This window comes from Clytia hemisphaerica, unplaced genomic scaffold (genome assembly GCF_902728285.1).
Source record: "Clytia hemisphaerica strain Z4C2 unplaced genomic scaffold, Clytia hemisphaerica genome assembly, whole genome shotgun sequence".
NCBI lineage: Eukaryota > Metazoa > Cnidaria > Hydrozoa > Leptothecata > Clytiidae > Clytia > Clytia hemisphaerica.
The window spans coordinates 440,637-584,815 of record NW_027103519.1 but is presented as its reverse complement, the minus strand read 5'-3'; the positions used below and the strand labels follow the sequence as shown (position 1 = coordinate 584,815).

At 35.4% G+C, this 144,179-nt stretch overlaps 8 protein-coding genes across 11 annotated transcripts in view; 4 read left to right on the top strand and 4 right to left on the bottom strand.

Annotated features, from left to right (window-relative positions):
• Positions 1–17,403, top strand: part of LOC136799372 (uncharacterized) — a 51,812-nt gene extending 34,409 nt beyond the window's left edge. The window contains exons 30-39 of the mRNA XM_067056087.1: positions 302–456; positions 720–1,007; positions 4,612–4,905; positions 5,163–5,465; positions 5,769–6,241; positions 7,379–7,482; positions 14,604–14,827; positions 15,270–15,541; positions 16,001–16,163; positions 16,643–17,403. Of these exons, the coding sequence (XP_066912188.1) occupies positions 302–456; positions 720–1,007; positions 4,612–4,905; positions 5,163–5,465; positions 5,769–6,241; positions 7,379–7,482; positions 14,604–14,827; positions 15,270–15,541; positions 16,001–16,163; positions 16,643–17,193 (2,827 nt within the window). The 3' untranslated portion in view covers positions 17,194–17,403. The remainder of the gene's footprint in view (positions 1–301; positions 457–719; positions 1,008–4,611; positions 4,906–5,162; positions 5,466–5,768; positions 6,242–7,378; positions 7,483–14,603; positions 14,828–15,269; positions 15,542–16,000; positions 16,164–16,642) is intronic.
• LOC136799373 (chitinase-3-like protein 1) lies at positions 8,446–10,761 on the bottom strand. The gene is made up of 2 exons (XM_067056088.1): positions 10,078–10,761; positions 8,446–9,844 (listed from the first exon to the last, which is right to left on the bottom strand). The coding sequence occupies exons 1-2, from the start codon at positions 10,478–10,480 to the stop codon at positions 8,865–8,867; spliced, it is 1,383 nt and encodes a 460-aa protein (XP_066912189.1). The 5' UTR covers positions 10,481–10,761; the 3' UTR covers positions 8,446–8,864.
• Positions 17,404–26,914: 9,511 nt separating the features above from the next.
• LOC136799370 (DIS3-like exonuclease 1) lies at positions 26,915–56,897 on the top strand. Of its 2 annotated transcripts, XM_067056084.1 has the most exons (30): positions 26,915–27,085; positions 27,289–27,347; positions 27,501–27,578; positions 32,708–32,859; positions 33,608–33,689; positions 34,105–34,252; positions 34,548–34,615; positions 37,915–37,985; positions 38,267–38,341; positions 38,727–38,827; positions 43,193–43,326; positions 43,802–43,881; positions 44,767–45,000; positions 45,312–45,380; positions 46,074–46,172; positions 46,891–46,983; positions 47,461–47,563; positions 48,479–48,579; positions 49,626–49,702; positions 50,169–50,248; positions 50,483–50,578; positions 51,191–51,276; positions 51,535–51,598; positions 52,140–52,227; positions 52,844–53,016; positions 53,568–53,710; positions 54,396–54,481; positions 55,255–55,343; positions 56,021–56,164; positions 56,598–56,897. In XM_067056084.1, the coding sequence occupies exons 1-30, from the start codon at positions 26,947–26,949 to the stop codon at positions 56,787–56,789; spliced, it is 3,204 nt and encodes a 1,067-aa protein (XP_066912185.1). In that variant the 5' UTR covers positions 26,915–26,946; the 3' UTR covers positions 56,790–56,897. The 2 variants fall into 2 exon arrangements, with proteins under 2 accessions (XP_066912185.1, XP_066912186.1); XM_067056085.1 differs by lacking the exons at positions 26,915–27,085; positions 27,289–27,347; positions 27,501–27,578; positions 32,708–32,859; positions 33,608–33,689 and adding an exon at positions 33,768–33,822.
• Positions 56,898–58,415: 1,518 nt separating this feature from the next.
• LOC136799371 (protein AF-9-like) lies at positions 58,416–72,755 on the bottom strand. Its single transcript, XM_067056086.1, has 5 exons — positions 72,660–72,755; positions 61,825–62,008; positions 61,044–61,299; positions 59,255–60,088; positions 58,416–58,746 (listed from the first exon to the last, which is right to left on the bottom strand). The coding sequence occupies exons 1-5, from the start codon at positions 72,669–72,671 to the stop codon at positions 58,512–58,514; spliced, it is 1,521 nt and encodes a 506-aa protein (XP_066912187.1). The 5' UTR covers positions 72,672–72,755; the 3' UTR covers positions 58,416–58,511.
• Positions 72,756–76,556: 3,801 nt separating this feature from the next.
• LOC136799377 (malonyl-[acyl-carrier protein] O-methyltransferase-like) lies at positions 76,557–77,264 on the top strand. The gene has a single exon (XM_067056092.1). It carries the CDS (start codon positions 76,557–76,559, stop codon positions 77,262–77,264), a length of 708 nt encoding a protein of 235 aa, XP_066912193.1.
• Positions 77,265–78,133: 869 nt separating this feature from the next.
• LOC136799369 (uncharacterized) lies at positions 78,134–89,549 on the bottom strand. 2 transcript variants are annotated; one of them, XM_067056083.1, is made up of 3 exons: positions 89,380–89,549; positions 87,503–87,687; positions 78,134–79,351 (listed from the first exon to the last, which is right to left on the bottom strand). In XM_067056083.1, the coding sequence occupies exon 3, from the start codon at positions 79,301–79,303 to the stop codon at positions 78,290–78,292; it is 1,014 nt and encodes a 337-aa protein (XP_066912184.1). In that variant the 5' UTR covers positions 79,304–79,351; positions 87,503–87,687; positions 89,380–89,549; the 3' UTR covers positions 78,134–78,289. The 2 variants fall into 2 exon arrangements, with proteins under 2 accessions (XP_066912184.1, XP_066912182.1); XM_067056081.1 differs by lacking the exons at positions 87,503–87,687; positions 89,380–89,549 and adding an exon at positions 79,865–79,932.
• A 4,155-nt stretch (positions 89,550–93,704) lies between these two features.
• LOC136799368 (male-specific lethal 1-like 1) lies at positions 93,705–95,338 on the bottom strand. Its single transcript, XM_067056080.1, has one exon. The coding sequence runs from the start codon at positions 95,246–95,248 to the stop codon at positions 93,794–93,796; it is 1,455 nt and encodes a 484-aa protein (XP_066912181.1). The 5' UTR covers positions 95,249–95,338; the 3' UTR covers positions 93,705–93,793.
• A 7,416-nt stretch (positions 95,339–102,754) lies between these two features.
• On the top strand, positions 102,755–121,426 carry LOC136799367 (uncharacterized). 2 transcript variants are annotated; one of them, XM_067056078.1, is made up of 12 exons: positions 102,755–102,812; positions 105,432–105,485; positions 107,216–107,308; positions 108,815–108,964; positions 109,360–109,515; positions 110,243–110,536; positions 112,966–113,094; positions 114,458–114,748; positions 115,308–115,793; positions 116,865–117,392; positions 120,392–120,865; positions 121,075–121,426. In XM_067056078.1, exons 1-12 carry the CDS (start codon positions 102,797–102,799, stop codon positions 121,347–121,349), a joined length of 2,946 nt encoding a protein of 981 aa, XP_066912179.1. In that variant the 5' UTR covers positions 102,755–102,796; the 3' UTR covers positions 121,350–121,426. The 2 variants fall into 2 exon arrangements, with proteins under 2 accessions (XP_066912179.1, XP_066912180.1); XM_067056079.1 differs by lacking the exon at positions 116,865–117,392.
• The last annotated feature ends 22,753 nt before the right edge of the window (positions 121,427–144,179 follow it).

The window sequence follows — 144,179 nt, the reverse complement described above, 5'->3', positions numbered from 1 at the left end:
AAGCCGACTCAACTCCCTGCCAATATTCAAAATTGGGGAAAAATGGCTCGATCTAGTGTTTTATATAAGATATTTGTGATTGTAATTATATCCGAGCTCAATCTGACGTTTTCCTTGACTCAATGATGGTTTAAAGTCAAATGATAATTAACTTCACGCCGCTCTTTAAGATAACGATACTTATAATATTTAATTGACTTTGCACCGCCATTGAGTTGGATTTACACTTGCGATTGATTCGAGACAAATTGATAATTTCAGGCTTAATTTATCGAAATCAAATTATTAACCTTTTTCACAGGCCTGGTAGTGTTGTTGCCAACTTCACCATCAACTATGCGAGTATGGAAATGGAGCAATTCCTTTTCTTTCAAGACGTAATCGAAACCAGTCAAGCACTTGGAAAATTGGATTTGGTTGCTGGTGAAAATATCTCATTGAGTATTGGGCCTGACTGTAAGTTTTTTCCTCAATTTATTACCTCTATCAACCCTAGCGTCTTAAATTAACTTCAATCAAATTTGTATTGATATTTCGCCAACACCTGCCAAAAAAGGTGAAAATCTAAATTCTTAAATGTTTGCACCAGACTCTCTGCTCAAATTTACCACTAGTAAACGAAAATTCTACTTTCTTCAGCATATCAAGATCAAGTTAAGATTCTTAAAAATTGATCTCATGAAATCTTTTTTATTGCTAGTTATTTTTATTCTCTCCAGTGCTCTCAGAACCACCTTCCAATGTTAGCGCGTTTTCGCCGTCACCGGAAGTTTTATCAATTTCATGGAACGCTCTCAACCAATCAAATGTTGATAATTACATCATCTTTTATCGTGAAAAATTACTTTCAAATCAACCCTACTCTACGTATGCTACTGAAAATACTACAGCTCATTTGACGTGGCTGAAACCAGGGACGGAGTACGTTTATAGAGTATTAGCATATTCAACAGCTAAAGGAAATGGAGTTGCGAGTACTTTGGCTTCGATCTGGACAATGGAAAAAAGTAAGATATGATAATTTTTGAATGCTACTAAACATGTAAAATCTTCAACGGTTTTTCATTTATCTGGTTTATTGTTTAGACATATGCACCATTTGCAATGTCTTCCATGGACCCAACAGCTGATTGGTTGAAAGTGACGTATTGACTGATTTTACGTCACTTACAGCCAATCAGATGTTGGGTCCGTGATGTAATGTTAGAAGACATTGCAATGGTGCATTTCTCGTAGCCCTATATTTTTCATATTAGATGAGACTGCGTCCAAATAAATGGTTTATTATCCGTTTATCGCTAAAATGTGTCTCGTTTTCAAACATAATTCCAATTTATAAGCTCGTAAACCTGGTTTCTAGGTAGTTTTTGGACCTACCCCGGTGGAGGTCCTATAAATTAACCTGTGTTCGTTCGTTCATCCGTTCGTCCGTTCGTCTGTTACCAATTTTTCTCAGGATTGAATCATAGGAATCTTTTGATTTTTGGTCCAAAGGTGCAAAATGGTGGTGGCCAAAATGTGACGGAGCCCGATTTTCGAAAAAAAAATTTCTTGGGCAAATTTGGGCCAAAAAACGGCTAAAAAACGGGTTTTTTGGACTTTGTGAGAAATTGGATCATTAATTTTTTCTGATTTTTTGCATGAAAGTAGGGTACCATCATAGGTAAAAGATGGCTCAAGCAGATCTTTGCAAAAAAAAATTTGTTGGCTCAAAAAATGCATGTTTATCTATAAGAATCACTATTAATAAGCATACATCAATGTTCTTAGTCAAATTACTAAATTTTTCTATGGGATAGATGTTTTTTTTGCTCATTAGGGCTTACTTTTGAAGAATATGTGTGTTTAGACATGAAATTTTGGCTTCTTGGCGTGTTTTTATAGAAAAACTGGCCAGATTCGATATTTTTTTATAAGCACATTATCAATTACTTAGGTATTGCCTTTTTTCGAGATTGGCTTTTTCATTCTTTATGAATTTTTGCACAAAGATACATAACTATAAACCCTCGAATGTGACAGAGCCCGATTTTCGAAAAAAAATGTTTTTGGACAAATTTGGGCCAAAAAACAGCTAAAAAACGGGTTTTTTGGACTTTGTGAAATATTGGATCATTGTTTTTTTCAGATTTTTTGCATGAAAGTAGGTTAAAGATGGCTCAAGCAGATTTTTGTAAAAAACGAAATTTTCAGCTCAAAAAACACATCTTTATCTATAAGAATCACTATTAATAAGCATACATCAATGTTCTTAGCCAAATTACTCAATTTTTTGATGAGATAGATGTTTTTTTTGCTCACGAAGTCTTGAATATGACAGAATATTTCAAGAGCATGAAATTTTGGTTTCTAAACGTTTTTTTTATAAGAAACAAACGACTAATTTTAATAGATCGTCACTGTTTATGTTCTGAATGATTGTTTAATGGTCACGTCACGTAGATATCAATTATATATGTGTTAGATACATAACCAGGTAGGTCCATAAAAGTATCACTTGTTTTTCCAGAAATGAAACATCATGCTCTTAGTAAGAAAGCGTTTAATTTTCAAAGTGAATTATCCTCTTTCTTATTTATTATTTAATTATCACTTGTTTATTCAAAAGTTTTCTATTTTGTGCTGTAACGTCAAAAAGAAGATGCTCAATTGTCATTGAACTCGTTGTGTGACGTCAATTTTTGAATATGTAGCCTCCATAGAAGCTAATTCATGATATGCAACACTGGAGAGTCTTCTGAGAATTTTCAAAAAGTTCAACCCAATACGTCACTTAAACAATAGTAAAAGTGACGTTTTGGGTTGAACTTTTTAAAAAATTTTGGAAGACTCTCCAGTGTTGCATATCATAAATACAGATTTTACGTATTTGCACTTTTGAGGACGGTATAGCCTATACTAGACGTGACCCACGTTTTTTTACGCAATACACGGTTTTCATGTCTCCCTCTTGTTTTCCTACCATGTTCGAAATTTCGGGATGTTCCGCAAGACGGGCCACCCGGATTTGCCGAGACATGAAAACGGTGTATTAACGTCTATTCCATTTTGCGACTTTTTCGAATGTTTTGAGCCCGGGTCTTCGGGCTCTAAACATTCGATTTTTTGACGTCACTTTTATTTTTCGAAGCTCCTGCAGTAGCAGAATAATCGAATTTGCGTCAAAACACTTGAAAGGCTTCTTTTTTTCGAAAATCGTCAAAGTGGAACCATAGTCACTAGAAATATACATGGTCAGGAAGTCGGCTTGGTTCGGAACTCGAGGTAACCTAGATAAAAAAAATCTCAACCTCGGAGCTGGGACTTCCCGACCATGTATAGTATTCAATTGACATTGGTGGAACTCACTAAGAAACGAGATGAAAAATCCCGGTTTTTAGTGAGGTGCTCGCTAAGGACGGTAGAGCGACTGAAGTGATTTGGAAAAACCCGCAATTCCACCCCGCAAAATCGAGGACGGTAAAAGTGCTGATTTACCGTCGTCCTCAGCTGGTCAGGATCTACTCAAATTAGAACCTTACCGTCTCCGTCGCTGAAAAACACACATACATAAACTCGCTAATGATTCTGAATTTCCGTAGTAAATATGCGATGAACGTTTGATTTGACCAGACCAGCGTAAAAACCTCAAAATAAAGTTTTTTGGTCCAGCGCGCAGCAGAATGGACCTTTAAAAAGCAACTGATCGAAAAGATTTTGTCTTTGTCGGGGCCTGTGCGCGCAATAAATTAACAAGTCCAGGCTAAACCAACCACCGATCTAGAATTTTTGTCCCGCCGACCCGCGCGATGTTTGACCTATGTTTTGGATTGAATTGGTAGTAGAATCAAATTTCTCGGTTAGATTAAAGGGTTGTTTCAGGTAGGGTCAGGTAGGGTTAGGGCTAGGGTTGGGGATGGGAGTTATCCCCTGGTTAGGGTTTTAGCTCCCGGGTAGAGTTTGGAGTAAATACCATGTTTATAAGGAACTTTGAACAACTCTTTAATGCAGTTGTGATTCGATGGCCGAGTGGTTAAGTTGCTGGCGTTCTATAATCATAGGTGCTTTGTATAGAGTGGTTTGAATCCCATCAGCGGCAAAAGTTTCGAAATTTCGGGAAATGCATCAAAAACTTTCAAAACTTAGCAATACAAAGAAAGTGTCAAAGAATAGAAGCTCAGAGGGGAGGATGGGAAGGATATTTTTTTGCGTCACTTAAGGAACCCGGTACGAACGACATTCGGTTATTGCCACGTCAGCTGGACCTTCACGCCGCTCCGGCTTCTTATTATATGTACTAGTTTGAATAAAGAAAACGATTTAAGTTAATTTTATACTCAAAGTTTCATGCCATCTAGGATGGCAATCTTTCAGTGAAATTATATAAGTTTTTTTAAATAAAATTACTATATATTCAAATGAACACACCGTTTCGACCGTAGATGCCAATTGCTGCGCAGGCATATTTTGTCCGTTTTACCACCCTAGTCTTTTTTCGTACTTGAAGACATTAGAAAAAGTGTAAAAAAGGATTGGATTGAGTTTAGGGTGGTAAATTAAATAATAAAGTGACACACGTTTGACCGCGCGACTACGGTCGAAAAGGTGTATTGTGTTTCTTATTTTTCACAGGACCAAACGTAGCCCCGGAGAATATAACAGCAGAAGCATCAGGCCCGTTTAATGTCTACGTAACCTGGATATCTGTCCCGCAGGAAGAGATGAACGGATTAGCGTTAGGTTACCGTATTTACGTCTTTACGAATGGTGCTTACGTTTCAAACGAAACAGCACCTTTCGACTACAGTGGGTGGGCGTATACAAGTAACCTAGAGCCGAGCACGTCATACGTATTTGAAGTGTGCGCGTTCAATAGTGCAGGAGATGGTCCGTGTGACAAAGCCAGCGCTCGCACTCTGGATTCAGGTAAGATTGATTCGATTGAAATTCTAGAAGTTTTACTCTTGCAACACTTAGAGCTAAAGGCTAGAGTCATTATAGGCCACATAGCACATTCACATCATATCAAAAGCAGATGCTCTCTTATTTTCTTAGAACACTATTATAAAAACATAACTAAATAAAAACAACTAAGCCTAAAAAATGTCTACTTGTATCATGTGTTATGATGACTGTTTGCATTATTAAAAGAAATAAAGAAAGCTTTTGTTGTTTTTATTCAGCACCTACGGCAGCCCCTCAAAACATTTACATCAGTTCCATCAAAACACACACTCAACTGACCATGCATTGGTCTCCACCACCAGCTGATCAAATCCATGGTGATCTCTTGTCATATAAAATCAAAGTCTTCCCAATCAAAAGTGGAGCTGACGTTTATATCAACCCTAAAGTTGATGTTTATGATTTGCATCCATCATTAAATAGCCTCACTTTGAAGTTTCTGGATTCAAACACGTTTTACAATTTTGAAATCATGGCTGTCAATCAATTTGGTGAAGGTGTCAGTGACCAAGTAGTCGGAAGTGAGTTGGTGTTATTTAATTACATGTATAATCAAGATAAAAAAACACTGAATTTTGCCTTTATTTTGTTTTGAGCATTACTGGTGATCTTTATACCTTAGTTTTCGAAACTTAGTCGAGGAAAACTGACGTAATTTTTATCCTTGACGAAAAGACATTCACAAGAGTGACGTGTTGTTCAGCGACGAAATTTTTAACCAACGAAAAAAATTTTTTTCCCCGACTAAGTTATCAATTTTAAGGTATTTTGAAAAAAATTATCAAGAAAACTTATCGATTGACAATCTGTTTTTATTTACTAAGGAACTTGTTTATGTCCTCCTGTGGTTTCCAGCAATTTTTATCTCCTCGCACCTTACTTGACCAAAGATGTTGACGATCAACTTTCTGGAGTGTTCGGTGAAATACTCAATACCGTCGTCCAGGCAACTTGCGGCGTCTGTAAAACACCAAACGGACCTGTTTCAACCAAGCTAGATATTATACGGAACGGGCGCGGTGCTTTCGCTCAAAAGGCGACTGAGTTAAAGATTTTAAAGGAGGTTGACGAGTTCACAGATTTATCTTTCCCGATAATTGGGAATACACATTCGGACGAAATGGTTGGTTATCCGTTTGTTCCACTGGTCGGACACCCAGGTGTTGTGGCGATTGTCAGAGATAAAAATATCAATGAGATTGTCGTTGAAATGATCATGATGATATTGGGTATTTATCCCTTGATAGGACTGAACTTTCTGATGATGTTGGCTGCTGGATTCATCGTTTGGCTACTGGTAAGTATATATTTCCGAAAATGGGCTTTTCCAGAAAAAAATTAAATATGGGGGGTGAATATTTCAGTGATTTACCCTCGGACAAAGTGACTTTTGACCCCTTGGACAATGGGTTTACCCCCTCCCCCCCCTCGGACAAGCATCAGTTGACCCCCCAGACAACCCAAATTACCCCCGGACCGAGCAAATTTACCCCCCGGACAAGGCAAATTTTAATGATTTTTCGCCACCCCCCATGTACGGACATTTTCTGGAAGAGCCCAATTTGCGAAAGTTTCGGTAACGCAAAAAAGTATTTTTTTCTATTAAATTAAAGTTTGTAGCTCTTAATGCGAGACCTTTTAGTGAATTTTCTTTCGATTTCAAAAGTTTAAAATGTCAATTTCTAGCACCTTCTTTTGACTAGCATCCGTGAATTTATAAACGCCTGAAATATGTATGCGTCAGTAGCCTTTGTTTCTTCTTTCTTCCAAGTTAGAGTTTTGGATAGGAAATGAAGCCGCTTATTTCCCTTCCAAAACGTGTGATCGTGTAGTTTTTACACAATTGCTGTATTGGAAATAAAATCTATTTCAAAGAAAAACAAAGAAGGCGCTTGATTCGATTCGTTGTCAGGATACCTTATCGGGGAAAAAATGTCAATGTGAGTTTTATTTAGTCGGGGTTTTTCTTCGTCGGGGAAAATATCGTCACCTAAAGGCATTTTCGTCACTTTCCCCCGATTAAAATTTCAAATTCGTCACTTTTCCCCGACGAAATTTACAATTTAGTCACTTTCACCCAACTAAATTGTCCAAATAAAATGGTTTCCTTCATAGCTCGAAGAAAGATCTAGTAATTCGACGTTTAAAGCACTAATTTCGGTAAATAAAGGTGTAGAAAATTTAGATTTTAATTTTGGTTGCGGTTTAAAAAATCGGGTAAAAGTTTTGGTCGGGGATAAAATAATCGGGTAAAAGTTTTGGTCGGGTGATAAAATATCGTGGAAAAAATTCGTCGGGGGGAAATTTCGTAACCCCCTCAAAATGTTCGTCACTTTCTCCCGACATTTTTTCCCCGATAAGGTAATTGGAAATATTGAAGATTCCCCTCTAGCCATTCGACCTTTTGATTTATTGAATTCTTTTAACTTCACAGGAAGCATGTAACAATACAAACGGAAATATCGATTTCCAGACGAGTTGGATTCGCGGAGTATACGAAGGGTGGTATTGGGCGTTCGTCACTCAAGGAACACATGGGTGAGTCTGTCTTCCTAGATAAATAGATAGAGTCGATATATAACTCCCAGTCATCTACCGGGTGCGCCACAAAAAAGTTTCTCTCTTTAAAACTAATTTTCCCGAAATCTAAAAATTTTAAAAGAACCATTCCTATTCAATTGGAAAGAAGATATATAAACTTAACTTTTGATGGGTCATTTATCAAATTCGGTTCATTAGATCGAAAGTTATGCTCTATTGAATAAAAAAGTTACTTTCTGAAGGTACTCAAAAACGTTAAAAATCGACCTATCAAATTAAACAGAAGCATAATAACATGATGCATCAGTACTTTCGTTTCAGTCATTAAAATGATAATTAGCTGTATAATTGACAGTTTGTTATATAAAGGAAGATTCGTCGAAAAAAGCCAAAAAGTCTGGTAAAATTTAAAGAAATACATCGAATATGGGTTTCGAGGTACATCCAGCCTTACATAGACTTTATCTAGTCTAGAACCAAAAATCTGTGGAAGATTTCGTTAAAAGTAAATTGGAATGATTTTAATGAACATTTTAAACCATGTCGATCAATCAGTTTCAAAATTTATGTGTTTAATTACTGAAAAAAATGGTCTTAATCATGTAAAGCCTCTTACGATTGCCAATTTTAAAATAAAAATTTAATAGGTCGATTTTTAACGTTTTCGGGCACTTTCTGAAAGTAACTTTTTTATTCAATTGAGCATAACTTTTGATCCAATGAATCGAATTTAATAAATGACCCATCAAAATTTAAGTTTATCTTTCTTCTTTCTGATGGAAAGATCTTTCTGATCTCTTAATTCTTAGATTTCGAAAAAATCAGTTTCAAAGAGAGAAACTTTTTTGTGGTGCACCCGGTAGGACTTTTACTCTCGGCTACCTGATAGCTGGGGGGTTCGGAATAAGTGGGGGAGGGGTTGGAAAAAATCAAAATAAAACTTCATGAGTAAATTTTAAAAGTATGATGTCGTGAAATCATGAGTATTAAACATAAAGCAATAAATAAATAAATAGTCACTGTTAATTTGAATATATTAAAAAATAATTTAAAAACTGGCATTAAAAAACAAATTTGATATATTTTGAAAATCTTTACCATGTAATGGTTCAGGGCTCTCATAATAATGATTGAAGAAAACCTATCGATGACAACTGTTATCAACATTTTGGATAGTGGCTGTATTTCAACGTATTTTGAATTGCCCTTATTTTCACTGATTTAAAAAATAGCGAGAAGGAAGGTTCCTTCGTGATATATTTAAAGGAGAGCCCGTTAACCTGAGATGAAAATTGTTATAAATTGTTAAGGAACATTAAAGTGGTATCGAAAAGTATTGAAATTAGGTTGTTTTTTTATTGGGCAGGGTACGATTCTTCTTAATTGCATGTACAGTGACTTTTGTACTTCATTCCATTGTCACCTTGGTTACACCAAGCATCAAAGCCGGAAATGCTGGAATACGGAGGAATAGCTTTGCATTTACCAGAGACTTTGGGTGGTGAGCGGGTGGTAGTTATCGCGGGAGATTTAGTGGCTGTGGTTGATTTGGGTGGTTGAGGGGTGCGGGGTGGTGGAGAGCCACAAGCATTCTTATTGGTACAAGCGTAAGCCACATTTCCAACAAGAACCGCTGCTTTAGCTGCATTCATCAAAGGATATTTGCCTTGTCTACAAAATTTGCCACTGAAATCATCAAGATCCAAAGCCCAGAACATGTATCCTTTGAGGTTATGTTTCTTCATCACATTCTGAATTTTGTAAACAATACTTTGTTGATCATCATATCCTACCCATTGATCACCAGAGCTTCCATAAGGTGCTTTGGCTGGACTGCTCTCTGTACAAACATGGTTCTGGAAATTCATCTTGCAGATTTCATAATAAGCCAAGAATCCTTTTTCACGAGTGTGTGGTCCTGTACTTCCAATGGTGGCAGGTGTTCCAGGGTTTATTTGACAATTATTCTTCAATGTGAAGCTACGACCATAAGAAGCAAGACCAAGGACCAATTTATCTGGAGATGCACCTTGGTCAAGCCATTGTTTAACAGTGTAATGGATATTCTCTGGTCTAGCGTTCTCATCAGTGTTGGTATGATGTCCAAGTCTGTTATCCCAAGAACCATATAAATCATATGTCATCAGGTTAATGAAATCTAAGGATCGTGATATTTCAGCGACTTCGTAGTTGTTATACACAGCGTTAGCAGCAGCTTTGACGGCAGCAGTGACCAACAAACCTTCTCGGTGATAAACGTCAGCAAGCTCTTTGCAAAGTGAACTGAATCGTTGGCGATCTCCAGCTGGTGATCCTCTAGCTGCTGGAAATTCCCAATCTATGTCCAAACCATCGAATCCTAAACGAAAGAAAAATCGGTGTTTAGCTTAGAAAGGTTAAAAGCATAGCGCCTTTCTTGAGAGTTCTTATGGAGGGAAATATGGTTTTTAAAGTATTAGCTTTTTCTCAGATGTATATACATGTGAAAGCAGGTGATCAGCTGTTTTATATTTTCAAGAACATTATTACTAAGATGAAATTCTGAATTGCTTCATTTGCTGTATTCGGGAGTTTTGAGAAAGCACCACTTACCATACTGTTTGATATATTTAAGAGAGTTGGTGACGAATCTATCTCTGTTAGCTTTGGTTGAGACCATCTGCTTGAAACCCTCTGAACCATGAGTCCAACCACCGATCGCTAACAATGTTTTCAATCCCGAATCTCTCTTTTTTAAATCTTGCATTTCTTTGTAAAGCGCTGATTGATCATTCCATTCATAAGGTGCAATTGTGTATCCATTGCCAGACGAAACGACTTTGCCGAATGAGAAAATCAAGTGTGTACATAGTCCATCTTGGTAATCTCTGGATAATTTATAAGTGGCAAGTCCAGATCGATATTGAGACCAGTTGGTGTAATAGCAAACACGAACATATGCTTGAGTTGCTATCACAAATGCAAAGAGAAGTGAGATTTTGAGTATGGTCGTCATCTTGCTTGGTGCTTTGTTGCCGAGAGTCTTTCCAAAAGCTTTAGTAACGCTTAGGATTTCGTGTTTTACAACAAATCCTACCGTATACTAATGAATTTAAAAAAGATGCTTGTTGTTGCTTCTTGCTGTTGCTTGAAGATGCTTTCTGATAAATTCGGCAAAACTCATCCCTTTTATACTTTTTAGTGATCTAACTATATGACTGTTCGGTCCAAACGGAATGTTGTGAAATTCTTTTGATGCTTTACAATTGCATTACGTTTATCCGTTGATATCGGAATGAAAAGTTTGTCTGGACTTTTGGATCTATGATCCTCCTTAGGGGTGACGTCGAAATATTGCGGTTTTAAAACGTCAAATGTGTGATTTAGTTATTGATCTATAAGAACAGTCCAAGGAAAACTTTTTCTCTGTTGTTTCTATGCCATTTGATATTTTAAATGGCAGAATAAAGTCACTGAAACATTTTAAAAATTCATTTATTCGAAAAAAAAGAATCTACCAGTGGATACCCCTTAAAACCACATACCCCTTAAAACCCACAATGTTGCATTTTTGGCTTTCGTAACTACCAGATTTAATTTTATGTGGTATGTTTCACTTTTTTACAACCTCTTATAAATGTTCTTTCATAAAATACCAAATTTTAAGGATTTTAAAGATGCTAAAGTATCTTAAAATTCGAAGTTATTCAAAATTTTATCAAAAATCCCTTCAAAAAATCAGGTTTTTTGGACCTAGAGATTACACAAATGAATTTAAGGTCATAAAACCTATACTTTTTAGATACCTAAACTTATGGTAGGTATGAAAAAATCATTTTCATCTTCGTGAATAGACCCCAACGAAAATGACAGGCCCTTAAAATTCTACTTTAAAGCACTTTTATGGTGATGATCAATAAAATCTGAAAATCGACTTTCTCAAAACCTGGTCATGCTGCATACCAAAATGTCACAAAATTTGATGGAGATTTAGAAAGACATTAGAACCATAGGTCAAAAATGAAGCGAATGAAGGTTTTGGCCTTTCGTAGCCGTTTTTGACGAAAAAACCACACACAATTGCATTATGGGCATGAAATCCTGAAAAATGAAAATATTGTTGTGGGAATGAATTTCTAGCAAGTCTTTGAACCATTGAATCACGAAGCAACACCAAATTTGTATCCATCAGCTTGAGTATCCCGTTAGCAAGGGTCGGACTTTGTGGTTTTTAGCCTTATTTTTGTAGGTTTTAAGGGGTATTTTGATTTTAACACATATTTTTGAGATCATTTAGGTACTAATGGTATATTCATAACATTAGTAACTTTACAGTGAATCACTGTTCAAAATTTGAGGTCAAAAGAACTTTTTTGTAAAAAGTTATTCGAGAAAAACCATTTTGTAGGTTTTAAGGGGTAAATAGCTAAAACTGCACTTTTTCACTTCCCCGTGAAAAACTGAAAACTGTTTTCTACAAAACATCACTGCTAGGGAAGACAATCATAGACAACGTACTTTCAACACAAAAAGTTTCAGCCTTACACTCCAACTAAACAATGAGATAGAGGGTACCACTTTTTATTGTGGGTTTTAAGGGGTATCCACTGGTATCAAGGCATTTATTTTCGAAAAAAATAAAAATTCGATTGTAAACAAAGGGAAATCTTTATAAAATGTTAACATTTCTTATAGAAGAATGTTTCGAGGTTTGAAATGTCAAGCTCTTTTGCTCAAGCTAATTAATTAATTAATGACTTGATGGTAATTGTTCGTTTGGCAAGTTATTCCTTAGCTTGATTACAATTACTACCAGATAAGAATGGTCGAGTCATTACGTCATAAAAGGATGCGTCTTTATGGCACGGAAAAGCGTTTTGAAAGTCTTCTCCTGTTATGAAGGTTAAAAGTTTGCGCCTTGGCAAACTTAAACTTAAACTTCATTCGCTTTCATTTTCTCAACTAAAAGATTAAGATTCAGCTAAGATTTATGAACAGGGTGCCAACGGAACTTTAATTTAGACCAAGAAACCTTTAAAACCTCGGGAAATGAACATTTTTTTAATAGAGTGGTCATAAAGTATCTACTAGAGGGGGTGGAAGATTTGGGGGGGGGGGGGGTTCAACAATTTTTTCCACCCTTAAGAACACACAAAAATCAGAGAATATAAATGAAACTAGCCGGTACCCGGCGTCGCACGCCGGTTTAGCTGTTGCTGAACGCATTTTAAAGTCCTTTGGATGTTGGGAAGCTGGCTTACGATGAAGTCAAAATTAAAGGGAAAAATTATCTTCAAAGTTTGACTCTGTCCCTCCCAGGTCACGTATCTTTTAACCATATTTTGAAAAAGATTTTTAAATTGTTGCAAAAATGATCAGAAAGGGCGTTATTCAAACTATACCATAACGGCGACCTGCGACGTCCGAAAAGGCTTTGCAATTAGATTTTTTTCTCGCTTCGCTCGCTTTACATTTGCCGTACTTGTTGATGATTAGGAAAACTTTGATGTCAAGATAAGAGGAGTGAAATTATAGACATGACACGAGATTCGTCGAAAAAAGGCAGCCCGTGGGTACTTAGGCAAGAGAAGGATACGGGCATGAGCCGTTCTTAAGGATGCCTTTTTAAAAATGGCAGTCCCTGTAAGGGTTGGAAAAATCAGAAAATCAAACTTCAGTCCCACTAAGAGTCGGTAAAAATAGGGAAAAAATTCAACTTTTTACCCCCAGAAAGATAGAAATTTAATCAAATTAGTCCCAATAAGGGAAGTAAACTTCACAAAATTTCGCTTGTTTCTTCTTCTCTCTAGTCTCGCTAAGGGTCCAAGGGCCAAAAGTCAGGCAGCTAGGCACCTTCGTCATAACTTTTCGAATTCAACAATGAATGACTTAGATTTACAGCAATATAATTATCGACATAGATGTTTATAAGTCCCTTTTTACGAAGAAAGATCTCTTGTTTTTACCGCCTTTCGAATGTATTGTTAATGTTGCTGTTTAGTTGTTCCAACAAACTTATCTTGTGATTCTTATGTTTTAAATGTTTTAAATTTGTTCTTTTGTTTTGTTTTGAAACGAATTCGAATGTCTCAAATCAAATAAGGTCGTTAATTACATTCGAAAACATAAAACAAAAGAATAGAGAGAAAAAAAGAAAAAAACATAAGAGGCGGGCTCGGGCACGTCTGGGCAGATATTATAATCTATCAATCAAAACAAACTTATCGAACAACTCAAAGTCTTTATAAAACGGCGCGAATCTGATTTAACACATTTGTGGAGCAAGAAGCAAAAGTCATCTTTTAAAAGAACAAAACATTGCGTTCGAAAACGAAAGTGACACACAAACACACATACAGACTACGGCTATTAATATATAGATTGTGCAGCTCAGGAAGCAAGGAAGCAATATTTGAAATTCAATTTCACATTTCAAGAAATTTTGGTTAATTCCTCGTTTTCAGCAATTTAAAGTTCGGGCGAAAAAGTCGCTTTTGGGAAAATTGATGAATTTATTCGAATATTTCAATTCGGGAGGGGTTTATAGACTTCCAGGCTATATCCTGAGCCATATTGGACCATTCTTGGACTTTTAGTTCCTCAGATCCTAAGGTCCTCAGAACTCTTAAGTTTAGACTTAAAACTCAGAGTTAAATGTTCTACCTGTCCAACTTAATTTAGAGCGCTTCCAAATCGTTTGTGGTTGTAAGATTTCTAGGGAATTTTCCTTTTTTCTCAAATATTATGACTTTGATTGTAGATACTTTTTGACCGCTCCCTAAATGCCTTGAAAAAAGTATATATTTGATACAATAACCTTCGTTAATAACATTTTTGTTTTGGTGTTTGACTGAATTCTTAGTCTGTTCTGAAGTTTTGAAAACTTTCTAAACTTTTCCTTCGAACTTTCCCACTAAAAACACTGACTGGTGGATTTGGTTGAAATTTAGCACACTCGTTCCTTGGGTGAATATCTGGGGTGTTTTTAATTCAAACAATAAAACTAGTGTCAAACGATCAGGCTATTTCAGGTGCTTCCATTATAAAACATTACTTGACGACGAATATCATGAATTCTCTGAGGTTAGCTTTACTACCGACTACTTAATTTTTTATCACTGTTAACCGTACTTTTCCAGCTATGGTGATTTCACAGTGACGAAATTCTACTCAAGATGTTTTGCAGTAGTCTGGGCCCTAGTTGGCTTAGTGATGACATCATTAATTATCGGAGCCATAGTAACAGCCTTAACAACAGTAAATGGTGCAGCTCAATTCAAAATTTACGGTAGCGAAGTTGGGGCTTTGAATGGGTCGTTTGAAGAAAAACTGGGACTTTTGAGAAATGGAAAAGTGAATGAAAGTAAGTATGATTTGTTTATACAAAGTGGCAATTTCTTATCAAAACTTTTCCAGAATCTTCTTCAATGTGCAAATATTGATTCTCTGGATAGCTTAGAAATAACTGGTACCCATGGATGGACTCTTTTGTTTACCTTATCTGTTTGAAATTCGTTGGTAAAAAAGTGACTGAATTTTTTATCGAATAATTTTTCACCGATAATTTTTTTACTGACAAGGTAATACATAACCTCATGAGTTGAATTAAACATCTTTTTTCAGGAAACTGAGACTACTTTAAAGTCCTTAATTTCGCAACTCACCCTGTTATAGACATACACTTCGTCCACCCCTTTGCCAACCTACTTTTATGACTATTTATTACTATAGTGGATAGATTTATTTGCTCTTCGAATTAGCTTATGTATTTTATTGACGAAATCATCATTGTTTTATTACCTTAGAAAGAGCATATACCACTGTCCAAGCGCTCAGAGAAGACCTGCTTGCAGGCAAGATCGAAGGAGTGCTACTAGATGCATACACGGCCGGAGCGAACGCACATCTCTTCACAGACGAACGACTCCGCGCGGCCACGAAATTGGAATACCCGCGGTCGTATGGTTTTGTTTTGTCAGGAGGTTTGAAAAGTGTGGCGACGGAATTTAAAAGTTACATTAGAACAGAAGAGGATTGGATACTCGGTATCTTAAAAAATTCCACAGAACCGATGGGAGTAAGTTTTTCAAAATTCTTCAAAAATAAAAGGCAGAGTTTTTTGTAGAAGCTACAGTAGACGCTCTCTAACTCGACGTTCTGCTATTAGATATGCTCAATTATTCGATAATATGATAGGCCACCTTTAACAAGAAACTCTCATAAAGGATGCTCGTTTTATCGATGAAAATACAATTCCCCTTGCAAATTGAATGTGAAAGCGCTAACTGTTATTCCAACTGAAATGGTTAAACTGACAAAGAGTTTTCACTTTGGGAAGGAGGTTTTTTGAGCATTTTTAGGGGCAGCTTTTTATCAGCACCAAAAAGCTGCTAGTGTCGTGGGTGTCATGTACTAACTGCTTGAACCCCTCTGTGTAAAATTGTTTCTTGAAAGTTATTGGTGTGGAAAATAGATGGCTGACAATCATATATTTTTTGACTTTTGAGACAATCGAAAAATTTCAATTAACTTCCAGGTATCACCACCAGCAGAGTTGAAATCGCCTTTCGATCCAGAATCGAGTATTTTATCAACAGCTTTGGTTTCCATGACAATAATGATTCTTGTTTTCTCAATCTTTGGGTTGATATGGTCACACTATCTGAAGAAATTGAACCAGAAAAATACCCAAAGACTCAGTAAGATCTATTTCCTCTTCCTACCAAATACACCTTTTCGACCGTAGCTACCAACTGCTGCGCGGGCATTTTTTTGTCCGCTTTATCCCACTAAAACCGTCCCAGTCCTTTTTTGCACCAATAGACAATAGAAAAATGCGTCAAAAAAGGATTGGGATGGTTTTAGGGGATAAAGCGGACAAAAAACTGCCCGCGCGACTACGGTAAAAAAGTTGTATTATTTTACTTTTTTTTCATAAGAACCAGTTAATTTTGTATAAGGCTCGGGTGTTCTTATTTTTGTGATTTTCAGGCTTAAATGGTCTTAATTCACTCATTGATTTTAAGTAGCTTAAGTTCCGTATTTTCTTTGTCTTTTCTGAAAACTGAGGCAATCTAACAACCTGTGAAGAGTTTCGGACAATCATCTTTTTTAAGTCAAATATCACGTGACTATGAAGCGCCAAAAGAACAATAATAAATTCATACTTTTTGTTCAGGTAACAAAGATCTTTTCAATCAATGTAATGACATGGTCAATGATTTCGAAAGTTCAATGAATACCAAAATTTTAGAACTTGAAGATAAACATTCTCTACAAAGAGAACTTTTAATTAAAGATTATTACGGACATAGCGCTATAGATCATCATGCGCGTCACGGTGATAGACTACAACGCATGTTAAATAACAAACTCCAAAGGAACGCTATTAGACCAGTTCTCCCGAACAAAGAGGATCAATTAGACCAGCAGGGTGATATTGAAACAGGAGAAAAAATTCAATTTCAAACCCCTCGAGAATTTAAAGAATCGCAGGAATTGTTCGAAGAGACTCCAGTCGATGCTTTTGAGAATGACGGTGGTGAGGACACGACAGAGCATTCTGATAATATAAACTCTATTGAGCAATCTGATGATATAAACTCTACTGAGCAATCTGATGATATCAACTCTTTGGAGCAATCTGATGATATTAACTCTTTGGAGCAATCTGATGATATAAACTCTTTGGAACAATCTGGTGATAACAGTGCTCCTTCAGTCGTTTAATGATTATTTTATTTTCAAAATAGTGTTGCCAGAATCGCGTACCGTATGTCGAACGCTGTTAACATATTTTCTAACAATATTTCAATTTCGACGCTGTAATGAATATATTTTTTCATATCAAACCAATATTATAAATCTGAAATTTTTATATTCCATCTCTGTACATTTTTTTCCATTTACTTATCGCAAATACATTTGTTTCCTCTTACCAAGAGACTATAGCTTACCTGGGAAGAAACAGGGTTAGACCAACCTCGTTCCCTATGCGTACTATCAGCTTCTTGATGCTTACTGATAGCGCCAGATAATATTCTTTGGCGTCAATCAGTAACATAAATAACAATCAATTGGTTAAAATTCTACGGAAAATACAAATTACCAAATACCGTACTTACCCATAACAATCCAAAGGCTCCCTTAACAATCAAAAGCGCAAAAAGCAAAAAATGGCTATACCTTAGCAATACCCAAAACTTTGCGATTTTGGCGCCGCTTTTGATTGTTAGGTGGACTTTTGGATTGTTATAGGTAAAGTACGATATTCTGAAGAATGCACCAAGTTGGCAGCCTAGAAATCGGTTGGTAAAATACTCACAAATATATGTATACTAAACTAATGTTTGTTTTGTCAGCTTGGTTTTACTTTTATCTTATTTTCAAATAGCAGTACCGCAGGGCCCGCAGTACTTTCCGAAATTTTGCGATTTTGGCGCTTTTGATTATCAAATTTTGGATTGTTATAGTTAATTACGGTACACCCTTAGGGTGTTTTTCCACTGACGGCTTAAGAGGCTTAACAGGTTTGAGGTTTGCGCCGGTTGTATGAAAGCTCTTATCATCCTAATCAGGATGCAACAAAATCTATTCTATTGTTTCCAGTGTTTCAAAAACGCCAGTGGGTATGATTTTGCCCCCGGGAGCCGAGGCGGTTAGTTTTTAATTTTGTCTATAGATCCTCACACTTACTGACGAGCACATTTTTACAGCTCCCGAATCTATCGATATCAAAAACGTAACTTGGGGAGTAGTGCAGACAGTGTTTGTGCCGTATTTTGCGTTTATTTATTTATTTTATGGGGCGGGGAGGGTGCGGGTGTTATCCTTTGAAAGTGAGAAGGGCGGTAAGTCGTGAGAAATTTACAGGAATCCATTCAAAATACACCGTTACCCAGTCCAAACTCAACACCGGTGCAGGTATTTGTTGATGAGCCACTGGAAGATGATCTTGTTTTACTCTTTTTTTGCATTTTTTAGCTAGGTATATATTTTTCTTAATTACGTATTTGTTTGTTTATTTTTTCTTTAACTATGTCAGTATGTATTTGTTTTTGATTCCAATTATCAATAGAAGAGTGAGCAAATTTAGGCTTGGCCAAACTTTTCCAAAATAACATTGAAATTGGTAGGAGGGTGGTCAGGCCTAAATTTTCACCTCAAATTTTGAAAACCAAACTAATTTTATTTGAAAGTCCTTACCTTGTGAGAAAAATGAGGGGTCATTTGTTAAAATTGGTTAAGTAGTTCCAAAGTTATTCCATTTTCAAACCACAAAAAAACACCTTTTCAAAGAATCGCCTCCTTAGGCGGTCATCGAAAAATTGTTCTATTCGCGTCACTCGCCCGCATCAAATTTTCCGCTGATTTTCCGGTGCGGAGATGCGGAAAAAATTCTGGGAAAAGCAATTTGTTCTTATAAAGTATAGCTTTTTTCTCAATTTCTCTGACGACCATGCCATCGAAAAATTGTTTTGCTCGCGTTACCACCGCCCCTGAGTAACTGGCGTGATTAAAAAAAAACCCGGGAATGTTTTTGACCGCCCGTCCGCCCGCATGCATTTTAACACCCGTTGCGACGCGAACAGAGCATTTTTTCGATGACCGCCTTACAACCACGCCAGCAAGAAATAATTTTCGGAAGCACCAAAAATCGCGCCAAAAATGGCGGATGAAATCTACTCTTCCGTGTGGTAGGGCGTGAGGAGTTTTGCTGGCGCGGTCTGAAAATCGGCAGATGACTGTTAAACTTTAGCCTATCGCTAATGAGCTGGAAATAGCTAAAAACAAATTTTACCAATGAAAAGGTGAAACCCTTAGCTTTCCAATGATATATGGTATTCCTGATAAAAATTTCAGGAAAGTGCAGGGGGGGTACAGCTGCAGGGTACTAACCCATAGGGTACTAACCTGATTTTTAAGAAAAATTGTCTTAGGTACCACCACCCCCTTTTTAGTACCGGGTACTTACTTTTTCTTAAGGAAAAAGGGACCCCACCCCCCTTTTAGTACCGGGTACTTACTTTTTTTTTAAGGAAAAAGGGACCCCCACCCCCTTTTTAGTACCGGGTACCGGCTTTAAAATTACCAAGGAAAATAGGAGACACCACCCTTAAAACTTGCCAAGCATGGTCCCAATCTTTCCAAAGCCAGCAAAAGCAGCTCTTTGTTGTTATTATGACTTGTATATACCATGTTTTTAATTCAGATCCTCTAAAAAGTTCTTTAAATCAAACACAGCTTTTAATTACAAAGGTAAAACAACAAAATTCCTTGGCAAAAGTAAAATATTATATAGCTGTAATAACGGCACTTCTATCAGAAGATGTAAAAATCAAGTTGATAAAAATTGAAGAATAGTATGAAATCTTGGATTGGATGGATTTCCTTTTTTTTCTTCTTCAATACTGTAGATTGGTAATTTATTCAAATTATTCAAAACTGTGTCAATCTTATGAAAGAAGTTGACATAGAAAAAAGTTGCATTGTTGGCTCTGGTTGGCTTTGCTTAGTTAACCTGCCTCCGTCTTAATTGTCATAAACAGACAAACAAACAAACAAACAAACAAATATAAACAGAAATGAGCTATAGGGTATAATATATAAACTGCAATAAACTAAAATAAACTAACCCCCCTAACAAAAACAATCATCAGTTTGGATAAGAATTTTATTGTTTAAAAGACAGATTGTATCACTTTGGATGCAACAGCTTGTAATTCTTTTCATCAGAAGGCAATGACAAACATATACCTCGTTCTAACTTGAGATATCAAAGACGAACTATCCTTCTCACTGTCTAATTAAAACAACTGATTTTGAACAATAGGTTTCTTTACATTAGCTATTTCAATATTTGTATAACTTAAGTGGTCATAAAATTCTTCTCTTAGAAAGTAGGGAAAAAATTAAACAAATGTACCATATTCAGGGCCTGAGTACTTGAAGAAAAATTGAAATGATACCCACCCCACCCTAAAATTGGTACTGGGTACTAACTTAAAATTGGAGATATACCCACCCCCACCCCAAAATTAGTACCGGGTACTAACTTTTTTGAATTTCCAAATTAGACACCACCACCCGGCTATGGGTTAGTGCCCTGCGGCTGTACCCCCCCCTGGAAAGTGTCGAAAAATCGAAATTCCTTCTTTTTTCTCGATTAAAAGACGGCCCGTAGATTATCGAAAAGGCTACCACGTGACAAACTAAAGTACTATCTTTCCCGCGTTTTATAAAAAAAAACCGCGAGTCTATAACTAATCCAGCTCAATAAATAGCGATAGTTATTTGAAAAATGGTGGTCAAGGTAGACGGTGGTTCCACGAATTCCGAGTCGCCATTTTTTCACCTTGATGTCTAATAAATGGTATATCTTTTTATTGAAGGTAGGTAATGGGATGGGGTTTTTTTCTTTGTTTTCTCTGATAAATTCTGAGTATATAAAAAAAAAGAATGAACAAGTTTGGAGTTGTTAAGGATATATAAGTTATGATGGATGGAATGTTGTAATTTTGATTTTCGACTTTTTCCACGCAAAAAATCCCGACGAGTGCGCACCCTAACATTGGGCTCTTTTCAAGAAGTTTATAGTTTGAACTGTAACGTGCTAAAGCACTGGGCTCAACTTCAGTATACGTGTGAAAGTGAAAGGCCCAATTGTAAACACTTTTTTTAAAAGGGCAATGGCAGAATGGGTACTAGGGATAAGAGAAGGCCGATTGTAAATCCGTGGTGAATGGTGATTGGAATAAGAGAAGGCTAAGTCGTAAACCCATAGGGTGATGAGTAATCAGGACTAGGGAAGGCTTAAAATTGTAATCCAAAAGTGATGGTTACTCGGAATAAGGCATAAGGCAGGGCTAAATTGTAAACTTTGGTTGATAAGCCTACGTGGCAATCGTTCACAGGAAAGGGAAGGCTCGATTGTAAAACCAAATAGATGGATACTTAGCAGGATTAGAGAAGGCTCAGTCGTAGGCAATTTATGGAATAAACAAAAATCGGAATAAAATATCTAAATTGCAAAAATTCAAGTAGAAAATTTTAAGGCATTGAGACTTGAAAAGTTAAAAAATGATATTTGACGTCAATAAATTCATTTACGTCAATGAATCTAAAAGAAAGTTTAAAAAATATTTTTTGACGGCAATTATTTTGACTTTTATGACGTTAAATAAGCGCAAAATCCCGGTAAAATGGGAATAACTCGCGAAAAAAAGCGAAATGAAAAAAAATGAAAAAACTGCCCCTAAGTTTTAACATAAGGAGGGCGTGTGCCAAATTTCAGCTCCGTAAACCAATTATTCTGCTCTCTACGCTGCCCCAAAGTTTGTGGACAAACTCACAAACTCACAAACTCACAAACATTCTGAGATTCTAGCTCAACTAAAGTTGAGAACTACCTAGACAAAAAATATATTCCAAAATAACATTGGGCTCTTTTCAAGAAGTTTATAGTTTGAACTACCTAGACAAAAAATATGCAGGCAAAACTGGTGTTTCCCTCTCAAGACCAACAAGAGGGAGCAAAAAAGTATGTGCTCATAGCAGCTGTTTTACATTTAAATCAGTGTTGAAGAAAGATTTCACATAATGTGCCACAAACGTGTTACGCGTAAGCCAAATCGCGTATTACGAACAACCTCTAAATTGCCGAGTACTGGAGAAAAAAAATCGAAATTCAAAATGGCGGCCAAGCCCATGCTGATAACTATCAAAAATCTTCGTTTTTCAATCAGCTATTGCAGCTCAATAAATCAATGAAATAATTTGAAATAAAAAGTAAACAAACCTTGAACCTTTCATGAATCCAAATAAATAAAAGTATATATTCATCTAAAGTGAAGATTACATTTCAAAATAAAACGATTTCCAAACCAAATTAAAGTCAGTGTCTGCCAACTAAAAATTTCTCTGCGGGGTCACTGGCAAGGAGTTACGACTTCAGACTTTAGATTCCAATTCTTGTATAGGCTGCAACTACACTGCCAAATGATCTGTATTACAAAGACTTCCAAATGGGTCCATAAGTTAAGAAAATGAGATTATGTTCTAGCACGGGGGTTTTGTTTTTAGAAACGAACTTCAAAATAAAATTGTTAATGAACTTGTTACTTAAAATATCACTTACTTACATAATTTATTTATGATATAACACCCCTTTCTTATAAATAAATGGCCTTTTAAAGTCTATGTTTGATGCAAGAAGGGAGAAAAATTTAATTTAACCCTGGTTTTTTCTCTCTTTTTCTAGCCATTTCCCGCGTGTTAGTGTAGACACAACTTTAATCCGGGGAAATGAAGTGTTTTCATTGGTTTAAAATCACGGATGGTCACGTGACCAGAATTTTTATCCAGGGAAATGCTGTGGCCGCAATGTTTTGCTTTAGTGAGATTGACCATTTTGTTGTTTTGATTTGAGCAGGAAAAATTTCTGTATATACAAACCAAAATATGGCTTCGTTGGAATACCGGTTGAAACACTTGTGGGGCGGTTTCAGTCAGTCAGTTGTCACACCAGGAAATCAAGGTTTCAGAAATAACAACATCAGTCATCTATACACTACAGCCAGCTTGCAGAGTATGGCTAGGCTGCACTCAAGGAAAAATCCGAAAATACCAAGTTCCGCAATGGAATAAAGCACCTGATAAATTTTGGTCCGGACGACAAAAGGTGCACACAGTCAGACGTTACTAATCGATTCTAATCGATAAAATCGATTATAGCTAATCGATAATTAATCGATTGATTAAATATCGATTAAAAACGATAATCGATAGCTAATCGATACTCACAATTTTTTAGCACTCAATTAAATTATCACCATATAGATTTTTAATCGATAATATCGATTACAGTGTTAGTAATTGATAATATCGATTAATTATCGATATAATCGATACCTCGACACTATCGATTTTTAATCGATAATATCGATGGAACTATCTAATTGATATAATCAATATCTTATATCTGATCGATATAATCAATACTCATAATTTTTTAGGCGCCTATTATTTATCGATTATCGGTTTTATGATTAATTATCGATTAGCTATCGATTTTAATCGATAATCAATTTTATCGATTAGTAACGTCTGGAGTAAAATAAGAAGTAAAAAAACCTTGAACCTTTTGTTTGTCAAAATAAAGAAAATATTCTAGCTGTAGTAATGTTTACTTTCAGAAATAAATCTATTTTCTACCAGACCTACAACTACAACCACCAGCAAGGTTTCAAACCACGCTGCGGCATTAATGGCAATGAATTCTGATTTAAAAAATGTTGGTCCAGTTCCCTGGAAAGGGTGTGATTACACTTCCAAATGACTTTTTTTTACAATAACATTTGTCTACTCACAAATCCAAAAATATAGGTTATAAAACCAATACGGGGGTCAACTTTCTTTACAACAAACCATCAAATCAAACTTACAAAGATCAATCATGTAAATGTCACTTGTTTTTGTGATATTTCAATAATATTAAAACCTTTTTGTATATATTTGGTTCTTCAAAACCATTTCCCTTTCCCACAGCAGGCTCTAAAGTTCATGTTGACCCCCGATCCAGATCTCCAGCAAACGTGCCACACTCTGTAAACTGGATCTACAGGATGTATTTGAAATAACAAGGGTGAGAGTTACCTGAATCAAATTGAAGATCTCAAGACAAAGATCGAAAGCTTGAAACAAAACATAGTGACCAATTAATAACGTACAACATCCAGCTTACAAACCAACCAAAATTTGTTTTTTAATTCCCGAGATAGCACCTCGATTGTAACGCCTTGATTATATACTGAATGAATGAATGAGATTTCTTTTCTCTAAACTTTAACTAGAAAAAATTTACAAAATCAACCTGATGAAACAACCTTTAAGAGGTTTACAAAGCCATCAGGCAGAATACACACTGAATAAGAATAATTCCGCACATGTGCACAAATCGGCTGGTGTATATGAGCTCCGGCAAAATTTCTGGGAAGTAGCCTATCTGGTGGTGCGTCAATCTAGGTGGTTGTCTTCTCACCCGCAGATCTTTTTCTTGGGAAGTTGTTCTTTAAAATAGTTTTTGAGATTGGCTAAGGCTCAAATTTTTCATTTATGGCTTAAAATTCAGGTAATTTTTCATAGTGTTAATTTTAATAAAAAGCTGTTTTTTTTTCATAAGTCCCTTTAGAAGTTTTGCAGCGCAATTAATTTTGTTTGCTCACGAGTCAAGTAATTGATAAAGCGCTTCCACAGTATTAATCTTTGATACGTAATTTGACGGGACGACAGTGTGCAAATCTTTGGGACATTCAAACCCTACAAAATTTACAAAATCTGCCATATTCGTTTTTATTCTTTGGTCTAATTTACTAAGATTAAAAACTGCTATTTGTTAGTGATGTCAAAAATGGATGACTGACCAAGGATAAACCATGTAACTTCACAGCGGGCAGACTCACCTTCCAGAGCAATTTTTAGCTATCCTTGAGTCGGCGTTTGTTACGGCAGAGAAAATAAATCATGTAGGCAATCAACAAATTTCAATCTACAAACCCTGCAGGTTTGCAAATCTTTGGACAAAGTTGCAGGAGTTGAATATCTTGTAGATTAGAAAAATCCTTGCATTTTTCGGAACCTTTTTTCAAAATTTTCAGGATTTCCAAGTGATAAAAAAAAATCCAAAAAACCCTGTCATCCATAAGGGGGGGGGGGTAATGGTTTTTTTCTGGAACTGCTCAATATCACAAATCCGGAACAAATCAGCCAAAAATCAGTTGAAAATAATCTTTCCAATTCGTTAATTTTCACGGAAAGTAACTACAATGCCAATCTGAGCAATAAAGTAGCAATTTAAGCACAAAGAACTTAATCAGTATAAGGAAATAATTTTTCTTGATACTTTTTTCCCAATGAACCAGCACAAAAACCAGTCCAGGAATGGTGCACAGTACGCCGAATATACTCCAAGTGAGGAAGTAATTACTTTTGTCGTATTGTCGTAAGGAGCAGATATAAAGTAAAATATTGGCGTACTGTACTGTAAAGCTTTTCAAGACAAGAGGAGCCATTCTAACTCCGATTTTATTTACGTCAGGTTTAAGCGCATCCACCCAGCTTTCACCTCGCTCTCGGTCTCTCCTTCGAGTTCGACAGCGTGAGAAGATCAAATATCCTTGGACCCAAACCCCCTGCATTTTCTTGCTGTTCCGTAAGCAGAATTTTTTGGCGTAGACATCAGTTGAAACAAATAACAATTCGGCGTGGACAAAAGTAGTCAAGGAAAATTAATCCCATTTTTAGCTTTTAGAATTTTTTTTGTAATCAGGTTTCTTTTTTCTGTTTTTGTACTGTTTTGAAAAATGTCCTGTCTTTTTACTGGGCTAGTGATTTATTTGATTTCTATCTTTCTTAGATGGCCGACAATAATGAAAATGTAAATGAAGTTGAAAATAAAACAGAACAGGTACTAAAACAAACAGAAACAAAAAATGAACCAACCACCAGCCCTGTCAGCAAACCAGTTGACCCAAGCGAAAAGAAAAAAATTGATGTTCTACTGAAAGCAGCTGGCGATGCACCAATTATGAAGAAAAAGAAATGGGCAGTGGATGCAAACAAGCCAGTGGCTTATTTAACAGAATTCATCAGAAAATATATAAAATGTGAACCCTCTGAATCATTGTTTATTTATGTGAATCAAACTTTTGTACCTGCACCAGATCAATTGATTAGTAATTTATTTGATTGTTTCGGTACAGATGGGAAATTGGTGTTACATTATTGTAAATCGCAAGCTTGGGGCTGAAATATTGTGTCAGGAGATGTTTTATACCTTACATTGTAAATAATTAAAAATTTTGCAACCTTTATTAAAATAATAGGCTAGTTTGGATCCTCAGTAAAAATTAACATGCATCATACATCCATTAGAAAAGAGTGATGCTTACTTCTATATTAAAGATTGGTTTATAAGAATTAACAGAAGATCACTTTTTGATTTTTTTGCTCAGAAAGAGCTGCTATTGCCACATCGTTAAAGTTGACTGTTTATCATCATGTTCTGAGAACTCAGGAGAACTATGTAATTCTTATTTCAAGAATAATTTTAAAATTTCTAATAAATTTAATTTTTTGATCCATCATTATCTTGGCGGCTCTTTTTTTGTCAATATATATAATCAACTGATATATACTGTATTTCAAAACGTCAAAAATGGCAAAATCGATTTTTTATAGGTTTAGTACCTTTTGTATTTAAAATTTGAATGGAATTTTAAAGAAGTAAAACTTATTTTGAAAATATCTTATCTAAATTTTATGAAATCCTCACAGTAGCTTGACTAAAAGAATATTTACCATAAGATTGGCTACGTTCTATTTTTTTACTTCTTTAGATGAAATAGTTGTGTCTATCCAGTCTATCCTATATTTTCTTGCCTTAAAAATATTTAGATATAAATAAAAAAGGATTCTTCATTAAGAATGTTGATCAAAACAGAGAAACTTGTTCATATTAAGAAAAATTCAAGAAACTTCATCAATGTTGTAAGGGAACATTATTTACGTGATGATATCCCGTGTAAAAGTTCTGCATGTTATCAAAATTGTGTTCAGCCAAAAGGTATGATTTTTGCTTTAATTTCTAGTATTTTACACTGCTGTGATAGGGTTGCTAATCGACCTTGAGATATTTAATCCAAGTCTGATGCTTAAACATCTGGCAAAAGCAGAGGCAAAAAATCTTTCTATATGGTTCTAGTTAAGATTATTTTAAATTATTTTTTAATTGAATTGAAGAATGCTAAAAAAACTTTGATTTTTCAGGGTTGCCGTTACTTACAGATGAACAAAAAACAACCCATTACGTCATCCCAGACATCACTGTAAGATTCATTAGATTGTATTAGATGCAACAAAAATCAAAAGTGTTTATGAATTAAAGTTTATTAGAAAGGACCAAATTACTGTTTTAGATTTTACTGTTTCAAAATATTTGGCATGGACCTATAAATCATTCTAATTAAATATATTTTTAGTGCTGTCGTAAATATCTTGAAATTTTGGAATTGAAAGAATTGACCAATATAATTTTCCTGCAATCTGTTGTCCAGCAAGTAAGCATGTGTCTTTTTTTCGCTTGCCAAAATTTAACTGAAGTATAAAGTGTACTGCTTACAAGATTTTAATTTTTATGAAAGGCTACAATACAAGGTTTATTCTTCCATTTTTGTGTTAATTCACAAATACTTTACCAAGTGTTTTGGTAAAGAATATCCCTTGACTGTAAATGTATTCCACTGAGCACTCCAGGCCATTTTTCATGCCCCTTAAGAGTCCGGTTATCAGACGCTACCCCTCTTGAAATTACTAAAATATTGGTAAAAACAGCCTCTTAAGTGAAAAACACTAGAAAAAGTGCCCTTTTTGGCCACAAACGGACGCTGCCTTGCCCTTTTTAAAATATGGCCTACACTCTAACTGTCACAATAAAAACAATGCAACCTTCAGCAATGGCTGAATGATCAAAACCAGGGGGTTCCTGGTTTGAATTTCCACTCCTTCCAATGTCGTTGTTACTAAAAGTGGTAACGGTAGGTAACGATAGGTAACGACAAGTAACGACAAGTAACGGTAGGTAACGACAGGTAACGATGAAGTAACGGTCGGTAACGATGAAGTAACGCAAGTAACGAGGGGTAACGAAAAAGTAACGAAGTAACGATGGGGAAAAAGCTGAAAATGGTGGCCCTGAGGTGTCGAACTATCAAAATTTGAACTAATGGTCCCGGTGATTTTGGGAGAACCTAACGACTCTGGTTAATCTATTCAAGAATTTGGGAAATCTGATGATTTTACAGCAGAATCTGATCGTTCTGGTGAATATGACTGTGGAGATAATAAATCCAATTGTTTTTATTGTAAATTGGTGTTTGTGAATAAACTGAAAGATTTGACGGCTTTGGTGAATCAATGGTGTTGGTCAATGCAATGATGAAATAAATGGTGCTGGTCAATGTAATGATGGAATCAGTGGTGATGGTCAATGCAGTGATGGAATCGATGGTGTTGGTCAACACAATGCTGGAATCAATGATTCTGGTCAATGCAATGATGAAATCAATGGTGCTGGTCAATACAATGATGGAATCAATGGTGCTGATCAATGCAATGATGGAATCAATGGTGCTGGTCAATGCAATGATGGATTCAATGGTGCCGGTCAATACAATGATGGAATCAATGGTGCTGGTCAATGCAATGATGGAATCAATGGTGCTGGTCAATAAAATGATGGAATCAGTGGTGATGGTCAATGCAGTGATGGAATCAATGGTGTTGGTCAACACAATGCTGGATTCAATGATTCTGGTCAATGCAATGATGAAATCAATGGTGCTGGTCAATGCAATGATGGATTCAATGGTGCTGGTCAATACAATGATGGTATCAATGGTGCTGGTCAATGCAATGATGGAATCAATGGTGCTGGTCAATACAATGATGGAATCAATGCTGCTGGTTAATGCAATGATGGAATCAATGGTGCTGGTCTATGCAATGATGGAATCAATGGTGCTGGTCAATGCAATGATGGAATCAATGGTGCTGGTCAATGCAATGATGAAATCAATGGTGTTGGTCATTACAATAATGGAATCAATGGTGCTGGTCAATACAATGATGGAACCAATGGTGCTGGTCAATGCAATGATGGAATCAATGGTGTTGGTCAATACAATGATGGAATCAATGGTGCTGGTCAATACAATGATGGAATCAATGGTGCTGGTCAATACAATGATGGAATCAATGGTGCTGGTCAATACAATGATGGAACCAATGGTGCTGGTCAATACAATGATGGAATCAATGGTGCTGGTCAATACAATGATGGAGCCAATGGTGCTGGTCAATGCAATGATGGAGCCAATGGTGCTGGTCAATGCAACGATGGAATCAATGGTGCTGGTCAATACAATGATGGAATCAGTGGTGATGGTCAATGCAGTGATGGAATCAATGGTGTTGGTCAATGCAATGATGGAATCAATGGTGCTGGTCAATGCAATGATGGAATCAATGGTTTTGGTCAACACGATGCTGGAATCAATGATGCTGTTCAATTCAATGATGGAGTCAATACTGCTGGTCAATGCGATGATGGAGTCAATGGTGCTGGTCAATGCAATGATGGAATCAATGGTGCTGGTCAATGCAATGATTGAACCAATGGTGCTGGTCAATGCAATGATGGAATCAATGGTGCTGGTCAATGCAATAATGGAATCAATGGTGCTGGTCAATGCAATGATGGAATCATTGGTGCTGGTCAATACAATGATGGAATCAATGATGCTGGTCAATGCAATGATGGAATCAATGGTTCTGGTGAATTCAATGGTGGAATCGATGGTGGTGTACTGGTGGATACAATGTTGCACTCACCAATGGTGCAAATTCACTTCAAAAGTTATTGATCGTATTCTTATAAAGATGAAGCTTATAAGAAAAATAGGTATGCTCACATTTTGCACAAACCCCAAGTTGCTTTGAATGAACCAATCGTCGAAAGTTGATACCCCTTGAATCAAAAGTTATTGATCGTATTGTTATTAAGATGATGCTTATAAGAAAAATAAATATGCTCACATTCCATCAAAAGTTATTGACTGATTGATCGTATTCTTATAAAGATGAAGCTTATAGGAAAAATAGGTATGCTCACATTTTGCACAAACCCCAAGTTGCTTTGAATGAACCAATCTTCGAAAGTCGATACCCCTTGAATCAAAAGTTATTGATCGTATTGTTATAAAGATGATGCTTATAAGAAAAATAAATATGCTCACATTTTGCACAAACCCCAACTTGCTTTGAAAGAACCCATCGCAGAAAGTGAATACCCCTTGAATCGAAAATTATCGATGGATTTCTTATAAAGATGATGCTTACAAAAAATGCACAATCCCTGACTTGCATTCACCTGCAAAGTGAATTTGCACCATTGGTGAGTGCAACATTGTATCCACCAGTACACCACCATCGATTCCACCATTGAATTCACCAGAACCATTGATTCCATCATTTCATTGACCAGCATCATTGATTCCATCATTGTATTGACCAGCACCATCGATTCCATCATTACATTGACCAGCACCATTGATTCCATTATTGCATTGACCAGCACCATTGATTCCATCATTGCATTGACCAGCACCATTGATTCCATCATCGCATTGAACAGCAGTATTGACTCCATCATTGAATTGAACAGCATCATTGATTCCAGCATCGTGTTGACCAAAACCATTGATTCCATCATTGCATTGACCAGCACCATTGATTCCATCATTGCATTGACCAACACCATTGATTCCATCACTGCATTGACCATCACCACTGATTCCATCATTACATTGACCAGCACCATTGCTTCCATTATTGCATTGACCAGCACCATTGATTCCACCATTGCATTGACCAGCACCATTAATTTCATCATTGTATTGACCAGCACCATTGATTCCATCATTGCATTGACCAGCACCATTGATTCCATCATTGTATTGACCAGCACCATTGAATCCATCATTGCATTGACCAGCACCATTGATTCTATCATTGCATTGACCAGCACCATTGATTCCATTATTGCATTGACCAGCACCATTGATTCCATCATCGCATTGACCAGCAGTATTGACTCCATCATTGCATTGACCAGCATCATTGATTCCAGCATTGTGTTGACTAAAACCATTGTTTCCATCATTGCATTGACCAGCACCATTGATTCCATCATTGCATTGACCAACACCATTGATTCCATCACTGCATTGACCATCACCACTGATTCCATCATTACATTGACCAGCACCATTGATTCCATCATTTAATTGACCAGCACCATTGATTCCATCATTGCATTGACCAGCAGCATTGATTCCATCATTGTATTGACCAGCACCATTGATTCCATCATTGCATTGACCAGCACCATTGATTCCATCATTGCATTGATCAGCACCATTGATTCCATCATTGTATTGACCAGCACCATTGATTCCATCATTGCATTGACCAGCACCATTGATTCCATCATTGTATTGACCAGCACCATTGAATCCATCATTGCATTGACCAGCACCATTGATTTCATCATTGCATTGACCAGAATCATTGAATCCAGCATTGTGTTGACCAACACCATTGATTCCATCACTGCATTGACCATCACCACTGATTCCATCATTTTATTGACCAGCACCATTGATTCCATCATTGCATTGACCAGCAGCATTGATTCCATCATTGGATTGACCAGCAGCATTGATTCCATCATTGTATTGACCAGCACCATTGATTCCATCATTGCATTGACCAGCACCATTGATTCCATCATTGCATTGATCAGCACCATTGATTCCATCATTGTATTGACCAGCACCATTGATTCCATCATTGCATTGACCAGCACCATTGATTCCATCATTGTATTGACCAGCACCATTGAATCCATCATTGCATTGACCAGCACCATTGATTTCATCATTGCATTGACCAGAATCATTGATTCCAGCATTGTGTTGACCAACACCATTGATTCCATCACTGCATTGACCATCACCACTGATTCCATCATTACATTGACCAACACCATTGATTCACCAAAGCTGTCAAATCTTTCAGTTTATTCACAAACACCAATTTACAATAAAAACAATTGGATTCATTATCTCCACAGTCATATTCACCAGAACGATCAGATTCTGCTGTAAAATCATCAGATTTCCCAAATTCTTGAATAGATTAACCAGAGTCGTTAGGTTCTTCCAAAATCACCGGGACCATTAGTTCTGGCGCAGAAATTTACAAATTTTGACAGTTCGACACCTCAGGGCCACCATTTTCAGCTTTTTCCCCATCGTTACTTCGTTACTTTTTCGTTACCCCTCGTTACTTGCGTTACTTCATCGTTACCGACTGTTACTTCATCGTTACCTGTCGTTACCTACCGTTACTTGTCGTTACTTGTCGTTACCTATCGTTACCTACCGCTACCACTTTTAGTAACAACGTTCCAATGTTCCATTCAATTGATAGATGGCTTAGTCAGCTGGCCATGCACCCCGTCCTAGATTACTGGGCCAATCCACGTAAAATATGAAGTCTGTCTATCTATTAATATTGAGAAGTAGAATGAATTCATTAACTAAATCAAACGAATTATATGTTTTAGATTAAGAAGAAAGCAGGGAAACGTGTTTCAAAAAACATTACTGGCATTCACAAGAATCCTCTGAAGAGCTCCATTGTTTTTGACAATGAATTCCACCAATCCTGTTATGTACAGCGCAAAGAAGGCCAGGATCTAGATGAATGGTTTTGGAAGTAAGATTACATAGAAAAGAGCTTGAAATAGCACACCGTTATGCAAACGTCATAATTATTACTTTTAACACTTGACCGAAAATCAGTCCCACAATCCTTTTCGTCTTAATTAAAAAGTCTTGAAAGTCATTACTTTTTCTTTGTGGTTGAGTGTAATTTGCATGCAGGCGTAGTTAACGCGAAGGGTGATGGGATTGAATTTCGGTCAAACAGAAAAATCAATGTCTATTTTTAGATTCACTGCGGTATGCTATTTGACTTAAAAATCATTTTAAAGATATTATATTTTATGATATAGAAAGAAGCCGTACCTCTCATGCTGATAAATCACAACAATTATATATAATTTCTCAAAATTTGTGTTCGCGTGGTGCAGGAGGGAGAGAAATTAGTTCTTTTTGTGTTTAAAATGTTGTGTAAGCAAATGGTAGTAGATAAGTGATTAAATGATATTTTTTAAAAACCACGCTTTTTACTATTGGTGTTATGTGAGCAACTTTAGGTGTCACAAGTTCGACAACCCATTTGCTCGACAACTCACTTGTTTGATAAATTTGGCAAATTGTCGAACAGCCATGCAGTCGAACAAATAACTGTCAAACAACTATTCTGTCGAACAACTAAGCAATCACTTGTTCGACAGTGTATCAGTGCAACATTTTTAAAGATTTGTCGAACAAATTTGAACAAGTGCTATTTATAAGTCACTTTCTTAATCATAATCCTTGATATACTTTTCTCTCTCTAGGAACGTTTACTCAACAGCACAATGGTTTCACCAGCATCTTCAGCAAAAGATTTCAATCATTATTCTGACTGAATGTGAAGAAGTAAGATGTAACACATTGAACATTATGTTAATCCTTCTAAAGGAAAATAAATTAATATCTTTTGACCTTGAAAACAATATTTTTTCTTTCATAACATAAAATGTCAATCATTATTCTGACTGAATGTGAAGAAGTAAGATATAACACAAAGAATTTTATATTAATTCTTCTAAGGAAAAATAAATTAATATCTTTTGACCTTGAAAACAATATTTTTTCTTTCATAAGATACTTTATTTTCATATTCTTCTGCTAATGGCGTAGCCACGTATGACCAGGTCACTTTGGAGGTTAGTTCTTTGAATAGTATTTGAGTATTATGTACATTGACATATATAAAGAATGACTCTCTCAAAAAATTATTTATTGATGTTGTAGCTTGGTTTATAGCATCAGATTTTTATTTGTTGATAAGGTCTTGAAAAATTATGGTAGCGAGACACCTGGTATCTTTGTGATGTCAATGACAGATTATATCAATGGATTTTGGCCTGATTTGAATGAAGCAAAAGATCTAATGGAATCACTTTCATCCATCAATGATGTTGAAGAACTAAATATCGGTATGCCAAACTTTACTTACCTATGAGTATTGAGCTATTCTAAGAAATTGTGAATCACCAGACAATGCCCGATTAAACTACCTCTATGGATGCTATTTTAAATGGTCCACGGAACACCACTGATGGTATCCAGTTAAAAATGAGCGTGACAAAACATACCCCTACCTCTGGAATGGCCTTAATTGTCTGAATCATTGACATAAAAATAAACTCTCCATTGTTTACGAAACGAATAACCCTATAATAAATTTTTTCGAAGTTCATGAAATGACTCTGTTTTTTTTCCAATGTTCAGGTGCTTCAATCTGCAAAGAATTTCATGAATATTTTCCAAATCAAGTCTTAGAAGCTGGCATCAAATCAGTAAGCTTCTATTATATAATAAACTTATGTCAAATTAAGTATTGCTTCAGATCAAAACTACTTTTATTAGAAAAAAGTAAAGAGGTCTGGCAGTTATAAACTTTTCAAATTTGGTCAAGACGTTGCCTAGTTATTACCTTTGTATACTTTTAATTTCGAAAGCTTAACACTAATGGGGTAGATTTAAAAAGTCATACCTCAAAATCTTCCTAATAAGTTTAGTTTTGAGCTCAGCCTAGACCTTGTATCAGCTAGTCTGTACAAATGTTCAAAGTCGTTTTTGAGTCACTCGGTACTGTCTCGAAAACTTACATTTAAACCACTTTTTTAGTAATGTTTTTACTTCACGTTTATTCTGGGAAGGATTCTGTTCAAAAAAGAATGACACATTGGAAAAATGCAATTTTTGTTGATTTTGGATAATGTCGTGTAACTTCTCAGCAAATGTTTCATGAGAGAGGGGAAAATACAGGATTGTGGATTAGGACTCTAGGAATTCACTGGAATTTTTTTTTATCAAAATGTGTAGTTTTGAGGCTAATATTACCCTTTTTCTATCTTTTTTTGAAATAGCCTCAATTAAGCACTTATTGAATATCCACATTTTGAACTGGTTCAAAGTTGAAGATCACAGATTGAACTTTTCTAAGATATACTTATGTGAAAGAATTTCAAGTGATAAATGTGAGAAATTGTGGCTCAAATTCGCTGTATTGTTATTGATATTTTTTCAATAATTAAAAAAACAATATAGCAAATAAATACTAGTGATAGAAATAATGAATCTGGTGTTCTTGAAAAATTAGTAAAAAATAGAACATATTTGAAGTATTTTACTTACTAATTTGTGAAATCATGCGGCTAATAGTCACACTTTTTTGAAAAAAGGCCCTTCTTTTAAATGGTAGCCACACCCATTCACAAAAGAATTCCAAAGACCTGAATTGTTTGAGACTATAGCTTGAAGATCAAATGTTCACTTTCTGAATTCAAAAGTATCAACTAATAGTTGCCCTGTGATTCTACGTGGCTAAAAAAACTTACTAAAATTTCCGGATTATTAAAAAGGCTACCCACATTTTTTCACGTCGTGAGTGAAAAAATAACCTTGTCTAAACTTTCGAAAATTCCATTGGCTTTCTTTTGATACCTTGCATGCCTTTCTTTAAAATTGATATGTGATTAAATTGTGGCAATAAAACATGACAGGGGAAATCTACAAATTAGGCTTAAAATGAAGAAAAACTGCTAGTTACTAAGTATGCAAATAGCCACACATTTTAACACAAAATCATACAGGAAGTGTTACAAAAAGTATTTCTATGGAATTAGCCACATATTTAGCACAATATCCCAAAATTTCATAACTACAGCTTTTTTACATGGTAAATAAAGTCAGTACGTAAAATGCCTGTTGAAACGTTTTCCCGCAAGTCAAACATCACAATTGCAAGGAGTATTTAGCCACTTAAATTCACATTTCTGATGCTGTATCCTTAGAAAATGAAAACAAAACCATTCAATAAGTATCATCTCAAGCAAAAAACTTTCAAATTCCACGATTAGACTTTTTTATTCAATACCTTTGCCTCTGGGTGCATTTTGAGTTTATTAACCACATTATTTCACTTTCAAGGATCAATAGCCCACATTTTTTCACATAGTCTCAAAATTTTATTATTCAATGTAACCTGTGCAAAATTTGGGTGACTGATCTTTTAATTTGAAGTTGCTACACCTTTTTGAAATTAGTTGGTAGAATTAGCCACTCAAAAAATTAGCCACAATCTTTCACACACTTTAAAGGCTAGTTACTAGCCACTGAAGATCACTAGAAATTTCGTTTCAAATACAAAAGAAATTTTTGTCATTTTAGGACGTGGGAATAAATTTTTGGACCTACCCCGGTGGGGTAGAGGTCCTATAAATTAACCGATGTCCGTTCGTTCGTCCGTTCGTTCGTTCATCCCCGGGGGGGGGGTACTAGGGCAAAATGGGTTACGGGGATGCTCCGCTGGCCAGGGTACCTTTTTTAACCTCCACGAGTCCCAGGTAGGGTCGCAAAAACACCAAAATAGAAAAATCAGTCCCTCGTAGGGTGCCTATTTCTGGAAAATTAGGGGAAAAAGTAGAAAATTTTGGAATTTCAGTCCCATTCAGGGTCACTTTTTTCGCAAATTTCGAGTCCCACGTAGGGTCCATTTTTCGAACCTCAGCGGAGCACCCCCGTCGGTCGACAAGGGTAGTACCCCCCCCGGGCGTCCATCCGTCTGTTACCAGCTTTTCTCAGGATTGGCTCATTAGTTTTTTTTTATTTTTGGCACAATGATGCAAAATGGCAATGCCCAAAATGTGACGGAGCCCGATTTTTGAGAAAAAATTTATTTGGGCAAATTTGGGCCAAAAACTACCTAAAAATAGGGTTTTTTGGACTTTGTGCAAAATCCTGTCATTACTTTTTTCTGATTTTTTGTACAAAGATGGAGGGCAAGATTCTCTAAAGAATGGCTGAAGTGGTTTTCCCGGAAAATTCTTATTCGCCGTAAAAAACGGATTTTCGTATTTTGGGGAAATTCCCTTTAACCAAATAAGAAAATATAGCTTTTCTCAATGTTAACTCATTATTTTTTTCTGATTTTTTGCACAATGATGCAAAATGGCAATGCCTAAAATGTGACGGAGCCTGATTTTCGAAAAACATTTTTTTTCGGCCGAAAATGCCAGAAATATGCCGGAAATCGCCGTTTTTCTGGATTTTCATTGAATTTTTTTCTTATAATTGGTTGTTTTTTCATTCAAAAACATTATTAATAGCAATGCCCACCATCAAGCATGTTTCAATTTTCAAAAAAATTGATTTTTGAAGCCGGAACTATGCAAAAATCGCCGGAACAACTTATTTTCGCCGGAAAGACAGTATTTCTTGAATTTCTCGAGCTGTACTTAATATTTTTTTATGAAATTTTGAGCACTGATGAAAGATGAACCGGAACTTTCTATTTCTATTTTCCCTACTCCCCTTCCCTCTTCCCCCATCAACAATCAATGATAAAATTTAATGTGTTATGCATTTTCGCAAAACGCTATATCATCTGACTGATTGTTTTCATTTTTCTCCTTATTGCCCTATTATCTAGCTTTCATCATCAGGTAGGTCCATTCAGCCTGTTGCTTGTTTTAACTGTAGCCACAAAATATCACATTATATAGGCTTTTTAAAATCATCACTAAAAAAGTTGAATTATGTCATTCTTTTTTGAACACGATCGAAGATAAATAATTCTCTTTTAATGTTACAGGGACGGTTCTTTGCAAATTACTTGAAAGTCAATAAACACCGACCTATGATGGAAGCGTTCATTCAAAAAGGGTATGAAATATATAGTTTTGATACATACTAACGGCATCTTTAACACTTTATGAAGCTTTTTATCATACCAACTTGTGTTTTTATTTAAAATATCCACAGAACCAATCAGTAGAAGAAGCAAAAAAACAATTTCAATCTTCTTCTTAAATCAACTTAAGGAAGTGTCTAAAGTAACTTCTTCATAAAGTCTTCATAGTTATCATATATTATGAGAATGTTCTTTTTTATAATTATTTAGCAATAAAGTTTCCTCATAAAAATTTTCTCTCATTTCTAAACAGGGACGGCAAGATTAGTTCTTCCTCCACCAGTACAAATAATATATCTCAAGTCCTCATCCACGGTACTGCAGCAAGGTTTGTTTTCAATACATGATGTTCACCAGTGTAATGACTTATTTTTGCCACTCAAAGGTGTACATCCGTAAAACGTTGATCCTTCAAACTTCTGGACTATTACCATGGCATCTCAGCGGTTTGAAAAAGCCTGGAAACCTAGAAAAAGACCTGTTTTAAAAGGAAATCGGAATATTAGGAAAAATCGGTGAACTTTTCTTTTAGTCTTCTTTCCAGAAGTTTTTAAGTTAAGTTTTTTTAAAGCTTAAATCTTAATAATACTTTTTTCAAAATTTGTCAATAATATCAACCAAAATCAGCACGTACACCAAAATTATTTTGGCAAACTGCTGGGAAGTTTCGAGCCATTTTGGTCCAGATATGACAACTATTTTTTTCTTCTTAGAAACCGTGCAGTAGACGGTGATTCGGTGGTGGTGGAATTGTTACCAGAATCTCAATGGAAATCCAGATCTACCTCTATTCATCAGCATTCAGAATCTAATTGTAAGTGTGTTGAAAGGTCTTCCGTTTCAGACAGATTCCCGTCTCAGTGAAGAATATTTATATCTTTAAAAGAGGCCTCAAAATTCTGCATAATCATCAAAATTTCAAGAATGTGTGCTTGTACATACTTGCTAAGTAAGATCCATTTTACGTCTTAGATGAAGAACCTTGCTTAGGTCACTGCTATACTTAATTGAATGTTATGATTTGTTACTAAGACTTGACTGTTGATGATGACAATAACATTGGTAGAAGTTTAGCCGATGTCAAAAAGTATTAACCTAAACTTTGAGTTACGGAGACAAATATTTTTTTTTAATATTTAAAACAACTTCAAATACTGCCGATGTCATATCCTGTCAATTTTACATTTCTGAAATCAGCAATGCTCAAAGTTTCTAAAAAGTGTACAAATGAAAATGTTTGGTCAAATAGATAAATCCTAAACTATATTTTCGATGAGGTATTACTTGATGATATATTTTTTCTAGAACTTTACTAGGGTTGATTTTCATTTGGTAATGATAACGCAAAAAAAGCTTCTATATCTATGCCATCCAAAAAAACAAATTCAGATAGTGAAAAAAAAGCAATAAAAGCATTTTGGGGACTTTAAATTATATTTTTTCGAAATTCCAAAGGACTTGTGCTATTACAATATACGTTTTATAGTTTAATAAATTTTCATTTTTTTAAGCATTTTGCGAACGTCTAGCAAAAAGTCGGCGAACACTTTTCCGAAAACGTTTTAACTTGCTTGATTTAGCTTTCTGCGTAGTTGAAGGTGCTCCGTCTTGTTGTTGTTGAGTGAATGGACTAGTTTTATCATCCTCGTGAGATATTTCCAAGTAACTCTCCCCTTCAACGGGGCGGCATTCCACTATATTACAATAGGGCGTGATTTTCTCGAACGAGGCATCATCCGATTCTATGGAATCCTCGCTGTCATTAGGAGCGCCAACGCCATCATGGGTGGCTGAGTTTTTGGAGCTGGAGCTTATGGCGATCATATGTTCCCGCGCCATTTGATTTAATTTTTTGTCGATTTCTTCTTTCTTCTTTTTTACACTCCTACTGTATTCTTTGTGTGGTGTAGTTTGGCTTCGTACTTTTTGAGAGTTTGTTTTGCTTTCAGCTCTCTGAGAGTTAGTGTTACTTTGTATTTTGTGAGGGTTAATTTTGCTATATGTTTTGTGAGGGTCAGTTTGGCTTTGTACTTTGTTAGATGTAGCTATGCTTTGTGCTGTTTTAGGTTTAGTTTTGCTTTTTACTTCCTGAGGCGTATCCCAGTTTTGAAGTGTATTCTTACTTTGTTCTGTGGCAGATGTATTTTTAATTTGTTCTATGCAAGATGGATCCCTTGTTTGTTCTTTTTGAGGCTTATTCTTAGATTGTTCTTTATGTGATATATCCCTCGTCTGTTCGATGTAAGGAATGACTTGGCTTTGTACCATGGCACTAGAGTTATGTCGAGTCAGTCCAGACTTGATACTCACTTTACTCTTTTTTACACCTGGTGACGAACTCTTCCCACTTGCTTTTGTTTTAGAGGTTTGACAACTAACTTTTGTCTCCGTCTCAATCCCTTGCCATGAGCCTCTGATTTTGAATACGCCTACAGAGTTGACCAATCGTTTCTTGAAATTCTTGCTCCTCATTTGAACGCCTGAAAGAGAATATTTAAATTGAAATTCTAATCAACAAAAGGTCAAATATATGAATAGGGTGAAAAAGTGAAAAACGAAATGGTGAATTATCCAATAAACTTTATGTGAGATTATTGTGTGGATAGAACGAGAATTCATGATATGCACCATTGCAATTTTTTCCACGGACCCAAACAGCTGATTGGTTGAAATTGATGTATTAACTGATTTTACGTCACTTACAACCAATCCGCTATTGGGTCCGTGATGTAATGTCAGAAGACATTACAAAGGTGCAATCATGAAAATTTTGTTTCATTTCAATTTCAACAGCATGAAGGATAGCTCAATACAGGTCAAAATGATATTACAGTTGACATTCTCTAATTCGATTTAGATTTTCATCGAATAAGGGAGCGTATCGAATTGTAGAGAGTCGTTTATGAGTACTTTATTGTTAACGGTGACTTTCAATATTACCGAATAATGGAGCCTATGCAATAGTAGAAATGTAGAAGTGAAGAGCTTCAACTGAACATTGTTATTGAAGAAAATAAAATTTTAACATTTTAACATTTTTTTTGTTTGTTTTTTTGGTTCCTACCTCCTGGCGGTATAATCTAGGGTTTTTAGCGGGAGGCCAGGAACCTTCAGTGTTTGTATATTTGTTCCGTTTAAAACCTATTATTGAAAAAAAAAGTTTAAAATTTACTACAAATACCTTTCCCACTGTCTGTGCTGTGGCGTCGGTTATTTCTTACATAACCAGTTCGTGTATCAATATCTTGCATCATCAAAAAATTTTCTTTCACTTGTAAGGTCTCCAGACTTTCATTTTGCATTAGAATAATATCTTTTTGTTCGACCTCGAAAGTGGATGTCATGATATGAGATAAATTTCGTCCTGTGCTCAACGATTCGTTTGAACCTGAAAAAACAATCAAAATATATTCATTGTATCGAGCACTCTTGATCTATTGTCATGGATATTCCTTTTTGAATCATATCCAACCGTCCTAAATACACCTTTTCGACCGTAGCCTCCAATTGCCGCGCGGGTGTTTTTACCACCCCGAAACCGTCCCAGTCTTTTTTCACGCTTAAAGATAATAGAAAAAAGTCTAACGAAAGGATTGGATCGAGTTTAGGGGAATCATTAAATAATAAAGTGACATGCGCCTGACCGCGCGACTACGGTCAAACAGGTGTATTGCAGTACTTTTACTTGAATTTAGGCGGTCGGCTTTAAGCTTTTCTTTCTTTCAACGAAAGTCAAACTCAAGTACAACAAAGAGATTTGATTATTCGAGTTAGTCAGGATCAAAAGACGCCGAATATCTGTTTTTTCATTTGAATGTTCGTTTGTTATGCGTCTGTAGGATCCTGGGGAGATTGTCACTTGAAGTCATTGCAGTGCTGTTTTAAGTAACTGATGTCAATCATTGTAAGGCAAAACACGTAAAGCGTGATAGACTTACACAGTGATTAAAAATGCGTGATGGATAGGGATAGACAGCTCATAGACGCGCTTATATCCAGAAAAATGTACATACATACCCCTTGGATTAATTTATAAAAATAGGAATAGAAAGCTTTACCTTCAAGTTGTCCTTCCTCGTCGTGGGACATGCGATATGCTATGATACTTCGTGCTGCGCCAAAGACCAAACTTTCAAAAAGTTGATTTGCTGTCAAAAGAAAAACATTTTCTACGTCAATGAAGTTTAATGGTGAGCGGCGCAGTAACTGTAAAAAGTCTATACATGTTGTTTTCTCTTTGGTTGAATTACAGGAGGCTTTGAGGCCCATTTTCGCAATTATAGATGCTTTATATAAGCACCCCGTGAGCACCTTGGACTGGCTGCCCGATCCCCCTCACATGGCATGGGTTGACCCGAGCGAAGGTTTATTAACTTGCCAAGTGAACCGCGAGTGTGAATCGAACCTCAGTCGCTTGTGCAGTAACTATGGTAAATGACCAATATAACACAGCGTCATACATTATTCGTACTACAAAATTAGATTTGAAAAGCGACTAAGGATTTGGTAGTTACCATCAAGACTATCTAGCTATATCTTTAACATTCTCCAGATAATTCAAAATGTTAAGCACTTACCATATTTGGTAAATATACCTAAGCTGATAGCAGCTACAACATAACCAAGATTATTGACCAATAACAATGATAAATGTTCCATAAAATTCATGGTTAAACTTGTAAGTTCGGAGAAATCCATCTTAATAAACAAAAGAGGCTTTGTCCTTATATCTGAAAAAATTGCCAATGAAGAAACTGACGTCAAATATATTTTTTCGGCAATATTTTTTTGTCGCGAGAGAACAAATGACGTCAATTTTTATCAAATTGTCAAAGGGTGTTCAGGATGTACGATTTTTCATAAGAGGTTGTTGAATTTTTATCCACAGACATTACTCTAAAGAGACTCTCAAATTTCGCTTTAGAAAATAGATACCTCTTGAATTCTGATTTTGGTCTTACAATTTAGACGGCAATTTGGATTTTAAGAGTGTACCTGATATTACCCTTAACAAGCAATACTCCCTCTTAAAAGTATCATCAACCCAACCCCCCTCCCTAAATGTAGAGGGTCAGAACATTATCATTGGAAACATATCGTCCAGCCCCACTATTGTGGACGTATTTTTCCGGATAAGTCTAATGGTCGTTTATGTGGACATTAATTTTTTCATTTTTAGCGTCATCGACTAATCAGCACAACGATTCTGACGACAAAATGGCGACAGGTCGTGTTGTCGGTGTTTTACAACGGAACCTGCGTGATTATGTCGTCTCTATACCGGAGGAAGAAATCAACAGTCGATCCTCTAAGGTATATTATATAGGTCTCAATACAATAAAACTTTCCACTGCCTTTGTGCATAAGTTTTATGATTTAAGGTGATTCATTTTAATCCAATGGCCAAAATATTACGATCACGAAGAAAAAAATATACTATAAGAAACTACATCTAAATTTACTTTCTACTCTATCTTGCTCTATCACGTAAGAATTATTACAGATTTGAAAGGTTCTAAAATTCTAGTGTCAAAGTGTGCCATGTCATATTGAATTTAAAACAAAAGTATAAAAAATTCATGTGTGTAACAACTTTTATTTTTCACGAAGCTTTTCGGTATTCATACCATCATCCAGGTTCATAAAAATGATCTAATTCTTTTTCTAAAATTCTAATTCTGCTGTTTTCAGCATAAAATTTGCCTCTGTACAGACCATGTCAATAAAAAGCTTTAACTTTATAAGGGTGTACGCTGTCTTATTATATATATTTTGGTTTTGTTTGAAGGTATTGGTGGTACCATGGGACAGGAAAATCCCCAAGATACGCATCACAACACGGCAAAAAGATCGTCTGACAACTGAAAGGTATTCTCACCGAGGGATTGATTTATAGATAGAATCTAGTCTCTCTTGTATGAAGGGTACGAACATAGATTTACAAAACCCGAAGGGCTAGATATCATGCTTTTGCTAGACTGGAGTCGTTTATAATGCGTGTAATACTAATAATACCAACACTATAATAATAATACGGGATTTAGTTTGTATAAACTAAAATTGTTCCCTTTATTACTTTTTGCTTTATTTCTACTATGTATGAATTAGTCGTCTAGCTTGCTAGACTATGCTTTTGCTGAAAAGTGTGCCGGGGTTAGGTAGGAAATCCTATCTAAGTCACGTGACATTATAATAGAATTTCAGCGCTTGACCAATCAGAATCTTCGCGGGTTTTCGAAAACAATAGCAGCAATATTTTTTGCGATAATCACTTTTTTATTGCTTGGAAGGGCTCAAAGCACGCCATTTAGCCCTTCGGGCTCTATAAATCTATGTTCGTACCCTTCATACAAGAGAGATTAGATGGAAAGTAGAAAAAGAGTCTTTTTACCAAATTCTCGTTCAAAGACCACTTTTTTGCTAATGATATATTAAATGAATCTTATCAGTAAAACCAAGAGTCTTCCCATGTGTTTAGTAAGGTGAATGCTTGGATTAACTTACGCGTGATTTAATTTTGCGAGACCAAAAAATCGAAGCGAAATCTTCCTGGATTTATTATCAGGAGTCAGGGTTTTAAAAGTTTCTCATGGGTCAAGCTTCGGTAATGAAAATGGCCCTGAAAATAGTAAATATTTCTCAAAAAATGAAACAATAGGTGGTTTTTTGTTTTAGAAAATTGATTTTACAAAATTTCACCAGATTTATTTTCGCGAAACAGAAAAATTCTTACTTTGTTATTTTGTATTTTAGATTTGTAGTTCGCATTGACTCATGGGATGTGGGATCTCTATATCCCAACGGCCACTTCGTCAAATCTCTTGGTCCCGCGGGAAACGTCGAGACTGAGATTGCAAGCATTTTGATGGAACACGGGCTATCAGTGATCCCTTTCAGCGAAGGGATATTAAAGGAGATGCCTGTTAATACAAAGGTGAATGAATGGAAAATGTGCGATGGGGAAATACAAAGAAGAAAAGATTTGAGGTAATAATGAACTTTTTTATGGCTATTTGTTACTAGAAAAATTGAAATTTTTTAAAACTCTTTATTATTTTTTTGATGATTGAAATTGGGCTTAATTGCACGGGGTAGAAATAGATAAACGAGTTACTTGGCTTTTGGTAAGTGAATTTTTTTTTTAATTAAAATTCATGGTCAGGTCCGTATAAGCTCTGTGAGCTTGAAAAACCACTCACAAAAACTAACAAGTGGGAGAAGAGTAGGGTTTACTGTATACCAGATAGTGAGGTTTATTATTTTTGAATGAATGACTTTAATTTCTTCTTCATTTTTAGAGAATCACATTTGATCTTCAGTATCGATCCTAAAGGTTGCGAAGATGTTGATGACACACTATCTGTCAGGTACACTGAACTCTAAAACTAGACTTGAGTGGGCCGTGTCTCCTACTCAACAGAGCCGTCCAGTCTCTTACAATAGATCTCTAGATAGTAGATTGTCTATTATAACCGACTGTCAAGTTCGATGAACTCTAAAATTTAAACTTGAATGGATCGGGTCTCCATACCTAGGGTCGTCCTGTATTGAAATAGGAGTCTTTCTTGCCTGGGTTGGCGAGGCAGTAGGAACATACAAATGCCTAGGTTTCCAGGTAAATTATCGATCACTGTATCTTAGCTAGTGGTTGATTGTTGAGTCCTGCAACAAGTCACATTTCTTATCATATTTTCTTACCCGGAGAGGGGAACTTATGATCTAAAACCAATCGCAAGATCAGCCAGAGACGGAGCCAAGAATTTTTGATTTGGGGATTTTGACCTTTTTACAAACGCAGACGGGTCTTTACACTCTATTAACCCTCAAACAACTAGGCCTCGAAAAGTTCAAAGTTGGAGAAAAAAAGGTCAAACTTTGAGTGTTTGGTTAATCTTTTTCGACTGCTCTTGACACTCCTTTTTCCAAACTTATTGTCAAAAACATTTCCACAGCAATTGTAGTTTGGATCTTCACTTGTTTGCCCTTACCAAATTGCAAAAAACATATCCTTTAAGGCCACACCAGGTACTGTATTTTATCCCCATGTTCCAACTTTTCAGGAAACTGGCCAATGGGAATTGGGAACTGGGCGTTCATATTGCGGACGTCACATATTTTGTTCAACCGAACAGTTTAACTGATTTACAAGCTCGTTCGAAGTAAGTATTAATACACCCCCTTCTCACAGTCCCAGTGGGATTTTTTGAGCCAGTGGGGGTAAAAATAACAGACCAAAAGTCGATGGGGATTGATATTCCTGTTTTTTTTCATGACTGGGGATTTGACTTCCATTGTTTTTGAGCCAGAAAATTCAGTGGGATGGAAAAAATGGCACGCTATTTTACAGTGAGGATTTGCTTATCTGATTATTTTCAGTGGGGACAAAAATCAGAGTATAATCTTCCACTGGGGACGATATTTTGGCCAATTTTTCCAGTGGGAAGGAGTCCCAGTGGGTCTGTCAGAAGGGGGCGTATAAAAAATTTTGAAGTCGCGTTCCGGAGAAAAGAGATACTCAGCAACAAGATACCCAATGTTTTTATGATATAAAAGATTCTAACAAAATTATTTAAAACAAGACATTTTTACGAGAAAAAAAATCTGGCGCCTGATAAGAGTGGCGCCTGATAAGAGTGGCGCCCAACCCCCTACTTTTTGGTAGACAGCTGTCGAATGTGGTCGCAAGACTTACTTAAAAGAGCTTAGTTTCACCTCAGCTCAGCCCAACGAAAAGCTACATAGATCTTACTTAATTCATGATGTCTTCCACGGACCCAACAGCTGATTGGTTATAAGTGACGTAAAAACAGTCAATACGTCACTTTCAACCAATCAGCTGTGATATTTTAACCAATCAGATATTTCATTTCATTATAGAACAACAACTGTGTATTTAGCAGACCGGCGTTACGACATGTTACCCGCCATACTCAGTTCTGATCTTTGCTCCTTGATCAGTGAACAGGATAGGTAAAAATTAATTTTGAAATATACTTTTTAAGAGTAGAAACTTTCGCCAATTCTAGTTTTAGAAAAAATTTGCGAATCTTTAAAAACACATTTAATTTCTTATTTGGCCGAAACTGACGCGGGAATTTACGAATATCGAAAAAGTTTCTAGCCGCGAGACTGTCCTTCAAAGCCCTTCAAAATATTATGAGTTATGCTGATTTGAACTCAAACCTCTAAATAATCAATGACCTAAACTAAGTTTGATTGGGTTCAATAGACAAATCCAGGAATGAATAATACGACACAAAAGTCTTATCTTTCTTTGTAACTAATAGTTACCCCCCCCTCCAGTCAATAACACAACTTCTACCCAGCAGGCGGTAAGTGTAACTATTCTCGTTTTCATCCCTCCTACACAAGCATTATCTAAGCTTACAAATGCCTTATCAACTCTCGTATTCAGATCAAATTCCAAACTCGGTTTACCTTATTTAGATATGCAGTCAGTGTGATCTGGGAACTAAATCCCATTGGTGACGTCATTAATGTTTGGTATGGTCGGACGATCATATGCTCCAAGTATAAACTTTTTTATGAGGTAGGTTTTAAATTTCTTCGAAAGATATCTCCAAAAGACGTTCATTTAATGTCAGTCAGAGCTATCTTGCCACATCGAACTTTCCTTGTCTCGTATACATTAATCGGATTGATTTCTACGCGCCGAAAAAAATGCAATATCTTATTTATTGATTTATTTTCGCATTGATTGAGTTTCGCAAATCGGCCAAAAATTAGTTGAAAACGGCCTTAAAACGCCAACTTATCAAAAAGCAGCTCATTAACAGTATTTTTGACGCCAAAATATAGTTTTAAAATACTTAGGGGCTATGCAAGTCAGCGATCTCGATCAATTTATTTTCGCGAAATTGCGAACTTGAATATTGCAATAACCCAATGAATATATCGCTAGGCAAGATTTCGAGATAACTTGGATCGACTGAGTGTCTTAATAAATTTGTGACTCTTTTTTGTTTCTTTGTATTTATTTAGGATCACAGATATCGTATTCCTTTACATACTAGATAGGTTCAGCACATATTCCCGTGGAAGTGCGTCCAATTTTGAAGTCGACAAGTCCTCCATGTGGTTTTCTGATTTACCTTAGATTCTTAAACGTTCAGATTCCAAATCACGCTATTGACAAATTGAAAACAGGATGGCGGTCATTTAGTTAGCTCTAAAACTGGACTCGCTATATGGACGGGAAGCTCTAAAACGGGAAGGCTATTCCAGTCAAGTAACCAGATCAATCAGTTAGATCAATGTGTTAGGAGAAATAAAATTTGAATAACATCTCCTCACCATAGGCGTAGTGAGAGCGGTTTTTACGACACTGTAATTATTGTCTTTGTTTTATCAAAGGATAATGAATATGTCATAAATGTCTGCACTCCCTCATAGATTTTGCAGGGTATCTCGCTACAGCTATGCTCACTGTCATTTCTCCTTTTAGGCTGCACAACAAATAGCTACGGGCGAAATGGATTTTAAAGAAGCCCTTGAAAATGTCCCTGAACTACAGAAAGTACAGGATGAAAAGAAATGCCGGCAACAGTGAGTATTACAATACACCTATCAACCCTTGAGCCTATAGTTGCCTGGAAGGGTATTGGGTCCGAGTCTATAGGGACATTGCTTTAACGCGCTCCCAGAGCACAGATTTATAAAGCCCGAAGGGCTAGATGGCGTGCTTTTGCTGAAAAGTGTTCCGTATTTCGGTAGGAAATCCTACCGAGGTCACGTGATATTACAATGGAATTTCAGTGCTTGACCAATCAGAAGCTTCGTAGATTTTTGAAAACAATAGCAGCAATATTTTTTGCGATTACCGTATTACTTCGAATAAACGCCCGGGGCAAATCTCTTTGGGTCAGCGACTAAAATTGCATCAAAACTGATCTGGTTACAAAAAAGACTGAAAATCTTCCTTTTCAATCCTAATCAAAACTTGTATCAAAGTATTTAAGTCACAAGTTTCTAATAAACTCCCCTAGTGGGGGCGTTTATTCAAAGGAGGCGTTTATTTGAGGGGGCGTTTGTTAAATAATTTTACTTTTAGGAGGAGCGTTTATTCGAGGTGGCATTTGAAAGAAGGGGGCGTTTATTCGAAGTAATACGGTAATAAATTTTTTTGCTTGGAAAAGCTTAAAGCACTCCTTCTTAGCAGAAATCTGTGTCTCAGAAGTATAGGTAGATAAAAACGAGGTTAATCATTAAAGTAAGGAAGATATCAACGATAGTCTAGACGATGCTAATGTCCGTTAGAGGGATAGTAAACGCGGCAAATATACGTGTGCCCAGAGTTTACAGCCATCACGGCGGTGAAATTTTCTCAGGCTTTTTGCGAATTTACCGTCAAAAGTCACGATTTCTTTGACTTGAAATTCCTCAAGTCGAAAGAAAGAATTCAAATCTTGAAACTATCGAATCCATAATGTTATATTCAAGATACACTGTAGTGTCTTCTGAATAAGTTCATTTTTACAATACCTGATTGGTTGCAAGTGGGGCATCAGAAGAAAAAAAAACAGACAAACTTTTTGATTCATTGCAGTGATGTATACTATGAACGAACACTATTTTACTTTACTTATTTACAGGTTTGAAGAGATGAAACAAGCTATTCAACATTTGATGTTGATGGCAAGGCAAATCAAATTCAAACGATCACAACTAGGTATGCTTGTTTGTTCATCTTATAAGCAAAAAATCAGACATTAAAACTATTTGCCAAAACCATAGAAAAAGATTTTGGTTCAAACCAACAAACCAACCAAAACTGATCGTTTTTTTCTGAATTTTATACTAGCTTTTATGGTATCATTTTTTTATAAATTAATCATAAAGCTTTATCCTAATTGTAGCACTACTCGACCTGATTCTATCATAATTGAAAAGTTTCCTATTTCAAACGTTTTGACCCGCATCCATTATAGTGTACCATTTAAGCCGGGACCGAAAGACTGTCTCTACTGTATGGATATACAGTGTGTCAAGAAAAAAAAGCGGGAACAGATTTTGATTTGGAAATTATCATAATTTATACCAGAATTTAGACCCCCCCCAATTTTTTCAAAACCACATTTTAACTACCTCAGGGAATTGATCATTCTAAACCTCAGTGCGATCTACAACTTTTGTAGGAGCAATCGATTTACAAAGTTCTGAAGTTCAATTGGAAATGAACGAAGCAAAAGACATTAAAGGCTTGGCAGCTAAGCAAGTATGTTGGCCAGTCAGAATTCATTAAAAGTCACTGCTATTTTAACTCTTAGCCTGTACTAGCACTATACTGCGCTAGCAATTATATTTTTTACCCTTGAGAGCTTTTTTATTTGTTCAAAATTATCGATGTTCCGCTAAAATCAGATACTCCATTGCAAACTTAGAAATTTAGAATATATCTTTTAAACCTCTCTGATTACTTTTTATATGTATTATTTTCATTCTATTTCAGCCTTTAGAAGTTCACGAAACGATAGCAGAATGCATGATCTTCGCCAATCATTGGGTAGCCAAGAAAATCAAAGAATCTTTCCCTTCAAAATCAATCGTAAGCTTCTTTAAAGCTTTGTAGTTCCGCATTTCTCATGTGGATATTGTATAATGTTGCAAAGCTCTCAGTCTGTTTTTAACACTAAACAATTTTCTTTTGACTTAGATTTTCCTCTTGAGAGTTTAGCTTTTTATAAGAATATTCAAGATATATGAAGCCTTCGGATGTTTTTAGCTTTTTTAGTTTTAAGCCTAAAAGTGTTCTCAACTCGTTTTTAATATTTTGGCCATCGAAGCCTCATATTCTTAGTTTGTTGGACATACATGGAGGTCCTATAAATTAATCTGTGTTCGTCCGATCGTCTGTTACCAAATTTTCTCGGTATTGAATCATAGGAATTTTGTGATTTTTTTTAACTTTCTGAAAAATCTGTTCATTAGTTTTTCCAAATTTTTTATACAAGGACTTAGAATTAAATTGTGCTAAATATGAAAAAGTTCATTTTCGAAAAACAATTTTTGGCACTAACTTGCAAAATTTTAAATTATTCGGTTTTTGTTTCTACATTGCCTTCATTAAACTTTTATTATTCGTTTTATAAACACGTAGGTCCATAAAAGTATCACTTGTTCTTATAAAAAACATGTATCATGTTGCCTTCTCCTTCAGTTGCGTCGCCATCCACCACCCAATCAAGAGTTCTTTTCAACGCTCAAAGAATGCGCTCAAGCTAAAGGCTTCACTGTCAATACATGGTATAGGTTTCCTTCATACATTTTTGGCCATTATTTTACAACCAGTTTTTGTTATCGTTGGAAAGATATTTGATACGCTTATATTTTTCGAAAGAATTTTTTTTAAGAAAGTGAAGAAAAACGAAGAAGAAATTTTGCTACTTTTATAGAAAGGTTTTATGAAAATGATTTTTACCATTTTGAGTTCTGTAGACTAGGTTCGAGTTTTTGAGAATCTTATGTATTGAAAAGTAATAAATGTCTTTTATTTTTTTATAGCACCAATCACTTACTGGCTGACTCATTGAATAGATGTACGGATGAAGACTCAAATACTAACAAGGTTAGTCTGTTATGTTCATGTACACGTTTTTTTATATCAACATCCATTATTTTTGATGTTCTTAACTTGTTTTGTTTTGAACCTTAATTCTTATTTTTATCATTTTGTGAATAGTTTTGGGCAATTTCTTTAGAAGTTGGGTGTCCGCGAAGCCTTAAAATGTCCTTCATATTGTTGCCATCAAAGCCTTATAGAAAAGTGTAAAATGTATCTTAATTAGCCTTGAGACCTGTTGAATATTTTTGCCCTAAGTTACGGATTAAGCGAAGCTTTCTTAGATCTCCAGTTTTTTTTTCCTTTATACGAGTTATCACATTACGAAGCTGACATTTTGGAGAAGCCTGCAGACTTAAAAAAAAAGTTTTTCACCGCTGTTTCTGTTAGTCGGGCCTTCATATTGTATGAGAAATACCGAATTTGAGCCCACTATGGTACATAGGTTCGATTAGTTCACTTATTATGATTTTAAAAAGATTTACCTTAACTTAAAAAACACTTTCGCAAATTTATCCCATCAACTTATGTAATGATCATTTATCAGATTTTCAGGATGCTTGGTACACAAGCGATGATGGTAGCGTCTTATTTCTCAACAGGATCCTTGAAAGAAGAATTATTCTCACATTACGGTGAGAGCACGTGTTTTTTAAAGTCCAAATTTTCTAAAGCCTTCGGATGTTCTTAACTTTTTTAGTTTTAAGCCTAAAAATGTTATCCAAATGTTGTGAGTATCTTTATGCAAGTTCTAATTTCTGTCAGCCCTTTAAATATCCCCCATTTCCAAATTTTCAAATCGCTTTGCGACATCATGATATGGGACATATTGTTTAAAAAGCTTACTTTGTTTGACATTTTATCGTCATATCTACTCACAGCAACAATTCAGGGCGATATATGTTTTTGTCAAAAATGTTTACTAGTTTTTTTTACTTTAAAGCCAATCTGTACATTATATATAGTTGCTTGCTGATCTTTAAAAAGCAATACAAATAATTTACATGAACTATCAAAACGGTAGACCATTCCATTCAATATGTTCAATATTTTCAATGTCAAATTGTACTAAATTGTACTAAATTGATCATTCGCTTTTACTAACAATGTTTCGTAAGCCATAGTGCAGCTGTGCAAGTTCAGCATTTTTTTAAATGCTGTAATCCGGGCCTCAATTAAAATATCGTTAACCTGGCTCTAACAAAATACCTACCTTTCTAATATAAACTGTTTATGTATCTATTTCTAAAGGCTTGGCGCTCGATAGTTATACCCATTTCACATCACCTATTCGTCGTTATGCGGACGTGTTAGTACACCGTTTGTTGCTGGCAAGCATTGGGGATGAACTGACCAATCAGAGCGAGTTGTTGAACAATAAAGATTTGCAAGAATTGTGTGAACACATCAATGTCAAACATAGGGTATGTCTGCTATTGCATCTCCACATGTAGATAGATAGAGTCGATATTTTACGTGGATAGCCCAGTAATCTACGACTTTTAGACAGTCTTTCGTTTGTTTTCACGGAGTCCACGGCCAGCCTGCTCGGCTATCTATGAACTGAACGGAACATTGGAAGGAGCGGGGATTCGAACCTCGGATCCCTGGTTTGAGACGCTGACGCATTTGACCACTTGGCCATCGCTCTTCAATCACTTTGCTGGACTATTCACAGAAAGACAACTAACTTCTTGGCGGTTCTTCGTTTCCATAAGGAAGTCAATGTTCCATCCGCCGACCCCGGGCTGGACGAATGTGACGACCTGACCTGGCTGTTTAACCAAAACAATCAACACCGTGTTGCCTTTTAATTGAAAACGAAAACGAAAGCTTATAAGATGAAAGTTTATGATGCACGGTGCGAATTAATCAGAATCTGCTTAGGATATGCTAAAAACTTGTTACCATCTAGATATGCTGATAAGTGCAATGCTTGTAGAAAAACGTGCATTCCTTACTTTTCTTTTAACAGGAAGCGGACCAAGCACAAAAGGAATCATTGGATTTCTTTCAAGCCATGTATTTCAAGGAGCACTCAGAAGATGATGAGATTTGTGTTGTGGATGCGCTTGTTTATCAATTCAAAAGTAATGGTGTACTTGTCTTCATACCAAAGTATGTAGTGATCTTCTTAACCAATGAATAGCGAGTTTGTGTATTTAAGTGACTGAAGTGATTTGGAATAGCCCGCAGTTCTGATCCGCAAAATCAGCTGATTAGGATGTAGACAAATTTAATTAGAACCTAACCGTCTCCGTCGCTGAAAAACACACATACATAAACTCGCTAATACCAAAGTGTGTAGTGTAGCTTTTCTGCGACAGAGACGATTAGATCCTGACTGACTAAGTACAACGGTCTGGTATAAGTGATTTATACCATCCTCGATTTTACGAGTCAAAAATGTGAGGTTTTCAAATCTATTCAGTCACTCTGCTGTCCTCAAAAACGTGTATACACAAATTACTTACATTTAAAATTAGCAAGCTTTTGCTAAATTTAAATGTTGTTGTTTTTTATTTTTTATCAATATGGCAAACATTGATCATAAACAAATTACTTAATTGATGTCTTGGGACTATGATTGATTTTTCAGTAACAACTTCAGTTTCTGTTTGAGAAATATTTCAATTTTCTTCATTAGATATTTTATGAAAATTTACATTTTGAAAATATCCCAAAGGACTTTTTTTGAAGTACTTGTGACACCGAGTGTGCTCTTCACAAACGAAAAGTTTGGAATGGAAAGATAAAATATACAGTTGCATATCATACTTGATGATATTTTTCTATATTTCAGATTTGGTATAAAAGGCGCAGTCCCTTTAAGAGATAACGAAGGAAATATAGCTTGCCATTGTGGAGATAAAATCAAATATGTATCAGGTATTTTTACGCTATTTACTTTTTCGCTTCAATCCCTTCCAACCTTTTATTCTTCCCCCCCCCCTAAAGCTTGTTAATTTAATGTTCAAATTTATTCTTTTTTCAAAAAGTAAAAATTCTTTGTGTTTACCACGATGTCTCTGCAATTACTGCAGAAAACTCCATTCCGTTAAGGGGCCGTCCACATAGTACGTACGCACCATGTCGAAAATCGAATACCTTAAAAGAAGAAATTTTGGCGGAAAGAAAATTTGGCGGATTTGGCGGATTTGGCGGATTTGGCCAGAATAATAAAATTTTCAGCAAACGCCAAATTAAATTCCCGCCAAATTTAGTTTTTTCGTCCATCCGCCAAATTAAATTCCATCTAAAAAACTTTTTCGGCCATCCGCCAATTTAAATTCCCGCCAAAATTTGTTCCTTTAAGGTACCCCCTTCCCCCTGTACGCAAGCGTACGCAAATGGCTCTATCCCCTGGTAAATTACGTACTTTTTCATTCACCCCCCCCTCTCGGTTGAAGAAAATTTCGGGCTATGCGTGCGTACATTTTCTTTTGACCCCTCCCCTCCCCCCTGCACGCAAGCATATGCTTGCGTACGTACTATGTGGACGGCCCCTAAGGTTACGTCGAAAATCTGGCGGTAAAACGAATTTTTCAGTTTTTCTAACTTCCGGTTATTCAAAGAAAATTCTTATTCCCCTTGGAGCCTACTGTAATAAAATCTTTAAACAACGATGACCATAACAAATTTCTTTTTTCAATCGATCGCAGGTAGCATGATAACTGAAGGAGCAGAGATCGTTTTGAAATACTCCAACGGGAAGAAGGATCATATAGTCAATATTTTTACTTACATAAAGGTAACTTCATTTTAACACGTCATGTACCGTAGTCTACGCAATAAACAGCTCCCCAGGCTCCAGACCTTACTCTTGAGAGTTGGAGGAGTTTTACGCTCGAAACGTAGCCTACATTCATTTGATTATGCTGCACCAGCACCAATTTTGAGCAATTCATTTTGTTAATTCTGCTTTGTCAACGTAAGAGGCGTAACTCCTTTCTATGTAATAAAAACGAACATCTTAAGCTCAAACGGCTTTCTTTTGACAAAACGAATGTTTTTGCTTCAAATCTTTTTCTGTTATGCCTTGCGGCTAGTTGTCTATTTCCTTGAAGGCTTTTTTGCATATGTGCTGAGGAGCAAGGATATCTTTATTGCCTTGAAGATCAAAAGTGCTGAGCAGCCACTTAGTTGGTAGGATTAAATGCTGGAATTCTCAACAACAACAACAACAATAATAATAAATGTATTATGATCTAACTTACTTCTGGAATATAGAGTTTTTAATCAAACCTTAGGATCTCGAGATCCATCTCAAAAGTGTTCAAATAAGGCTTGGAATATATCCTGAAAGCCATTCTGAATTCTTTAGATTCTTAAAAACGTTAAAAATGCTCAAAATTCTAAGCAAATTTTCAATAGCTTATTGTTTTCGTGAATATTATTCATAAGCTTAATTTCTGCTCATCTTCACAGGTTCGTATCAAAGTCATCTCGTCTACAATGCATGCTGATCGGTTACAATTTGAAATGACGTCATTCCATTCCAACATTACTATGACAACGAATGAGCACACAAATGGTGGGAAATTGAATGTTACAAAATCAGACCTTATAAAGGTAAATTGTCACCAAAAGTCCATTCGTTTAAATTTTTGTGTTACTTAGCACCTTCCAATCTTTGCTTCAACCCTAACCAGTTGAAAAGATAATCAAGAGCAATCATCGCAATAGACGATATCGGCTTTCCGAATTCTCCTCGAATGATTACACATGATGCATTGCGCAAAAAAATTCACGGACAATATTGACTTACTGAATTTTTTTGCGCAATGCATCATGGGTAATCATTCGGGGAGAATTTCGTGAAGCCGATATCGTCTATTATTTCTCAAATAGATAGAAAAGCATAGGTCATAGAAGGTAGCAAAACAGCATAACCGGGTATTTTCAGCCCCAACGAGCTATCTTCTAGGGGCTGTAACCTTCGATTAAAGTAATATACAGGGGATGACAACCAACTCATACAACAATTTTTTTCATCATTTTCTAGGATGTGAAAAATACAGAAAGCGAAATGCTGAACCGTAAAGAGGAAAATGAAAAGGAAGTTTCGAAACGTGAAAAATCTTCTTTGAAAAAGAAATATGGACAAACACACTCGAGCGTTAGTATGTATGAAATGTTTCGAAGTTTCAAAATGGATTCCTTGACTGTCGACCGTGGTAAAGCAACACACAAATGAAAAGGACGAAACAAGTCGAATCGCTTATAAATACATATAAAAGTTAGCGTGTGAGATTAACATACCTCTTTTATTTACAGCTAGATTTTGACTAAAATTTACTCCTCATATCAAAAATAGATGAATTAAACCTCGAAAATTCTTTTCTAGATCATGTTCAAAATGTATCGAGATTTTAGTGTATTTTAACGTTTTTCAGAATTTAAAGTTCGGGCGAGAATTGCTATTTTAGCACTTCTACCTTCTTCATTGAATATTTCGATTTTGTAGTTTAACGCGCTAAAAAATCGTTTTTGTCTCAAATATTTTGTCCATGTTTGTAGTGGATTAGGTAGGCATTGCTGTTTAGGCTTACCGCTTATAAATGTTGCAACTTTTTCACATAATTTTACAATGATTTTGTCAATATTTTTTGTATTATACTTTTTAAGAAATCTAAACCGTACAATAGCTAAAAAATAAATTTTAATTACAAAACCTAAATGGACTCGTAAAAATGAATTGTCTGGCCATGACTGCATGGAAATTTAATAGAAACATTTTTCATAATACGAAAAACTCGTTAAGCTTTCAAAGCATCCATGCATTATCCATTTATTATATTCTTATGAATTATAATTTACCCGAAAAATCTAAGAAATTCTATAAACATTCGTCTCGATAAGCGTTTAGACTTTTGTAGCAGTGGGTGGCTAGTCGTGAAATATCTTTTATTTAACCACTCCCAAACATTTGTAATCGACAGTCATGAGTGTACAAGTCTATCAGTTAAATAAGTGATGCAGATAAGATGTAAATAAGTATGTTGGTTGGTGAAACTCATCATTCAATTTTTTGTCCAGCATTGAAATTACTCAAAATAGGGTACAATAATTCGTAAAGTGATTTTCCCCTCTGAAACAGTACACGCTTTTTTATAAGAATAGTTTGGCTGGGGGTGAGCAGTATTCTTATTAGGTCTATTGTCCTAACTCCGAAATCTCACGCTGATATTCTTATAGAAGTTATCCTTATAAAATAAAGCGTGTACAGTAGCATCAAAATAAAATTCTATTAACAAGCGTTGCTAGATATCTACAGCAAATAAACAACTCTTGTGTCTTATAAAAAACAATGATGACCATCTTTCTAAAAAATATATAAAAATAAAAGAGACAACACAATCAAAACACCATTTATAACGCTTTATCGCTAATAATTCCGACTTCCCTTCGACATAATACACTTTTACAACCGTAGTCGCCAATTGCCGCACGGGCATTTTTATGTCCGTTTTACCACCCTAAAACCGTCTCAGTCATTTTTGACCGGCAATTGGCGGCTACGGTCGAAAAGGTGTATAGTAAAAAACTAAGCCTCCATGTTTGCACGTTTTGTTTTGTATTATTCCAAAAGCAGATGAAGCTTCTTCCTATTGGTTTCATTTTGGTGTGAAGTTTTCAAACTTTCCCAATCAATGAAATAACTTATCCGTGGAACCGTGAAGAATAATTTAACGGTTGAATGAAATCATGAGTAATCAGGACACCCACGCATTAAAAGCGAATTTCTGTTGTACTAAAAATGTTTGGAAGTGTTTTGTGCCCAGTTAACGGGACGGAAGACGTGATGGGATTCCTGATTATCCATGATTCACTTCACTTCGACCTTGAAATGGCCCGTTTTACCAAGCTATCTATCCATGTCACATTGCAATTGCGCAAGGTCAATCTCAACCATTTATCAATGAGCTTCTAAATATTGTTTAATAGAAACCAAAGTATCATTGTTCAGTGTACACAAATCGAAATCGAAAGTTGATGACGTAATCATGTAATCCCCCGTCGCTTCGACAATATCCACAATGCCTTGCAAGATATTAGAGTCTTGTGATTCGGAGATCTTGCTGAACATTTCGTTCAGTTCTGGCTGGGTGAGGGTAGGATCCGGCATCTTTTTACCTGTTTCCGAAGTCGTTCTAAAAAGTGCAAAAAGACGAAATAGCGTTTAAGTAAGGAGAGTCCAGAAGATCTTGGGAGAGAACTAAGTATTGTACTTTCGGTCCTCTTTTTCTTGGTAAAGTAATTGAGAGAGCCTCGTTGAAAAAAAAGAACGAAGTCTGTTTGCTTTAAAGTGTATATTATGGAGGAGTCCTATTCCAAAATATCATGAATAATAGTCGAGTAGACCCCTAAATTCTAATTTCTCAATCAGTCGGCTAATCTATTGAAGTGGAGTCTCTTTAACTCGAACCTCTATAACTCCAATGTCTCTTTAACTCGAACAAAATTTTTCGTCCCTGAAGTTAACAATGCCTTATGAACCTTACTCCACATCTCGAAATTTCCTTAACATATACAAATTTTTGTTTCCCGTGCGTGTCCGAGTTATGGAGACTCCATTGTAGCATCATATATAGCAAATTGAGGAACGTTAAGCAAAAATAAATCAAAAAATTGAAGAAAGAAACAACAAAGAGCTCTTACTTCGTTTCTACAGGTTCTTTGATGACCTTTCCCTTACTCGGATGATGCGAAGAATGATGAGTACCGTTCGTTTTGACCGTGACCGAAGGTGATCTGTGTTTAGAAGTCGCTTTCTTATAAGAGGATTTTGATGTAGTCTCTAAAGAACCGTTTGAAGAAAGGGAAGAATTCATACTCTTCTCAACCTCTTCATTGATATCGTCTTCAGAACTTTGTTGCCGGAAACCGTCCAAAACATTGCGGACTAGTTCATTTTGTTGAGATACTGTTGAGTTCGGATTCACCAGTACGGTGTTTGAAATATTACTATCCTCAGGAGCGTTCCCGTTTTCTTTACTCGTAACGGAAGTGGCCGCCCACGACCCGTCCGATTTACTTTTTATTGAAAATTTGAGTTTTGGAATGCCGCCACTAGACGAATTTAAGTCTAAACTTTTGTCTTTTTTCAATTTGGAGTCTTTGCTTTTATGTTTACTTTCTTTGGATGAATGGTGCTTTGGACTTGGCTCGTTAGCGTCGACACTCCGTCGCCGAGTACCATCTTTCACTTTCCGCGCACTGTTACTCTTGGCAGCAGCATCAGTAGCAGGTGATAGAATAGAGATTTCTTTCAATCCAGCATTCACAGGTGTGGGCGCTCGCTCGTGGTCGTTACTCTTCTTCTTTTTAGGTTTACTCGACGACAGCGCGTCCTCGCTGGACCGTTTAACGGATGTAGTCGTGGAGTTTTGAGATTCTTTTTTAATTTTTGGAATCGTTGCACTAGTTTTCTTCTGAGGGTTCGGTGAACCAGCTGAGGACGCAGGCGAAACGCTTTTCACTTTCGGTACATCTCTGAGAAATAAAAGAAGACGTGATTAAGAAAATCAATCAATTAATCAATCAATCAATCAAGCAAGCACCCACCAACTACAAAGCAATATCTAAGCTATGATTTTTTCAAAAATTAATGACCAAAACGTCCTGAGAATAAAGTTATTTCTCATTGAACAAGAAAGACCATCTGAATTGCGAAAACCAATACCTCAGCATCTGTAAGAAAAACACATCGGAAAGCATTTAAATCACTTCCCATTCAAATAAAACATAAAAAGATTCAAAACCACTCATCCACGTGAGGTCTTTCTTCAGAAATGAGTTTTTTCAGAAAACCACTACACTACTCTCACTATGAATTTCAAAAAATACTCAATATAAGTTTTTTTGAAGAATAAAGTTGCGCATGATGGATACTGAGGAAAACGTTTTAGATTTTGATCTGTTTGTTGTTCAAGAACCTGGTTCTGTTTGTCTACAAGTTGTAGTTTAATTAGAAAAAAAAGAAGTTTAATTAGTTTCACTTAATGACTTGAGGCGCAGCTGCTCAAAACACCTGATTTTTTAATCATTAAGAAAGATTAAGCTTAAAGTAGATAAAGGAGGGGCTACTCAACAAAAATGGCTCCTCTTGGGATATAAAAGCGAATTTTTTGCTAATCTTTTCCTATTTTATTCCAAATATTATTATCCTGAAGTATGTATTGATAAAAAGAATCGGAACCATGGATAACATCATATAGAGTATTTCGAGCATGAACTACATCATGTCCCTTACTAAAAAATACAAGGAAATTTAGGCATTTAAAGTTGAAATTCCTGTCAGTTTCAGTACGGTTGAGGTCAAATTTCGTTAAAATTGCATTAAATCAGACAGGCTTTGAGCTTACACGGCCGTATTTCCTTGTTTACTAAATTTCTGAATGTGAAGGAAAATCAAATTGAAATAAAATGAACAATCAAAAATCCTTACTCTGGTAGCGCAGGTAGAATTACAGCACCCGCTTTCAACAACCGTTTCTCGAACTCTTCTGACGGGTTCAAAAAAGTCAAAGCCTCAATCTTGGTGCAATTCAATGGCGGTAAACCAAGCATTTGCAAGCTCAAGTCGTATTGCATGAGATGTTTCCTCGCATCTTCTTTGGCGTGTGTTTTGAAATACACCTCGATCGGAAGATTGAATGACCCATATCCAGATTCAGATAATTTGTATGGTGGCTCCTTACGTACTGAGAAAGAAAAGGAACGCGAATCAGTGAAAACTCGACATGACTGAGGGAGCACGATCTTTGATCTCGAAACAGTCATGTAAAGGAAGAAAGTTTTGAGCACAATCGCAGGGGTGTTGTGAAAAAATTTTCAAACAGTCATGTAAAGGAAGAAAGTTTTGAGCACAATCGCAGGGGTGTTGTGAAAAAATTTTCAATGGAAATGTTTTGTTAATCGAACCAAATTATTTCGAAATAAACGATAAGAAAGCACTCAAAGAAAATTTCGTGAATTTCGAAAAATTGTTTTTCTATTTAAAGTATACATAGTGGACAGCAATACATACTACGACGGGTTATTTAAAAAAAAGAAAGAATTTTACGTTTTTCTCGTTCCCGCGTATACTAGACTTAATTAAGGATACTGATGGACACCAGGACCAGAGAATACTATCTGTCGCTATCAGTAAGCTTTAAAACACAGATGATACCCAGGAAACAAAGTTGGGCAGAACATCAAAGAAAAAGAGGTTTATTAAAGCTTACTTCTCTTAGGTTTTGGGAAGCTTGAATGTAGATGAAAGATGACTTTTTCGACGATATGTGAGATGTCGGCACCATCGACGCCCTTCACAAAGACAGTCCAATCATGCGTTTTCAGTGGATCTGTAGGTTTCTCCTTGGAGATGGCTTGATGACCGAATTCGATCTTGACTTGCACCCTCTTTTTCTGTAAAAGATGAAATAGTAAAAACAAAATCAGTGTTATATACAACTTATACAACTTATATACAACGAGGCAGAAGCCTTGAGAGAGGGATTAAAAACATATAGACAAACACCACACCCAGCAACAGGTATACCACCAGCAAACATGCTCTTCAGGGATGGTTTGAAACACAAATTCCCCCGGAAGGCATCCACCAACGAGGAGGTGCACAATGCACGAGAGGCAGACAAGGAGAATAAAAGCAAACGACAGGAGCAACTAACGCCTAAAAATACAGGAAAAAGTCTACCATTCTTCCTGGGGATTTAGTCCTTGTTAGGGACTGGACAAGGAGGTCCAAGTTCGATCCCATATTTTTTACTTCACCATTTCTAGTTCAGGAACGAAACGAAGAAATGAAGAACGTACTATTAAAATATCTAAATTCGACAAGAACTCTACTAAGGCACCTTGACGACGTCAAGCAACATCACCGTTTTTTTAATGAACCCGTACAGGATAAAGCCCCTAACAAAGCAGGGGGGGGTACAGAGGCAGGGTACTAACCCATAGGGTACTAAATTGATTTTTTACTAAAATTTTGTTTAGTACCACCCACCCTTATTTAGTACCTACTTCATTTTTGCTGTAAAAAATAGGGACACCACCCCTAAAATCTTAAATTATACAGATTAGACCAAGATTAGCCACTCAGTTTTAAATTAACACACTTGAGTATTGTGTACTCTATACACCTAATCTTATCCACTCTCTGCAATTTTATCAAATCTCTAGGACTAGATTTAGGACCTGGTTTTTCCTTTTTCTGATTTTTGAACTTTTTACCCCCATAGATTTTTAGATTTTAGTATATTATATTTATAAATTTTTATATATTTTTTTAGATTTTTATATAGTTTCTGTTTTATGCAGGACTTCTGAGATAACAGTGTAAATATGTATATATGTTACGACTGTAGAATATCCTGTTTAAATATTCTAAATAATAATAATTAATAATACAAGTTTTTCATGAAAATTGACAGATAATGCAAGCAAACTATCAATGATGGAGTCAGAAGCTTTTGTCCTTTGATTTTCATCACACACTTCTTGACCATTTTGGAAGTTTTGTTTTCAAAAAAATCAAAAAATTTCTAAAAAGAGTTTAAAAAAAATTGTCGATTATTAAAAAAAATTCAAATCAAAAAAATTAATATTTGAAAAAAGTCAAAATATTACAACAAACTACTTTTTTTATTGAAAAACAGCAAAATTCTGTGAAAAAGTACCCAAATAGTATCCTGTACTTGCTTGAAGAGTGAAAAATACACACCCCCACCCCCAAAGTAGTACCGGGTACTAACTTTTTTGAAATGCAAAAATAGACACCACCACCTGGCTATGGGTCAGTACCCTGTGTCTGTACCCCCCTGAACAAAGAAATACCAAACACTGGAGATCTAGAAGAAGCAGCAAAATGCTTCATCGACGGAGAAATTATCCAATATGATCCTTTACCAAATGACATCCCTATCCTACCAGATACAAGGATAGATCCTATTCCACAAAGGGCATCAACAAGGGTGCGAAAGGCGCGAAAACGTTACATTGAGATGTGTTAACTACAATACTCTTTTGCTCTTAGATATGGGGAAGACTAAATTACACAGAAGAACAAAGAAACAACAGAAATACTACCGCCACTTGGCTCGACAAAGCCAGAAGAAGATGTCAACCAAGCCAGAAGAAGATGTCAACCCAAGTTGACGAACGGAGGGTCGTCCTTAAGGAAAAACCGATATCAGCCAAGGAAGATGAAGCAACCAAAGAGGTATTAGATAAAGTGCATAGCGATGATGCAATTTCAGTCAATGCCTCTGATGATAACTTCTTAACCTTTACAATACATTCATTCCCTTATTCGTGTTTTTTATGTTTGTAAACTTTACTTTTATAAATATTTATTTTCAAATGTATCATCGAGTTCAATATACCTTTTGATAATGGTGGTCATGATATATTCCTTACTAATCTGTAATACTTATTGTATTTTCAGTCAGGGTCAATATAACAATCAAACACAAATAAACTACCAATGGTCATATTATTCTTGCTGTAATTATCCGTTAATGCGTCATTGTTTTAGTGCTGGAGTTTTTAAATTATCCATGACATTGCCTCTAGTTTAAGTGCTATCAATAAATTTTACCGGGGGGGGGTACTAGGGCAAGATGGGTTACAGGGATGCTCCGCTGGTCAGGGTACCTTTTCTAACCTCCACGAGTCCCAGGTAGGGTCGCAAAAACACCAAAATAGAAAAATCAGTCCCTCGTAGGGTGCCTTTTTTTGGAAAATTTGGGGGAAAAGTAGAAAATTTGAGAAAATTTTGGAATTTCAGTCCCATTCAGGGTCACTTTTTTCGCAAATTTCGAGTCCCACGTAGGGTCCATTTTTCGAACCACAGCGGAGCACCCCCGTCGGTCGACAAGGGTAGTACCCCCCCCCCCGGGAAATTTTACTCTACCTATATCATGTCACAGATTGTTGATATATGATTATGAATTATGAGAAATGTGTAGTGTCATTTTTGAAAAGAAAACTTTAAAGATGTATTCATCACTCAAATCTTCAAAACTAGCTTTCTACAAAGATAAAAAATTCAAAACAACTTTTTGAACACAAGGAATTTTTTAGTAGGCCTTTTTACTTCGAACTGAAAATGATAAAAAGCACCTGGTTTCCTTTTGAATTTAACAGATGTAACAAAATCAATAACGCCACTGTCACGAAATGATAATCAAGCAAAGCCATTTTAAAAACTTTAAAAATATAATGTGCTGCATGAGGATTTGGGCGAGTTGAAAAAAGCCACACTGCAGAACATCTGCAAACTCTCTCACATCCGGGTGGAAAGATTTTAAAATCCCTCCATTATTTTCTCAAGAAAAGAGTATGCTAACCCTTATTTTCTAGCTTTATGATAGTGCCACTGATCATCAGTGGATAGTATCCATTATCCCTTTATTTTCATTTCTGGAACTCTTACAAAAAAAGGAGAAATACACTTTGTATTTTCACTGCTCTATTATTCACATACTGAATTTGAAGAATCTTCTATATGGCGGCGTTGTTTTTTGCAAATGTGTTGCCTGTAAATTTTTTATGAAAAGCTAGGGCTATACTGACTGAACTTCTAGTTTGATGGATGCTTGGCTGCATGTTAGGGATGATGAGCAGAAGGCTGGCTTTGCCTGCTGCTTATCCCTAACAAAACGCTTTGCTATATCTTGCCCGAGCGGTCTACTTGCAAGGCTGGTGCATCATATCATGATAATTTTGTCATAAGTCAATTTTGGGCAAAACCTTACAACAAATCAAGAACAAACCCAGTCTCAAATTTCAAAAAGGATGATTTTAAGAAAATATAAACATTTTAAGCGAACCACGTGTCATTAAAGAGAACAATTAAAATCACGTGTCCAAAACAAACTTGTAATATTTGGTTTGATTTTTTATTTTGACATGTGAACTGGTACATGTTTTTTTTTATAAGCATAACGTTTATAAGCATACCAAGACCTGAATTTGTCTAAAAAATAAGCATATTACAAGCATATTAGTGAGCTTGCTTTTGAGGTGTGTAAGTGAAAAATTTTGTTTCTTATAGGTGGAAAAGAAGTCGTTGTAATGCAATTGTCGTTTAAAAAAAATACAAGCGTAAACGCGGCAATCGTTCACAACTTTCCTGAAAAATCTTTATGTCATTACTTATTTCCCTATCCTCATGTAGCAACGACAGATTTTGGAAAAATTGGAGACTCAAATTTTTCGGAAAAATAAGCATATGATAAGGGGCCATTCAAAAAGTACGTTCGTCCAAATTTCCCTATTTACAGACCCCCCTCCCCCCTTGTTCGTCAGCGTTCGTTTTGAAGTAGCCCCCCCCTTTGTACGTTATCTCAAAATTTTTACCCCCCCCCCGAATTTTAGACAAGGCAAGTTCAAAGAATATGATTTTAGCGTTATTCTTTAATCTTATCGCACCTTAAGTTTTTGCTCTCTAATTATCTAATAATTGCTAAACAATTATAACATACACAATTGTTTAGGGATTAACAATTATCTTCGGTTATCAATTCAAAGAAAAAATGTAATTAGGAGATAGATAGAAAAAGATTTTTCATAGACTAAATTAAAAGTCACGCTTGTGACAAGCACCCCCCGCAAAATCGAACGTACACAGATCGACTTGACCCCCCCCCCCCCCCTCCCCCCGTTCGTTTTGGTTCGCTTTTTTTGCTGACCCCCCTCCCCCCCCCCCTCGGCGACGAACGTACTTTTTGAATGGCCCCTAAACATACTTCGAGCCTGAGTCTAAAATATCTCTAAGCATAACTGAGCTTGTTTCCCAAAAAACATATGTTTATAAAAAAAAACATGTATGTCTCTTTAAAAGGCATAAGCAAATAAAATGAACACATTCAATGGGCTTTTCCAGAAAAATATCGATAGGGGTGGATAACAGGGGTGGGGTGGATAGCATTCTGAAATCCAGTCAATTTTTAAAAGTGCTACGGAATATTTTATTAAAACCCATCATGGAAATTCCTAGCCTATCTCTATTCCAACACGCAATTTTTTGATCACTCTGTTGGTCTATCACTTGTTACCACTTTCTACTATGGAGAACTTGAACGAATTTGTCGACGCCGTGTTTTTTTATAAAATTCGACGTCACTAGCGACGAAAAAAGATCGCGGCCGAAAACATTTTAACAAAGAGACTTATTGCAGAATCTTTTTTTAATATTTTGAGGAGTTTCACTGTGTTGATTTTACAAAAGGTTACAAAAATTAAACACAATGAAAAATGCATCTTTTATAAATTTTCACTGCCTAAAAAGTAAAGAGCAGAAAAAGTAACAACCACGCACTTATCTATCAATAAAATAAGCATTGAAAATAAATTGCTCAAATATTTTGAAATAGAAAATACTAGACGGTTCCCGTCGTCGCAAATGCCAGTTTAGCTTGCGCATCAAAAGCCCTTAGGATGATAAAGATGGTATTGCTGATGCTCTCTAACTTTATTTTTAAGGGGAATTTGAATTAGTTTTCATCAACCACAGCTCAGCTACCATCTTGCGTTACACACATTTTTCATAAACGCTGTCACCCGGCGACGCACCCGCTGAGTAGAGTGTTGTTGAACACATCAAAAGCCCTTTGGATGGTGGGGGGGGTAATAAGCTTGAATTTTAAGCCCAAAGAACAAAATATTATCACTTACAACAGATTGAAGTTCGAGAAATTGCATATTTAATGTTTTGTGACGTCATTTGGGCCCTAAATGACGTCATTGAAAGGTCAATAAATTGTTTACTTCACTGAAATCAATTTTTCATTTACCCAAAAGATTTTCTCGATGATTTCCAATCCAATGATGAGGGGTCAACCATTGCTTAATTCTTTCTCAAATTCGAGATATTGAATTTTTCAGGTTTTGATGACATCATCGGACCCAAAATGCCTCAATTTGAATATATTTATTTTTGAAAATTTCTCTATACCCCCTATTACCCTCTCATCTTATTCCTCATAGAATTTCCCCTCCAATGAGGGGTCAACCATCTCCTAACTCCTTTCCAATCTCGAGATATTGCATTTTTCCTGTTTTGATGACATCATCAAGTGAAAACGCCTAAAAATTCAGCCAAATTTCAAAGTCACACTCAAGCCTCATTAACCCTACCAACTTATTCCCCATAGAATTCTCGATCCAATGAGGGGTCAACGACCTCCCAACTCCTTCTCAAACTCGAGATATCACATTTTGAAGTTTTCCCAAAATCTGTGACGTCATTTGGTCCCTTTACCCCTAATTTTGTCAACGGTCAATTCGCGAATTTTGGAATTTTTACGGTCAACAGGTACCTTGTGCCCCAAGGGTCCGAAAAAAACAAAAAAGTCAATTATTTCCACGGGAAAGTGGGTTTTTAAATTTGCGAAAGATTCACACTGCAACGACTTCTTCTTAAAAAATGCTAATAGATTACCTATCCGTATACTCTTACGGCTGTGAAGCCCGTGACAGACGGAGGTGTATCTTAATGCTGGGCTAGCGTTACAAAGTTTTTTCATAAACTCAATTAGTATAGTAAGATAAAGCTTACCACCATACATAAAGACAGAGGAATACAAGAATTGTAAAAATTTTATGCACCTAAAACGACAAAAGATTCCTCTTACCACTTTCTAAAAAAAATGCAAAATCTCCTTTGAAAAAAGTATAAAATATATAAAAAAGATTTCCTTTGATTTTGCATGTAAATATATATCCAGCCCTGTGAATCCAGGTCGGCATTCGGCAATGCCGACTTGAAAGCCGACGTAACTTGAGCTGAAGTCGGCTTTTATTTGCCGACGTAATTTACACTCTAGTTCGGCGTGCAGACAAAAGAACATGTTTTAGGTCGGCAAAGCCGACCTAAAGAGGAAAAATATTATTTGTTAGGTTAATCTAATTGTGTTATCATTTGATAACACATGATAATCAAGCCTCATTCCATTCTCTTTATAAAACATAAAACTTAATAACACAATTATAGAGCAGCTGAATTTGTTAATTCGTTAATTTTCTTCCTATTTTGTCTTTGCCGACCTAAACAAGCTACTTAGGACGGCGGCAAAATTTTGAAATCAAAATTTCAAATAATCATTTCTATACTCGTAGTGGTCTCCGGTAGAATCCACAAAAGGAAAAGGTATCTTTTAAATGTCTCCTATCTCGTGGATTATTCTGTCAAAAATTCGAAATAAAATAACCCAGGGGGCTTAGACCATCAGCCACATTTCCTCATGGTTTCAAAAATATTTGGTGGACCTCTCGAATTGTGCTTGCCTGGTTATTACACCACCAACCACCAACCACCACCACATAACATTTCTCATTCTGCATGTCCACTGTCTGAATAAAAATAGAAATGTCCACGATAGAAACGATCTGACAAGTGATTAAGAACAATGTTACTCAAATCTTTCGAAAATGAAAAAATAGTGCTTTATTTGGTAACAAAAACACCTCTTGTACTTCCAAGTTTGTTTGGAAGCAGGGATGATCCACGGATCAATCTATAGCAAAAATCCAACCACTATCATTCCAGCATACAGATATGTTTGATTAATTTGTGTGTCTCACCACTGTCCATTTTTCAACAAATTCATGACCCATTCATCATTCGTTGCCCATTTTACCAAAATTACTGTAACTTGGTCTAATGTCGACACCACTCCTCTAATTCCGACACCCTTTTTATCAGCTGAAATTAATAGAAAGGTTAAAAAGCCATAAGCAAAAAGCTCGTACCCATGTCTATTTTTAGCTGTTAAAGCATAATAATTTGAGTTGAGTTCTTTTTCAGGACATGAAACTTGGATATTCAAAATCTACTCAAAATTCCGCTTCCACGATATATAACATGATAGGGTTATTTCCAAGTTAATATTTCGGTTTTTTTGGATTTCTGCCTAAAAATGACCCATTTTTGGCTAAAAAAATGATGAAACGCTAAAAATCATAAATGAGAAATATGTAATTATTTTTTAACTGTTTTTCTTTGCTTAGTGGTCAAAGAGGATTATTCCTTTTTCAATCAGTGATTCAAGCTTTCATATTACTCCTTTCTCTAAAGAAGGGTGTCAGAATTAGACGAAGGGTCTCGGAATTAGACGAGGGATGTCGATATTAGACCAACTTACGGTAAAGTCTTTATGTAACAAAAACAATCCAATATAAGCAGTGCTCCAGAGAAAGGTTCTTGTATTCATCTTTCTGCATTTTCCCTTTATAAATTCGTCTCTATAAATTCTGGAGAATTCTCAGACAACTAGCCATTCCAAGAACTTCTTGAAGAGTGACTTTTCAGTTTAAAGTTCAAAGTATAAATAAAAAATAAAACACAACATTCTGCAACCTTTTCGCCTTTTCATCTGCCATATTGAATTGTATGCAAAAATTATGGTGCCAAATTGCCGTGGTGAAATTCCCTTAGAAAGTATGCAAAACATATGCAAAAAGAAAGTATTAATATAAAACTTACATGCATAATTGACATTATATTTAAAAGTGTAATCTTGTAGAAGAAAGATTAAATTTACTTCTTTTGAAAACTAGAAATAATCAAATTTGCTCATCTCTTAGAACAAGCACTTCAAAAAACCATAACATTAGACATAAACTCAAGCTGAAAAATCACCCGGGCGAAGGTACAAAAATATCCTTATTTGGCTGGAGGTAAATTACTCTCCTGGGAATAGAACCGCCAGACGATGAAATCAAAACATTGATCTGAACCCTCTGAATGTGTGACGTCATAATCACTGCTTTCAGTTTGCGTGTTTTGAAAGTTTGATGTGTGTACTCCGTCTTGGTGGAATTTTTTAATGGCAGGAAAACAGAATATGCAATGTCTTTAAGAACAAATTTCTAAAAGGCTTTTGTTGTTCTGTAATTAATGTTTCTTTTTGGATTAAAGAAATTCCATCTTTTATTGTTCTAATGATTATAATATTTCTTTATACTGTAAGATGCTTTGTTGTCTTTTTAATCTTTGTGTAAACTTGCATATGTTTCGCATATTTTCCAACTAAATCCAACCAGGGCTTTCTCGTTCCTCTATTTTTGCATGCAATTCAAGATGGCGAAAGGCGAAAAGGTCTATTTCCAACTCTCTTGGCACATTTTGGAATTTTTCTAAAGTTACATTTTTCCGAATGTTTTTCAGCCTAGACTAATGTTAAATTTCGTTTCCGTGCAAATTCGTCACATTTTGTCTCGATAACCTCATAACTACGGAACTTATTGTTAGAGGCAATCGAGCAAGAACAATAGAAAAAATCTTTATTTGGCTCTGTAGAAAAATTGCAAAATAGAAACTCGCTTAAATTCACAATACTGATTCTTTACCCCAAAACGAAACTTTTCTATTTTGTAAATCTTTCTTACACTTCCCCATACGTAAAATATAGAGTACTTTCGTTTTCCCCCCAAAGTTACGAGGGAAAAAAGTTAAGACCGCGTGTTGTCCTCGCGGACTTCCCCAGCGTAATTTATTTGTGTGATGTCATAATGTTATTGTTCTCTTTCTCAGATTATTACTGACGGCATTTCAATCGCTTACGGGATTGGACAATGGTTGACAATAGATCGTGGCGTATAACAATCCAATGACGCGCGACGAATGAAAGTTCATTTTGGGTGACTTGATAACACTCGTAATTTCTTTATTTTTCTAGTGTATTTTGTTTTTTCGTTTTAGAAGAAGGACTATACGGTAGAAAATAAGGTTTTATACAATTATTTTTAAATTTGATATCTTAAATGCCTATTTTAAAGAAAATTTTGTAAGTGGGCGGAAAATAAAAACGCCTTTGTTTTGAACGCCCGACTGCCAAAATCTCGGGATTCTGGGACTTCTTTTGAGACGAGGGCTAGACATGAAAACAAAGAACTAAGTAGAATCGACTTTTTCAAACTTAAAATACAAATCAAAAATTATATTTAACAATTATATTGAAAAGTAATAATTTGTTATAAGGAAAGATAACTTGTGCGGAAAAGAAAGTCTTAATTTATTGATCCCCGGATTTTTCATCGCATAATTTTTATGGAAAATCGAAAGTAATTTCATGTGATGTTTGAGAGCTTGGATGTTGGGAAGCTGCAAGGATAAAGGTAAACAAATTATAGTCTTTTTTCTGAAAGAAAATTTAACATTGTCTAGGCTGTTTTTGATTGAAATGTAGCAAAACATCAGTTCCCACTCTCCCCGCCTCTGTTTTTGAGCTTTGTTTACAAAAACACTCCTTCGCGGTGACAAACTTTATTGGTAGAGTTTTTGCTACAGTCAAAAGCTACGGTCCTTTGGCTTGCAGCCGAGGATTTTTATTCCCCCACGAATCTCTGGGGAATAAATGTAAAAGTTATAGACGGAACGGTGTCGAGGAAAAAGCCGTGGTCGTCTGGTATACAATACAAGCAAGGAAATTCTCTAAGAATTTGTCTATTCAAAATTTTTTTGCCAAAAAATTGATTTTGTATTGGAAATCCAGGAATATTGAAAAAACGTTTTACCTCGGAAATCTTTAACTGGAAGAGCCTTATCTAAACCAGTCAGGCACATCCTGGCAAATGAACGGGGTATTTTTCACTTACGACCATTGGCATTGGCAAATGAACGGGGTCGAAAACGAAAGTGACGTAATAGCGCCGAATATCCAGTTTAATTGAACCGGGTTGGAAAAATTTTGCTTTATTTCAAAGAACTGCATAGATGAAATTTTTTTTCCATGGGTCAATTTTGTCTTCGAAGATTGAAGAAACTTTTAACGAAAAAATAAAGTTCCCAGTTTTCTTCCTTTTTCCCTTGTTCAGTTTGAAGTTCATTTTTATTCATTTTCACGCTTTTAGCCTGAGACGTCCTATCTCATTTACACTGGGTGACGAATACCCCATGCAAATGCTCACTCCGTTCATTTGCCAGGATGTGCCTGACTGTAAACCAAGAGCTTTCTGAATTCTGAAAAATGAAATTCATGAAAAAGAAGAACTGTGTGAGACTCAGAGCCAGATATCTTTTCTTAGAAAAAAGGGTGAGGTAACAAAATCTTACATCTGAGCCCATAGTTGAATTCTCTCTAGTCAATCATAACTTGGAGAGTGATAACCAAACATCTTTGAAAACAAAACTCGCAATGAAAAAACGCTAAAATCTGTCCTCCATGTTGGTTTTCTTCCTTCGATTTCCTTTGAATTAGTTTCAATCGTCTAAAGAAACATTTCCTGCAAACCGTTCTCTAAAGCGTTCTGTTAAATTGGTACGATTCTTTGTGCAGTTATCATTTTGAGATGTGGGAAATAGTTAAAATCTTTGTTGTTCTTTTTTTTGGACGCGCATGCTCGATTTTTCAAAACAAACTTTCTTTTTTCAAAACTCTCGGCCGATTAAACATTGCCGATCAAAGGCCACCGCCGCGATGTATTCTGTCTGTTGTCTTAATCGCAGACCTTTGCATAATTCCTTGCCTTTTGGCACCCTGAGTATCAGAGGTTGAGTTTTCAAAGAATATATCAACCTCTGAAGACCAATAATAGAAATTTTATCGCGCATCGTGCCCGGGGGGGGCACTCGATCTGAAATCGACCATACGTTCGGCCCAAAATTTGGCTTCTAAAATCGGACCCTTACAGTGCAGTGAATTTCCATGAAAAATCATACCCTTAGAGTGCACTTTTTCGAAATTTCTCGCCCGTAAGGGCGAAAATTTTTGCAATTTTCCAAGAAAATGTGGAATTTTTCCTCCAAAATTGACCAATTTTGTGATAATTTTACCAAAAAATTGCCCTATTACCAAAATTTCCTACCCTTACAGTGCAGTTCAGTGCAGTCTTGTAATTTCCTACCCTTACAGTGCACTAGCTGAACTATGAAAAACCTACCCTTAAGGGCCGAACGTCTGGTAGGTCATTTACCTTGAGTGCCCCCCCCCCCGGGCATCGTGTCAATTCAAATCTAATCACTGTAGAATAATCAACGATGAAGAGCAAATATTACCATATCAATGTCTATCGAACTGTATCAGTATGCAGTTTACTATTTACGAATTCCCCAGAAACCGCCAAGTGTAATTTACATGAGTTTCTTTCAAAAGAAATCTTCTACATTACATGATTCCCAAATGTATAACAGTAATTACTAAACTATTAGGTCGTGTTCAGACCTGAAAGTTTAAGTTTAAGGCTTAAGTAGTAGTAAGTTGATATGGGAATTAAGAAATGCAACGACTTAATTGCTATTTCATCTTTTAGATAGATTACATAAGAGAGGAAAAAGGAATCCCCTTCGTTTTTGATGCGGAGTATGGGTCCATCGATCCATGATATTCTCATTAAAAGCCCGTTAACTGCCTAAATTGCTAGAGACGCTCCGAGCGTCTCTAAGTCATAAATTTCACGTTCTCCTTTCATAATTTACAAAAGGAGCATGCTTTTCACTTGCGAATTCTGATTTCGTCTATTCAGAGAACTGTCACGAAATCGTAAAAACCTTTTTTTTAAACCAGAGGGTGATTCCTTTTTAAACTTTGGTTTAACTAATGAGGAGCGTGCAGTTAAATACAAAAGGAATATAAAAGAGGCATGCGGACATAATTACTTTAAACCTAGGTCTGAACACGGCCTTAGTTATGGTAATGTTACTTTAATTGAACCGAAATAATAGACAGACTTTATGTTATGATTCTCTACGGATTCTCTATCGCCAACTTTAACTTTAACGAGTTTTTAAAAAACATTGTTGACATTTTTAACTTTAACGACGGGAATAGAAAAATTAACTTTGAATTTCATCCAAGATCTTGGATTGTCATCATGGTTACTTTTCTCTGAGTTGATCGCGCGCTGGCAAATAGAAATAAAATCTGGATTGGTCGACAAAGGTCGATATATGATCATTTATCCCGCTGACAAAGTCGGTGGCTTTCAAAACAAGTTTACTTTTTGAAAGGCTGTAAACAAGGCTACGTTACGTTACAGAAGCAGCCAACGAGGCCATTCCCTCAAAATCTATTCCTCCCTGAGACAAACCATTTTTTCAAATTAGGGGAACAGATGCAAATTTCTAAGTAAGACTATTTCCTCGAAATCATCTGTTTCCTGAAATAAAGTCATAGCTGGGAACAAATGAAATAATCTATAATCATGAACATTAATGTTCGAAAAAAACACTGGAAAATGCTGATGGAAAAACATGGATTAGTGCGAACGGCCTGCCCGCCAACTTTTCCAATGCCCTTAAACATATTACAGTAAAACCTCTAATTAACGGACACTCTAAAAGGCGGACCCCAGCCGTTTCCTAGTCAAATCCTCATAAAAAAGTTTCTAAAAGGCGGACACTCAATTAGCGGACCCTCTGATCAGCGGACAATTTTTTTCGCACGAAATGGCCAAAACCCCTATTTTAGCTCTCCAATTAGCGGACATTGAATATCAAACGGGTCACAGACGTCCAAAATCGAAAAAAAAAATTTTAGATATTTTTATTTCAAGCACTTATTAGTCTTATTATTCAAATTATTTCTACAAATTTCCAGTTTTCCTTGGCCCATTCAACGAATTTAGGTGGACCAAAGAAATCATAAATCACTGATTTTCTTTTATTTGTTAAAAAATAAATTGTTGCGTTTTAATAACCTTTCTCTTGTTCTTCTATGGCCTAGTGTCGGCAGGTAAGGTACTTTAGATCCCAATTTTGTAATTTCGACACCCTGGGATGGCTTAATTTCAAATTTGGAGCTCCGAGATCAAAAGTTTCTAAAAGGCGGACACTTCTAATTAGCGGACAATAACCCCTTTCCCCAATGGTGTCCGCTAATTAGAAGTTCCACTGTACCACTTAGGCTGCTGGCATCCACTGCCTTCTAGAGGTAGTTGGTTATCTATTATTTTTACCTCGTTGGGCTAATTTTGATTGTTAAGTTGTTTTACAAGTTTGTTTTGGACACGTGATTTTAATTGTTCTCTTTAATGACACGTGGTTCGCTTAATGTTTATATTTTACTACTTTTATATCCCTGTGATCAGAGTGTCCAAAGATTCGCCTAAAAAGCTTCATTTTTCTCAATTTTCGCATCATTAGAGTACACTTTCTCTCGTAAGTGCTCATTTAGACCACAGACCCTTGCAGTACAGCTTGAAAAATGCACCCTTATTAGGTCCAGACCTAAGGTAGTTCCTTGAGTGCCCCTCTGGAAGTACTACAGTACCATCTTTCAATTTTCACAGAATAAGCAAACCGTGTCGAGAAAATGTATTAGTTTATAGGGGGGATTTTTTAACTTTGGCAAAGCTGGAATCTTAAAAGGTACTTAACCTATCCAAAGAGTATTTTGTTTTCTATGAGCTTTATATATTCTCCTTCGTTGACTAATTTACCAGACTTTCTTTCACAAGTTTGCCACTTGATACGTTTTGCAAGCTTTTTTATAAGACCCAAGGCTTATTCGTCACTAATATAATAGCAGTGGTCTTTACAGGAAAATATAGACCGTACTGGACCACTAGAGAACCAACAACGTATTTTACTTGTATCGGACCGCTTGCGTCACAACCATTTAATAAAGCCGGACAATACACATGGCAAGAATATATCTCTAACTTTCAATTGTAAAAGAAATGTATATGTTATCCTTTTGTGAGAATCTTGAGTATTGATGGGGAATAATTAGCTATTTATTACAGGTATGGGAATAATTTTGCATTCCTAGGTACAGGTTATTAAGTTTCATGATAGTGGTATTCTTAGCATTTTCTTGATTTTTTGGCTAATTTCATTTTAATGAATATTCTTATATAGAGTACAATCTTATAAAAAAAGTGTGCATCACTTCCTTTTCATCACTAAGGGAGAGTGTATTGCGCAAATACGTATTATAAGTATCACTTTCGACAGTACTAAGTGTCATTTTCTGCAGAGAGAGTTGTGCAGACATAACATACCTAAAAAAGGATGGCTGCAGTAACACAACAAGCGGAAAACTTTTCCAGTGTAGCATGGTCATATTTCATCGATGTACGTGAAGATACGAGTGAAGAGTTTGCCAAGCAACAAGAACTTTACAGTAAATACGCAAAAACGTACGATGAGTGGGCTTCTGAGGAAGAATATTCTGGTCCTAAAGCTGTGGCTACAAAAATCCTGAAGTTGTATTCGAATGAGAAAAATATCAAGATCCTTGACTATGGATGTGGTACAGGCGCAACCTCTGATCTTCTTTCTGAACATGGTTATCAAAATATTGATGGGTTAGATCCGTGCAAAGAAATCATTGATGTTGCTCGATCGAAAGGAAAAATGCAGAAATTCTATCAACTGAAAAGTGGAGACGATGATTCTGTCATCCCGTCTCAAGAATATGACGTTGTTTGTTCATCAGGTGTTTTGTTTTGTTCAGCATCACACCCTGGGTACGAATGCTTGACGGACATTATACGATATGTGAAACCAGGTGGTCACATCATTATCGCACATCGACACGTGGATTCATGTATTGAAAGTAGACACGTGACCGACCTCGCCTTTCTCGACAATGACGTCAAACAAGGCAAAATCAAAGTCGAAGCAAAGGAGGTTATTGATCGCTGGCGAAGACCAGCGAATACTCTTGAAGGAGAAGACATAATTAAAGGGGAACTTCTAATTATTCAAGTCCTCTAACTTTATGTCCTGTTGTCTATGTCCTATCTGCTGTTGTCCTGTACTCTGTTTTAGGGCAATATTGATATATTTCATATCTGACACCCTATTTTTTTAGAATTAAGAAATCCTTAGTGGCTTTTTCGAAGGAGGATCGTTTCACCTTAAACAAATATTTTGCATCAAAGATATTTTGGTATTGCAAGTTATAACATGATGCATAAGCGTCTCCAAATGTAATTGTTATTTTTCATAAATTGTTGTTGTTTTTGTAAATTTTATAAGATATTATTACACTAATTTTATAAGAACTTTGTCAACTTAACGAGATAGGTTCAAAGTTTCATGATAATAGAATCTTATTGATAATTATTTGAAAAAAACATTCGAAATTTTGTACAAAATTTCGTTAGCTTACACGTTTTTTTTATATGTTTGTGGACTCTAAAACATCCAATTTCTTAGGAAAATGGAGAAATATACCAACAAAATAGTGAGAAAATAAGAACTCTTTAAGAACATTTCTAGGCTTAAAACTCAAAAACTTAAGAACATCCGCAGGCTTCAAAATCTTGGATAGTCTTATAAAAAACGTGTATGTGTATTCATTGATAAAATTTGACCTTGATGGAAATATGACTTTTCTGAAATTCATTGTTGAAACATCATATTTTGAAAATTTGATGTTTCAGATTTGGAAATATCATGAAATATGATATTTCCTCAACTTTGGAAATATAGAAAAGTCATATTTCCATATTTACAAAAGTAATTGGAAATATCATATTTTCAAGATATTCTCTTATTTCGCCCAGTGTTTGTAAACTTGAATTTCCCTAAAAAGGTCATGGTGAGGAAAAATTCCCAAATGATAGCGCGAGTAAAGAATATAATGTTAAAAAAAGATAAAATATTGAGATAAACAAGACAGAAGCTTCAAAATGCTATCTTATGGCTAACTAAAAACATACACTGAAAAAGTTGAACCCCCCCCCCCTATTACAAAACGCAAATGTCAGAACGCTTAAATTCATGATGCTCTAAATCTAGACTCTAACGTACTTTTTGTTTACACATTTCTTGGTAGGCAAAGGTCTTGAACTACCGTAAAGTCTTTTAAAAATGGCCGTCGGATTTTGTGGACATCGTGTTTCAATTTCCATAAACATACATTTAGTGATCGGTAGAATATCTTCCTTACGGTACTCGTACGCGGCGTCGCGTGGCAAAAATTTGACGACGTCAGTATACGTTGTGTATGCGTATAAGTCCATATGCCATTGACGGTAAATCATACGTGCGTTCGGGTCCGTAAATGAGCATTGTCCTTCATACTCATGAACCTTCTTCCCTTTACACGTATACCGACGCCGTAAATCGTACGGCAATCGCCAATCCTTCGTAAAATAAAAATGCGATTCGTAATCATCATACGCGTCCCACACGAACTTACGTTGACGTAACGGATAGAGTTTTTCAAAATCATCGATGTGGATACGTATGTCCATATCTGCATCATACGGGATCACGTCTTCCGCACGCCACGCCCCGAGTAACGAACCGGCAGATAAGAAATAACGGATTTTATGCTTCTTAGCGATTTTTACCCATTCGCGAAGTAATTTTTGCCACGGTGGACGATCTGTTGTGACGGGACACGTACCGTCGCCGTATTCCGCGAAGCCTTTCGCATTCGTACGATTTAACCATTTCAGATTTTCAGCTTCGTCAACCACACTAGCCTGTTGACCGTTTGGCCAGAACTTACCAATCAGTCCATCCAAAACAGTTTTTGTTTTATTGGCCATGTCTACATTTCGCTTCGTTTCCAAAGTTTGTAAACGTTTCAATATCTCATTAACTTGAGTCAACCCACCGGAACTTGATTTCGCCGTGTTAGTAACATCGACGTTCTCTTCTTTATTTTTGACGATGGTCAAAGTCCTTCTAACCTCTTGGAAATACGTATTCTGGCTGTAGTTTTGTATGAAGTAATAAACATTGGCCAGTGTGAAACAAACCAGGAGTAGAATTACCCCTTGAGTCATTTGTGTCGCCATCCTTGGTTGTTCTGTTAGATTCCGCCGTATATTCCCATACTTCTAAATCTGAAATGAAAACAAAAAATATACTAATACACTTATTTCATGACACCAGAACCTGATAGAGTTTGGCTGAAAGTTTGAAATCTGTGACTTTCTATTATAAGCCTATTTTCTATCTGAGGAGCATCCGCTTGTTCTTTTTACAGTTAGATATTTAGATCATTCTCTCTTTAAAATGCGTTTTACCAAAAACCAAAAGTGCAAGCCGTGATATACCGTGAGATCGGGTAACTTGCATCAATGGAGGCTAACATGCATAGCCCTCAAATGAATGACCTGGCTGGTCATTAAAATACAAAGTTAAATCAAAACAAAAATAGTAGAGTAGAGCTGTGAGCGAAGCTGCGTAGTTCATTTGCTTTGAAATTTTGCTGCTTTGATTGGTCAGTCATTTGATGGCTATGCAAGTTTCCCTCCAATGATGCAAGTTACCTGATCTCACGGTATCAAAACACTGCTCAACAAGTTTCTTCTAGAGAGAGACATTACAAAAAGTTTTGAATACTTGTAGATTACATTATATCATGCAACTAATGCTTCCTTCATCGATCACGACATCACGAAAAACCTTAAATGAGATCTCAAAAAGAATCGGATAATAAATAAGATGAATGAATAGAAAAAATGAATTTAAGCTTTGGCTACGATATACAGCTTAGTTTACTTAGAAACTGTTTTTTGCAACATTTGCAATATTTTGTTTTTTTTGCGTTTATGTCATGAAAAACTGGAAATTTAATGGGACGAGCTGGAGTTTTTATAAGATACTTCACTAATTGGTCATTTGAAGTAATAGAGATGACGCATTCTTTAGAAAAAGTAATGAAATTAACTTAACGACCAACCAAATCATATAAGAGCTTGTAAAAACTCCAGCTTGTCCCAATTTAATGGGTAATTTGCGACAACTTAATCGCACATGATGATGATAGAATTAATTAAAGAAATTTTAGAAAATTTATTACACGGATTTTGTTATAAGAACGTCTACAAATTTTGAAGACTTCGGATAATGTTCTTATTTTTTTCTTACTTTGAAGCCTAAAAAGAACCTTAAAATGTTCTTATTTTAAGTTTTAAGAGTGTTTTAGTGTAATTGCATTTTAATTTATTGTAATTGAAATAACAGCCTTCATAATCAGTTTTTTGGCCCCGAAGACTCGTGTTTTTTTAATAAAAATACATTACATTTTTTACGTTTTTTTCTTATGAGACTCAACATTATTAATTGACTAATGGCAGTAAGTTAAGGCATTTTTAATTTCCTTTGTCAAAAAATATCATCAATTAAACGTCGCATGCAGTCAGTGCATGGAGGTAATAAAAATATAGATGGAGATAACACTCCTACTATTCTATTGTATTGTACCGTTGATAGCAAACTGTTGCTTTATTGCTTTGGGAAAAAGCCATTAATTTTGCTTTCGCTCATGGGAATACTTCAGTCGAAGAGAATTTGAATAACATCACGCTACATTTTTAATTTGTTCGTTGTGTGATGACAGTTTTGTTTATAAAACATAAGAAAAACTTGCAAGAATAAGCACAGAACATCGAATTTGAAATGTTCGCTTCTCAGGGAATCCTCGCCAAATTTTGTCAATTTTTACATATTTACTAATGCCAATCTTTCAACTATATTCTATCAAAATTTTGAGGCAGCTGCTATTTTAGATCTAAAGATATTTATAGCAAAGAACCTTCCACAAACAACAAAGAATTCGCAAAATTTGAAGAAGTTTACCTCTCGAAAGTTTCCCGATAAAATGAAAACTTCTTTTAAAACTATAAAGAAATTATTACTCGAAAAAAAATCGCATTTTCCCTAAAAATACAAGGTTTCGTTGGACAGAATAACTTTACTTTAGTTCTTATAATCTATATCTTGACTGATTTTTGCTATCAAGGATTGGTAATCAAAGGAGGCCGATTTGAAATAAATTTCAAAGAGTTTTATGACTTATCTGGCTATTACATAAAAAGTTGTTACTCCATCTATATTTTTATTACCTCCATGGTCAGAGAAAGGTCCCATTCCGAAGAGTTAAAAAATCAGACTTCTGCATTAACACGCATGCGTAATTTGTCGTTCTTTTAGACCACATGTACAGGGTGTCCCTAATTAAAGTATCGAGTTTGAACATGCGATTGAGTAGAAAAGTTTGTGTGTGTTATCGCTAAAATATAAGAACGTTCTCCATCACACAGGCTTATTACAAAAGGTAGTTACAACGTATAAATTAATCGTAATGACAAAGAAAAAAGAGGGAGAGCTTAAAATACAATTTTGTGAACACGCACATAACACTTTTCTACTCAATCGCATGTTCAAACTTAGACTATTTTATAGTCTAAGACGAATCACTATCAAAGAAAAAAGCCCAAAGCCGAAGAAAATTCGCAAACGGGTTTTTTTGACGAAAAGAGTTTACAGTTCGGTAGAGTCGAAACTCTCCCGCCGATTTTTTTCCGTATACCGCCATAACGCCATACCGCCATTTTTTCCCGCCTTTACTATCACTGTAACGGACGATAACATCGTCTAGTTCAAACTCGATACTTTAATTAGGGACACCCTGTAGTTAATTCCCGTGATAAACAATTAGGAATGAATCAAAATTGGACTTTTCTTATTCTTCCTTTTTGACCTTTTCGATATTTTCGATTTTTGATTATTTCGAAATTATCAGTTAGGGTCAGGGTTGGAGCTCGAAACATTGCGTCATTATTTAGATGATCTGTAAAGTGTAGAAGAGGCTTTCTGGGGGAAATGGTATACTCTTCGGAATAGGACCTTTCTTCCCCACCATATACTTTCCCATTTAGTTTCGTTTCACGATACCCTACGGGACGGGATGGAGTTTTAAAAGCTCTTTTTGATTTGGTCGGTCGTCAACCAGTGACGTCAACCTTTTTCTAAAAATCGGGTCAATTTTATTACTTTAAATGACCAATTATTAAAGTATCTTATAAAAACTCCATCTCATCTGTATCGTACTCTAGAATGTCCTAGAACAAACTATATAAGAACATTAGGTTTCCATGCTTAAAATTTTACGAATAAGTTAAGAGCATTTTAAGGCTTTCCAAACTCTAGTAAGAACATTTTAAGAACATTTTCAGGCTTTAAACTCGAAGGCTTCAAAAATATTGGATTTTCTTGTAAGAAGTATATGAGAAACTACCCCCTTAGACAAATCAAATTGGTAGATACACGTTTTTTTTATAAGAACAAACTATACAGTATAAGGACATAAGACTTCGGTGGACAAAATATATTAAGCACAAGTTAAGAACATTTTGAGGCTTTGCAGATTCAGAGTTTTTTTTAGGAAAAATACTCAGAAGATGTTGTATAAGAACAATTGAGTTTTCAACTTTTGTTTCCAAAGAACACTCAAGATTTTCAGTTCTTGATAATTTTTGATAACTTAAAGAGGCGCCCCCCAGCGGTTGGCTTGATGGCGTGATGGAGGGTTTTCGTGGCGTGATGGTGTGAAATTTTGAAAAAAACGGCGTGATGGCGTAAAAATGAAGTGCCGGCGTGATCGTGAAATCGAGTTTTTTTAGGCGTGATGGCGTGAAATTTGCAGTTCAGCGTGATCGTGAAAATTATATTTATTACTTGAAACGTAATTCTATGTCCATTTTAGCCAATTTAGAGGGTCTAAATTTCAAAATTATGAACTTATGTCCAAATATGGCGGAGCCTCCTACAGATCTCATTTAAAAGCATAAAAGAAACGGTCCAAACAGTTTTATTCATCTGCCATTTATCCTTGTAACTTCCAATTGTCTTTAGCAGTTGCTAGCTAGTCTTCAAAATAAAGTTGAATGCAATGAGAGGGTCGAAAATCTCTTATTGCTTATTCATTAGATGCATCAAAGACATCAGGTACTTTATTTCAGGAAAATATATATATTTATAGCAAAGCCTCAAACAGAAAGAAGCAACAGGTTTATTTTGAGGTGTAATTTTGAGCAGATTGGTATTGATCAAAGGAATCCTGTGATGTTTATACCATATTTTGGAAAAAAAGAGAGTAAATGAGAGCGATTTTAGCCATACTAAATTGAAAATGTCTCCCGTCGACGCCAACCAGGGTGGAGCCTCCTCGTTCCCCTTTTGAAAACTATTCATGCTAATTCACAATTAATGCCCATGGGTCCCGTCAACGGGGGGATTAGGGAGGCATGACCCCTCATGTTTTTACCAAAAAAGTTGCTTGTACTTTTAAAAGATTTCCATTATTTTTACATGAATCATTTTTCAAATTGAATTGAAATAAATAAAATAACCCTTCAAAATTCAGAAATTTTCTCCGTTGCCCAACCATGGTGGGCTTAGTCAATTTACTCAAATATACCTCAGCCCTCAAACCGGTGCCCTTTGATGTGACCAGTTGTCCAACAATTATTGATATGCATAAGTCAAGATTACGTCATTTTTCCTATCGGAAACACCCGAATTTGACCCCTGTGTATTACTAAAAATAGAAAAACAGAGGTCAAATTCCTTCCAGATTTTTCGGGTGTTTCCGATAGGAAAAATTATATAAATTATATTTGTGGGTAAAAATTAAGTTTATATAACGGCATTTTATCCATACCAATGTGTCTAAACGCGGTCTAAAACTGAGTGTATCCAGAGAATATGAGCGTGAAAACTAAATTTTCTAGTGGTAATGGCATGAAATCGAAAAACTTGGCGTGATCGGGAAAATCATGAACATGGGAAAATCGAATTTTTCAGGCGTGATGGCGCGAAATCGAAAAAAAAATTGGCGTGGTGGCATGAATTTTGGGTCCGCTGGGGAGGCCTCCTTAAAGATAAGGCGAGACCAAATTAATTTATTGTTCTACAGGTCCGACCGACCCTGTTTTTATTTTCAAAATCGAAAGAATAATAACATTGAATTTGCAAAGTTAGAGGACGGGACTTGATAAGTTTTTTGCAGATATTTTTGACTGAACAAGTTGAAAAAGTGTAAATTCATCCCACAAGTTAGATGAATTTAAAATATCCCAATTAAAATGTCACGAAAGTCGCTCATCGATAAAGAGGAGAAAGTTTACTGCTTCAAAACGTAAGAATTTTTTTAGATTTTGACATTCCGACACTAGATTTTAAGAAATTTATTTTTATTATACCGACCAACCCATATTTTTCTGGGGGTCTTCCCGTAGAACAATAAATTAAATTTTTCTCGCCTAAATTAATAATTAAAGAAAATTAATCATGAGGGGGGGGGAGCCCAGCGGTAACTCTTGATCACGATATCACACAATTTTTTGTCTTCAATCACGATCACGCAAATCAGCAAAAAAAAATGGATAATCACGCATCCCTTTGAAAAAGTCCAAATCACGTATCACGAATATTGACCTCTTATCACGCAATCACGAAAAAAGAATTTTCAAATCACGTAACCACACTGCAAAAAAGTCCCTAGATCACGTCATCACGAAAACCGCTTGGGGGCTTCTTTTATACCATTGTTATTTCTCGTAAAATTATCTAGTCCAAAAAACAACATAACTACTGTATTTCGAAAAAAATGGCGAAACTACGTCTGAAAAGTCATTGCGAGACATTGAGACATTTACAACAAACATTTTCTTCATTCACCGTCGGATCACCGTTTATGAAAACATTTCAAACTCGTCAAGCTATAGCACGAATATTCTGTTAAATTAAAACTTTCTTAAATCATGCAGAGTTTTAAGTTTACTAAAAGTTCCGTACATGTTAAGACTGGTTAAGAATGTTTATAAACCATGTTTGTTACTGTTTTTTAAACGTAAATAACAGGCTAGCGACTAGACAGGACTATAGACTGATTTTCGAAAAAACACATCAAATGGTCCATCCACAATTACAAAAATTTCAGAAAAAATGTCTCGAAGGTAGATTGAGAAAAACTTATCAGTATGAGGACGTTTAAAAGGAAGCAGCTGAATGGAAGCAAGATTTAAGAATGTTTCTTCTTCACAAAGTTTGTTTCTTTTTTACTCTTCTGAAAAAGTTATCGTTATAATCTTACACTTACATACATTCATTCCCTAACAGGGGAAAAGTTTTCGAGAAAACCCACGAAACTCTCATCATTACAAACTTACAATAATTTCCCATTCAACATAACATTCATAACACCTTTTCCCTCATAGGGAAAAAATTCCTCTTAAAAAAAACAACAAATAAATGAAAATGATTACACAAAGAATTTAAACATAGTAGTTCTTTGAATAATGAAAAAGAGGAAACATAAGCTAAGCTTCTCAACTTCGCTACGACCTTGGATCGAGAAAAAGGACCTTTTAAAACATTCTGCCCCCTACTTTAAATACTCACAAAATGGGAAAAATAAGAATATGCTAAAAACATTTTTAGGCTTAAATCTCACAAGGTTAAGAACATCCGAAGACTTCAAAAATTTTGAATATTCTTATAAAAAAAATACGTGTATATCAGACACCCAACATAAGCAACTTTTCCAAAGTTTCCCTGGATACGTTTTACTCCTGGATTTTATTTTGTTAAAATGCAACTCGTAACTCGTAACTCGTACAAAGTAACCCGCAACTCGTGGTTCTAAATGCAACTTTAACTCGTAACTCGTAACTCGCATATGAAAAATCCTTCGGCTGTGCTACTGAAATTTTTTAAAAAGGTTCTTTCTATTTTTATTCCCATACACGCTTTTTTTAAAGAATGGTGTAACTCCATTTCATCATGGATATTCTTAACTTTTTGGTCGAAATCATCATCGTCATAGTCTCAAAATCATCGTAAAAACAAAAGAATAAACACAATGTACTAAACAGCTATGTAAAGTACAAAGTAAATGAAATAGAAAATTATAAAAGCAGAAATATATTCATGAAATATTCTTATTCTTATTATGTTCTTATGATATTTCTGGCCATTTTCATCATGGACATTCTTATAAAGTGTATTCTTATAAAAAAGCCTATTTAATTTGCCCATACAACCAAAACAGAATCTAAAAAGTACAGTACATCAACCTTCAATTATAAATTCTCTTGACTTATCTACCAATACAATCTTTGCTACATCAAAGTATATTAAAAAAAAGTCATTCAAATCTTTGTACACGCTTTTCAACTTATAAAAAAACCCTCAGAAAAGATAACAAACTTTAATATGGTCAACAAAACCAAAAGAAATATAATACGAACACGAGATAATCTGACAGCCTGACATCAAATACACCTTTTTTATATAAGAACCATTAAATTTTTGCTGTGAAAACTTTTTTAATCGGCCTGACATCTTAAGTCTTTCAAACGTCACACACGTTTTAAAAATCTTTTTTGTAATTATTACTTTTATGGGTTTTAAGCCTGTTTTAAAATGAAATGTTCTTAATTTTAGTATTAAGTGATCAAAGCCTTAAAAATTTTTTAAATATTCTCAAATTTTGGCATCGAGCCCTTATCTTCTCAAGCTTTATTCTCATAAAAAATGTAGTTTAATCTAGTCTGCTAACACTTCCGGGATATTCCCGTATATTACTTTTGGCGTAGAAACTTTCGCGAGCACAAACCACGATTTTCGTAGATTTCGCCATTTTTAAACCTGGCGAAATTTTCTGCTCGCGAAAGTTTGTACGCCTAAAGTAGTCATTCAAGAGTATAAAAGATGCTATCATCCTTTGTAGGGGTAGAAAACGTGGGAAAATATATTAGCGCGAAGTTTACTGCCATGGACAGAAGAAGGAAAAACGGCAGAGTTTCCAGCAAACACTGCAAACACACCCATCACTGTTTTAACTATTCTGTACCAGAGTGTAGCAGCGGTCAGTTTGAAAAATCTCAAATGAGAAAAGACAATGACAACTACAGGTAATGAATTTTGAAATAAGCCGTAGACACTGGGTCTGTGTACAGACAACTGTTTACTCCGTGCCGAGCTCACCTCTGTTATCAAATTAATCCATACTCCTAATAATTATCCCACTTTTATTGACCTTAGGATAGGATCGTCTACGGCAAGTATAAATTTTCCAATGAGTGTGAAGATCGTACACAACGTTGTTTCAACGTTTATCTAACGTTCACAACATCCACCATATAACGTTAGATGAACGTTGAAACAACGTTGTGTGCCAGCTGGGGTGTGGAAGATTGTACCTTTTCACGTGTCAATTGCAAATTTCTTCGGTACGGTGAAAGCCATCACGTTGGGTGGTGCAATCTAAAGGCATTTCGAACCAATGAGCTGGCTGGTATTTCTTCGTAAGTAGTGAGTGTAAGTAGCCTTCCATTGTCAAATGGTAACCACCGTGAAACATTTACCTGCAAAGGTTGTATCTTTCCTAATGTAAGAAAAGGGATGGATGGATTCATAAAAATCTCTTCACAATCATTGAGTGTATCTATTGCAGTAGACTAGCAAGCGTCTGACTTTCCTTGGACACATGAACGTGGGAATAGTGCTTATAATAAAGAGTTCTAACAAAAAATAGAAATTGCCGCGGAAGAGTGGTTTGGAAAGAAAGTGAACATATAAAAATAGATCCCATTACAAGTTTAATCTGCAGCGAAATACAACGACGTGGTTTACTAGTCTACTATTGCAGTTACGAGATAATAGGTAGCTAAATGTTAGCCTAGTTAACTAAACCCGTATTCACAAGGCTAGGACACACGGGGATAATGGAAATATAGCGTTTTCGGCGCTTAAAAGATTTTTTATATTTACGGATTTTAAAACTTGCCTTGGAATATTGTTACTGTACTAGTTATTCAGTTACCATCAAATTTATCCTAGTTGACTAAATCAAAGTAGCTTAGATTTCTAGGCTAGTTAAACGTATTCCAAAGGTACAAAATGCCTTTTTGATTAAAGCGTGGCCTAAAATAAGTTTCAAGTAAAGATTGTTCTTCATTCATACGTAGCCATTATTGATGCTTACACGTTTTCCAGTGTGGAAATAATGCAAAGTCCATACCGAATTGTTATTTGTTAAAACTGAGGTCTACGCCAAAAAAAGTTCTGCTTGCGGAAGAGCGAAATTGCAGAGGGGGGGGGGGTTAAGGTGCTGTAAGCCCCCCTTAACGGGTCCAGGGATATTTGCTTTCTCACCCCTAAAAGTTGCTCATAAGCTTTATATTCTATTTACGCTCTACGTCCTTATATGGCGGTCGATGGAGCGGCTTAAACCTGGCGTCATGAAATCAGGCGTTAAAATGGGGGTGCTTCTCTCGTCTTGAAATGCCTACGCCAATATCTTACTTTATATCCGCTCCTTACGCCAATATGCCAAAAGTAATTACTGCATCACTCCAAATATATTCGGCGTACTGTGCACCTTCCAGCCTGGCACGTTTTATATAAGAACAACCATATGAAAATTTTAAGGCTCTGCGGACTCTAGAATACCAGATTTCACAATAATACTCAAAAATGGTCAAAAATAAGAACATGTTAAGATCATTTTTAGGCTTGAAACCGGAAAAGAACATTTGAAGGCTTCAAAATTTGGGATGTTCTTATAAAAAAAACATTTATTTAAATCGAGTAAAATGTGTGTGGTGAAAGAATTTATCATATTTGAGACGAGATTCAATAGCGCTTCGTTATGCAAACGTCATGATTATTACTTCTCTTATTTGGCCGAAATTCAATCCCACAATCCTATTCGTCTTAATTCAAAAGCCGTGAAAGTTATAACTTTTTCTTTGTAATTATTGAGGGAAATTTGAAAAGGGTGATGGGATTGAATTTTGGTCAAACAGAAAAATCAATGTGTATTTTTAGATTAGCCACGATGTGATATTCCAAACGCCGTTTGTGTTAAAAGTGAGAAATAAAAAACAGTTGATACAAAAAGTGGGACGAATCATCAGGGATCACATTTTTTGAAAATTCTGCTCCGCTTCTTTCGGACATACTACAAAAACGATCGGTCTTGAAAGTTGGTAGGTGCTTTTACAAATAAGTAAGGCAAAACATTTCATAGAAAAAAAGGGATAAAATAGCTAATAAAATAAAGAAAGAAACCTACCAGCCACGGTTGTATGATTTTGGGGGCCTGATTCGCGTTTGATGTCCAAAATGTGATACGAACTTGAGCGTTCTTGATGCTTTCATTTCGTTTTCATAAGCCATTTCTTTTCAAAAACGATTCAATTATTATCAATGTAGATATCTGAGATTTCTTGAATTTTTTTTCGTCTAGTGAAGAAGAGGGATAAGCAGGGATAAGGTGTCTGATTAAAAAATGACAGTGAGAAAAAAATATATCGATAAATTCAAGATTCCTCCAGTTTAACAGAAAATCTTCAAAAATAGCGGTGAAAACAGTGATTTTTTTGACTTACACCTTTGTATCGCATTCGGCCTTAAATTGCCGAAAATTTTGACAGAAATTTGTTGAAAGTCCAACAAATTTTGTGGAAAAAGATCTCTGAAAACCTACCAAAAAACTTTTGTCTTTATAAAGGATAAATTCTGGATTTTTTAGACAAAAATAGAATTGTTTAATAATCATATTAAGTGTAAAGAAGGTTCTTTTTAAATAACGTAATAAATGGAATCATTTATAATATAATAAGTTGGAGTTGAAAAGAAAATTGTTAAATTTAACCAATTAAAGATTTTCAGAAATTTGAAAAAGATTAATGATTGATTAAATATAAAAGTGTAAATAACAGAAAAAGGAGACTAGATATCCCCTCCCTTTCAGACATCTCATTTTCTGAAAAATAGGGTTTTTCAGAGGATTTAAGCAAGACATGTTTGAGCTATAAAGGTTTGAACTGAACATTATGGAAGAACAGTAGGATTTACAAGATAAAAAAATTCTAAAATATTTGAAGAAATTTCTAAAAAAATCATCAAGAAGAGTCTATGAAAAATATGCTTAATAATCCAAAAAAGTTGACCATCTCTCTACCGCTAGTTTTTTTGAAGAAAAAAAGTTATCATGATATTTGATCAAAAGGTGTTTTCTCTTGACACAGTTTCCTACTTAAAAACTGGATAAAAACAGACGATCAATTTCGAAAAACAATGTTATCCAGATAATGAGTTTACAGGGCTACCTATAATTATTATTAAATCCTACACTCTTGCAGTAATTAAAAACTATTCCTTAATATTTCAAAATGAAGATTTTCATACTTCAAACTTAAAGCAAATTATTCCATCACGCACTTTTATTATTTTAGCATTTCTATGAGAGCACTTAAACTTATATGCGAATAAGAACACTTAAACTTATATGTGAATAAGAACATGAAAACAATCTGAGCCTCAGAAATAGAAGAAAAGCCTAAATTCAACTAAACCTAGATTAATCGTAGAAATTTTAGCGTATATTAGCGAGTCAGGAAAATCTTGATTTTTTTTGGATTTATTTTAGCGAATCACGATTTCAAAAAATTCCGCGTGGATAAATTTTAGCGAATACTCGTCTGACAAAAATTTTGCGTGGATTAATTTTAGCGAGGGCAATGATTTTGAAAAAAATAATGTTTTTTAATACAAAAATCAATATACTCACCTGTCTTTGTAACACAATTCTTGACTAAGAACAGGAAAACTTGGAAATCCCCCCCCCCCCCCGTTACTAGTTATGAAAATGATAAAAAATGAAAGAAAAAACATATTGGATTTATTTGAGCAAATCAGCTTTTCGAAAAATTTCGCGCGGATAAATTTTAGCGGTCTGTCAATTCGGCGCGTTTTAGCGAGATTTATTATTGCAAAAATAGGGAAAACTTGCTAAAACGCTAAAATTAGTCTTGCTAAAATTTCTACGATTAAAGTAGCAGTGGGCTATAGAGACCTTTTTTTTCAAAATTAAGTTTGCATAATTTTTTTTGGTTGGTTGGGACCCAAATAACATAAATCTAAGATATTTTTGGATATTTCCAAAAAATGGCGGTTCTCCGCCCTTTTCTATGCCCAAAATGGGCCTTTTCGGGCCATTTTGCTCGGAAAAAAAATCTAAACCTGCTGTGTGTGCTATACCATCAAATTAGGCTCAAAAGATCCTTTGAAAAAAGATAGAATGGAACATTATATACCTCTGACCAATATTAAACTTAAAAAATTAGGTTTTCGGCCAAAATTGCAAAAGTGCGAAAAAACAGGTTGTGCCTGAAAACAGCTAAATCTGTTTGTTTGTGCTACAACCTCAATTAGGGTCAAAATATCGTTGGAAAAGAGGATTAGAATGTAACAATATATACTTCTACCATATATGAAACTTCAAAAATTTGGAAATTGGGCCAAAAGACCGACAAAGAAGAGGGTTTGCCGGGAAAAAAATTAAAATCTTGTGGTTTGGCGATGAACCTCAATTTGCTTAAATATCCTGAGAAAGGAGGATTAGAATGTAACAATATATACCTCTACCATATATATAAATTTAAAAATTAAGTATTTAGGCCGAGAGACCGAAACCGGGAAAAACTGGGTTTGCCTGGAAATGAAACCTAAAAGCTGTTATATTTGCTACAAACTCAATTGCTTAATGTTCTTGGGAAAAACAGGATGGAATGTACAATTACATACCTCTACCAATTATAAAATTCAAATTAGCTTTTTGGCTAAATGACCGACCAGAAACGCTGGGTTTTGCTGAAATAAAACTAAAATCTTCCTTTCGTGCTACAAACCTCAATTAGGCTTAAAAGTTCCCTGGAAAAAAGCAGATAAGAATGTAGCAATTAGGTCCTCTTACCATGATATAAATGAAAAAATTAGGTTTCAGGTCAAATGGAGGAAACCGGAAAACCCATGTCTTCCGGTTTCCGTCCATTTGACCTGAAAACCTAATTTTTTTAATTTATATTCATGTAAGAGGTACCTAATGCTCATTCTTATCCTGCTTTTTCAAGGAACATTTAAGCCTAATTGAGGTTTGTAGCCGAACAACGCAGATTTAGTTTTATTTCCAGGCAAAAAGTGTCTTCCTGGTGGCGGTCCATTCGGCCAAAAGCGAATTTTGAATTTATATATGGGTAGAGGATGTAATTGCTACATTCGATTCCTACTTTTCCCTAAGGAACTTTTAGCTAATTTGCGGTTTGTATCCAATAGACGATTTTGGTTTTATTTCCAGGCAACCCTAGTTTCTTCCGGGTTGGTCTATATCTGCTAAATACTAATTTTTAAATTATATATATGGTAGAGTATATATTTGTTACATCTAATCCACTTTCCTCCAAGGAATATTTTAAGCATAATGAGTTCTAGCACCAAAGAACAGATTTTAGATTTTTTTTCCCAACAAACCTTTTTTCCCGTTTCGGTCAATTTTGGCCCAATTTCCAATTTTTGAAGTTACATATGGTAGAAGACTAATTGTCACATTCTACCTACTTTTTCCAACGAAGATTTTGACCTAATTGAGGCTGTAGCACAACAAAAGATTTAGATCTTTTTCCAGGCAAACCCTGCTTTTTCGCAATTGTCATTTTGGCGAAAAACTCATTTTTTTAAGTTTACTAATATGGCAGAGGTATTAATTTTAATTCTAATCCTTCTTTTTTCCAAGACATTTTGAGCCTACTTGATGTTGTAGCACAATCAGCGGTTTAGATTTTTTTTCCAAGCAAATGCCCGAAATGGCCCATTTGGGCATAAAAAGGGCGAGAACGCCATTTTTTGGAAATATCCAAAATATCTTAGATTTGTTATTTGGGTCCCACCAACCAAAAAAAATTATGCAAACTTAATTTGAAAAAAAGTCTCTATAGCCCACTAAAGTAACCTACCTTAACTCTTTTGGATTAGAATAACAGTTACATCAAATGCCCGAAATTCATATGAAAATGCGTAAGCAGAGACGTAGTCCGCTCATTAGAAAAGGCCGAGAAAACTTTAATAATTGGATTGTACATCGAGTTAACTCGTTTTGTTAATTCACCAGGGGGGAAAAAAACAGACCTTGATACATTATCGTCGTTTCAACTTGACCATTCGTTTAAAACTGCAGCCTCCTAAATATTGGGTAGGAAAATTACAAAGAATTCATACTTTCCAACCGCAATCTTAAAAGAAGCGAACAATAAAATGTAATTCCCTTTCCAATAAACCTCTTCGGTGGCGAGCGTAGGCTACTCTGAAGGAATGTAAAGTTAAGTAAGGGAGTTGACATAGTAATGGAATGTTGTTTGGGGAATTATGAAGTCTCTTGATTCCGATGCCTTATTCAGGTTGATTTTTTAGACTTCTAATGGACTTTTTCTACGAGTTTGATTACTCGTTCTCACACTTATGTCTTTTTTTTTCGCGTCCTTTTCCGTGATTACTTTTATTTATATTTTTAAAGACAGGTAAGAAGGCATATTGATGTAACTGATAATAAGAAGGTCAGAATCACAAACATTTGACTAAGTTATTATATGGTATAGCAGCAGAAAGATTATTATCATAAAATATAAGTAACCTGAAAATGAAAAAAAATCCTAGATACTAGTTAGGAGAGTTTTACTTCTGTTCCTTCGTTTTTGACTGTTGTAGGCAACAGCACGTACCTTTTTCTTAGTACGAGTTACAAGTCTTTCTCTTGCTGTTCGCAACTGCACCTCACGTTTAGCAATGCTAAACCAAGGAATTTCAAGTTCTCTTGGAGCCAGTGAAGGAAGAGGATATCCAAATGCACATACAGGAACTATTTCCGAAACTTCCACAGCATAAATACTATCACTTTGTTTATTAAGTGTATCAACATGCGAGCTATTGGAACTTTTAAAGGATTTTGAGGAAGATACAAATTCAGATGAGCATCCTTGCAACTTTCCTTTCTCTCTTTCATTGTATTTCTGAACAAGCATTTCATGTTGCCGTTGCTGACGTGCTTGTTGCAAATCCCAACGTTTCCTTCGTTTTTCTTCTTGCTCTGGTTTTGAATGTCTTTTATCATACGCAACATCTGATGTGTCTTCTTCCAATTCTTGTTGGTCAAATGTCTGTATTTTGAAATCACAATTATTTACCAAACGGAATGCAGGCACTTGGACTTGCTTTTTATTAAGTTTTTCATTTTTCATTTCATTTTTTTTGCACAAACTTTGTCTTCTCGGTGAATCTAAGTAAGCAACATTAGTCTTTAAAAAGTTTTCAAAACAAAACCCCTTATCGTTACATGATGTGATTGTTACTGGCAACATATTCAATTTGTCAATTGGAGTACTTTTATCATTTTCAGTTTTCTTTGCAGACCCAGCTGTAGATAAAACAAGAGGGGATTTTACAAGAGGTGAAGAAATTCTTGTACGGGTTAACGGTGAACTGTCATCTTGTGATGTAGCAACTTCAAGAGAATGTCGTTTCTGGACTGAAATTCTACGTTCCATCCTTGAAAGACGTGCTTCAAGTTGTTCCTTGTCTGCACGAAGGGCAATAATTTGTTTATCTTTCTCCATAATTGCAAGATGTTGGTGTTGAATTAAATCTAGTTGCATCAACAGAGTTTCTTTCAGCTGTTTTGCATTAAATTGAAAAGGTAAATGTTCATCTTTTTCAGACCTGCTTGTAGACTTCTGCACATTGTTACTTTCCATTTCATCTGCAGCAGAGGTTGAAAAGTCAATCTTTTTATTATCATCTGTTTCATCATGTTCATGATGAATGGCAGGTTGTTCATCGTCCAAAACATTACTGTAATCCATTACTGAGTTCAATGTTTCACATTCAGTTTCTGTAACATTGTAATGAGGCATTTGTTCCACATTTTGAGATTGTGGTGCATCATAAAATTGTTCTTCATTTTGCAATGTCGAAAAATTTCTTTCACTTTCATTAAGGTTGTTTTGCAGCAAGTCACTACTTGGTTGAACAGTGTTAAGTTGTTCCTCTTGGGTATTCATATGAGAAAAGGAAGGTAATTGGTCTTCGTTGTTATCCATCGAAATACCCATTCTATTTGATTTCCCAAAAGCATTCAAAATATAAATTCATCAGCTCAGCTCGACTTGACTTGAGTGTTTTTCGGTCTCCCTTGTGAATTTGAAGTTGACAATAACTACTAGACGGCAAAGATAGAATTCTATTCGCGCGGCCGCATTTCATGAATAAAAAAATCAAAAGAGAAAAGAGGGCGCTCGGTTTTGCCGGATATGAAATAAGAAAACTGCTTTCGTGCAAACTCATCACGAAATTTGCAGTAGAATTTTAGCGCCTTTTTTGGGTAGGGTGGGTGGGGTGAGGGCGGCGTTGGGTAGTGCCTTGCTTGGGTAAGGCCGATCCAACATTTGGACGGTGTTGGATGAAGTTTGATCGCCATCAAACATTTCATCCAACATTTGCGGCGACATCAAAGAGGTTCTCTCATTGATTTGTGTAATTTTTCGTGTTGGATTGGTTTGGTGGTACTTTTTTCTCAACCTCGATCCCTACGTATTATCAGCTTTTTGATTCTTACTAATAGCGCTAGATAATACCCTGGCATTGGCTGGTTTTCGAACGCGAAAGATTACGTAATTAAAAAACAAAACGTCAGATTTCATTCGTTCTTCTTTTTTGAAGTCGTTGCATTGCAGTGTAACTTTGTAACGTCAGAATATTTTATGACGTATTGTTTTGAGAAGTTCCCCCTCTGAGAGGGGGAACTCGCATCAGCCAACACCAGGGTATTCTCTGGCGTCAATCAGTAACGTAAATAAAGCCTGGGGTACACGGGGACGAGGTTGCTTTTTTCTTTATTTTTAAATTTTCATTTTTTTCAAATCAAAGTCATGATGTCGGATGAAATGTTGGATCGGTTTGCCCTAGTCTGGAGATCCATACTCTCTATTCAAACTTACGACCACATAAGCAAAAATCCCATCAGAAGCTACTCATTGAGAGTATGGTATTTTTGACCCAGTTTGAATTTGTTTACATTTGGTTTGAATTTCGTGCCAAAAAAGCCGTTGATAAGGTTAGCCAATCAGATTCGCGCACTTCCAATCAAAACAATAATATCACGTGATTTCAACAATTGTTTAACAGCCAATAGAATTCTGCAACCAGATTTGGCATCTACAAAAATACCCGGCTACTCTGTTGTTTCTATAACATTATTCGTTTTAACTAAATGTTATACTTCGAAACCACACGAACAGAGTAGACGGGTCTCCTAGCTAGGTTTGCCCTGGCCTTGATTTTCGCTTCATCAAACGCAAGTTTTTCCATCAAACATTTCATCCAACACTGGAAACTCGTGTAACTTATGGCATGTCCACTTTGGTTTGGCGCAGAAAATCAACCAAACTGGAGTTACTCAAAAAACAAGTTTTGCTGACAAAAGCATTTTTTGGTTTTTGCCTAATATGTAATAACTTTTTTGGGTGAAAAAATTAATTTTATTAACAGGCAGTTTTGAATTCTGCATTCTAATACGCTTCTTTAAAGGTATGAATGAACATGTTTAAGGCCCCCAATTTTCTGCGCCAAACTTATGGCTTTTTGGACATGCCATATAAGTTACACGAGAAATCATGTTGGAGGAAATGTTGGACTGGTTTTCCCTGGCCCGTATGGTGTGCGTGATTGGCTTAATGCAATTGAATTTGATTGATTCATTTTACAGCGAACGAAACATCCCCTTACTTCTTCTATAACATATTATATACTGACGATCTAGTTGATATATTGGAATTCGTCGGCATATCGTTCTTCATGATCGGACTTAAAAAGGTTTTGTTTTTTGAAAAATAAGAGTGATCGTTTGCGGCTTTCTCAACAATTTTAATTTATAAGCTTTTTCACATGGGATTGACACGGATGTGGAGCAAGATTGGTCACAAAGAGGAAAAGAAAACTGATATGAAATATGTGTCTTATGAAACGAGAACACTTTACACTAAACCTTTAAAATACCGCAGTCATATCGTTAGCAGATTATAATTGGATAGGTATAATGTATTAGATTTTAGAACATATCATCCATAAAAGTAACGAAATCTCGACGATAAGTTTTCGGAAACAAAAAATGCGACAGATAGTTCCTAGAAATCAGAACATATAACTTGAATCTCGACTTGAATAAAAATTAAAGATTATCAAACAATCAGCGCCGAAATATATTGGCAATTTTGGGTATTTTAACGTTTGCTAGAATTTAAAGCTCGGGCGAGAATTGTAATTTCAGTACTTCTATTTGTTCCAGTGGATTTCTCGATTTGGGAGGGGTTTAAGTGGCTTTCCTTGGCTATGTTCTCTCTACATTACAAATATTTTTGAGCTTTTAGATCCTGATATCCTAAGCTCCTCCTAAGTCTTAAGTCTAATGTTAAAACTCAGAGTTAAAACTCTACTCTCTGACTTAAAAAGCATTTAGAAATCTTGCAGTTTGAAAGTTTTTGAGGGAATTCCCCTTTTGTGCCAAATTTTTCGGCGTCGATTGTAGGTGGTCTCCTCTTTACTCGTTCTGTAGTACAGACGCTGCCTGTTCTAGTCTTCCTTTTCGCATTTCTCATTTCGATATCTATAGGTTATAAATAGAAAACGAAAACACCTTTCGATCAGAGCTTATTGTTCATCAATTCTAGCAGCATGACTCTCTTTATTGCGGATGGGAAGTGACAATAGGGTTAGGGATAGGGATAGGGTGGTGATAGCTGAATGGATCGATCACAGACGTTTTATGGTAATAAGGAGAAAACGAAGACACCTTCCGATCAGAGCTTCATATTTATAAAATCCAGCAGCATGGTCTCTCTTTATTGCGGATGGGAAGTGACAATAGGGTTAGGGATAGGGTTAGGGTGGTGATTAGCTGATTGGAGTAAGTCTTTTTTATTATCCCAGACTTATAATGACAGAAACGGGATTTAGAAACGTGCCACTGAAGTGACTAATTTCTAAAACCTTAGACCGCAAGCCAACCTGCCTTTTAATCAACATAGCCCCTGAAGAGAGTAGTTGCAAGAGAAGGCGATCTCAAACATTCCATAGGTAGTAAAAGTAGGCACAAAAATGTCACTTTGTCATCTTAGCTTATTGTTGATCAAACCCAGGACAATAGTGTACCATTGCGTATGGGAAGTGGCACCATGGTTAGGGTTAGGGGTGTGATAGCTGAATGGATCATTGATCACAATAATATAATAATAATATATAGGTCATAAGGAGAAAAGAAAGACACCTTCCGATTAGACTAGTAAACTAGTCGTTGAAAACAGACCCATATACAAAAAATTCAAGCTCCAAAAAAAAAAGAATCGAAGAGGTGAGGTCTTTTCTGAATTTCAACGACTAGAAGCTTCTTCCCTCAAAAAACGTTGTTTAATTTTACAACCTTTTTTAGGTTTTTGAGAATCCATCCAACTTTTTTGACTAAATGATATTTCATAGTAACATTAAACATGGGAACATATAAAAAAATGAGTATTTCCAAAAACACAATAAACAGAAAGAAAAATAAATGCAATCCCGCACGGGTCAGACATACAGAAATCTGTATGTCTCTCCTTACGATTTTAGGTGAAGAAAAAAAGGCGTCGGAAGTAGCTTCTAGTCGGTTATTTTCCTTTTCTCTCACGCACGCTGAATATTTAATTAGTGTTTACATTATTTGATTGACAGTTATATTATAAGGTTATAAGTAATAACCGACTAGTTTACTAGTCTACCTTCCGATCAGAGCTTATTGTTCATCAATTCTAGCAGCATGACTCTCTTTATTGCGGGATGGGAAGTGACAATATGGTTAGGAATAGGGTTAGGGTGGTGATTAGCTGATTAGAGTAAGTCTTTTTATTATCCCCAGACTTATAATGACAGAAACGGGATTCAAACACGTGCCACCGAAGTGACTATCTATATTCGCACAGGTACAATCATCGGCAGATTATATGGCAATAAACCTAGAAAAGACTTATAGTTTTTAAGAAGCTGAACTTAGAGGGTTAGAAAGTGGAGGGTTTAATTTTGAGATTTAACATAAAAATTAAGAATTAGGTTAAGAAGGAACTTAGGATTTGAGGATCCAAAAGCTTGCGAATGATCTCACTAGCTGGAATACAGTCTGGTAATCAGTGTACCCATCCCATATCGAAATATTTAATAAAGTAGTAGTGAAAAAGTCGTTGTTGTCTGAAGTCTCACTTCTGCTAAATGCTAAAATACCCTGAAGTGTCAAAATATTATGATCATGCTTCTTCTCAATTTTATTTTTTTCCTTTCTGCCACCGTCTTTAGAGATTGTAGCTTTTTTTTATTGAAAGTATGCCCCGAAATAGAATCCATCCTAAGATTTCGATATTAGATATACTAAATATTCATTCTCAAAAGCAAAGCAAAACCTAAAACTACCCGTGTCGTACAAATGCAGCAGAAATTTTGTGACTTCACTTTTTCTTTTCTTGGGAAAGGTCTAAGATGTCCATTATTATGGATTTGAGGGTGTGATGGGACATATTCCTGGGGTGGGGCTTTTTTCCTGGTCCTCTGTGCAAAATCTCATCTCTACAACATTTTTGTCCCAGTGTTGACGGTTTATGACCTAAACGATGGGTTATTTTTTCTTATTTGGCGCGCCCTCAAAGATAGCAATTAATCGTTAATTGCATTCTGTAGAGAGCAATTAATCGTTAATCACACTCTTTAATGCTGCGCCAATGTTTACAAAATTGATTTTAATGTTTTTTCTTACATTTTTTTTACATCGAAGGTTTTGATTGCATTCGAATTTCTTTTGTGAGAAAGAAAATCAATAAACAACAATAAAAGAAAGACACAGAGAGAAGAGAAAAATATAAAACTCTCAGTGTAATTTCTGTAATTTACTTTCCTAACTGGGAAAAAGTAGTGAAAGCCATTGTGCGATTAGCTCGTAATCACATAATAACTCGAACAATTCGAAAATTGCACTCGTGATTTTTTTGTTTCGAATTTTCCTCGTCCTTTCGGACTCGGAGAATTAATAACAAAAAAATCACTCGTGCAATTATATTCGAATTGCACTCGTTATCATGTGATTACATATACTAATTCTACGTGATTAAAATTTTCACTATGAAGTTTTATTCGATGGCTGCGTCTGTGTTCAAGGCAAAAAATAAAATCGGGCTCAATTTTCTTATCAAAGCTTTGTTGTTGGCCTTATCAAAATATTGAGGGATCGACGACGAGTAAATTCTTTGATTCTTACGATAGTTCGATTCTCCTTCGAGCATATAGTTCGAAAACACTGATATTGTTCCGAATTATCAAAAATAGCTCCCAGAATTTTTATTCCCTTCACTTATCAGAAATTCTATCAGAATAAAAATGAAAAAAAGATCTTGTAGTACATAACTTTTGAAGTAATTTACACATTTCTTATATACGAACAGACTATATAAGAACATAGTTATGGCTTTAATGGCCGAAAAGAACAATTTCAGAACATTGGGAGAACATGGCTTGTTTGTACGAACTCTAAAACACACCATTTCTTAGGAAACTGCACAAAAATACTCAGAAAATGGTTAAAGAGTAAGAACATTTTAAGAACATCCAAGGGCTTCTAAAATTTTGGATGTTCTCATAAAAAAGTGTACACGCTTTTTTTAAATAATAATACACTTTATAAGAATGTCCATGATGAAAATGGCCAAAAAATTAAAAATATGCTAAGAATACTGTATCACCATCATGATGGAATTTTGCTACTCAAGCTAAGAATGCCTTTTTTAGAGCATTTTCAATTATAAATTGTCAATTACACCCAAGTAAGGCTCACGCCTTTCACAAAAATGCCATTTTATGCTTGAGACGTATGTACTAAATGTTAAATCTAGTCTGAATTAGGACCCTAACCTAAAGTCTGTTCACGATAAGTGTGCACTCTTTTTTCTTTTACCTATAACTTTTGAAGGAATTCTTCAATCTTTATAAATTTGGTATCATTGGAAAGATATTAGTATTAGTGAGTGGAACAATTTGAAATAAAAAAATCTTTAAAATAATTCTAATAATGAAGATGAAAATGAAGAAGAAAAAAATGAAGATCTTGTAGAAAAGTGCTATAACTATCATTTTCACTGAGGTGAATTCTTGATCATCGAACGTCATCACTGTGAAAAAAGTTTTCAAAAATAATCATTCAGCCAAAATATATCAAACAAAGTTATAAGCTGATTGACGTCTAAAAACGCTGTTTTCTGCAGTTTTTTGCTGTTTTTTGGGGTCAATCACTTATTAACTTTGTATCATAACTTTATATTTGATAAATATTTTAATGAAATTTCTTCACAGTGATGATCTCCTAAGATCAAAGAATCTCTCCAGTGAAAATAAATGTTATAGCACTTTTCTACAAGATCTTCCTTTTTTTCTTCTTCATTTTCATCTTCACTTTCAGAATTATTTAAAAAAAAATTTATTTCAAATTGTTCCACTCACTAATATCTTTCCAATGATACCAAATTTATAAAGATTGAAGAATTCCTTCAAAAGTTATAGGTAAAAGAAAAAAGAGTGCACACTTATCGTGAATAGACTTTAGGAATGCTGTAAGAATATTTTAGGATGATTTTCCCAAAAAAATTAAGAATATCCATGATGAAATGGATTTACACCATTCTTATAAAAAAAACGTGTACCACTGCTCGACCCCGTCGTGATCAACTTCAAACCGCAACAGGTAGCATTGAAGACAAACAGATCTTGCTTATAAGAACACCATTTATATGAAATTGAGACTCGATTTTAGCCAGAACGTAATTAACAATAAAAACAACACCAATCTTAAGATTTAGCAATGGCAATGGCTAAGAAAGGGCTGATTTTAGCCCTTTTAGCCCTTATTTTAAAGTATTTTTAGAAAATTTCAAGCAAAAAATACAGCTTAGAACAGATCAGTGTCAGCCAGAATTTAGTTGCTTATAAAAAAGCTTATACTGTAAATATAAATTTGGTTTGTATCAAAAGTGAAAAACCCTAAGGACATTCAATATATAAATAAAGTCCGTAAACTTTCTTTTAATAAGAACAAGTAAAATTTTGAGGCTCAGCTGTTCTTATTTTTTGGCACTTTCACTTCAGCCTCAGATTGTTCTTATCCTGTTCTTATTTATAGGCATAGGGTGCAATAATTGAGGTATTTTAGACGTTCTACTACTTTGATCCCGAAGTTGCTTAAAATTGAGTTGTTGAGTTGTTCATTGTTCTACTTAGTTGTTCTTATTTTTTTGTGCAATTTTGAGCCTCGTTATTCTTATAAAATTGTTCTTATAAAAAAGCGTATTTTGACAAGGATTGCATTCCTAAGAGACAGACCATATAAACAAACTGAATTGGTTTCTTTTTCGAAATTCTCCTTGTATGATAAATAATTTATTCTCGAATGAATGAAAATAGGCTAAAATTTGAATTTGAATCTCAAAAATTTTCACAATAAAAGCCACGGGGGCAAAACTACATATATAGAAATTGATACAATTTTAGAAAGTGGAAGGGGTAGGAAAGACAAATGAAATATGCACTCCTGACTTTTCAAGATGAAGAAAAGACGGTGTAAGATATTTTTGATACATTTTTTTAAAGGTTTTTATGCTATTCTAATTCTTTAATTCAGATGAAACAATTTTCTTTGCTTAATTTTGTCAAATATAAATAATTTTTGATTTCCATATCTGAAATGTACTAGCAGTAACATGGTTCGAAAGGGTGATTTGGGATGAATCACCACGAGGTTAATCGAAAAGTATTTCAAAATATCATTATTTCTTTTTTCCTAAAGTATATTTTTTAATGCCGTTTTTTATTATTAAAATTAAAGAATTAAAATCCGACTTCCCTCAAAGTCAAACCATATTTTTTTAACCAATAATATTTTTCGTTTTCGTTGGTGCGATTACAAAAAAGCAGGGCTATTAGTATTACTAGTATATACACCCCATTCTCACAGACCCACTGGGAACCCTTCACACTGGGAAATTTGGCCAAAATATCGTCCCCAATGAAAAATTATACTTTAGGCTTACAAACTTTCGCTAGCAGAAACGAGAACGAAAAATCGCGAAATTCACGACATTTTACTTTCGCGAATTTAACGGAAAGATTTTTTTCGCGAGCATAAACTTTCACGAATCAAGACGTAAAATTGAGAATTTTCACATGAAAAAATGGCTTAGAGGGACAAATACTTCTTGGATTGGCTTGAAACATTTGTTCTTTGACTTATTAGTCTTTTAGCAGGCATTTTATTCAAGGTTTTAAATTTTGCAGATTTTCTATTTTGTCAAATTTTTTTGCGAGCATAAAATTTCGCGAATGGCCCTTCCTAGAATTTTTAAGGACATTTACTTTCGCGAAGATCGCGAAAGTTTCTACTCGTGAAAGTTTGTACGCCTAAAGTACTCCAATTTTGCTATTTTTTTCAGCCTCACCGAATTTTCCGACTTGAAAACAAAATAATTTAAATCCCTAGTCATAAATAATATGGGAATATCAATACCCATCGAGTTAGAGTCCGTTATTTTTACCCCTACTGGCTGAAAAACCTACCGGGTCTGTGAGAAGGGGGTGTATTACTGATTGACAAACCCCCAATCTTTCCTTACATCTCAAAGCTAAATGTAATTAGCCATAATGTATCAGACAATGTTCGGACATTACAGTTTAAAACAAGCTGGTCCGATACACTATGCATGGACAACAAAAATTTGAAATGCTAAAAAAACGCTATAAAGAAAAGCGGATCGAAATAGATACGCTTCACTATTTTAATCGGGATGGAAGTACTCCTAGCCTATACGAGACGTCACCTGCGTTTTTCTACGCAATAATGAATTAAGTATGATTTTTGTTACGGATCGAGTGTGTTCATATTAGTTTCGGAACGTTTCGGAGCAAGAAAACGGAGCTGCTCCGTTCCGATGAAAAAAGTGGAGCGAAACCGTTTCGATCTGTTTTGTATTGTAACGTCTTCTTTTTTGACGTTTCGAATTTTGACGTTCACACTTGTTTCGGAACCGTATCGTTTCGGAACGGAATGGAACCGTAACGTCTGAACATGGTCTTAACGTCTATTCCACTTTGCAACTTTTTCAAATGTTTGGAGTTCAGCTTTTCGATTTTTTGACGTCAGTTTTAACGTTCGAAGCTCCTGCAGTAGCGAAAAAAACGAATTTGCGTCAAAGCATTTCAAAGGATTCTATTTTTCAAAAATTGACAAAGTGCAAGTGGGTGGAACTCACCAAGAAACAGAATAAAAAGTCCTGGTTTTTGGTGAGGTGTTCGCTAAACTGCTCTGTTCTCTTAAAGACTTTAGCCCTTTAGGACAGTCATTTTCTCATACTCACAAATCGGGGAAATAAGCTGAAACAGGGATAATAACATCGGGAAAAAGCCGTGAGATTAGGTTTTAAAATGACATTAGGTTAACGTAAGCTGCTGCGTCATAGGTGGTTAGTCTTATTCTGTTTGCTCCGAAATGTTTCAAAACCAATGAACACTTCCTATAACATAATCATTACTGCAGAGATGCTAAACTGTAGAGCATGGTCTTTACCTTATGGGAATAACTTAATGCAAGAATAAATCAATACGGAATTAATTAATGCAACTTTGGCCCGCAAAAATTAATTCCTCAAAAATTTAAAATTTCGGTCGTTTGCATTAATAAAATTCGCATTTTTTTCTGCTTTTGAGGTGCAAGCCCTAAATATCTATTTTTTGGAATCTATGTGCTTAAACTTGTATCATATTTGACATTGTTATGTTACTTAATAAGGACCCAAAAACCAGTTGCTAGAATGCAAAAATGAAAGACATGGACCAATGAAGTAAAACGAGATTATTAAAATCAATTATTTCACATTTATTAACTCTGCAAAATCCCTAAAATTAGGCCTATTCGCATTAATTAGTTCCACAAAATTCGTTCCACAAAACATAATTTTTTGGGGGGTTGCTCGCATTCATTGTTTCCGCATTAATTTATTCTCGCATTAATTCATTTTCAAGATAGAATTTTTTCTGTATTATTTCGTCAAAAACGCTTTGTATAGTGTTGCGCTATAATTTCTGACATCATAAAAAATATATTAAGCTACTTTATAAAAATATATGCTGTTTAAGGCCAACTCACTATGTTTATATACTAAATTTTTTTCAAATTGATTTCTTTAGATATTTGGATTGTGCTGGCCCTTCTTGTTTCTTTCAAAGAATTCGCCAAAGCAAGTAAGTAATTATTAGGTTTAATCAAGCCAGAGGAATGTAAAGAGATGGAAAACAGCTTAATGATAACAATGGAAAAACGGCTCGTCATATACCAGGTCTCTTGCCCTTAAGGGAGTTTATGTTGAGTTAATAGGTTTCTTTTGTTGTCGCTATAAAAAATCTGCATAATTAGTGTGTTGTGACAAAATTCTTTTGTTTCAAGCCTGATTATGCGTAAACTTTTAGGGCCAATATTTTTGGTACACCTCTCCTATACGAAAAGATACCTATATCTTCTTGCTCAGAATTTCCTAGTGATTCTACTGATATAACCGCATCATGACCGCATCATTATATGGAAAGCTAGAGCTCGAGAAAATTATAACTTCATCTTGATTTTACTCGATTTCTTACAGTTTTACGAGAACCAATTCAATATCATTGCGTTAAGAATTTCTTTTGCAATACATTGGTAAAAAAATTGCTCCTTGTTCTTAAAAATTGAACTAGTAGTCGGCGAAAAAGGAAAAACAAATTTTAATTTTTATGTTAACGTCAAATTATGTAGAAACCGTCCGATTTGTATGGCGAGCCGTCTTTTCTGGACTTTCATTTAATGACCTAATCCCGGGGGGAGGGGTACTAGGGCAAGATGGGTTACGGGGATGCTCCGCTGGTCAGGGTATCTTTTTGACCTCCACGAGTCCCAGGTAGGGTCGCAAAAACACCAAAATAGAAAAATCAGTCCCCCGTAGGGTGCCTATTTTTGGAAAATTTGGGGAAAAAGTAGAAAATTTGAGAAAATTTTGGAATTTCAGTCCCATTCAGGGTCACTTTTTTCGCAAATTTCAAGTCCCACGTAGGGTCCATTTTTCGAACGTCAGCAGAGCACCCCCGTCGGTCGACAACGTTTTTACAATAGGATTTTCAATAGAAGTGATCGTTGAACTTTGAGTAATCAGAAAAGCTGTTTTTCCATCTCTTTACATTCCTCTGGACTAAGTTGAGCCGTTGAGCATAAGCTTTAAATTGTGCTGCAAAGAGTATTATACGAATCGACATGTTTCGCTCATCGGAAAACAAAATTATCCATGACAACGAAACGAGTGCAAATCCCATAAAAGCAATAAGTTTAAAAGCTTCTTTCAAAATATTGAAATAAATTTGTTAGAAATGCGAGTTTTTCATTCAGACCCTTTATGAAGTATTTTATTAAAATTACGTCATAAACTGTTTGTCATTGTTGCTGTCAGCTCGAAAAGTCTCAATACTTTCATTCGAGGGGGGCTTCAGGGGGTACCCGAATCTGCAATTCCACCAATTTTTTCTCCAATTTCCGTCGAACCGTCTAAAAATTAACCGTAATTCCGTCACTGAAAATTCCTTTGAGATTCAAAATTTTTGTCAAAAATTCGACGAATTTTGAATTATTTTTGCTAATTCCGAAATTCCGCAAATTGTTCTGCTAAATTACGTTTTTCCGGACTAAAATTGTCTAATTTTCCGTCTCCGTCAGAAACTCAATTTCCGTAATTCCGTCTGAATTTTCGCCAAATTCCGCCACTCCGTCCGAAAAAAGGACCGATTCCACTTCTCCGCCAACCATGAAACCCCCCACCAACCATAAAACCCTTTATTCGCCCATTATTCGGGGGCCCATTTCCTGGAGGAAATTTTTTTATGACCGTGAAATATCACATCATGAGAATATCTTAATCTAAACGATGATCTTTTCTTTTATTCTACTTTAGCATGTCCAGCAGAATTTTTTGAATACCAGTCAATATGCTATCACAGAGGCTCAAGTGCAGTGACTCATGCTCAAGCACAAGCTTACTGCACTGGTAAGTAAAATTTGTTAATAGATTATTCATTCTAGTTCAGATGAGCTGGAGTTTTTATAAGATACTTGACTAATTAGTCATTTGAAGTAATAGTAGTAGAGCGTTCTTTAGAAAGTTATGGCTGTTTTACTATGAAAAATTGGGATGAAAAATTAGTCAAAAAGCACTATTTTCAAGAATTTGAGACAAATAAGCTTTTAGAAAAATTTTCCAAAAATCTATTTTTAGTTCGGTAAAAGATACACCATCTAGTGCAAAAAGAATTTCAAAATGTTTTTTCTTCGCCGAAAATAAGCTCTTTAAAGTTGAAATACTCGCAAAATTCTTCATTTTCTTCTTCATCAATTTCTTTCATTGCAATTCTTAAATTTTTAGAGGATAATTGACCTAACAAAAAATGTATAACATGCCACAGTTTTGTGTGCTACATCAAGTAGAAATTTATATTTTGTACGTGGCAAATACTAAAAATCCACTATGGTCAGAACCCTTTAAAGAATAGAAAAAGTGACGTATTGGGTGGAAATTTTTGAAAATTCACTGAAACTCTCCAGCGTTGCATATCATGAATTGATCAAACTAGAAGGGACCTCTTATGTGATTTGGTTGGTCGTTAAGATGTAATAAAAACAGTTTGACGAGGTGACTAAAATTAGGGCCGACTAATAATTAAGGCTAAAACCAAGTTTTGGCCGATAAGATCTCTCTCTAAGGGTCGGAAAATTCACGATTTTTAGGAATTCTTTTTTTTTTTCGAGAGAAAAAAATTGTAACGGTAAAGTAGGACTTTTTTCAAAAATTGAAGAAAATTTTTCAAAAAAGTCTCTCTAATAAGGGTCAACTTTTCAGCTAAAATCAGTCTCTCTTAGGGTCGGTTTTCAGAGGTCCCGTCCGCACATACCCATCATCCGCCAGCCCAAGTAGCCTCCCCCTGGAATAAAGAGATAACCAAAGGCTAGAGCTGAATCTTATACGTAGGATTTACAGCCACTTATTCCCTTCATAAGTTTTACTACCCACGTTGTTTTAACACAAACACCCGATTGAAAGTAACCTAATTACCAACAGTGAAATTTCCATAATTGATAGTTTAGTAATTACTGTTATACATTTGGGGATCATGTAAAAGATTTCTTTCGAAAGAAACTCACTTCAATTACACTTGGAGGTTTCTGGGGAATTCGTAAATAGTAAACTGCATACTGATACAGTCTGCTAGACATTAATAAAGTAATATTTGCTTTTCATCTTTGATTCTTTCTATAGTGATTAGATTGACACATACGCGATAAAATTTCTATTATTGGTCGTCAGAGGTTAATATATTCTTTGAAAACTTAACCTCTGATACTCAGGGTAGGCACACAACGTTGTTTCAACGTTTTGTGCCAGCTGGGTAGTAATTGAAAAACCAAAGCCGTACATTGCAAATTGGTCTAGTGTACCAATTTTAGAGATCAAAGATTTTAAATTTAAATTGGTGGTTTTTATTTATTTTGATCTCAGCAAAAGAGGGAAGTTTGTTGGCTTATTGGGATGGAAACGGTGTCAATACGATCGCTAACGCTCTCCAAGATTACGATAATAACAGGAACCAGCCTGTTTGGACAGCCGGAAAATGGGACCAGCACCGCTATGTTTGGGACGGAAGGCAAAGTAAAAAAAATCTCATTGGAATTTTTTATTATTTTATCATCAAACGATGTCGTTTTAATTCCAATTTCTTTATGATTATTAATTTTTGGAGTGATAATTAATTTAGGTCACAACCTGAAGGTATAGAGCAATTTATGAATCCTGAGTAGATCTTCCTAATTTGGCTGCTATTTATTGGTCATAAATATTTAGGGTATATTTTCTTTATGTTTTTGAGACATGAAACATACCCTAACTCACCCGAGTTCGATCGTAGTCGAGAAACCGATACAAATTGTCATATTTTGATGAGTAAATCAATAATTTTAAGTTAAGAACCTCCGAAGGCTCCAAAAATTTTGAATGTTCTTATAAAAAAACGTGTATAAATTTCATTCTCCTTCTTATATCAACAGATGGCAATCTTACAGTTGAAGACACACAATGGAATCCTTACGCGGACACTAACAAGTGTATGGCATATAAGCGTGCCGAATACTCAGCAGGCACAGCTTTTTTATCCGATAATTGTGGATCCAATCATAAGTTTTTATGTATGGCCTTAAAAAACGGTAAGATGAAAAATAATTCTTTTTTTGAAATTATCATTAGCCTATTTGATAGGATTTCTGCGTCAAAATCTCTCACAATATGATCCTTCATTGTTGGTAAAAAAAGATCGTCTTCAAAAAGTGACAAAAAACTCTCGGTGACAAAATGTTTTTACAATTTTACAATCATGTTATTGACAATTATTGATAATTGATAATTATTGACAAAGAAAATGTGGAAATGCAAAATTGCTTATTTTTTTGGTATTTTACTGTGTTGTTCCAGCCTTTATTCTTTTAAAAACCCAACGTGTATTATTTGTTTGTTTGTTTATTAAAGGATATACAGGATATACAGTCCAGGCACACTAGGACCTCCAAACCGGTCTATCTACATAATAATACAAAAGTGATCTTGAATCGTAACGTAATGGCTGCTTTATCCATGCCTGAGTCAGTTCTTCTTTAAATGCTTTAAATGATTGACTTATAGCATTAACAACATTTTTTGGGATCTGGTTCCACGCCGGTATGGATCTGTAATAAAATGATTTTGTTTGCACACCCCTTAATCCATCATCTGAGAAATCTGAGATCAATTCGTTTACGATGGAGACGAGTTCGGCGAGAAAACTTTTTGACGATGGTATTACTTCAATAAAAAGTCTGTCGGCAAAAGTTAAATCTTTTCTTTGCAAGTGACGAAATTATTAACCTCCTATCAGCCTGAATTTATTCTTTATAATAGGGCAAAACTGTCCTGGCTCGACTCTGGATGAGATCAAAGGAGGTGAAAGATGTTATATCTTATTAAGACAGTCTTGGGACATAAATCAACTCATGCAGGCAGGCTCTTCTGATAAAAATTCTGCTTGCTTGGATGCGAGCACACATGGATCCAAAAAGTATGAAATGTTCATGAAAACTGCTGACATGATAAATGAAGACATCTTGGAAGACCTTGAAAGTCTTCCTGATGATATACCTGCTAAAGTGTGGACTTATTTCAGACAGACAGACACTAACTCATGGAGAAAATTAGGTAAATTTTAGTATTTTCTTAACGTTTTTCGTGTTTTGATGAGTCATGAAATTACAGTACTAACATCTGAAGATGTAGAGAATAGAGAGTACTTAACCAAAAAGAAAAGCCGATCTGTAGTGTGAAGGTTTCGATCAGAGACTTGCACCGCAATTGACTGTGTTCGAATCCCAAGCACTACTAGGCAGGGTATAAGGGAAATATGGTGATAGACTCTTTACCTTCCTATCCGGCTGATAATCGAAGTATCGGCTGACGTCAAATGAGCTTAGTAAAGCTCAAATTGCAGATGTAGAACGAAAAACTTGGTATACAAAAAGAAAACTTCAAAAAAAGTTTTCCAAGTGCTTTGAGGAAAATTTGATTTTTCGTTAATGATGTAAGTATGCGTTTATATTTCAATTGAATAATAAACATGTCGCTTTTATTTGAAATTGAATCTTTTTGCGCATGCAATAGCTTTTTTGCGGGCGCCACCAATCTAAAACAAGAAAGCCTAAGCCCTGCAAAGGTTAGCGTCAACATATTTTTCCGTTGCAGAGTCGCTATACGTATACAACTTAATTTACAGGAGTGAATTTTTTCGATGTATAGAGCCATTTGAGTCTGGCGAGCAATAAAGATTGAATTACTTTAATTTTTTGAGATAAGTACCTCTTAATAATTAAAGAAGAAAGATTTGACCATATAAGTTGGAGGCATTAATTATATGTGGTTTTTTATTACGCATGCGCACAATAGAAAGTTAGATAATTGAATTTTAGCCTGGACAATTGTCAATTGATAAAAGTCAAATCTTTTTGACCAGTTGCGTTTTAAAAGCCCATTCCGCTACGCGCTGGGCCAAAAACTCCGATCAAAGATTGCGGATATATAGCTTTGTCTAGGAGTTCAAGTTTGATCACATGTTAGACGACTTTAAATTGCCCATCGATATTGATCACGTGACTAAAATATAAAAATATCAATGTAACCTTTTTGCTTGCGCTTCTTACCAGCTAAACTTTTGATAGTGCTTCTCCTTTTGTTTCAATTCTTATCATATAACCGTTTAGTTTTTATTTTGCATTTAATACACGTTTTTATAGAAACATCCAATATTTTGGAAGCCTTCGGATGTTGTTAACTTTTTGGGTTTTAAGCCTAAAAATGTTCTTAAATGTTCTTATTTTCTCCATTTCGTGACCATCTCTACCCATTCTCCTAAAAAATGGCTATCGAAGCCTTATGTTCGTGTATAGTTTGTTCTATAAAAACATAAGGCTTCGATGCCCAAAATAGTAAAAACAAGTTAAGAACATTTGAAAATGCGTCAAAATTACTCACAAAATGGTGAAAATATATAGAAACCTGTTTTGAACGTTTAAAAGCTTGAAAGTCAAAAATTTAAGAGCATCCAAAAAGTCTCAAAATTTTGGATGGTTTTATAAAAGAACGCGAAGACGTAGGTATTTTTAGGTTAAAAACTTCTGTTATTTGGATAATGCAATGCCATTGCTGTAGTTACAGTAGACTGGCGAGCCACGGGAAAGGTAAGCGTAGGAGTAAGGTGAGCGTAGGAAGAAAATCTGTCGGCGTGGAAGGGACTTAAATCAACATAATCAAACAGCACCCTTTCACCAACTTTTGGTCGTTCTCCTACGCAGCTTGTATTTTAGCAAACGCCCGCCGCGCTTATGTTCCCGCCTTTTGACATGATTAATTAACAGATCAGTACTTTAAGTTAACAAACCCTTATAAACTCGTCTTTGTAGCTGAAACTCCTTCCAAAATAGGTAGTATAGTAATATTGCAAATGATTTTAGAAGTATAAATAAAGAATTTGCACTTTTGATCATGTGATTAAATCTTAAACCAATCTCAAACAGCAGTACTTGGTAACGTGATCAAAGACTGAGCAAATCGATTTTTTGATCTTTAGATGATAAGAAAGGAAAAAACTAACAAAAAGTTAAAACAATAAGCTTCCAGACCACCTTTTCGACCGTAGCCGCGCGGGTATTTTTTTGCTCGCTTTATCCCACTAAATCCGTCTCAGTCTTTTTTTTTGCACCTATAGACAATAGAAAAATGTGTCAAAAAAGGATTGGATCGAGTTTAGGGGGATAGTTAAGTGGCATGCGCCTGGCCGCGCGACTACGGTCGAAAAGTTCAAATTCGTATATTTTCAAAATGAAATACTAGGAAATATCTTTCCGGTTTTGGAAGTTTAAAACTTCATCAAGTGTAAATTTGATTTCCTCGCGCATGTTCGAGTTATGGGGACTAAAATACTCAAATATACATCATTGAGCGACCGTAGCATGAAGTTAGAGCATCCAGCTATCCCCTACCTTCGGGTAGACAGCTAAACGAAAATGGAGCCTTCGGGTCGCCCTGGACTGCGGTTGCAAACTTATGTTTACTTATACATCATTATTTTTGTTTAGATAATAGCCCAGTGGAGCCACCACCCGAACCCTTCTTTTCCAACCCAAATAAAGGATGTGTTCGTGTTAATGGAGGTCAATTACAACCATATGATTGTGCTTCACCTCTCAAACCACTTTGTAAATTAGGTAAGTACTTCTTTACACAATAGATAGGGGGCTTGTACTTTTACTATGTTTACGGGATTGGCCCTTTTTTCGTACGGTATGATGGGATTTGACAAAAAAGAGACGGGGAAATGGTATTTCAAAAGTCAGACCATTAGCCTTATTTTTTGCTTGCAATCCGGTATTTTAGCCCCTGAGACGATGTTTTTTTTTAATTCCAGGATTCTTAGCTAGTGTCTTCCCACAAACCAAATTTTTTCATAGTTTTAAATCGCAATAAAAAACGGTTTTCGTCTAACAGACTACGGGATTCTGGGACTCAGCCAAAAATTTGACGGGAAAAATAGGTATTATCCCCCCTTGATAGGCCCGGAGAAGTTAAAAGGTCTACCCTACGTGAGGTCCCTTAAGATCCTTTTTCCAAGCTTCCAAAAGTACACTGTAAGGGTCGAAATGAGCAAAGATGAGAAAAAGTGCACTCTACGGGTGTTAAATTTCGAAAATCTGACCATATTTTGCCTGAAAATAGTCAACAACTTTCCAAGTAAATGCACAGTAAGGATAGATTTTTCGCTCAAATTGACACAAATTTGGCTAAATTTTCTTTGCACTGTAAAGGTCCGATTTCAAGGCCGATTTCAAAGGTCCGTATATATCCTCTTTACCGATTCTGAAGAATTTTGTTATCGACCTATCGCGCAAATAAAAGGAAATTTTTTAGATCCAAGACAGGATTGTCTCAAAATTATTTGTGTCAGAAAGATTTACAACAAACTTATTTACAAGTACGGGACCAGCTTTCTTCGTATTAGTACTAGTAATAACATGGTTTAGAGGGTGATTTGGGATTAATAACCCCGAGGTTCATTGAAAACATTTCAAAATAGCCCGAACTCTAACATTTCTTTCTTGTCGATATCGGAAGGCCAAAGAGGTAACTAAAGCTCATTCGCTTTAAGTGCCCACTAATCTTTGTTTTGCTTGTCATTTTTTCAAAGAATCTTTCAATTCTAACATATCATATACCGTTGACAAAATAATTCAGAGCGCTACACGCTTCTTATTTTATCCATTGTGTGACCATTTTTACAGATTCTCTTAAAAAATCTCCTAAATGTTCTTATAAAAACGGGTATAGTTTTTGAGAAAATTTAAAAATAAAAATGAAGAAGAAAAAATGAACTTTTCCTTTAGTAAAAGAAAATTAGTTTTTGGTACCAACCCAGCTGGCACACAACATTGTTTTAACGTTCATCTAAGAATATATGGACGTTATGGACATTAAATGAACGTTGAAACAACGTTGTGTGCCAGCTGGGAATTTACTTAGAAGCCTCCTGATTCCACTCCAATACAGTTTTCAATATTTATTAACTTATTCTAGATCTGAACAATCCACAAGGCGGATCACCACCAACAACTACAACAGCCAGCCCCACAACTACAGCAAGCACGACAACGACGATCGCAACCACCACCAGTCCAACAACAACAACAATTGCCACGACCACCCCCGCAACAACCATCGCGAGCCCCACAACGACCACTATAATCACGACCACCAACCCTACAACTACAACGACTGACCCTACAACAACGACAACTTCTGAATCTACAACAAAAACCACGACTGCTGCAGCAATTACAAGCGAAAGTGTACAAACAACAATAATCGGTCAGTAATTTAATACTTTCATGTTCCTCAAGCATTTGAAGGTTCAGTGATAGAAATAATCATATCCACGTTCATGAAATTAAGGTCCAAATGCACACCCCTGTGCCACAGGCCCCAAAAGACACCCCACTGGAAAATTTGGTTAAAATTGCACTCTAAAACCATTTGCACTAGACTTTTTGAACTGAGAACAATAGAATTTCTATTCTCATTTGGATTTTGATAGAAATTTTCATCCCCACTGTGGAAGAAAGTTCCACCGGGGCTGTGAGACAGGGGTGTGTTCCTGCACCATAAATGGACACTGTGTTACTTTTAATACCGTTTGGTCTATAATAACATTTTGCAAATATTTCAACCAGTATTTTCGGGGGGGGGGGGGGGGGGTGTTGGGTGTGATTGAAGTCACTTGAATGCGTTATACTGTAGTGTTGTTTCAGAGAGCTGACGTCACTTCAATGTAAAGCAAAATACGTAAGACGTAATAAATATATACCAAAAAGTATTAAACATGGGCAAAAACTAACAGTTACTTTAATATCCAAAATCTACTTTTCAGATTCAACAATAGAAAATGGAGATATACAAATCACAAAGGGTAATAAAATCGATGTTATACCATTACGGAAGACAGCCTGGTTCATTTCTTTCGATTTCAAACAACTTCCTGTTCCGAGTAATTGGACAAACCTGATCCGTTTTACTGCTGGTGCGCAAGATAAAGATGAAGAGAGGGACCGACAACCAGCTGTTTTTATGTATAAAAACCAAATGAAATTTTGTATTGGATTGGACAATAAACCTGGAGAATGCTCGCCCCAGAGTGAAGAGTTACCTTTTAATCAATGGCATGCGATTGAAATCAAACAAGAATTTATAGACTCTAAATACATGTTTACCGTTCATATTAATGGCGTTGAATTTTATTCTGCAGAGAATCAAAGTCCAAAGAGATATGCGAATGTTACTGTTTATGCGAGTGATGTTTTCAGAAATCCTACAAATGGCTTGATTCGAAATTTGACGTACTATAATTTACCTGAAGGTGAGAGTCTAATAAAATCTTAACTCTATGAGACCCCAGGCTGGCACACAATGTTTTTTCAACGTTCAGACCATCTAAAAAGAACGGCAAATAATTATATTAAAAAGCGACAAAAAGAACTACAAACCCTAACCCTATCTAGACTAGCAGCCGTTTGTCTTTCCTTGGACACGGGAATGCGGGAATAGTGCTTATAAAGAGTTCTTATAAAAAATAGAAATTGCCGCGGGAGAGTGGTTTGGAAAGACATTGTATTCAGTGAGCATATAGACATAGATCCCATTGCAAGTTTAATCTGCAGCGAAATACAACGACGTGGTTTACTAGTCTAACCCTAACCCTGACTATCAAAGAACGACATTTTTCACCCATACATAATACTTTTTGTACTTTACGCTATTTATAACAACTAGTGGTTTAAAAAACGATAAATTACGCATGCGTATAAGTCTCTATTTGGGTGAGCTGGAAACATTAGATGAAGTAACTCCTATGCTACAAAACAATTTCTTGAACCCAGTCCCTGTTATGAATCAGATAGCTCACATAAAACTTATGTCATCATTAAAAATAAAAAAGCTGGGTGCGAGATTGACAATACACGCGTTTTTTATAAAAAATAAACTACATAAGGCTTCGATGGCCTAAATATTATAAAATAATTTAAGAACATTTTATGGCTTTACGTTAGAATCTTAAGTTGTTCTTTATATTTTAACCATCACCCAATTTCTTAAGAAAAAGTACAAAAACAGAACTCAAAATTTAAGAAGATATGCGGAGGCTTCAAAAATTTTGGATGCTCTTTTAAAAAATGTGTATCATGGAAGCCAAATTTGTTTGAGCTAATGGACCAAGGTTTGATTTTCTGGGAGGCTTTGATCTGAAAGCTATGTAACCCTGTGAACCTGTTCAGTCGTTGCAATGACATGAAGAGATGTCAATATTTAGAAAAAGCCTGTTTTTAATAAGTTTGAATATCAAATTCTATTGTTTAAGGCTAAGTAATCAAGTCACAATTTTGGAGCTTGAAAATGTTCACTGACAGTTTTTTAAAAATGTTCCATACAGCGCCAACGACGACGGCAGGCCCGACAACCACGCCCTCGCTATTCACAGATGCACAGGATCTAGTTCGTAACAACTTAATTGATACAATACCAACATGGAAATTCGCCTGGTTTATATCTTTCAATATTCAACTTATTGGTATCACTACTGAAACAAACTGGGGAAGCGTCCTTAAATTCACAAATGACCCAGATGCGGATTTAAGAGTAATCGGAGGAAGAATACCAGCTCTTTTTGTTAAGAAAGATACAACTGATTTACTTATTGCAACAGGCTTAAATGATGACCCTAATTATTGGGTAAACCTCATAACACTAACGTTAAACCAGTGGGTTGCCATGGAAATAAAACAGATCAAAGAAGGAGAGAAATATTACTTCATAGTCAATGTTGATGGACAAGAGGTTGAAAAAGTTGAAAATACAAAACCCCGAATATTTTCGGATGTCAAAGTATACCTATCCGATGATTTGTTTGATCCTGCTAAAGCAAGGATTCAAAATTTAACATACTATAATTTGCCTGAAGGTAAGAATAAATGAACAAATGGTATCATTTTTAATATTTCCCGCTTTATGGGGGAAATGTTTTTAAAATCGGCTTTTTAGGGAGGTTCGATGTAAACTTTTGAAAGCGGTCGCGCGATCTGAAAGCGTGTGATAATAGAATGAATAAGTGTCAGTAGCTAGTCTTTCGAAAGCTTTGGCGTATGCTATTTTATTACTATTGAGATAAAAACAATATTAAGGATATGGAAAACTGTGGAAGTTTATCTCCCTAGTATTCTTGAAGTGAGAGACATTAGTGTACATTAGTGTACCTACTGGGGAATCAAAGCAGTTCCAAGCAGTTCACCCTCAGTCTAGGGGTTCGCCAAGGAGCCATCCTATCACCTTACATGTACAACATCTACACCCAAGAACATATTTCGAACATCAAAGCCCTACAGATTGGCACCTCACTACCAAATGGTCTTCAGACATGTATTATAGTTTACGCTGACGACATTTTACTACTTAGTCCTACCCTCAGAAACCTTCAAACTCTTATTGACCACTGCGCATCCTTCGGTAAGGAACACGGGCTTAAATTCAACCAAGCAAAGACCAAAACACAATTCGTCATACCCACCAAAATCAAATCGCCGACCCTGACTCTTAACGACTGTCAAATATCACAACAAGACACCCTAACGCATCTCGGATTTCAATGGACAAAAAAGAAAAATCATCTATGCTTAAAGAACCACAGCAGAGACACTCGAATAGACCTTTTTTTAAAGAGGCAGCCATATTGAATAATTATGTACTCCAGTATAAAACAATGATACAGCCATGCATAATTACTGTATCATGCATATTTTAAAAATTATGCATGGCTGTATCATTGTTTTTATGCTGGAGTACATAATTATTCAACATGGCTGACTCTTTAAAAAAAGGTCTATAGCAGAGTTATGGTCTGTAGCCACCTCCCTCATCGCTTCCGGCATCCGTAACTGCCATCCTAGCACTATTGTTTCTATATACAACACAATTGTCATACCAAAACTTCTCTATGGCCTTGAATTAGTTGAACTTACAAAATCAGAGATGGAGTACCTTGATTCTCAGGCAAGGGCTTGTTTAAAATCTCTATTCAATGTATCGAAGAGAAGCAAAAACGACAATCATCGACTGTACAGTATTCCCAATGTATGCAGCATTATCGATGAACGTCATCTGAACTTACTCAGGCAGTAAGTGCTTAATGAATCTACCAAGAGTTATATCTGCTTTTTACTGTCTACTCATACAAACGTAGAATTCAGCTTTCTCGACAAATGTCAAAGAATAAACGATCTTAACGACATATCCTTCACAGAAACACTATTCGGCAAAAGACACTGTATTATTCAATGTTTTGATCAACTGCCTTCAGATATCTTTGATAAGTACAATGGTTATATTCAAAACTGGCATGTTTATGATAATCGGGTTGCTTTCAAAGCAATGTTAGAAGAACACGTCATCAGAGCGAGAACAGGGATCTGACCTCTGTCTCTTTATTTCTTTCTTTTATCCTGTTCAAATCCCTGTTCTCGCATGTTGACTGTTCATATATTCTATTTAACGTAGTCTTGTTTTTTATTTTCTTCTTTTTAACCTGTACATATTTTTGTTTATATACCATTCTACTGGTGATAAAAGAGATTCATATATTTTAATTGTCAAACTAATTACCCAGTAAGCTTTGCGTTCACGTTTGGTTTTTATGCTCTGTGTTGCTCTAGATTGAAAGAGTTGGTTGAACCTTCAGATAACTTTTATAGTGAATCTGAGGTTTGTGTATGCAATATTTTATCATATTTTTTGTTTTTTTATTTTCTACGTGCCAGACTGAGTAATAATTCCAAGAGTGAGTAATAATTGCTTGCTTGATCACCGATATAAAAGTTCAGTGCAAAAATATACTTTATCCACTTGAGTGGATTGAAATACATTCTCGACAAAGAGGTCGATACAAAGATTTTCCACTTGAGTGGATTGAAATATATTTTTGATTGACAAAGAAGTCAATTTGAAAACCCTCTACACTTGTGGATTTGGATTTTTAAACTACTTTTCGACAAAGTCAAAGAGATTTTTGTTTTGAAAAATATTGAAAATAGGGGGTAATTCCCTGCGACGAACGAAATACACTTCCATTGAAAACGTTCGAAACGATCGTTTTTGCGCGCACATCAATGTCAATCAAATTACTCGCCAAGATTTCCTTTGCGAACCGGAAAGCGGTTGGTAGATCATTAAGCAGACCTATACTACCTGTGGTTTTGTAGAGGTCTGCGATTCAGACTAGCTAGTATCATGATACACAATATTTATAAAGGCAAGAAACATGGATGATAGCAAAGACTTTGATGATAGTCAAAAGTCCGTCATCCGGATATAAGTCCGTGAACATGTCTAGATCATCTATCGCGAACGGTTCCGTGTATGTTACCACAAGGAAACTAATTTAACAAAGTATCGCTCGAGAAATTTGATGTAAACAACCTCTATACGTGCAACGCTCGCGCCTATCACCGCGTGCGTGTGCGAAGAAAACAAATTCTTATCAGGGTGTATTTGTAAAATACTCTCTTTTCTATAGTAGTATATTTATTTGATAACTTTATTTACAGTGATTGATAGAGTTAAGGAATAAGAAGAAGTAAGACAAGAATTTTTGTTTCATCGTTAGAAAATAATTTCAATTACAATTTTAAAAGCTGTTGTTGGGAAATATTTTGTCGCATATTTGCGAATCTTGTTTACTACAAATTCGATATATAACGGGAAATTTTTAAAGAATTCGTGTATCTGTTACATGATATTTCTATTCAACTTAAAGGGCGAAAAAGACGTTGAGAAAATTGATAAGCAAAAGAGTGCTCAACCATAAAAATTTATCAATGTGATGACGTAGAAAAAAATCGAGTACTAAAAACACGAATCCTACGAAAGAAAGCAGATTGTTAAAGAAATTCGACCATTTTTTTTACTTAGATGATGCAGAGCCAACACGGAATAGTCTAATTGGCATTATTCCAGTATGGAAGCCAGCTTGGTTCATTTCATTCAATGTTCAACCAATGGAAACGCTCACAACTTGGGGTAATATACTACGTTTTACAACAGGAACACATAATACCAGACAAATGGGTGATCGGCAGCCGGCAATTTTTCTTAAAGATCACACAAATCAGCTCCATACTTGTATTGGTTTGAATGACAATCGAAATTATTGTTTCACAAGTAAAGAAAAACTGGAACTAGGAGAATGGTACTCAATCGAATTATCTCAAATCAAGCAAGGATCGAAATATGTTTATTTTGCTCGTATTAATGGAAAAATCATTCATCAAATGATCAACGAAAATCCATTGACTTTCGAAAATGTTCATGTGTACAGATCAGATGATTTTTATGAACCAGCTAAAGTCTTACTTCGAGATTTGGTTTATTATAATTTGCCAGAAGGTAATTTGTTTTTTCTATCATCAATCTACTAAGTTCTAAGTTCTTCAGAGTTAAACAGTATGCATTTTAGGTAAACCAATTTTAGGTAAACAACCGAATAGGATATCTTTTACTTTCTAAAATATGTTTTCAAATCTCTTTTTTTTTTAATATATTAACCCTTCCTCCAACCTCCTCGAAAAATCGATAAAATAGAACCTTTGTTTTAGATCATTGCCACTTACCAAATGCTCCTGTCGGTGCCGTAAGATTAGGCACCAAATGTATAATGGTCATGGATTTAGAATCATTTGGGCTGATATACAACGGAGAAGGGATAACATACTGCGCAGAAAAATACGGCGGTGAAATGATCACAATAAATTCTCTTGAAGAATTCAACCAACTAACAGATTATTTGAAACCTGGAACGTTCTTAGCTGCAGCTTCGGATCGAGAAGAAGAAGGAGTTCTAAAATGGCAAGATAGTAAGATGTTTTCTTAAGGCCGGTCTCCACTTGCGCGCGCTTCGATCGCATTTTTTCGAGCAAATCTTCCACGCTATTGGTCAAAAGAAAAATGAAGCAAATCCATTGGCACGAACTAAGGTAACGGTTGAAAAAAAGTTGAAATGTGTTTAACTCATGGCGTTCTAAATTTAGAACGCCATGGTTCAACTCTTTTTTCGAGCGCGCGCTACGTTTTTATGACGTAATCCTTTTTCCAAGCAATCTTTTTTCCGAGCAAAATCATGATCGTAGCGCGTGCAAGTGAAGACCGGACTATACTTTGGAAAGCTTTCTGAGCAGCAGATTCACAGCCCAAAGGATGTGTTTCAGAAAATAATTTCAAGCTTTGTTCTTGAGATGCCAAAGACATAAAATCTAAATCTAAATGAAATCTCAATCTAAAGTAATAATTGGTCAGCCTAAGCTGAGCATTCAAATAGGTAAAATTTTCCAGTTCCTCCATAACAGTCAGGAACTATTGCAAATTAGGCTATGTTCGCCGATTCTGGCCTAACTTGGATACGATGGCTTAATTAAGCCAGAAATCGTAGCCTAATTAGGCTGGAAGGAACAAAATTCCAATTTTTGACTTGGATTTCAAAATCCGCGTCAATATTAAGCTTAAAATGTCAAATTCTTATTTATTTGAATAAGTTCCGAATGTTTTTTGGGTAAAATTTGAGCGGACTGAGAAAATATTCAGTTTTTAAATATTATGCTGTTTCAGCAAAATTATGTTTATATATATACAGCAGTACAGTCGAAATTATTTCAAGATTAATGTAAACAAACGTGATCCAAACTTTGCTTTTGAAACATGTTTTATCTATCTATTTTTTATCTTCATAATAAACTTGTTTTGTACACTTTTAGATTTTATAAACAACCTTGTCAGCTATAATATGTAAAAAAGACCTTCCTCGTTTTAAATATTTAATCAACAATCTATCAAGTGTAAATGAAATATCTTAATAACATATCTTTAAGATCAGCAAAACCAAAAAACTATACTTAAAGCCCACGATAACAACAATATATTATGATACTATTTTTTTTTTCGTTTTTCAGACAAAAAATGGCGCGCTGCATGTAGAACTTAAATCGGCTTAATTTGGCTATCATGGCCAAATTAAGCTATAATTTTAATAAGATAATCACATCTTTTCACTCCGCTCTAAAAAGAGAAAAGCTTTTCGCTTTAAATACTCTTCTTAGTAAAAGTAACAAGTTTATGTAGTAAGATTGACGCGGATTTTACTTGTTCTCAAGATAATTAGGTTTGAATATTTCATATATCCAAATTAGGCCATTAATATCCTAACTAGGATATAAATTCTAGCCTAATTACGCACGAGCGAGCGCAGCGAGCGAGTGCGTCCCTTTTTTCAACGGCGGGCGGGCGTGCGAAAAAAAACCGAAATTAACCCGAAAATCAATACTATGCGTGTTGCATTTTTCAAATCTTCAACTTTTTTGCAACTTTTCGAACGATTCGAACGTTCTACGGACAAACTCACTAAATCAAGTTTAGACTTACGAATTAGCTTTTTAACATGGTAAGTGCAACCAACCATAGCAAATCGGGAAATAGGCGGGAAAGTCACTAATCGGCAAATCGGGTTTCCCCCCGACAACAAGAAAGTAAACAAAACATTTTTGTCAACAAAACCAAAAATCTGGAAACATTTGTGGTGTCACTGATTTGCAGGGTTTTTCTTGCTGCCTTGACTAGATTGAATTGATTCAATTTGCTTTGAAATTATCAACAACATAAAAAGTACTGCTGTTTTTCATCCTGGTGTTTTTCCATCCAACAAACCGACAAATATCAAGAAGCAGAATATTCAAAATAGGCTAGCTCCTCCCTGCCGCCTCCCACCAGCACCAGAGCACCAGCCATAAAAGTATCATGATGGTTTTATAGACCTTTTTTTAAAGAGGCAACCCTGTTGAATAATTATGTAGTCCAGCATAAAAACAATGATACAGCCATGCATAATTACTGTTTCATGCATATTATAATAATTATGCGCATGGCGAGTCCCCTGCCCAGTTGGCGACCGGTCTAGTTGGCGACCGAATGTCTTCGAACCCAGAAAAGTCATACAAAAACAAACCTCTGGAGAATTTCTTTTGGTAGTTATCTGCCTTGACCTATTTCCCGTACTGTGTAAAAAAAGTTCTAGAAAAGAACGAGTAGAATCCGAAAGATCCAACTTTGCACGGAAGCACACGAAAAAGCCGGATTTTTCAAAAAAAATAAAAAATGGCTACCTGTGAACAAAAAAGCTTCATAAGAAAAAACGCTTCAACTCCCACGCCAAAAAATACTTGTCCAAAACAATGAGTATGTTAGAAAGCATTTCTGTGAAAATCAGCTCGATGCAGTTTCCTTCGTGTGAAATATTGATAAAAAAGTTGATGCAATCAGCTTCGAAATTTGACGTCCAGTCTGCGACCGACCAAACTCAAAAAATGAAAAAGAAGACTCTACATTTTTTTTTTTTTTTTTTTTTTTTATTCTATTTTCATATTTTTTTTTTTAATTAGCAAACTCGGATTATATTTCATATATACTTACAATAGGGGCAATAAATTAGAGTAAATTTGGTTTTATAAATAAATAAAATAGATAATTGAAAACAATAACCGCTAGTGGCACTAGACTGTAGCTAGCAGCAAGTGACAATAAGTCTAACCTAGGGTCTAACGAAATGACCGATTGAAAAAGAATGTAATAGCACAACTAAGTAGTTGCGCCGGGCTGTAAAGAAACAGAAACTTGAAAATTTTCATAAAAACTCAATAAAATTTATAAAACAAAAAAAATTAATTAAGAAACATTAATTATTGCTAACTCTTGAACGAGAGTTAGTCAGTTCAATATCATTTGTATTCAGTTCTCTACTCCAAATGGAACGGGATCCACGAATACATAACAAAGACGATCTCAACAAGCTGAATGATATTTTTGATCGAATAAACGAAATTGATTCATGGAGACGTACACCACGTTTTTCCGCAAGCATCACGGCCAATCTTTTGTAGAATGTTTGGCATTCACGTCCCATACCTCCGTTTGTAGAAAATACTAATGGGGTGAAGGTACCATTTTCGACACTGTTCACACGTTCATTGTAATGTCTCTTTTTCTCGTTTTCGTTTCTTTGGAAGCACTTGCTGAGCTCCAAACCCCTGTACCTTCGAGCGCTTAGGTCAAAGACCCTAATATCAAAAAATGCTCTTTGGCCAGGTGTCCAGAACCCAGTTGCGCTAACGTCAAGTCGTGCTCCTTCGGACGTATTCGCAGTTTTGTGCGTCAGTCCTTCGCCGTCAAGGGTGATTAGTCTCGGCTCGTTTCGTACGTTGACGCATACCTCATCCAAAAGTTTAGCAGTGATATCTCGTACCTCGTTATGTCTAAGAATAACGTAGCCTCCTTTCTTGCAGGACAGAGCATGGCTGATATCAAAACGATTACCACAGACACATTCACTTGGTAGACGAGGGATACTCCAGTCATAACGAATTCGCAGTGCATCGTGAAACTGTTCCTTGTTAAGATCATAGCCTTGATCTCCGATTGGAAGGTTGGTCAACCAGTTCGATGCTCCGGTATAGCAATTGGCTTCGTGGATTCGTTTTTGATCATCAGTCATTTCCGCCCTGATACGATCTTGTTTGTCTTGATTTCTTCGGGTTTTCTCAGTTTTGATCGCTGCTTTAGTTTTTGTTTCATTGTCATTTGGTGGTTGGAGGTTCAAGATTTGGTTTTGTAGATGTTTGGTGAATTGTCTCGAGTTTTCGTGTTCGATCGGTGCGATCTCGCATACGTTTTTGAGACCGAGGCCTCCCAGTCTAGGTGGTAATGATAACAAGTCTCTTTCTAAGTCATTTACAATTTTACCCCCTGTAATGGCTGGAATGAGTTGGTGTCTGACGATTGTTTCGATGGGTGTTAAGTAGTTTTCCATTTCTGGAATTGTTCTTAAAAAATACGAAAAACGATGCTGGTAACCGCTGGTGTAACACGTGTATGCTGATTGTGGTTGAGTCACCGCTATTTCTGAAAGAAGAGTAAGTTCCTTGCACCATTTATCAACAATTTCTTTACAGTAACGGTCTTTAAAGTTTATACTACCAATAACTGCACCGAGATGCCTTTCACCGTCTTTCGAAACCTGGATGTTCGTTTCCCGGAAAATTTCTTCAGCCTCGTCTAGGTATTCCTCTTTAACGATAAGCCACGATTTAGTCGGCTGTGGAAAGTAGCCGAAGTGAGGACCAACGGTTGTAATTCGTGACCACCAGCGTTTTAACGAGAGAAGCTTTCCAACAGAAGTTATATCGTCGGCGAATGCTGCCATTTTATCGGGGATATCTGCAATTATTGATAGCATTATATTCAAAAGAGGTGTTATTCCAATTGCGTACACTGCCATACCGATCGGATCTCCTTGAGTGGTTCCTTCATTTGACTTAAGCTCGACACCACCGATAACGAAAAGTCTAGCTGGAGAGCGATAGCAGTTATTTACATAGCGAGCAAATATTGGACACAGCACCTGGACGTTGTGAAGTAGAGCTTTCCGGTTAATGTTATTAAAAGCGTTAGCAGCATCAACTAGTATTACTGCTTCGGCTGCTTCGTTTTCAAATACAGATCGCATCGCGTGGATTGCTGCTTCACTGCCACCTTTCTGGCCGGAACACATCTGTACTCTACTGCCACCGACGATAACGTCCTCTTTAACGACTGCCATTACGAGCTTCCCACTGATGCGCCTCAAAACCTCTCCTACGCCGATTGGTCGTACTCCTGGTTGTTTATCGAGCGGGACTAGTCGTGCAGCTAAGAAACCCTGTAATATGATTCATCGTTAGTTTCTTGGGTGCAAAGTTTTCGCGTTAGCTTTGCGATCGATTTTCGAAGATCCTTTCCACAATCGCCGTAAACTTTCGATGTAAGTGGTTTACGCCATCCATCTGCGTCCATACCCGATGGTCCCGATCCACCTTGTGTCGATAAGGCTGCTTTCGATACCATCTCTTCATCAATACACTCAAAAACAATCGGATCTATATGCTGAATTGGACCATTGAGCAGGTTGTTTTCATTGGTATCGCGACCTTCAGGATGTTTTTGTCGAAGGAGATTGATCGTTTGATCGTCCAGTGGTAGCACGCCTCCACTCATGTTATTGGTGAGTAGTTTGATTGCCCCGTTAACATCGCCTTTTTCCATTTTTATCTTAAATTGCTTCGATAGAGCTTCAATAGTTTTCTTTTCGACCGGCTTTGGCAATCTCGATTGAAGCGTCTCGGCCTCTTTGACAAGGGCTTCGATATCTCCTCTTCGCCATTGGAGCAGTCTCCTCTCTAATGCTTCGACGTGATCGTGGGCTTTGGAAGTTTTGCTTTGCAAGAAGCAAAGCTGGCATTATATGGACAGCTTTCATCGATACAACTCCGAGAGGACTATCTTCGATCCATGCATTGAGTAGCCTTGTCACTTCTCGGATGAAATCTTTGCCTGTACGTCCACTCGGTAACTTGAAAAGATTTTTTCGCCAATAAACTATCTTTTCATAACTATTGTTTATCAGTCTCTCAAAGTCAGTTCCTTTGATATCTCCCCAGTAAAATCTCTCTGGGATTCGCTCGATGTTGTTTTGAGGTTGCGGTTCTGGTTCTGCTTCTGGTTCTGGTGGTAACTGGACTCGATCTGCGACTATTTTGCATTGTCTTTGATGTTGAAGAGCACCTCTAGCAGTACGGAACAGTTTTCCACACTTTACACATGGAACAGACGGTTCGTCTTGATGCGTACTGTTTACTGTGGCGGGATCACCGGCTTCTGCAATCATGGTTTTCTTCTAAATCAGCTTTTGAACATTTTTGTACTTGATTCTTTTTCAGCAATTCGTTGCGTGATCAAATTTTTCAATGTTCAAAAATAATTTTCACAAGATTGACAGTTAAACGTCCGCCATCTTGCGTTGCCACTTGCCACCGTTCCAAAATCAGAAGACTCTACATTGCGATCAAAAAATTCCAGACGCGAAGAGAAAAAAACAGGCATAAAAAATTCCCGCGTTTTTATCAAATGAAGACTCTCCATAGACCGCCACTTTCAAAACAAAACAAAAACAAACTTTAGAAAAAAATGGCGACTTGAAGAAAAATTCCGAAAAAACATGCCGAAGGGAAATGTAAGTGAGCTATTTTAAAACAAAAGAACGAGTGTAAATAAATTTGATACGGGAAAGCTTATGAGTTTTTTTATCATCCTGATCAATTAATATGACCTTACCTGCAAGTAGAGCACTGATTTTCTCTTTTTAACGATCGGTCGCAGACTGGTACGTCAGTCGGGAACTGGGCACTAGTACCGCTCGCTTCGAAAGTTTTTTATTCTAAGAAGATCGCCTCAAATAAAAAATCAAAACAAACACGAAGAACATGTTAAAAGTTGTCTAACCGTTGGTAGTGAGGTCTGTTAGCACAAAAATACTTCAGATGGTGATTAAAGCATGAAATTTGGCACAGATGATCCTTAGAGGGTCTAAAACTTAATTTTAAACAGTAACACCAAATTTTGCCACCTGGCCACCTGCCAGATGACGTCATCAGGTGGCTTAGCAAAAATTTATTTTTTTGAAAATATTTAAAATCTGATGGTATCAGCGGAAAGAGCATGAAATGCTGATGAAAATCGAGGTATAAAACATGTCTTCAAAATCTTCCTATCAAAAGTTATGCAGGTTTAAAGTTTTGTGATGACGTCATCATAAGCCTTTCCAGGCAAAACCTAAAATCCCGTAATAACGGAACTAGTTGACCAAATTTAGTGTTTTATACATGAATCCATGTCAAAATTTGAAGTTCCATCTGATGCTTGGATCTAAACAACATAGGAAGGCTTAAAACATCCAAAGAAATTATTTGGTTGTACACTGTGCTCCTGAAGGGAGAACGCTGCGTTGATTTGCCTTGTAAAGCTCAAAATCTAAGTTTTAGTATTCTGTAGGATTTAAAGCTTTTAATTCAATTTGAACATCGGAATCGGGAAAAGCAATGAATTTTGATATGAATTCATGTATAAAACGAAATTTGGTCAATTTGTACCAAAATTACGAGGTTTTTAAGTTTTGCCTGGAAAGGCTTATGATGACGTCATCAAAAAACTTTCAACCTCCATAACTTTTGATAGGAAGATTTTCAAGGCATGTTTTATACCTCAATTTTTATCAGCATTTCATGCTCTTTCAGCTGGAATCATCAGATTTTGAATATTTTCAAAAAATTAATTTTTTGCCCAGCCACCTGATGACGTCATCTGGCAGGTGGCCAGGTGGCAAAATTTGGTGTTACTGTTTAAAATTAAGTTTTAGACCCTCTAAGGATCATCTGTGCCAAATTTCATGCTTTAATCACCATCTGAAGTATTCTTACGTTTTTATGTGCTAACAGACCTCACTATGGTTGAAAAGGGTTTTCAAAAAAGTTAAAAGTAAGTGAAAAATTTGAATCCAAAAATTTCGGTCGCCAACTGGGCAGGGTACTCTATATCATTGTTTTTTTTGCTGGACTACATAATTATTCAACAGGGTGGCCTCATTAAAAAAAGGTCTATTGATTGTATTGATATCAGAATTGATTGTGATGTGACTGCTTGCATTGCAGCTACCAAAAACACAGAGTAAAACAGAATAGATATATGCAGGAACTGTGATTCTTCAAATTTTGAAACTGGCTAGCTACTAGATTCGCTGTTTTGAACTTTGAGAACTGATTTTCCTAAATTCAAGATTATTCTGGAATGGATCAGCTAGAACAGCCATAACCCAGCATAATCAAGTCAGCTAAAACAACTTGTTCAAGTACAATATATTAATTACCGTACACGTACATTCATATGCTTAATGATAAAAAAGTATGTTATGATATCTGGATATGATTATTATTGATGTTTGAGGGACGATACTTGACAGCTGGACGGACAATTAATAAATGTGAATTAAAGGATTTGTTTACTTCAAATAAACCTTATTCAATGTTTTGTTGTTTGGTTTATGAGGCCCAAACTGGACTGGATTTTCGGAACATGACATTGCATCTATAACAAAATATCTATTGGCAGCGGAGAAACTTCCCGCAATGACTCCAAAAAATAGCAGCACAATAGCTTGATAGTGGCAACTTTTTAGCGTTTAATTTTTATCTTACTGCATACTGTGTTTCTTCGACTAAACATATCAACACGTCAAGCAAAAAAGTACACCTAAATCACTATTTTGAATCGCAATTTTAAATCGAAAGCTTTAACTTGAAATGTTGCATAGAATAAATTTGTCTTTTTATAGGCATATAAAAATCCAAAAACAGGCTCAGAGAATGCTTGAAGGTTGCTTAATCTTAACATAAATTAAATACAGTAAACATTCGAAGTTTTTATAAACATTCGAATTCTTATGAAACATTCGAATTTTTTAATTTAAACATTCGATTACCTTTGCAATAGCTTCACAAAAAAATAAAGTAGCTATACTACAAAGTAGCTTATACTTTTTTCATAATGCTTTAGCATATGCTTAATTTTCCCCATATCTGAGCCTAGATATGCTTACAAGTGCAATGCTTATAAAAAACATGTAGCAACACACCTTTTTAAAGTATTGTGAAAAAATACAACGTTGCAGAATATTTCAATGCTGTTTAACTATGCAGATGCAGTTTTCTTAGCTTATGTGAATTTATAAAATACCATATATTTATATGATGATAACTAAATTTGTATGGTTGAGCTTTTTAAATAGATAATTTTTTCTTCTCTAAAAGCTGTATATTATAAATGATTGGGCTCTGCCAGAAAAAAAACACAATATATCAGGCTTGGGAGATTTTTCCAAGGACCAGGGGTACTAGATGATGGGTATGTCCGAGCCAAAGTTTGAAAATTGATCCTGCGAGAGACTGAATTTCTAGGATTCTTAGAGATTTTTCTAAGATTCTTAGTTTACAGTCTCTTTTATTTGAAACAGTAATTTTTTTGTTGTGACCTGGCTGTTCTTATTTTTTATCTCTTTTAACCACAAATTATTCTTGTCCTGCTCTTGTTTTGAAGGTGCAAATTCAATTAATTAATTTAGTGTCTGATATTATGTATAAAAGGTATATCAGAGTTTAGATATTTCAGTTGGTTTTGATTTGTGTCTGCCCTGTTATGGGCTCAGATTTCCAATTTAAAGCATTCTTTTCAGTTCTTCATTTAGCTGTACTGCTGCTTTTATGATTTGCTCTGTCAGCCCTCTTTATCACACATTTCCCATATTCACATTATATTCTAGTTTGACTTTATGCTAGTTCCTATATTTTGGTTTATTACATATGTATTGTTTTTAGACGTTCATTGTCAGGAAATTAATTAAATTTGATTAGGTATATTCATTTTATAGGTTTATGTTTTAATTGTCATTTATGTTAGTCTTTTCACAGTGTTTACCTTTTATTTTTATAGTCTATTCCTAATCGAAAAACTGATATGATCACTGATATGCCATGTCTCTGCTCAACTCTCTTTGGTTCCCCTAGGGAGGACTGCTTGTGTTTAAAGCCGTATTTCAATACCCGATTTTAACTGTTCGATTCTTTAATTGCTTAATATCTCAATCCTAGGCCTATGAGTTTCACGAAAAAAATAATATCCTTTATTTGATTACAATTTTATTGTTTACCACATGCTTGAGTTACTCTTATTTTGTTCCAAAAATTTCTGTTGAGCCTCGCAGTCTTATTTTTTATACCGAAAAATCCTTATGATGTTCTTATTTTAGGTCGAAATTTTATAAAAGATATTTGAGTTAAAAAGACTTCAAAAAAGCAGTTTGTTTTGAAAATAGAATATCAACTTTCTTTTGGTTCACCAGAGTTTGTGCATGATTAAAATGTATTGATAGAAATTTTCCTTGCTCCCGTGACGATCATGAAAATTACCAAAAAAGGTTCGTTCATCATGCCCAAATCATGCCTCGAATTTTTTCCCGATCATGCATCACGCAAACGGCTGGGTACTACTTTTTAAAATTGTATCGTAGAATGGCTAGCTTTCTCATTCCCGGGGAAAACATACCTGCCCCATTTCCGGGATCTTTCGCTGTTTTATCTAGGCGTCCCCGGCAAAAATCGGTGTTGCGTTTTGGTCCTTTCCCGTTGTACACTAGCAATCGGAAAGTTTCGCTGGGAATAGAGGAAGTTTAGAAATCCTACGGTATGTAGTGTAAAAAACCTTTCGCTTGCGAACACGAAACTTTCGTATTATTACTTTCGTTTATCGTGCGTAACCCCTTTTACAATTGATTAGGCGAACATCCTAGTTTGGCCATCATAGCCTAATTTGCAATAGTTCCTGACTGCATAAGACGGCAAAAAAAAAATCCGATTTCCCGATATTTGCACGGATTTCTTTTCGAAAGTATACACCGGGATAAAAAACGCGCGCGATTGCATCAGCCATTGGGATTATAGGCCGGTCTCCACTTGCGCGCGCTGCAATCGCTCTTCTTCGAGCAAATCTTCCACGCTATTGGTCAAAAGAAAAATGAAGCAACTCCATTGGTGCGATATGACGTAACGATCGCGCTCTTGAAAAAAAAGTTGAAATGTGTTCAACTTTTTTTTCGTGCGCGCGCTACATTTTTATGACGTAATCTTTTTTCCAAGCAAAAAGGATTGAAGCCCAAAAGTGCGATCGTAGCGCGCGCAAGTGGAAACCGACCTTATTGCATCAGCTTCTTTTATCTCCCGAATAATGCGCTATCTCTGTATTCATAATAGCATGATTTTTCTGCTAAAATGTATTAGCTTCCCAATAAGTTGCCACTACAGTAGTGAAAATTAAAAGCAAGATTTGGCTGGCTTTGCTGGAATGAGAATTTGTACACTTTTTTCAATCATCAAGGTGAGATTTCTTTCCTGCCTTTTTTAACAGTGTACTGGCTTTTTATTAGTGTTTAAAAAAAGATAGCAGCAATTGTAATTTTACCTCAGTTGCATAAGCTACAAAGAAAAGATAGCATAAGCTTGTCTGTGTTCAATATCAGACAAGCAGCTACAAAACCCAGAGGTTGCATGCGAGCTCCTTGCATCCTCTTACAAAGCTTACTTAACCTACTTAACTTGCTTAACCTGCTTAACCTTGAACCTATTATATCTACTGAACTTACTGTATATATACAAACTATTATTGAATCAAATTAAATTGACTATTATAATATTGAATTGTGCGAAGGGAAATCCGCACCTAGAAACTTGTGCGAAGGGAAATCCGCACCTAGAAACTTGTGCGAAGGGAAATCCGCACCTAGAAACTTGTGCGAAGGGAAATCCGCACCTAGAAACTTGTGTGAAGGAAAATCTGCACCTAGAAACTTGTGCGAAGGAAAATCCGTACCTATACAAATATTCATATACTTTTTGAAAACGTTCCACATTACTTTTGCTAAAGCTTACAGAACTGCAATATGATATCTATAGAGGCATATCGTGTGTGTATAGGAAGTTTTGCTCTAACAGTTCAGAAAAATGTGAAAGGTATTTCTAAATCTATTAAAATTGGTTCTAACCTTTCAGACAATGCCTTTACTAAACTATTGAAACCAATCAGATTTTTAGCCCTTTTTGCACTTCTTTTCTTTGCAATTCCAAAGTCGTATGAGACAACTTTTTTTCAGACACAGCTAGATTTTGTTCATCTTTCAAAAAATGGTATTTTTTTTCAATATCCAAATGCAGCATTTAATTCAGGAGATCCAAACCTTATTTTTCTCAAAGTTAACTATACCCTTCTATTATCAGGTGATATTGAACTAAACCCAGGTCCAAGAACAACTAAAGAAAACAAGAGTGATCAAGGGTCTGCTACGTACATTGATTTTACAGACATGACCAATTATCAAGTATCTAAAGCTGTTTTAGGTTCCTTTAACCAGGCTAACATAGATTTATTTGGGCAAACCGCAGGAACACAATGTAGTGCAAATTCTTTGTATGCGATATTTTGGTCTCATTTTCGACGTGTTTCTATTTGGAAAACTACAGACCTAGATAGAATTTTAATTGAAGGTGATAGGTTGTATAAGTTGTTGAATACAAATGATTATTTATCTGTCGATGAAATGCCACGATTTATTGAAACTAACGGTATTATCACTGAACTTGACTTTTTAAATTTAGAGACTGGCGAAGCTAAACTAATTGATGACTACCCCACGCTTCAAATTCCACTGAGTACTACTCAAAGTCCTGAATTTGATACCTTAATGATTATTGGCGGTTTTACTATAGCTATTATGAAAAGGTCCCAATGTTTCTTTGTCTTTGATTCACACAGCCGGGACAGCCGTGGATTACTAGTTGAAAATGGAGATGGAGCTTCGTGCCTTTTAAAGTTTGATAATATTTTTGAACTTGAAAAATATGTTAAGTTTTTTTATTTAGAATTTCGGGAAAAAGAATTTCAACATTTTCAAATCCAATTTATTCAAATTAATGAACCAAGTGAAGAGCTAAAAAGGATTCTCCAACTAAGTTATTCTCGATTTGTAAAGAAAAATTCCAGTGCGACACCTAAAAAACGTAAAAATAATTGTGCTGATGGAAATACTAGAAAGCGACAAAAAACACGTCAGCAAAGCAATCAAGCCTATTATAAACAAAACAAAGAGAAGATAAATGAAAACAATAAAGCCTATCATGAACAAAACAAAGAAAAGATAAGTGAAAACAAAAAAGCTTATAATGAACAAAACAAAGAAAAGATATGTGAAAACAAAAAAGCTTATAATGAACAAAACAAAGAAAAGATAAATGAAAACAGTAAAGCCTATCATGAACAAAACAAAGAAAAGATAAGTGAAAATAAAAGAGTTTACTACAAAAGAAATAAGGACACTCTAAAAGAGAAGCAAAAAATTAATGCTCAAAAAAAAAAATCTGCTAAGCAGTCTGATGACCCAGTGAAAAGATTTAAAAAAATTATATATGAAGGTCCTTTTTATATATGCGTTTCTTGCCACAGATGTCTATATCGACGTTCAGTTGCTAAATTTTCTCCTGAAAAATACAACATGCCAGAAGACGATTATTGTTTAGAAGTAATTTCTTTCGATGGGAAACTGTATATTTGCAAAACGTGCCACAATAAGCTCAAAAAAGATAATTTACCATGTCAGTCAGTTAAAAACAAACTAAGCCTTGATGAACTACCAACTGAATTCAGTACTCTTCGCAGACTTGAAAAGGTTTTAATTTCACGTAGAATTTTATTTAAGAAAATTGCAATAATGCCAAAAGGTCAGTTTCCCAAGTTAAAAGGGTCAATTTGTAATGTTCCAATTGACATAGAAGATATTGCTAATACCCTGCCAAGAAAAACTAGTGATAATGGTCTTGTCATAGTTAAACTTAAAAGAAAATTAGAATATAAGGGACATGTAATTTTTGAGGCAATTAGGCCTGATTTTGTTCAGCAAATGTTAAATTATTTAAAAGATAACAATCCTCTTTATCAAGACATAGTGATTGATATCAGTAACATTTCTGATGATGAAACTATGGTGGGAAATAATATACAGATGTTACTAACATTAATACAGCCAGCAATGATAACGAAGAAATTTCTGATGAGGGTAGCAGAACACAAAATGACACTTCAGTTTTAGAACTTGAGACAACAGCAAACCCACTTGACGTGTTTCGCTCAAGTGCAAATGAAACAACTCTTATGTCCCATACTCCCACTGAAACAGAAATAGATAATGAAATTTTAACATTAGCACCTGGTCAAGGGAAAAAACCAATTTCTATTTTGAATGATGAAAATTGTGAAATGCTTGCCCATCCTCATTTGTTTCCCAAAGGTAAATTTGGATTCAACATTCAACGCAATGTTAAATTGAGTCCCTCAAAGTACTTTAACCAACGATTATTGAACTATACTCAAAAATTTGCCTCTGATCCAGACTACATATTTTTTGCTAACTCTGTGATTCAACAAGTTTCTTTGACCAGTCAAATAAATGTTGCCATGAGAAAAGTTGCAGCCTCTAATTTAAATGCGGGAATGTTAAGTCAAAATTTCAAAGAAACAGTGAAACAATTTATTGCAAATGACAAAGCCTTTGCTTTTATGAGTACAGTTAAAGGAACTCCAGCATATTGGAAAAAATTTCAGCAAGAAGTTTTGGCAATGGTTAAACAATTAGGGCCACCAACTTTCTTTTTGACTTTAAGCTGTGCTGATCTAAGATGGAATGAATTGATCTCCATAATTTACAAACTAAAGGGTCAAAATGTTACTAACGAATTTATTGAGAATCTTTCTTATCATGAAAGGTGTGATTTGTTAAATAGCAATCCTGTTCTAGTAGCAAGGCATTTTCAATATAGAGTTGAAGTATTTTTTAAAGAAATTGTTTTAGATGGTCCACTTGGCAAAACAACTTATTATGCTATTCGGGTTGAATTTCAAGTACGTGGAAGCCCTCATATTCATTCTTTTCTTTGGATTTTGAATGCGCCAACATTAACTCCGGAAACAAAATCTGAATACGTAGAATTTGTTGATAAAATAATTAAAGTTTGTTTACCATCACAACAAGAAGATCCAGAATTGTTTAACCTTGTAAAAACCTATCAATTACATCGTCATTCGAAAACTTGTCGTAAATATAAAAATACGCCTTGTAGATTTCATTTCGGCAAATTTTTTTCTGAGAGAACTATTGTTTCAGAGCCTTTGCCACAAGAATTGCCACAAGAGCAAAAACGAACAATACTGTCCTGAGAAAAGAAGTATTAAGTAAAGTAAGGACATATATAAATGAAAATCTTAATCCAAGTAAAAGAAATTTTTTTAACCCAGATGCTGAAAATTTCAGTCCTGTTCCAACCATAGATGAAATACTTAATGAATTAGATATTCCCAAGAATGATTATGAATATGCTCTGTCAGTATCTGAAGATGATGATTTTCACCTATATTTGAAGCGTGATTCAAATGCGTGTTTTGTAAACAATTATTTTACTGAGGGTCTGAAAGCTTGGCAAGCAAATCTGGATATTCAACCAGTATTTAATTATTACAAGGCTGTTACTTACATGTGTGCATATCTGTCGAAAACTGAAGATGAAGTGTCTCATGCTATGAACCAAGCTGTTCAAGAATCATTCGAAAACGATTTAGATAAATATCAGCAAATGAAATCTATTGCCCATGCTTATGTTTCAAAACGGGAAGTATCGGTGCAAGAAGCTGTATATCTTAGCATGCCTGAATTATGGCTAAGAAAAGTATTTCCAGGTGTAACTTTTGCAAACACCAATGTACCAGAGAAAAGATTTAGAATGTGCCTTAGTGAAAATGAAATAAGTGAGCTTCCTGAAGATAGTACCTCGATATTCAAAAAGAATATGCTAGACCGATATTGTGATAGACCAACCAACAACTATGCTAATGGAATTTATGTGTCTGTTTCAAACATGTGTTATGCTGAATTTTTGAGGTTTTATAGTATCATGTATGTAGAGAATAAAGAAAATGATTGCCAGCCCAATGAACTTGTAGATGATCTAGTTGAATCAAATCATCCAACAAATGGGTACCCAAATATTGTTCCACTCTTGTCCAGTCGAGATAAACTAAAATGTCGTAAAGTTCCATTAGTACTCCGTCTTCATGAGCCAAATAGAAACAAGCACCCCGAAGATTATGCTCATCATCTGTTAATGTTATATTATCCTTTTCGTAATGAAAATGAGTTACTCTCTCAGGAACACAATTCTTACACACAGAAACTATTTGAGCCTGGTGTTATAGAAATGATTGAAAGGAACAGAGCTTTGATCCAACCATATTCTGGTTTAGTAGATGATGCATTAGTAAGGTTTAGAACTGACATCACGCTCAACATGAATGACTTTGAACAGCAGGAAAATGATGAAACAAATGCTGAGCTTGAAAGTAATACTGCAAATAATAATAATAATGAATCAGATGATGAAGCTAATGAAGACACAGTACCATTTAGGGCAGAAATACCAATAGAATCTATTTTGCTTCCTGATAATGAAATAAATACTCGTATAAGATCTCTTAATCCTCAACAGAGAGAAATTTTTGATGTAATACACAAATGGGGAAGAAATTTTGTAAAAAACCTGTCTTCTAAAGATCCTAAAATTGTAGAGCCATTCCATATTTTCTTAACCGGTGGCGGAGGCGTGGGAAAAAGCCATTTACTTACAACAATTTATCACTCATTGTCTAAACTTTTAATGTACAGAGGAGGAGAACCTACTAAACAAAGGATTCTTGTGCTTGCCCCAACAGGTGTAGCAGCGATCAATGTCAATGGAACCACAATTCACACTGGTTTGATTATTCCTACAAAAAAGCTATTTCCCTTGAATGCTATGTCAAAACAAAATTTGCAAAAAAAACTTGCTTGCGTTGAGATTATAATGATAGATGAAATTTCCATGGTACCTAGTCGCTTATTTCGTAATATTGATTCAAGGTTACGTGAAATATTCAGTTCTGATAAACCTTTTGGTGGAAAATCGGTCTTACTTTGTGGTGATTTGTATCAACTCCCACCAATTTATAGAGATCCAATTTACAAAGCTGATTGTTCATCTATGCAAAGTATTGTCGGATTTGAATTATGGAGAAGTTTCCAAATGGCAGAATTGACTGAGGTCATGAGACAGAGAGATGATATAGATTTTGTAGATCTATTAAATCAAGTACGTTTAGGTGAACTTGATGAAGAAAAAGAAGAACTTTTAAAATCTAGATTCATTACAAAAGACAGTCCAGACTACCCTGCTAATATAACTCATATTTATGCAGAAAATAAGCCAGTAGATTTATACAATTTGCAAATGCTTGAAAAATTACCGACTGAAAAGCATCTAATTTCTGCACAAGATGAGGTACCAAAAATCTGACAAGAAGTGATTTGAATTTTATTGAAAATGCTAAAGCAAGAGATACAGGTGGTCTAGCTCGTATTATTGAAATGAAAGTAGGTGCTCGTGTTTTGATATCAAAAAATATTGACATTGCTGATAGATTAGTCAATGGACAAGTTGGAACAGTTATGAGATTCAAATTTGATTGCAATAATAAAATATCTGGTTTCTATTTAAAACTTGATGATGTCACTGCAGGTAAAAAAGGATCCAATTTGGATAGTGTATGTAGAGAAAACAATTGGACTTTGATCGAAAGAGCAGAATCTACCTTTGCGACTAGAAAAAATAAGCAAAAGTCACCAATGGTTAGAAGAACTCAATTTCCACTGATACTATCGTATGCATGTACTAGTCACAAAGTCCAAGGGCTAACACTTCAATCAGCAGTCGTAAGCTTTGAATTATTTGGTCAAAGATATTTCAATGAAGGTCAAATGTATGTTAATTTGTCAAGGGTAACTGACATAAACGGACTATTCTTAATTGGTGAATATAGTAGAAATGCTATCAGAGTCAACACTGAAGCAGGGCTTGAATATGAACGTTTGAGAAGAAATTGTTGTTTGCAAAAGGTTCAAACTTTTTCATCTGTTTCTACCTCTCCCAAGCATTTAAATATCTCCCTTCTTAATATTCGCTCGATGAATAAACATGCTGTTGACCTAAAAAAATCTGAAAATTTAATGAACAGTGACTTGTTATGCCTTACTGAAACTCAGCTATCACCTACAAGTGATACTAGTGGAATTGATCAAACATTAAATGGTTTTAATATTGAGTATAACAACAATTCAATTAATCGCTTTCAAAACACTGCATGTTGCACAAATTCTTCAATTCAAATTTTAGAGTGTAATAAAGCAGCAGGTTACACATTGATAAAATTCAAAAAAGAGACGTTTAGTAGTCAACCTATTAGCCTTTTAATCTTGTACAGACCACCTAATTCTTCAAGAAACACTTTTCGTGAAGAACTATTGCAACTGACAAGTTATGATGATGTAGACATTATTGTGGGAGATTTCAATATTGATGCACTAGATCCAACAAATCAAGACCTAAACGAAATACTTTCTTCATTCAAAATGATAGTGAATGAACCAACTCATCTTGCTGGTGGCCTTCTGGACCATGTTTATATAAAAACAAGTTTTATTAGCCAGAGAGAAGTGAATTGCTTTATAAAGGATATTTATTTCTCCGACCATGATGGAGTTTGTTTCACTATTATGAGTGATTCTTAAATTGTTTTAACTGCTTGGACTGCTTGAACTGCTTGATATGGGGGGGGGTGTACAGTTTTTGAGGGTGGGATACATAAGGGATACAAAATTCTTCAAGAGCAAAGTTTCTAATATTCATTATAAAGTCGATTCAGTACATTTATAAATAAATAAATCACAGCTTATTCTGGTGAATTTTGAATCCCTTACGTATCTATCTTAGAAGAAAAAAATCAAAACTGACAAAAAGGAATTTGTCTTAAATAGTTTTTAGTGCCTTTAAAAGGAAAGAAACTTTCTGGTAAATTTTAATCTTTTGGATGGTTAGGAATTTCTTTAAAACGTCACTTGTCACTTTTGAGTGGACACGATACTAGTTGCAAAAGACATTTTCCTCAGTCACATAATTTTTTATAATTATATGTACAGTATTTTAAAAATGTGGATTTTAAGAATTTTTTTTTATCAAATTGGAATATTAATTTTGTACATTCTTTATATATTTATAGTGCATTTTTTAGTTAAAAATTGAATTATGATACGCATTAACTTTTTAATTTTTTTTTGAAAATTCTTTTTACACTTTTTATAGTATTTTTTAATCAACTCATCAATTTATACAAAATTTACAGTTACAAAATTAACAAAATGAACAATACAAATAAAAACCCTGGACTAAAACTATGTTGGACTGGACTGGAATATTATTTGCGTGTTAATCGTTCTGCTGTAACTAAAATTACATGCTTGGCTGGAGAAAATATATGGGCATTTGTATGATATGATGCTGGTAATTTGTTAATGGTTTTGTTGTAGTATTAATTCCTGTTACGTAATAGCGTTGGTAGAATGAGGCAACCTAAAAGTAAAGAAACAAATTTTTGATTCATTGGCAACTTGGAATAAACATTGATTTCACACACCAACCATTCAGCAACTCTAGATGCTACAAAAGTCACAAAACAAAAGGTTAGTAAAACTTTTGAGAGAATACTACTCGAGTACTATACTTCAAAGTCACAATTTATGATTCTCTGCTTAAAAAAATTGACAAATAGGTATATTCTTAACAATGGTTGGTATTTTTACAGACAATTGGTATAAAATCTATTGAAGTGGTTATCAATTTCCGAAAAGAAGTAATTTATCACACGTTTTCTCTGAAAAGAAAATACAAATAAATACATCGGGGTGTTTAGTGCCTTTTAATTTTATATTTTACTCTGTTATTTTAGATATCAATCAACGATCAATTGTCATTTGGCTGTCATGACTCGTAAACAATTGTCACTGTGTTACTCCGAACTCAAAGTCGATGCTACAAAGTACATTCAGGTATTTTAATTAAACCTTACAAAACATTTAACCTGAAGGCTTTTCTATTTTCTTACATAAGAAACTGTCACATTTGCCTAAGTACATTTGCTGAATGTCTCCATTCACCAAATAACTTAGAAAGTTTATATCATCACCTTTTATTTTTATTTTTTGTTTTCTCTACTAGATTATATACGATCAACAGTAGTTTCGTATTGTATTCGTTTCAATCAATCGGTATGCTGTTCATTGTCAAATTGTCGTCAAAGAAAAACCAACGACTGACGACCATTTAAATTTTGTTCATAATAGAGTTATTTGTTGCTGATTTTGAAATTCATTACGTTTCTTCGCTCAGTGAATGAAAGTGATCAAAATGATATCATAAGTGTTATCTATACTTGACCATTAACCATTTCGTATTGCATTGTTTTGTTTTGCTTGATTATGATGATTATGATTAAGATGCTGCTGGGATAAATATAATGAACTATTATTTGAAAAAAAAATATTTCTATTTGTAAAAGTAAATGGTCAGTCTATGTGACCTGTCAATTGAATTTTTGATAGAATCTTTGTATAAGTTTATAACAGGACATATCTAAAATTTTGTGATTTGTCCCTAAATTTTTACTTTATCTTCAAAATGTTAAAAGTTGAATTTAAATGCTTTAGATACGGAATGTTAATTTTCTATTCAATCTTACTACTAGGAGTTTTGAGTAACCTGGAGAAACATTTAGGCAAAGTGATTTTCTAGCTCTATTAAGTTTTCCAATTTTGCTTGATTCTTTATGCATCTAGTCCTTCCTTCCATCGCAGCTATTTAACTTCTTTACAAACTATCCAACTAATAATCTAACTATATTGGCTGACCTTCCAGCCTCGGCTGGTTTATTTTCATTTGAAAACAAATCCAGTATTTCAGATACTTTTGTGTTTTGATGTTATATGTTTTTTATGGTTGGATTTTTTATGACAAAGAAACATGGTTGTTGCTGCAAAGCATATATTCTTATTAATTTCCTTAGGATGTGAATGATCACTGTAAAGTCTTTTTAATATAAGGGAAGGTTTTTTCCTAATAAGACCTGTCTGTACTGTGTTGCTTGCTTCCAATTTTTAAAACCTTCCTTTTATTTTTATCAAAGGGTGTACATAAACCTTCCTTTTCTGGGCGTCCTTTTGTGTATCTGGACCATTACATTGTTTAAAGCCCTCGGAAAAGCCCTCCAATCGATCTGGTATAATTTTCGCACCACAATGAAAATTAACACCAGGAGAGTTTGTAAAAGGAAGATTTTAGCTTTTTGCATTCCAAACTATAACACTACTTAACTACAGTGTTTGTTTACTTCCAGCGAGAGCGACCAATCTTGGCTTGTTTACGGTGTTTGTCAGGAAAGATGAAGTCTTGTAAGCGGTAAGTTTTTTAATATATTTTAGATCACATTTTCTATCCCAATCGAAATAAAGCTTTTCTCTAATTGGAATTCGTTTGGAAAACACACAACAATTTGTGTGCCATAATATAGCATTTACTTCTCTGAAATAATAAAAAAACTATCAGTTTGTTTGCAATGGTTTGTTTCAATTTGAGTTAACTATTGAGGCAAGGTGAAGCGTGACGCTGCAGATCAAATCTGTGTTTTGACTGGACTCGCCAACCTTTATGATTATAAAGGTACAGTCTGTTTAATGCAACAATACTCTTTTTAATAAATTCAAAATCCCATGCGTGTGCTGTTATATTGCTTTTCACTTTATATAAAATTGTATCTTTAAATTCTTTGATGTTCATTATTTGTTCGCGTAATTTAATTTCGTGAAAGAGCAATGCAAAACGATTTTGCGAAAAGGCCGAAAATTCGCAAAAACGTGTCAAGTATATTTTGTTCAAATTTCGACCTGTTCGTGTACAAAAAAGGTGGTAAAAAAAAATAGAATTTTCAATTTTGTTTTAAGGGGACTGAATAAAATTGGTTTTAACGATTTTTAGTGGGAAAGCAATATTGGTTTTCGGTGAGCAAAATGTAACGAAAATTTGTTTATCCAAACATCATTTTTATACTTCTTAATACAATATATCTTCGCCAAAACGTAAAGGTCCATCAAGTATATGGCACCAGTCACCATTAGAACCTGAATAGAACGCGAATGCCAAATTATCTTTACCCCCTAGCACTCGTTTCCACTCGTTTTCATGTGTATCCAGTTGTTTTTCATTCGTTTCCACCCGTTTCACCACTCGTTTCCACTCGTTTCACCATTCGTTTCCACTCGTTTCACCATTCGTTTCCACCCGTTTGCATTCGTTTCCACTAGTTTCCCACCCGTTTCGGGGTTTAGTATCTACGTGAAAAAAGTCTCAGACAAGCTGGAACGCTGATTGGACCTACCTGATGATTGAAGTTAGAGCAAGTAGGGAAGTGTAATATAGTTGAGTGGTGGAACGCCAAGGAGATAATCAGTAATCTTTCGATTTACGGAAATTTGAGTTATAGAGAGGCAGAATAGCCTAAGAATCTCCTCAAGAGACCGGAAAAATATTGTGAGATGGTAAAGTTACATGAATACATAATATCGTAGCACATATCAGAAAAAACTAATGATGCAATCTTGAGAAAATTGTAAGAGCTGGTTTTCCGGCATATTTTTAGCATTTTCGGCCGGGCTTCCGGGAAGATTTTTTTCAAAAAATAGACCTTACATTTTAGGTATTCATGATAAATAAACAATAAATAAACAATACAACTCGAGAAATTCAAGAAAACCCGTTTTTCCGGCGATTCTAGGCTGTTCTGGCAATTTTTAGTAAGTTCCGGCAATCAAAATTAGTTTCATTTAGAATTGAACCATGCCTTTTCTTGGTCATTCTTATAATGTTTTTGTTTGAAAAAAAAACTTAAGCAGGGTTTGAGAAAATATAAGATATAAAAATCCAACGAAAATCTGCTAAAGTAGCGATTTCCGGCATATTTTTGTCATTTTCGGCCGGAAAAAAATTTTCCTTGAAAATCGGACTCGGCCATACTTTAGGCTATTGCTAATTTACATCTCTGTGCAAAAGTTCAGTAAAGACGTAATGATGAATATCTCGAGAAAATGCCAAAAAACCGTTTTTCCGGCTTCTCAGCTGTTCCGACGATTTTTAGAAAGTTCCAGCTTCAAAAGTCAATTTTATTGACAATTGAATCATGCTTGATGGGAGGCTCGTTATCAATAAAAAACTTTGCGTGAAAAACCAAA

Bases quoted from the DNA above. Each gene is read 5' to 3' on its own strand.
- LOC136799373 (XM_067056088.1), bottom strand. From the start codon at position 10,480: ATGACGACCATACTCAAAATCTCACTTCTCTTTGCATTTGTGATAGCA. The intron at 9,845-10,077 runs GTAAGTGGTGCT...TCTTTCGTTTAG, and splicing joins TAAATATATCAAACAGTATG to GATTCGATGGTTTGGACATA.
- LOC136799377 (XM_067056092.1), top strand. From the start codon at position 76,557: ATGGCTGCAGTAACACAACAAGCGGAAAACTTTTCCAGTGTAGCATGG.
- LOC136799369 (XM_067056083.1), bottom strand. From the start codon at position 79,303: ATGGCGACACAAATGACTCAAGGGGTAATTCTACTCCTGGTTTGTTTC.
- LOC136799367 (XM_067056078.1), top strand. The intron at 107,309-108,814 runs GTAAGTAAAATT...TTTTGATCTCAG, and splicing joins AGCACAAGCTTACTGCACTG to CAAAAGAGGGAAGTTTGTTG. The intron at 117,393-120,391 runs GTAAGAATAAAT...TTTTTTACTTAG, and splicing joins ATACTATAATTTGCCTGAAG to ATGATGCAGAGCCAACACGG.
- LOC136799368 (XM_067056080.1), bottom strand. From the start codon at position 95,248: ATGGGTATTTCGATGGATAACAACGAAGACCAATTACCTTCCTTTTCT.
- LOC136799370 (XM_067056084.1), top strand. From the start codon at position 26,947: ATGTTGATCAAAACAGAGAAACTTGTTCATATTAAGAAAAATTCAAGA. The intron at 43,882-44,766 runs GTATTCTCACCG...TTTGTATTTTAG, and splicing joins GATCGTCTGACAACTGAAAG to ATTTGTAGTTCGCATTGACT. The intron at 55,344-56,020 runs GTAACTTCATTT...TCATCTTCACAG, and splicing joins ATATTTTTACTTACATAAAG to GTTCGTATCAAAGTCATCTC.
- LOC136799371 (XM_067056086.1), bottom strand. The intron at 61,300-61,824 runs GTAAGCTTTAAT...TTTCTTTCTCAG, and splicing joins CTTCCCAAAACCTAAGAGAA to TACGTAAGGAGCCACCATAC. The intron at 58,747-59,254 runs GTAAGAGCTCTT...TGCACTTTTTAG, and splicing joins AAAGAACCTGTAGAAACGAA to AACGACTTCGGAAACAGGTA.